At 49.8% G+C, this 111,356-nt stretch overlaps 7 protein-coding genes across 22 annotated transcripts; 1 reads left to right on the forward strand and 6 right to left on the reverse strand.

The window, feature by feature from the left end:
• Nucleotides 1-8,886: 8,886 nt before the first annotated feature.
• Nucleotides 8,887-14,101, reverse strand: MRPL28 (mitochondrial ribosomal protein L28). The gene is made up of 5 exons (XM_050979961.1): nucleotides 13,744-14,101; nucleotides 13,499-13,651; nucleotides 10,763-10,897; nucleotides 9,822-9,908; nucleotides 8,887-9,277 (listed from the first exon to the last, which is right to left on the reverse strand). Exons 1-5 carry the CDS (start codon nucleotides 14,095-14,097, stop codon nucleotides 9,194-9,196), a joined length of 813 nt encoding a protein of 270 aa, XP_050835918.1. The 5' UTR covers nucleotides 14,098-14,101; the 3' UTR covers nucleotides 8,887-9,193.
• A 613-nt stretch (nucleotides 14,102-14,714) lies between these two features.
• On the reverse strand, nucleotides 14,715-32,982 carry PGAP6 (post-GPI attachment to proteins 6). Of its 3 annotated transcripts, none has more exons than XM_050979955.1 (13): nucleotides 32,813-32,982; nucleotides 28,601-28,778; nucleotides 26,884-27,091; nucleotides 26,672-26,772; nucleotides 26,047-26,312; nucleotides 24,481-24,800; nucleotides 23,699-23,792; nucleotides 23,001-23,124; nucleotides 22,225-22,361; nucleotides 19,577-19,755; nucleotides 18,643-18,789; nucleotides 18,177-18,293; nucleotides 14,715-17,320 (listed from the first exon to the last, which is right to left on the reverse strand). In XM_050979955.1, exons 1-13 carry the CDS (start codon nucleotides 32,907-32,909, stop codon nucleotides 17,024-17,026), a joined length of 2,265 nt encoding a protein of 754 aa, XP_050835912.1. In that variant the 5' UTR covers nucleotides 32,910-32,982; the 3' UTR covers nucleotides 14,715-17,023. The 3 variants fall into 3 exon arrangements, with proteins under 3 accessions (XP_050835912.1, XP_030085743.2, XP_050835913.1); XM_030229883.2 differs by having other exon boundaries at nucleotides 26,672-26,805; XM_050979956.1 differs by lacking the exon at nucleotides 32,813-32,982 and adding an exon at nucleotides 32,350-32,712 and having other exon boundaries at nucleotides 26,672-26,805.
• Nucleotides 32,983-40,319: 7,337 nt separating this feature from the next.
• LOC103817748 (hemoglobin subunit alpha-A) lies at nucleotides 40,320-41,177 on the reverse strand. The gene is made up of 3 exons (XM_009091962.4): nucleotides 41,009-41,177; nucleotides 40,649-40,853; nucleotides 40,320-40,547 (listed from the first exon to the last, which is right to left on the reverse strand). Exons 1-3 carry the CDS (start codon nucleotides 41,101-41,103, stop codon nucleotides 40,419-40,421), a joined length of 429 nt encoding a protein of 142 aa, XP_009090210.1. The 5' UTR covers nucleotides 41,104-41,177; the 3' UTR covers nucleotides 40,320-40,418.
• A 2,173-nt stretch (nucleotides 41,178-43,350) lies between these two features.
• Nucleotides 43,351-44,269, reverse strand: LOC103817749 (hemoglobin subunit alpha-D). The gene is made up of 3 exons (XM_009091963.4): nucleotides 44,102-44,269; nucleotides 43,783-43,987; nucleotides 43,351-43,531 (listed from the first exon to the last, which is right to left on the reverse strand). Exons 1-3 carry the CDS (start codon nucleotides 44,191-44,193, stop codon nucleotides 43,403-43,405), a joined length of 426 nt encoding a protein of 141 aa, XP_009090211.1. The 5' UTR covers nucleotides 44,194-44,269; the 3' UTR covers nucleotides 43,351-43,402.
• A 2,197-nt stretch (nucleotides 44,270-46,466) lies between these two features.
• On the reverse strand, nucleotides 46,467-55,263 carry LOC103817747 (hemoglobin subunit pi). 2 transcript variants are annotated; one of them, XM_050979962.1, is made up of 3 exons: nucleotides 55,119-55,263; nucleotides 47,317-47,521; nucleotides 46,467-46,741 (listed from the first exon to the last, which is right to left on the reverse strand). In XM_050979962.1, exons 1-3 carry the CDS (start codon nucleotides 55,139-55,141, stop codon nucleotides 46,613-46,615), a joined length of 357 nt encoding a protein of 118 aa, XP_050835919.1. In that variant the 5' UTR covers nucleotides 55,142-55,263; the 3' UTR covers nucleotides 46,467-46,612. The 2 variants fall into 2 exon arrangements, with proteins under 2 accessions (XP_050835919.1, XP_009090209.1); XM_009091961.4 differs by lacking the exon at nucleotides 55,119-55,263 and adding an exon at nucleotides 48,446-48,627.
• NPRL3 (NPR3 like, GATOR1 complex subunit) lies at nucleotides 54,212-95,900 on the forward strand. 10 transcript variants are annotated; one of them, XM_009091958.3, is made up of 14 exons: nucleotides 54,212-54,522; nucleotides 55,920-55,989; nucleotides 60,916-60,954; nucleotides 64,367-64,496; nucleotides 67,722-67,796; nucleotides 69,858-70,011; nucleotides 70,829-70,910; nucleotides 77,042-77,179; nucleotides 77,910-78,066; nucleotides 79,911-80,017; nucleotides 81,186-81,315; nucleotides 88,845-89,034; nucleotides 90,194-90,386; nucleotides 95,217-95,900. In XM_009091958.3, the coding sequence occupies exons 1-14, from the start codon at nucleotides 54,405-54,407 to the stop codon at nucleotides 95,380-95,382; spliced, it is 1,749 nt and encodes a 582-aa protein (XP_009090206.1). In that variant the 5' UTR covers nucleotides 54,212-54,404; the 3' UTR covers nucleotides 95,383-95,900. The 10 variants fall into 10 exon arrangements, with proteins under 10 accessions (XP_009090206.1, XP_009090207.1, XP_018771643.1 ...); XM_018916098.3 differs by having other exon boundaries at nucleotides 54,300-54,440; XM_009091959.4 differs by lacking the exon at nucleotides 60,916-60,954 and having other exon boundaries at nucleotides 54,215-54,522.
• A 1,637-nt stretch (nucleotides 95,901-97,537) lies between these two features.
• Nucleotides 97,538-111,058, reverse strand: MPG (N-methylpurine DNA glycosylase). Of its 4 annotated transcripts, none has more exons than XM_018916102.3 (6): nucleotides 110,984-111,058; nucleotides 110,562-110,665; nucleotides 106,959-107,104; nucleotides 106,144-106,369; nucleotides 102,933-103,137; nucleotides 97,538-98,058 (listed from the first exon to the last, which is right to left on the reverse strand). In XM_018916102.3, the coding sequence occupies exons 4-6, from the start codon at nucleotides 106,363-106,365 to the stop codon at nucleotides 97,664-97,666; spliced, it is 822 nt and encodes a 273-aa protein (XP_018771647.2). In that variant the 5' UTR covers nucleotides 106,366-106,369; nucleotides 106,959-107,104; nucleotides 110,562-110,665; nucleotides 110,984-111,058; the 3' UTR covers nucleotides 97,538-97,663. The 4 variants fall into 4 exon arrangements, with proteins under 4 accessions (XP_018771647.2, XP_009090205.2, XP_018771648.2 ...); XM_009091957.4 differs by having other exon boundaries at nucleotides 106,959-107,107; XM_018916103.3 differs by lacking the exon at nucleotides 110,562-110,665 and having other exon boundaries at nucleotides 106,959-107,107; nucleotides 110,984-111,056.
• Between the last annotated feature and the right edge of the window lie 298 nt (nucleotides 111,059-111,356).

Consider the following 111,356-nt stretch of genomic DNA (forward strand, 5'->3'; position numbering starts at 1 on the left):
ACACTTAAGGAAACTCTTTGAAGGCTGTGGCAGGAAGCGGTGCCTCCCTTGGCCAGCCTTCCCCATCGCTCCCGCTGCACAATGCCTCGGTGCCAAGGCTTTCCCGCACCATCACGGCTCATCACCGCCAACCCTCATCATCCTCCTCCTCAAGGAGCGGCCCTGGCTGCACACACACGTTGCCCTACCAGCCATTTCTTCTGTTTCCCATGGGGATTCCACACTGGTTCATCCCAAGAGCCAGGATGGGGCCAAACCGTCCTCCATGGCCTCTTCCCCCCTTCCCCACTGCTGCCATCATGATTCCTGCTCACAGCACTGGTGTTTTCTACCAGGGGACTGCTACTGCCTGCATCAGCCATCCCTTTTCCTGGCCTCCTGGTGCTGGCTGGAATGAGGAAGTGGTGCCTTTGGCCATGCTCATCCCTGGATGATTCCTGCCTTCCTGCTGAGCTGCTCCAAGCCAGGTCTGTGAGGCCCAGAGCCTCCCACTCCTCTGGAAGGTGTTAACCATGGACAGAGAACAGGGCTGGACAGCGGTCCTGTGATGTGGCCATGGGTTCATGCTCATGGCTGAGTGCGTCCTCCAGGCAGGGATGTGGTCCTGGTTCCATCCTTATATCCAGGGATGGATGTGGCAGTCAGAGAACAGCAAACAGCCCAGCCCAGCCCTGCTGGCTGGAACACCAGCATGGGACCTGCAATGTGCTCCTGTTCCCATGGGTCATTACTGGCACCAAACAGCAGTTCCAGGAAAGTGGGGAAAAAAGGGGAGAATCTAAAGGCTGAAGAGATCTGGAGAAAAAGGACAGCAAGGCAAGAGATGAAAGTGTGGGCTTGAGGGAAAGGAAGCTGAGGTCATCTTCCCTTTTCCTCCTCAAAGCAGTCCATAGTGGAGGCCTTCGGGGCAGATGCAGGAGGAGCACTAGGAGACTCTGCCCAACCTCATTCTTTGTTGGGAGAACTGGGGGATTCCCACCCTGGGGAACAGAGAGGAGACAAAGGTGACCACAGATGTGACGAACCCATCTTAGAAGAGAGCAGAAAGGAGCTGTGGAGCAGCAGGTGTCTCCAGGGCTTCTGAAGGAGCTGGGGGAGAACAGCTACTGTTGTAGAGTAGTCTGGAGCGTGCCAGATGTGTTAATAAATTTCTCTTTCACCCATCACAGGGAGAGCCTGGAAAGGGCAGGGCACTGACCCTGACAGCAGTTCCAGTGAGTTGGCAGAAACACTCCTGGAAATGGGGTTTGTGGGCACCAGGGTAACTATGGGGTTGGGCTGTCCGTCTCTGCTCCCACACACGCTGGGCCTCAAAAGATGAGTCTGGACTCTAGGTTTTTCCGTCTTCAGAATTGTTTATTGTTTCTTATCTACAAAGTTCCTTCTCTGCCCGACCTGGATCTGACCAGCACGGCAGACAAAGGCACTCTGACCACCCCCAGGGCAGTCGCGTCTTTTATAGCAAAAAGTACGTATATCATATTTACTCTTTATTCCCAATACCTGTCACCCTTGTCACCAAGTGCACCCTCACCCCAGAGCAATCCACAGGTGCCAACACCACACAGAAGATGGATGGCAAGAAGAAGAAAGAAGAGCCCTGTGACACGCCCTCATTCCTCCATCTTATCTCCACAACCCCCCTGTACCAAAACCCCAAAATCTGTAATTTACCCTATAATTATGTCTTCCCTTCACCATTCACACCCGAGTGATTCTCACAGGTTTCATCTCCTCATACACAGGTGGCACATCCCTAGATGGATAAAAATCAAGCCACCAAGTGCTTCTGGCAACATTCCAAGACTCCCGAGCCCCCCAAGGGTTTTCTTGGTAGCTCTGGACATGAGGAGTGATGTGCTGAGTTCCCACAGGTAACTACCCTCCATCTGGGAAACTGGGGTGATTGCAAAAGGAAGCCTGTCTCCTGGAGCAGCAGCAATGAATGATGCCCACAGTAAAGCTCCCATGGGTGTGCAAAGGGCTGCTGGCAACGTGGTCACCAAAGGCCTCCAGAGAACTGCAGGAGAAGGGGCTGGCTGGTGCCTGGAGCAGCTGCTGCTGACAGTGCCGATCCCAGTGCTGGGCAAAGAGCCCCGCTGGGGCCAGGGCAAGCAAAGGGAGGCACCGAGGGTGGGCTCTCCCCGCCCATGCTCATCAGCAGCCGGCTCAGGGTGGCCGGGAAGGCTCAGCTCAAACATTCCAGCCCCGATCCAGCCGAGCGCTGCATCCCCCAGTGCAGCGAGTGGGGCCACACCAAGGACGGTGTCCCAGCCCCAGCCGTGCTCTGGGCCAGAGGCTGGCTGCTCCGGGCTCTGCTGGGCACGGGGGCCAGGTTTGGGACTCGGGGATGGGACTGGGCACGGCTCGGGGGCTGTTCTGGCTCCTGCCTGGAGCTGCTCTCTCGCTTGTGCTTTCTCTGTCTGTTAAAGGCAGCGTCTCTCTGAAGTGCTCTGGGGTTTGGCTGGGCGGGCATCGCTCCCTGTGCACTGAGCACGAGTTGGGACACCCCGGGTACCTGCAGGTCCCCAGCAAGGGCAGCTCCCAGCCGAGCTCGGGCCGTGGCGCAGAGCCCACGCTGCCCTCCGAGCATCCTCCGGCCGTTCCCGTTCCCATGGCAACTCCCGGCTCGCAGCTCCGAGCCCGCGGGTTTGGCCACAGCCGTCACGGCTTCAGCCACACACAGCCACCGCCAGCTCCCTTGCCAGGGTCCTCTCACCTTCTGCCTCTCCTGCCACCGGGACCTGCTGGTCCCCCCCCAGCGGAGCCACTGCCTTGCTCCCCACTGCAAAGGGGCTCCACAAGCCCCTCCAAAAGAGCATCTTTCCCAGAGCCCTACAAAGGCCTTAATTCACCTTGTTCTTCAGCATATCATACAGAAAACAGGGGAAAAAAAACTCAATAAGAGGTGACACAGCATTCAAAGAGGAGAAGGGAGCTCAGCAGGACAAGTGGGTCTGGATATGAGTGATTTTCACAGTACTTTCAACTCTGCACATCCCAGGACCACCTGGGTGGAAACCCACTAGCCTAGTGCCTGCATCCAAGGAGATTTCCCTCCATTTCTGGTGCTGGCACACAGGTTCCACACTTTAAAACAGTGGTAGAGAACTGCTGTGGAAAGAAAGAGCCACAGCTAATGACTTCTGGAGGAAAAGCCTCACAGCAAGACTTGAAGCTCAATAGACTGAGAAGAGAAAGTGTGAGAAAGAGGAGAAAATCCCATGGATGGCAAAGTTCTGCACTGGGAGCAGAGCATGACAAGGCTCCATTCCCAGAGCTGGAGCAAGGCAGCTTAAAGTTAGGAGTAAAGACTTTCCACCCCTTGAAACCTCCCAATCCATACATGACTTTTAGGGGGAAGGATTTAACAAGCTCAGATCCTCCACCAGCCTCAAAAGTCAAGGGACAGCATCCTAAGGAATAAAATGAGCAGTCAGACAGTTATGGGCTGTGGGGGCAGAGTCACCTCACATCCAGCTGGGCATGTGAGACTCACCTGGGAAAGTCCACCTGGGTCTCACAACACATGCAGGAGGGGCTGTAAAGGAATTGAAAGGGCTGTCAAGGAAATTAAAATGCCTTGGAGAAGTCTCCATGGGAATAAAGACCTGGCTGAAGCACAAAAATCCTGGCCCCATCCATGCCTGGAGCACTGGCAGAGAAATCCCCTTCTCACTGCTCCCTTTTCCCTAACATGTCCCATCCTGTTTGCTCCCTCCACCTCATTCCCCCTCTGCTTGGGGGACACATCTCTGGGGGCACCAGGGCACAAGGACCTGCTCAGAGCAGCCACACCCCTGGGTACCCCGAGGCCCTGAGCAGAGCCCATCTCAGAAATGCCATTTTCTGTGTTGGAGTGCTCTGGCTGGCCTGAGCCAGCACCATTTCCACGTTACCATGGCAATGGCTGCCTGGAAAACGAGTGCAAGGGATGCTCAGAGCAGCAGAGTCCAGCCAGGCAAAGGCCTCTGTGGCCAGCCTGGAGCTGGCTTGGCCACCCCCCTCAGCTCTTCCTCCTGCAGCCAAGGAGCCCAACCTGAGCCCGTGGAGTGTGCCAGAAGAGGGGAATGGAGGGAACTGCCCCTGCCTGCCCCTGTTCTGTGTGCCCAGTCCAGCTCAGCCCACAGCTGCAGGAGAGATGGTGGCAGGAGCATGGCAGAGCTTTTGGCAACTCATTTCCATGTGGAGATTTTATTAAGTTGTTGTTTGGTTGTTTGTTTTTTTTTTTTTTTCCCTTTCTTATGACTCCTTACTGTAACAACTAAGCCCCCATGTCCCTGTCCACCTCTGCTCAGGCTCAATCAGACCCTGCCTGGCTGCAGGCTGGTGTCACCCCAGGGAGAGTCCCGTCAGAGCCCTGCCACCATCAGGCCACCACCCTGCCCTGACACACTGGCCGTGCCTTGTCCCACCTCATCCCCTGCAGGGCTGAGGCAGCTGGCCAGGACAAGCAGTGTGTTAGGAACCAGCAGGGCTGGAATAGCCAGTGGTCACTACTGGAGAGCCACCAGGACCTTCTGCTGGCCACAGGCAGCAGCACCTGAGGCTGACAGCCCCAGGGATGCTCACACAGAGCCAGGTTGGTTGCTGCTCCACTTCACTGGGCTCTAGGTGATCCAGCACGTGGCCAATGACTCCATCCTGCCATCCCTGCCTGCAGCCACCTCTCCTGGAGGTAATGCTTTGGCACACCAGACAATTCCTTGGGAGGACGGGAGAAGACAGAGCACAGCATGTGGCAGCAGAGGACCTCAGGCAGGAGGGGGACTGTCCATACCCCAGGGGAAGGAGGGAGCAGAGCTGTTGGACTCCCTCCCCTCCAGCCAGCACCTGGGAGCTGCTCTCCCTCAGACTCATCCTCTCCTCTCTGGCTGCTTGCAGGGAGGAACTGCAGCTGGGAAGCTGCAGCACAGAACAGTGAGCTTGGGAGGACCTCTGGAGGTGTCAGCCCAGGCTCCTGCTCTGAGCAGGGCTCCAGGGCCTCACCCTGTCCTTCTGAAAACCTCCACCTCTCCAGAGCCTGTCCCAGGACTGCACCACCCTCCTGTGGAAGGTTTTTCTCAAGTCCAGCCAGTGTTTCTCACTACCCATGGTCTCTTGTTCTTCCCTCTGCAACGAGCCCAGCTCCATTTTGATCCCCAAAATCCAAAATCTGATCTCCAGAGCAAATTCCAGGGAGAGAGCAAAGCTGTGGGGGGTAAGCACAGCACATAGTCCCAGCTCCAACAGGATGAGCATCCCAGACCAGCTGTCTGGAAAGAATTGAGTCCTGTGGCTCTGAAAACAAACACTGCAGTGATACTTGAAAGGGTTTGCTGGAATTGTCCGAGAGAGTTTCTAAATCTCATGTCTCCTTGTTTAATGCCATAGGATGGGGAATGATTTCAGGCTACATTTTGACCCCTGCTGACACCAAGTTTGGGCTGATTCACAGCACTCCTGAAAGTCACACCCCTTTGCAACAGTGATTCCAAACCAAGAGCCTCCAAGCCAGGAGGGAAAGGCAGGCTCACCTATGAGACCAGCAGGAAAGGACATGCTGCTTGTGCTATTGCTCCCTAAATATCCCTTTTGTTTGAATTCAAAAGGGCTTGTTGGGAACTTACAAGGAAAATTTGTTTAATTCATGAAGGTAAACAGATAAGAAAAGGTTTGTTGAGAAGCAGAGCCTTAATCTCAAGCTGGTTTTTGGATCAGTGACTGCGACTTGCTGGGAATAACAAGTGAGACAGCCAAATCCAAACATTGCTTCAAGACTCCAGAATTCAGAACCACCAAGTCCCAAAGAGCAGGATTAGTCCAGCCATCCCACCCAAGGCCTTTCCTGCTTGGATGCTTTCCCCAATTAACCTTTTTCTCTGCTTTATTACCTATAACCCCCCTTGCAGTGTTGGGCTTGGGGGTGATTCCCTGCCAGTTATTCCTCCACGACTGGAACATGGGCCCAAATTTCATATTCCAAGGGGCAGTTTCATATTTTTGTCTTGCTGGGACTATTAAAGAGAGTGGCATGTTTTTGATACCTGAGGAATGAATTAAGCAGGAATCCCTCAGTCTTGGATTGATGTCCCACTTCCCAGTGCTGGTAGCTGACACAGCACACGTGCCTCTTCCAGCCTCTCATCCATCATCTTTTCACTGCTGTCTTGATGAGATAATTTTTCACTATTCCCCTCTGCAAGCACTGCTATTCCAGCCTGGTCTAAGTCTGACAGATCCAAGGTGACCTTGGGCTCTCTGGCAGTTTGCTGGGGGCTGTCACATCCTTGCCAGCCTGGTGTTGGATCCTCCCCACGCTCCACGTGCCTGTGTCTGGCTCTGGGCCAGGAGCAGGAGCCTGGTGACCTTTGCAGAAGGCTAAGGCAGTGCTGGTCTCTGAGCAGTGCTTGGCAGCCAGGCCCTCCCCCTGTGCAGAGGTGCATTTTCAACATCAAGCTGACAGCACCCTACTTGCACCCTGGGTTTGTGGCATCTGTGGCTTCCTGGGAACAAGCTGTCATGGCAAACTACCAGCTCCTCTGACCCCCCTGTCAGGGCAGCAAGGGAACCATTATCTGCCAGACTGAGCCCACCCAAAGAGGGAGAACCATCCCTCAAGCAGCACCAAACTCTCCAGCTGAAAAATCAGGACAGGACTAACACTGAGCCCTGAGCTGTTCTTCCACCTCCTCAATGTCACCTGGCTGGGGGGTTTGTAGCCCAAACTACCCCAAATACTGCACAGGGGACATGCCCCACCTCGAGTCATCTGCTGCTGTGCCCAGCAGCCCTGTGTGCTCCAATTCTGCTTCCCCTGAGGCTGCAGCACCCCTGGTCCCCAGACTGCGGCTTCCCTCAAGGCAGCAGAGTAATCCATGAGAGTACATCCTTGGGCCACATCCAACATGGGTGTAAGGAAAGGAGCAAGGGGAAGGTTTCTCCACAAAGAAAGGATGACAGAAAACCAGGATTCACCGTATCCCAAATAGATTCCCCCAGAGAACCTCCTGCAGCTCCAGCTATGCTCATGCAGTGCCCCCCTTAGAACCCTCACCCCCAGCAGGACAGGAGCTCTCCCTAAAAGCTCCTGCTGTGCCTTGTCACCCACCAAGCCTTCATCCACCCCAGATGGTTGTGCCCCAAAAGTGTGACCCCAAACCCCTCAGCAGGTAGGGCTGAGCTCCTCAGAACAGCTCACTAACCCTTGGGTTACAGCCCTGTTTGTGCTGTAAGTTGGTGACTTCTAAATCTTATTTTGTAAACATGTAGTTGAAGTGGGTGTTGAAGTCTTTGCTGCTGTCTGGCAACATGCAGTGCCCCCCTCAGAACCCTCACCCCCAGCAGGACAGGAGCTCTCCCTAAAAGCTCCTGCTACCCCTTGTCACCCACCCAGCCCTCCCAAGACAGCAGCCCCTGCAGATGCCCAGTGAGCAGCTCTGCAGCTCAGTCCAGCCCTGGCAGGACACACAAGCAGAGCCTCAGCTCCACAGAACCAGAACCTCCCACCCCTGAGACAGAGCAGCAGCTGCTCTTTGTCCCCTCAGCCACTTCCAGCAGCTCCCTCAGTGCCCAGGAGCTCTGGGGCACCCGGGGACCCCAGGGGCTGGGCAGGGTCCGGGCAGGCGCCAGGCAGGCTCGGGGGCACGTTCCAGTGCAGGGGGGCCAGCACAGAGCCACGGGCTGCAGCTTTGCTGGGAGCTGCATTAAAATGCATGAGCTGAGCTGGCCCTAATGATGAGCAGAGCTGTCAGACAAGGAGCTTGTCCCAGCTAATTATCTCTAACGAGGGCAGAGTGTCAGGGTCCCCGAGGAGCTGGGCAGCAGCTTCTCACTCAGCTCAGTTGCAGCAGAGAGAGAAGATAACCAAATGTCATTGTGCTGGCCTAGCTGCACTGTCATTAATTAGGCAAATATGACCTTCTGTGCCAGTTTGCTCTTGAGGACTTGGACTTGCTGGGGATGGAACACACAGGAAAGCTTGGAAACATCCCAGCTTCTGCCACCCAGCCTGTTCCCCCTGTGCCCCTGCAAGAACAGCAAAGCCCTGCCTGGCAGCCCCAACCAGCCCTACCAGCCTGTGCCAGGCTCCTCTGCAGGCTCCAATACCCCTTAGAGGGCCTCCAGCCCCGGCTCTGTCCTGAAGAGCAGCAGAGAAGTCTGGTTTTCATGAAATGTTGTTGTTTAGATCCTATTCAACTCTAGCACCTCCCTCACCCAAGTCCCAGCACTGCCCTGTGCTCACCCAGTGGCTGCTTTCTGCACCACTCCTCCCCCAAACCTTCCAGGCACCGCCAATCTCCACTCCCCTGGGGTCCTGCTCCATTCCAGGTGGAGCCACCCTCTGCTCTACAAGCCCAGTTTCTCTCTTATCAGTCCTTATCGCCAACCAAGGCAGTGCACTTGCCCTGATGTGCCAGAGAGGGGGAAGCCCAAGACAGAAGTAAGGCAAAGTCTCTTCCACAGAGATGACCCACACAAGGTTCAGCCTGCAGGCTCTGTGCTTGCCCCTCACCTCAGAGCTGAGGGGAAAAGGGCAGAGGCTGATCCTGATCCACCCAGAAACTCACTGCACCACCACAAAGCTTCCAGACAACACCAGGGACTCCCAAGGCTGCTCATCAGCCTGTAATTATGGCAAGTGCTTTGCAGTCCCTTGTTGCCAGACGGCAGCAAAGACTTCAACAGCCACTTCAGCTACATCTTTACAAAATAAGATTTAAAAGTCACCAACTTAGAACACAAACAGGGCTGTAACCCAGGGGTTAGTGAGCTGTGCTGGGGAGCTCAGCTGAGGGGCTTGGGGTCACACTTTTGGGGCACAACCACCTCAGGCGGATGAAGCTGGGATTGATCTAAGTTACATTGTGTCTCACAGCCCCTGCTACAACACACTGATAAAACAAGTATCAGAGAGAAGTTTACTGCTATTGATACCAAAATGTGTATTTTGTATCACAAGAGAGCTCTCAACAGCAGCTGCTTGTACACGAGATCCACACTGAGTCAGTCTGACAAGAGCTCTCAGAGCCACAGCACAGAAACTCTTTCCTCAGCCCACAGGAGCAGGTCCTCACTGAATTTAGGCTGTCATGACACTTCAGAATGTGGTTTTCACGTGGCCCATTCCCCAGCAGCCTGGTTCAGGCAGCAGAGCCTCTGAACCCCACTGCTTTCTCTGCAGCAGGGGTTTTGCTGCCAAGGTTTCCTCCTTCTACTGCTTCTGCACTGCCTGTTGCTGCTCTCTCAGCTGGCTGACAAGCTCCTCAGCATACACCTTGAAGAGGGGGACAGGGTCCTGCAACAAAGCAGAGAATAAACCACGTGAAAGGAGTAAATCTGAGCAGCAGCAAGGGGAAGCGCAACGGGGAGCCCAGGCAGCTAAAACCAGAGGAAGATGTGACTGGGGTTTATTCAGGGGCTGAACAAGGCAACCTGCAGTCCCACAGCAGCAGCTCAGCTCTGCAACCCTCCCTCAGAGAGAGCAGGCACTGTGGAGCTTCTTGCATTCAGGAGCTTCTCCACTTCTGAGAGCAGATGAGGATCATCAGTAGCTCCTAAGCATCTGTCTTTTTCTTTCTTTCTCTTTTTCTCTCTTTCTTTCTCTGATTTTTTTCTCTCTTTTTCCCTTCCCTTCCCTTCCCTTCCCTTCCCTTCCCTTCCCTTCCCTTCCCTTCCCTTCCCTTCCCTTCCCTTCCCTTCCCTTCCCTTCCCTTCCCTTCCCTTCCCTTCCCTTCCCTTCCCTTCCCTCACTGCCTGCCATCAGTGTGTCCTGGAGCCCATAGAGAAGCTGCTTGTGCAGCCACAACACCTCAGTGCTGAGCACTGCCTCAGGAAATCACCTTTTTTTCCAGGAGCCTCTGTTTTTCTATGGCTTCTTCCAAACTCAAGCCAACCCATTCAGCTTCTTCCTCTGGGATCACAAATTCCTGTGATAAAAGGAGGAGGAGGTAGCAGAGTCTTTGCAGGTGACCAAGACACAAATCCTCTCCATGCCCAGTGCTGGAACCTGGCTGCTGAGAATTTCAGACTTTCTGTGCTGACAGGCACTGACCCCCAAGAGAACACTGCTTTTGACCTGAGGCCACAGAGAAAACTTCCAAAATTTAATGACAGGGCCAAAATTATAAGTGTGTAGTTTAAACAGAAGTGTATAAAATCACATAGTACAAAACTTAAATTTTTAAATTATAGTAATATATATAAAACCAGACAGAAGTTTTAGAACAGAAGCCAGTCCTTCTTCTTCACAGGTTTAGGTGCCCTTTGTGCCACCCCTGCTTGTTACTGTGGTAGTTTATAAAAAATCCCTTTGCCAGGATTTCTTCTCCTGGGAAGATGAGAAGCCTCAGCTTCTCCATGTTTTGCTCCTCTGGAAAAAGTGGTCTGGAGATTGTTTATCCAAACATGAGAATTGTTTTTAATTAATGACCAATCACAGCCAGCTGCTTCAGACTCTGAGGAGTCAGGAGCTTTCATTATCATTCTTGTCAAGCCTTCTGATGTATCCTTTCTCTAGTACAGTTTTAGTATATAATTTATTTTAATAAAATATCATAAAATAATAAATCAGCCTTCTGAGAACATGGAGTTAAATTCTCATCTCTCACCTTGTTCTGGGGACCCTCACACCACCACACTTATCTTAAGGTTTGTATATAGATGTATATTATGCGAGATTTTTGTTAGGCTTTGAGAATATTTCACAAATTTATTTTTGACATCTCCCCCTGTCTCTTGACCAGAAACACATGAGGAATGTATGGCCAGGAGCTGGACACACCTTGTACTTGTCATAGATGGCCTCTCTCCGGGCTGGCTCGTGGGGGTGCAGCGCGGGGTCCCGCCGGGCCAGGCGCAGCAGCATCGTCCTCTTCAGGTCCATGCCCAGCTTGGAGCACATGTCAGCTCGGGGAGTCTGCAAAGGTGTTACACAGGTGTGTGCCCCCCTCAGGGGCTCTCTGCATGGGGGAAACCCTCTTGGAATAGTTTGGTGGTACACAGGACTTTTTTGGTCTTCAGCTTGTTTATTGTTATCTTATCTAAAGCTTTGGCACGCCGTCTGTACCAGACTCAGCACACAGGGAAAGCAAAATGGTTATAAAATGTACAGCTTCAAGGTCTTTTAAGGTTGTTTCATCTCATTAACTCTTAAAACGTACTTCACTTTATTTCTACTTTTCTACTAATAACTCATCTCTTGTCTGTTTATGTAACTTTTGCATTGTGGCTTTCCTCACTGTGAAAAATGTGTATTTTATGATTGGTTTTTTGCAAATATTACCATGACTATTATGTGTGTTATGTTAGAAAGTTATGCTGTATTAATTTTCTTAAGCAGTGTGTTAAATATAGTTTTAGGTTATAACATAAGGTTAAAACAGAAGTTATGCTATGTAGGATACTTTATTTTTTAAAGAAAGAACTCACACTGAGACAGCAGCCACAGGACACCTAAACCTTTCAGAGAAAGAGAATTTATTGCCACATTATCAGAAGAAATGAACTTCTTCCTGCCTCACTCAGCCCTGCAGACACTGTCAGGATTCAGAGGAGGAAACTGACACTGCCCAGACAGAATCCTGTGTTTGAATGGAATTTGTGCATCATGGATGAGGTGTGTGAATACGCAACAGGCTGTTGTTTTTAAGGGTTAATTCTCTGTCAACATGTGTCATTTTTTGGGCTTATTTTGCCCAGAAAAGGTACACAGACTGTCTGTAACTCTTTGCTTTAATGTCTGATATTGTCCTAATCCAAATTGTCCAAATTATTATTACTCTAATTATATTCCCATTTTTATTTCATTACTATTAAACTTTTAATATTTTAAAAACAAGTGATTGGTGTTTTTCACACTCACCTAATTATTTTTGTGCTACTAACGCTGTGGAACATGGAGTAGATGAAGAAGAAGAAGAGGCAACATCCAAGATCTTCCATTTTGCTTTGGTCTACATCTATACTAAAAATCTCACAAGCTAAATTTCTCACCCAGTGACAAACTATACTACTCTCTATTTTCTATTTCACACTTTGGCAGACTCCAGTTTATCTCAAAGTCTTGCAAGCCCCTCCATGGGCAAAGGTTAAAGGCAGTGTTTCTCTGGGGGTCAGAGCAGACAGAGAAATATTCCCTCTTGTGGAAACTCAGGGCACTGGGAATATTTCCCTGTCTGCTCTGGGGTGCCCTGACCCCCAGGGGAGCACTGACTCTGACTTTTATTCATGGAGAAAGTTTGCTAAACTCCAGAATAGACAAGAATCCACTAAGGTGTGAAGTGGATTGTAGAGAGTAGTGTTAGGTGTATCACTTAGGTGGGAAATTGAGGTTTTGGGATTTTTAGTGTGCTGTGGATGGAAGCAAGGTGGAGGGCACAGGGTGCCTTCTGTCCTGGGTTTCTTCTTCATGCTTCTTCTTCCTCCTTCTTCATGGGTTTGGGGGGCTTTTTGTGATTGGGTGGAAAAGTCCACATTGTGGGATCAGATATTGGGTTAAAAAGGGAAATAATCTAGGTGTTAGCTTTTAATTAGATAGTTTAGCTTTAAAAGACCTTGGAACAAGAGATTGTTGGCCATTTTTGTGGTGCTTTTCCAGTGCACTGAGCCTTGTGTGGACAGCCTGCAAAACTCGAGAGAAGGTAACAGTAAACAAGAATCTGAAGACCAAAAAAATCCAGTGTGTCCTGAAGACTAAAAAACTCCAGTGTGTCTCTCTTTCCTGACACAAAATCACTCCAAGAGGGTCTCCTCAAACAGGGGAGCCCCCTGGGAGGGCCCAGCCAGAGTCCCAGAAGTCGGGGAACTGCCAACAGGAACCCTGAAACCCTGTGCCCTGGGCTCCCACAGGGTTAGGGACCAGCTGCCAGGGGGCACAGCAGTGCCCAGCACACTGCCAGCACTGCCAGCTCACCCACACCCAGCACAGGCTCTCAGGACACACGTGGGGAAAGATCTGTTGGATTTGCTCTGACAATCTGATCACAGCTCTGAGTTTTTGTCTCAAGGGCTCCAGCCAGGAAGCAATTAAAGGCTGGGAACATTAGAGCTGTGCTAAACATGAACATTTAGAGCTGTGCTAACATTTAGAGCTGTGCTAAAGCATGAACAGCAGCAGTTGTTCAGCCTGGAGGAGAGGACACTGAGGGCAGAACTCAGCAAGGGCTCCTCTTGAGGGCAGCTCCAATCTCTGCTCCCTGTGACAGGGAATGGCTGGAGCTGGGCCAGGGCAGGGTCAGGCTGGAGATCAGGAAAGGTTCATCCCCAGAGGGTGCTGGCACTGCCCAGGCTCCCCAGGGAATGGGCACAGCCCCGAGGCTGCCAGAGCTCCAGGAGGGCTTGGAGAATGCCAGGCACAGGATGGGGTTGTTGGGGGGTCTGTGCAGGGCCAGGGGTGGGACTGGATGATCCCTGGGGGTCTATTCCAAGCCGGGATTCTCTGTGCCTAACTCCAGGACTCCCTGCCCGCCAGCTGAGGCTGAGGGCAGCTCGGGCACAGCCCGGGAGCTGCGGGCGGTACCTTGAGGATGTAGAAGTCGAAGCCGAAGGCGGCGTCGATGAGGTCCAGCGTGCGCATGGTGACGGTGATGGTCAGCGTGGCGTCCAGGATCTCGCTGTAGAACTGCCGCTTGAACAGCTGCGGCTTCCACGTCTTGGGCAGCCTGGTGGAGAGCTGGGCACGGCCCGGCCGTCAGGGGCTGCCCGGGGAGGCCCCGGTGACACCGGCCCAGCCCGGCCCGGCCCGGGGAAGGGCGCAGCGCTCACCTTGTCGTTGCGCGCGTAGCGGAAGCCGCGGACCCATCCCTCGCCGCCCCAGAGCCCCTCGTTGGCGGCGGGCGGGAAGTACACGGGCACCGGCACGTCCTGCACGCGCTCACGCTGCCCGGTGCGCGGGTTCCGCCGGTAGCGCAGGCCGTGCGGCTCCCAGTGCACGGGGGTGGGCGGCGTGTCGTCCTGCAGTGAGGCCAGGTAGTGCTGCGGCAGCCGGGCGCAGATGCCCTCCCGCATCCGCATGGCGGCCCAGAGCCGCGGCGGGAAGCGGTGCAGCGGCATCGCCCCAGCCCCGCGCCCCCGGCCCGGCCGCCGCTTCCGCCCCACGGGCCCGCGGCCGCCGCTCATTGGCCAGCACGAACGGAGCGCGACGGTGGCCGGGAGGGGCCGCGCCTCGCCCGCGTTTCGCCCCGGCCAGCCCTGAGGGTGTTGGAGGGCGGTCCCGGCTCCTCCGGAGCGGGAGGACCGGAGCGGGACGGGCACGGACGGAACCGCTGCAGTTCCAGCCCAATGGACTCGGAGGCACGGCGGGAGCTGGGCCAGGGCAGGGTCAGGCCGGAGGTCAGGAAAGGTTCATCCCCAGAGGGTGCTGGCACTGCCCAGGCTCCCCAGGGAATGGGCACAGCCCCGAGGCTGCCAGAGCTCCAGGAGGGCTTGGAGAATGCTCAGGGACAGGGTGGGGTTGTTGGGGGTCTGGGCAGCGCCAGGAGCTGCCCTGGATGATGATGCCCTGTGGGTCTGTTCCCACTCAGGATATCCCGTTGTCCTGTGAGGAAGAACACACGGAGGGAGCCGAGCCCCGGAGCAGCCGGCCAGGGTAGCCCTGGGCTCTCCCTCTCTGGGCCATCCCAAAGCCACCTGGACACGTCCCTTTGGCTCCAGGTGACCCTGCCTGGGCAAGGACAGGGACATGAGCTGAGGCTCCTTCCAGCCCTGTGGTTGTGTGACTGCAGCCACCAGGCGTCTGCCCGCAAATACCATCACCTTTATTAAATTATAAAACCGTAAGCTTTAAAATTTACTGTATAAAATAATCACAGGTATTAAGAGCAAAGAAAAAATAACCTTTTTTCTTTTTTTTTTTTCCCCAGATGCAGGAATTTGCTCAGATTTTACCCAAAATAATTAACCCTCCCTCCTGCAGGCACCAAGGCCAAGTCAGCAGGGAGGGGGCAAAGCAAAAATGAATGATACATAAAATAAAATAAACAATCATGTCAGCGGGATTTCTTGCCCCAAAGCTTCTCCTGCTTCCAGCACAGAAATCCCTGAAGGGAAAGGCCCGATGAGGAATTATTGCTTTCTATGATAACCAGTAATACCTGGCCATGGCAGTGGCATCAGGTCACACTGGTGGCACCTGGGTCATACTAGCAGCACCCAGGTCACACTGGGGGCACCTGGGCCACCCTGGTGGCACCCAGGTCACATTGGCAGCAGTCAGGTCACACTGGGGGCACCTGGGCAGCACCTGAGTCACACCAACAGCACCTGGGTCACACTGGAAGCACTGAGGTCACCTTGGCGGTACCCAGGTGACACCAGTGGCACCCAAGTCACACTGGCAGCAGTCAGGTCACACTGGTGGCACCCAGGTCCCACTGGCAGCACCTGGGTCACGCTGGCAGCACCCAGACCAGTCTGGTGGCACCCAGGTCCCACTGGTGGCACCCAGGTCCCACTGGTGGTCCCCAGGTTCCACTGGTGGCCTGGCATGGACGGCACAGCTGTGAAGGAGCAGTGGTTCCCTGCCACGGTGCTGGGGCCTCAGCACCTCTGTGCAAACCAAGACAGGGGACAAAAAAAGTGCCTAAAAGTGGTAAAAGTTGGAGGAAGCCCTGAGGGCCCCATGTCCCCCTTCCCACCGTGCTGCCCTGGATGGCAGCAGCACAAGGAAAGGCAGGGGACACGGGTGGCGGGGGGAATGACACTGCTGGACAAGTGTTCCTCACTTGTCCTGAGCCTGCTTAAAAAGGGGGACTTTGCAGAGGAAGGGGAGGCAGAGGGATAAAGTGCACAGCTGAGCTGGGTGCTCTTCAAAGCAGAGAAAGAACCCCGAGGAGGCAAATCCTTCATTGAAAGCTCTTTCCTTCCCACAGCCACCTGAGGAGGGGCTCCCAGCAGCACACAGCAGGCTGACACAGCTGGAAGGATGGAGTTGAGCCCTTATCTGTAGAAGAAGGATGGGCAAAGACAACTTCCCTGGTTGCCAAGTTCTGCCCTTGCTTTCTGCGTGCCCTGGAGTAAGGCTAAGGTGAGACACGCTGCAAAGGAGACCGTGGCCACCCGGGGAACCCCTGGTGGTGCTCCTGGTGATGCTCCTGGCTGGGCTGGGACTGCTGAGGCCTCAGGAGCCTGCAGCACATCCAGGCTCTGGGGCTCAGCAGGCTGGAGGAGCAGCTCAGGCACCACCCCAAACCACCTGTGCTGCCCCAGAGAGAGCCCTGCCCACGCCAAACCCCCCAAAAGGAGGAAAACAGTGAATCCCTGAACACCTGAATCAGCCTGGCTCCTTCCAGAGCTGAAGTTAACTCAGACTAAACCCTGCACTGCTGTGGGTGTCACATGCTGCTGCCGTCTCCTGCATGTCCCCACGTGGGGTTTTTCACATTCCTGACACGTCTGATCCTGAATCCAGGGCCCAAGTCCCAGCCTCATTCTTCCCCCACAGAATCAGGACCAGGTAAGAGCAGCAGCACCTGTTTCAGAGGGAGAAAGGCCCCAGACCCCCAAGGAGATGGCAGCCAAGGGCCCAGCACGTGTTGGGATCAGCTCCCTCCCTCCCCATCAGCACCAAGGGCACTCGGCAGGATTTGCTCCCCAGAGCAGAAGAAATGTGTTCTTCCCTTGGGTTCAAGTGCTGGCTGCAGGATGGCAGGGGAGGTCCCTGTCCCACATCCTCTGCCAGGACAGGGTGCAGAGAAGAGCCCAGCAGCCAAAGCCTTGGCTCCAGCTCAGTGTGGGCTAAACCCAACCCTCATGGATGCAGCAGCAGGGGAAGAAGGGTTGGTGATCTCCCCCAGGGCTATGGGGAGGTGGGGGACAAGCTATTCCTTGATCTGGAACCACGAAGAGCCTGCCCCACCCCAGCAGAAAAGCAGAGGTGACCTCAAACTTGCCTCCACAAGACCAGCCCAGACCATCTTCACCTTGAAACCCAGTGCACGCTGCGCCCTCCTGCCCAGGGGACGAGCACGTGAGAGGGCTGACGACATGCCAGGGGCAGCCACGGGCAGGAGCAGCCTCCCCATCCCTGCAGCCAGGCCAGGCCAGGTCAGGTCACAGCATAGAGCTCCTCACGGTCGTTCTGGCAGATCTGATAGCGACACGTGAGCTTCTGGGACCAGGCCCAGGGCTTCTTATGCTTGTCCCGAGGAGGGAGCAGGAAAGCGACGCTGCAGGCCACCAGCACGTGCCAGATGCTGTGGGTATAGTAGTAGTTCTCATTGGTTTCCATGAAGGCGTACACTGAGATGGCAATGAAAGCCAAGGTGATCCCTGGGAGGAGGTAGAAAACCCAGCGCTTCCACGAGGAGGGGTAGCAGTGCCTGCGCTTTGCTCCGTGGTGAACCTGGGGGGGTCAGAGCACACTCTGGGGATTCAGCAGCCCAGCAGAAGCTGGGGCAGGGGAGAAACAGACCCCAGAGCATCTGTGGTGTCACATTTTAGTTAAATGGTATGGTCTGTCTCACCCCTCGAAAATGTAGGGTTTATTCCAAGGCTGTGATCCTCCCCTGCAGTATCACGGATCTGTAATCCCATGACTGGCCCAAGGCTTATTCTGTGCCTTGAATCTCCCTGGTAAGCTGTGCCAGGGAGACCACAGAGGCTCTCTTGGCCCTTAGCTCTCTCTTGGCCCCTTTTCTCCCTAGGCTCTCCCTCCCCCTATCCCCCTTCTCCCTCAGAAACCATGCTGCTCCTGGGGGGTGGGACCCCCAATAAACCCTCATCTAATCAGCACCCTCAGAAGCTGTGTGGAGTCTCCTTGCCTGCCTGCCTGCTGCTACCAGTGAACACACAGCTTAGGGGGCCCCCTGGGGACCCCCCTAAACGAACTGCTACACCAGGGTGCTTGCTGTCCCTGAGGAATTTGGCCCCCCCTGCTGCTTGGGCCCATCTCTGCTCTGCAAAACCCCCAGGAGCTGTGGCACCAGAGGCTAGCACAGATGCTGCAGCTTCTGCCCAGGGCCAAGCCACCGCCTGTGTTTTGGGACAGCACTGCAGCTTCAGGTGTGAGACCCAGAACCAGGGGTTTCTCAGCTACTGCAGGGTTGGAAGGTGAATCCCTCATCGGGCTCCCTCCACCTGAGTGTTTCAGGGTTTCAAGCCATGCCTCTTGATGGGCTGGAGCCTTGGGTCTGCTCTGCCACCACCATTCCCCATGGGGAGCAAAGGGCAGCAGGTCCTGCCTGGCTGCCCTCACTTACCCAGGCTGTAACCATGATGAGAAGGGCGAAGAGGCAGGGACCCATCATGTTCCACACCCCTCTGCGGTCCAGCTGCAGGGACATGGCAATTAACAGGGTCCCCAAGACGAAAAGGACCTGGAAAAGAAACACCACCACTACTGGCAGGGGCTCATCTGTTGAGAGAGCACAGCCAGACGTGCCAGAGGCAAGGAGTACCTCTCCTTCTGGCTTCCCAGCTCTGCATCCACACTAGAGTCAGGAAAAACACCTTCAAGAAGGAGAAACCACAGAAGCCACAAACCTTTACCCCAAATCTTTGGAAAGCCAAACTGCTGGGACAAAACAACTCCGGGTGGCACTGGGTGACAAATAGGCTTTGTCACCCAGCTGTGTCATTAAATACAGAGGTGAGAGGGCTCAGTGTGGCCACTCAGCTTGGCTGGCTGGAGTCTGGCTAGGCCACATGGGGACACCTGACACTCACGTATTTCAGGATCTTCTTGAGGCGGGCCATGCAGAGGATGGTGACCCAGATGGACACCACGGAGCCCAGGAAGTCGCAGTACTGCAGGGTGTCATAGTCCATGATGCACAGCACGGCCACGCCCGGCTGGTCACACGCGTGGTAGAACTGGCCCAAAAGGGGACAAAAGCAAAGGTCAGCATGGAGCCAGCAGCACCACAGGGCTCTTTGGGAAGGGGAGGCAGGAGAAGACTCAGCCCACAGGCAGGATCCCTCCTGCAGTGGCTCCAGGAAGCTCGACCAAACTGCTGTGGCGTTATGGAAAGCAGGTGAGAGCAGGCACCCAGCAGCTCTGAAAGGGCAGGGGACAGAGCTGGGGCAGGGCCAGAGGAGGGACATGCAGCTGACAAGGGGACTGAAGCACCTGCTCTGTGAAGACAGGCTGAGAAAGTTGGGGCTGCTCAGCCAGAAAAGAGAAGGCTGCATGGAGAACTCATAGCATCTGAAGGGGGCTGCAGGGAAGAGGGAGAGGGATTCTTCTCAGGAATGGGAGTGATGGGACAAGGACTAACAGGTACAAATTGAAAGAGAGGAAATTTAAGTGAGATATTAGGGAGAATTTTTTTACTGCGAGCATGGTGAGACACTGAAACAGGTTCCCCAGGGAGGTTGTTGATGCCCCAGCCCTGGAAGTATTCAAAGCCAGGTTGGACAAGGCCTTGAGCCACCAGGTCTAGCAGGGTTGTCCCTGTCCATGGAACCAGGTGATTTCTAAGGTCCATTCCAACCCCTGAACATTCTTGTCTACTACAATGTGCCCATGGAGGTGCTTGTCCAATGATCCCAGGAGCTCCTCGTGGAGCTCCAGCATGGGCTGCTCCACCAAGGACTTCACTCTGGCACAGCATTGCCAGAGCTCAGGGGGAGGTGTCAGGGGACACAAGGCAGTCCCTACCGTGGAGAAGAACATGGTGTAGGTGTAGACAGAGGCCTCCACCAGGTAGAAGCGATAGACAGCGACTGCAATGGCGGGCAGGAACATGAGGTTGCTCAGGGTGAGCAGGAGCGTGGCCAGGTTCTGTGTGCCCACGGATTGGGCCTTGCTGTCATCTGTGCAGCTCCAGCCGCCCCAACCTGTGGACAGAGAGGCTTCTGTGGATCTCAAAGGCCCTGCCTTGTCCTCCCACAGCACCCAGCAGGAGCCTGGCGTGCCTGAGAAGGAACAATCCCACACCAGACTGTCCCTGAGCCTCTTCTCCATCAGCCTCTCACGCTCCTGCTCTCAGGGTGTCTCATTATTTGTCACACACTCTGCTGTGGGAAGCTGGGGAAGCCCAGCAGAGCCCTGTGGCTGCCCTGAGGACATTTCCCAGGTTGTCCCATGTGGCAGAGGACATCCTACATCCACACTGGTACTTTCCATCCCTGCAGTAACTCAACACACGTGCTACGTGCTGGTGGAACATCAAGCACTCAAGGTTCAGATGCTTCATGTGATGGTGTAAGTTGGGTGCAAGATCCCTGCAGATCCCAGGAATCAGGTAGAGAACGATCCCCAGCCCTGAGGAAGCCACTGGGCTCCTCTCCTACCAGCTGTCATAGCAGGGCAGACCCCAAACCAGGTCAGGCTGCTCTGGACCTTCCCCAACTGACTTTTGAAGATCTCCAAGGATGGAGACCTGGAACCTGTGCAAAAACAAACCACTCTGAAGGGGGAAAATATGTGTCTTCTTCAAATTAGGTGACAATTTCCTTGCTGCAGCCAATGTCTGTGGGCTCTTGCCCTTTCCCTGCGTTCACCCTGCAGAGCTGGCTCCAGGGTCCCTGTAACCTCTGGGCATCACAAAGTGTGACTGGTCCCACCCCAGCTCCTCTTCTACTGGCTGAACAAGCCCACTGCCTCAGCCCATGGTGACATCCAGGGCTGCACAGGAGTGAAAATTTCCTAAAGGACAGTGCCTGACACAAAACACAACTCTCACCCCCTGACTGGATACCAAGGACTGAACTGAGGCAATCTCTACGAACACAAATCTGCCTCTTCTTTTTAAAAATTATTTAAATTATTTAAATTAAATATTGGATGCCCATGACCTCCTTTTGAAGAAAGGAGGCCAGCCACAGGGCAGCTGGGGTATGCAGGCACTCCATGGTCAAGAAGCAGAGTTAACAGTGGCATCCATCCCATTCCAGAGTGACTGGAACCCACAGCAGCAGCTCTGCCCCGGGTGCTGGCTCCCTGCCAGGCAGAGCCCAGGGAAGCTACTCTCTCTGGTTTATTTCTGGGTCACCAATATGCAGATGGGGCACTTTGCTTGGGGTGATTCAGCAGAAAGCTGTCCTCAGCCTGATTCTCCAGTTCCCTTAAGGTGCTCTGTGCTTCCCAGAAGCTGGCAGCCCTCAGGGAAGTCGGGATGCTGCTCTCCATCTCTCTCCTCACCCATCAGCAGCACTGCAGCAGGGAGGTCCTGGCTCAGGCCCAGAGCAGCAGGAAACCACACTTTGCCCTGTCCTTCTGCTGAGAACAGGTGCACAGACCCACCCAAGCACAGCAGAGCTCATCTTCCCTACACCACAGACTTCCCAGGCCATTAAGATAATTAGGAGCTGACACAGATATTCCTCCTCCAGGGGCACCTCTGAGTCTAAGGCTCTTGGCAGGAGACACAGGGACTGCAGCCCAGCCTCATCACATCTTGTACCAGGAGCCTACACAGCAAGCCCTGACAGGCACAGGCTCTGACACAGGCATTTTCAGGCACCCTGATCTCTCTGGAGATGCTCAGCAGCACTGCTCCAAGCCCTGGGGGACTCCAAGCTGTCCTGATCCCATTCCCCATCACCTCTGGGTGCTTCCCAGAATTTTGCTTTCCCGGGTACTGTGACACCACCACCCACAGCAAACCCCAGGCTCCCCCACTCCACCCCTGTCGGAACCCAGGACATCCCTCTGGCTGTCCTGAATGGCCAAGACCCCTGCCAGGGGGCTCAGAGACCCTGCCACAGAGCCCAAGATGCCTGTGGTTTTGATTATGACCCGTGGAGCAAGTTACCAACCTTAGGTGAAGATCTGCAAGCCACAACAGTTTAAGCAGAATGATAATGAATTTATCATGAGGTGAAAAATAGATTTTGGGGTTTTTAGAAAGGGGGTTCAGGGGGCAAGATGGAGGAATCTGGGCATGTCCAGCCTTTCTCCTTCTTCTTGGCTGTGATGTTGGCACTTTTGGATAGGTTTAGAGTAGAAGCTCACTGTCTAACATAGGTGATGGGTATTGGGAAGTAATTGTAAACATTGTATGTGTAGTTTTTAGTATAAAGACATAGCACCACCCTGGGGGCAGGCAGAGTGCCTCTGACTGTCCTGCTGAGCAGACCTCGGCAGGACAGGAGAAAATATTTTATAGATAAGGAACAACAAACAACCTTGAGACCGAGAACTCAAGAGCTCTGACTCCTTTGAGCGCCGGGCTGGGAAAAGAGACTTTTAAACTTTTCTTGGGATCATTCTGACCAGTGAAAGACCCTGAGACAACCCCCCCACCCTAAGCTGTGCTGTCCCCTCGGGGAGGATGGCAAAGCTTCCCAGGACGGGGCACTCACCAGCCTTGCAGCTGCAGCCAGCGTAGAGGAAGCCGTGCCTGCGCAGGAGGCTGCACTGCCCGTAGGGGCCGCAGTCGTTGAAGCAGGGGGTGAGGTACGCCAACACCGACACTCTGCCTTCAGCACTGCCACATTCCCTGCAAGAACAGCACGTCCCCCTACTGCCACAGCCCTTGGGACAGCCCCCTGCCCTGCTCCCCATGGCCAGGCTGTGCTCCTGCCTGCAAACTCCCTGGTATTTTGGGATCTGCTCCATCCCTCCTGAGAGCCAGAGCCTGCCCCCTTGCCCCTTGGGCTGCCAAACTGATGTGCAGGTGGGTGGCAGCTCTCCCCAGATCCCCTGGCAGCCCCACTGCCCATGACTGTCCTCAGGACCAGTGTCACCAGTGCTGTTTTGCATTGTGCACTTGGCTCCTTACACAGGAAACCAGCAGGAAGGCAAACTGCAGGAATTCTGCACCTTAGAGACCTCCCAAAAGGGTAACAGCAGCAATTATTTCCCAATTTATCACCTCTGAATGCACCTGGGGAAGGGGAAGCTCACCTAGGCAGCCTCTGCCATCTGCAGTCGACGTGAGCTGTGCCAGCTCAGCATCAAACAAGCTGCGGGGTGCTCACAAGGGAGCAAGTGAGCAGGGCCACCCACCTCCCTGCCCCTCTGCAGCCATAGTGCAATGCCACCACATGAGAGGAGCCCACAGCCCAGACAGGAGGACAGGGGTCATGTTTGCTCACATAAGGACAGTGGGAGGTAGTGAGGTGACATCCAGACTCACCCCTGTCCCTTGGGGCAGAGGAGCTGCAGGGACAGGAACCAGTCATCAGTCTGTGGGTACAGGACAATCAGCATTGCTTCTGCAGAGGACGTGCTCACACTCAGAGGGTAGCCCTGGGAGAAAGCTGAAAAAAGGAGGGTGCTGTGATGTGCCAGGGCTTGAGGAGAAGGGCCCACAGCTATCCCAGGCTGAGACTGACCACACAGGAATCAGCTACCTCCTGTAGCTCCTTGCTCCCATGCTCAGGAGGCACTAGGGGCATGGAGAGGACCCCAGCTCTCAAGACCCTTTTTCTTGAGATCTCAGTTTTTTCTGTCATCTCAGTTCCTGGTGCATATCTGGGCAGCACAGGGCACCTGGAACAGCCTGGTGTCTTGGCCAGTCCTCCAGTACACAGCTTAGTTGCTTTGCACACCAGCAGTACCTTCACCATCCCCACACCCCCTGCCAACAAGGCTGGAAGAGCCCCAGCTGGTAACCAGACCTTCCTTTGGTGGAGGCTATCTCGTGGTGCCCAGACCACCACCTGCACCCCAGAGCCCTGGGAATGTGCCAGCACAGAGACCTCATGAGGGTTTGTGCAAAAATCTTTGGGACACACACCATGAAGTCCTGAGTCAGCTAACAGCCTGCCAGGTCTAAAAGCAGAGCCTGGGATGACACAGCTGAGCTGGTGGCAGTGCCAGCATCTCTCCTACCTGTGCTGCAGTTCCGTGTGGCGTTGAGGGACAGCACTGGAGAAGCAGCACTCACACAGGCTGCCACGGTGGCATTGGCCAGGCTCACAGACGTCTGTGCAAACAGAGCAGTGCCCCACGTTAGAGTGCCCCAGTGCCACCCCCCTGCACCACTCCTTTCCCACAGTGCCCAGGGACAATAAATCCTTCAGGTCAAGTCACCCATCAATTCAGAGGTTTCTGTTTCACTGGACCTTGTGCTACCACTGTGTTGTGTCATGGCTGAGAGGCAAGAGATCCTCGTGGGGAACCCTGCCCCAGAGCTGGGACACCCACTCATCACTTCAGCACCAGCACAGGGGAGACACGAGTCAGAGTCTGCAGAACATGAGGGCTGAGCCCTGGGCCAGCTCTTAAGCAGTTTAATGGAATTTCAGGGGGCTGATTTTGGTGGGGTGTCACTGAAGGAGGCTGGGAATCAGTGACTTGGACAGGAACATCCCTGGGTTCCCCTGCTCAGCCTCCTCTCCTGGTGGCAAGGTGCCAGGCTCCCATGGAGAAGATGGCACTGCAGCTGCTTTCCATTTTGTCTCTTCTGCGTCACTGCCGCCACACGCCGCAGGCTGTGCCATTTGAATTGGAGCTGGCAGGTGGGACATGCTGCAAGCAGCTAAAAAAGACTCGGAGTACTTTGTAACAACAAAAAGAGAAACAGTCCCACTGGTGCCTACAACCTCTGGAGCAGGCAGGAGCAGGGATAAGCCCTGCCAAGGGGACACAATCCCCTTTGTCACCTTGCTCACCTTGTTGAGCAGCAGGCTGACCACGAGGGATCCCCCGCTGTCCATGCCCGTGTTGAGGTTGAGCAGGAGCAGGGTGGGGGACAGGGAGCTCACGGGCACGCTGGGGCCGTTCAGGAGCCGGTAGTGCACGGACACCACGTCCAGGTCCTCCCTGACCACGGGCTGGCTCTGCAGGCAGGAGCTGCGCTGCCCGGATGTGTTGAGTGGAGCCTGTGCTGCAGCTGGAGCAGAGCTGCCTGCTGCTCCTGGCCTGGCACCAGCCTGGCTCTGGTTTAGGCTGATGAAGTTAAGGAAGGAGCTGGCGCTTCCTGGTCTGCAAACTAGAGCCAAAAAGGAGAGCAATCAGCACAGCCAGGTCTAGCACCTCACCCAGCAGATCCAGCGCTCCAAGGGGTGGCACAAACTTGGGGGTTTCAGGTGGTTCATGCCCTAAATGAACTGGGGGGTTTCAGGTGGTTCATGCCCTGCACAAACTGGAGGGTTTCAGGTGGTTCATGCCCTGCACAAATTGGGGGGTTTCAGGTGGTTCATGCTCTGCATGAATTGTCCCTGAGGTGCCTGAACCTGTCCCTGAGGTGCCATCTTTGCAGGAGGAGCATCCACAAGCTGGGACACTGCTGGGAGCCAGGCAGTGGTGCAGTGGGTGGAGCTGCAGGGAAGGGGGAACAGAAGAAGGGATAACACAGCACCATCAAGGCGCTCAGGGAGTGCTCACTCACCACCAGCAGAGCTCAGCACTCAGCTGTGCCACAGGCTGCACAAAACTCTCTCCCAGCTCCCCAAACAAAGCTGAGCAGAAGGAAGAAGCTAACCCAGTGGAGCTGGGTACACTGTGGCTGATGGAGCTGCATGGGACACTTGGAGTCCCACTGCTGGAGACCGTCCATTGCTCCCAGAGACTCCAGTGCTACCCTCTGATAACACCTCTGCTGCCAGTGCCAGGTCTTCCAGCACACAGGATGAGGCTCTGCTCTGAAGAGGAGGCGGCAGAACACCCAGCAGAAGAAAACTTTAAAAATGTACCTAGCTGGTGATCTTCCAGGAGTCAAACAGGGATTATGGCCATGTAATAGGTGCAAACGTGCCTATCACAGCCACAGGGACCTTGTGAGCACCTGAGCCACACGGTGTCACTGGAAATGGTGACACACCCTTACAACAACTCCAGACATTTCCCCAAATAAACCTCTGTGAGGTGGTTTCCTGCCTGTAGCCTGCTCTTGGCCAATTAGTAGTCAATACAGCCTTAGTCTGGTGTACCACAGAAAACTATTTTCTCCACCAAATTTTAAGCCAGCCACTGCTTCCCAAACAACCTTTAGAAAAATAACACTGAACTTTTCAGGTGTTTCCAAACAGGCAGCTCTGGCAAAAGCCTCTCTGGGGTGAACACCGGGGTTTTCAATTCTGTCCCCAAAGCAAAAACTATGGCGTCCAAAAGGAGGCAACCAGCATGATGGGGAGCATAGGCCACCACAGCCAGGCACCCAAAGACTCAAGGGGGACACAGCACACACAGAGCTCCCTCTGGTCCTTCCCTCACTGCTAAAGAACACGGAATCCCACCTGTGAAAGAAGCCAGCATCTCCACCGACACGCTGGCGTTGGCAGTGCCGAGACTCTCCACCATGATCTGCAGCCACTTCTCCCAGGGAGGTGACTCCAGAGCCAGGCTGCAGTTGGTGCTCCCCGTGCAGGTGAGGCTCCTCTGGAAGGACTGGGGCAGGGTGATGGAGCCCAGCAGCACCCTCACAGTGCAGGCTCTCTGCTCGCTGGTGACGCAGCTGCTCAGCTGGAACCGCATCGCTGCCGCGTGCTTGGGAACGAAGACCCTGCAGGGGAGGGAGCAGCAGTTTGCAGAGCTTGTACTCCCAACACAGCCAGGTCCCCAGGGCTTTGTGACAAGAGCTAGACTGCCCTGGTTGGTGCTGTGAAAATCCTTCCCAAGGCAAACATCTGGAAGTACTAAAACTCCTGCAGTTGAATCTGGGACCACCTGGGAAGAGTTGGAGAAGGATGCTCGAGTGCTCCCCGTGCAGACCCTAGCACTGCTGCAGGGAGCTCAGCAACAGGCTCACAGACCCCCCAGCTCCAGCCCCACATGGGAACAACGCTGGCTTCCCCATAGCAGCTCGTGTGGGAAGTCCCACCCTGCCATGCCCTCGGCTGCCCACCCGCTGCTCCCACTCACTTGACATGCAGTGGCTTAGCAGGCGAGACAACGGTGTGAGGCATGGGGACACCAGGCTCCAGGACAGGCATATCAGTGAGTCTGAGCACAAACATATCTGCCTGGAACATATAGGGGCATGGAGTGGAGAAACCCTGCAGGAGGGGAGAGCACAGGGGTCAGCTGTGGCTGTGGTGAGGCACGAGGGGCAGGGCACAGGGCAGGCCCCTCACCTTGACCTCGATCCTGCCCGCAGCCTGGGGCAGGTGGGCAGCGATGAACCAGTCCCCTGAGGCAGGTGTGGTGACATTGACAAAGGTGGTGTTTTGCACAGCACTGCTCAGGGTGATGCTGATGTTGTAGGAGGGACGGACGGTGGCATTGGCAGGAAAGCGGGTGCCCAAAGGGTTGATGACGGGAGGGGCTCCGTGCCGAAAGTGCCTGCAAGAGAAAGAAACCGAGAGAAAGAAACCGCGGTGAGAGCAGAGCCGACACCGGGCAAGATAAACTGGGATACAAACTGGCCTGGGACTGGAAAGGGAGCAGACTGGAACCCCCAACATTTTCAAGTGGAGTCATCATTTTCATCTGGTGAGGACTGGCTGCTATTAGCTTATCTGGGATTTATTTAGAGATTGGTTTAACTTGGCAGCTTATAAAGATTTACATGGTTCCATCAAGCCTGGGAGCAAATTTCCAACACTTGCTAAGGCTAAGGCCCACCCACAGACTACTGCTCTATAACCATCAGCAAATTGCCCATATAGGGAAAATCATCTACAAAGAACTTTAATTTTCTAGCTAAGACCTGCATCTTCCCATTTCCTCTTTCAAGGAAGGCAGACAGACTAAAAAGACACTTTCCAAGGAAGCCCCTATTACAGACTTCAGTACAGCAGCACTTCTGCTTTCTAGATAAGCCCAGCATTTGAAGTAGCAGAAACACACACAGCTGAGGAACGTGGGAGATATTTACCCAGTCAATTTGGCATTTAATTTGATTGCTTTTGGACTGCACTGCAACAGGTCCAGCAAGCAGACATGACAGGTGATATGTTATTACTCCTTTGAGCTTATCTGGGTTAGCCATCATTTCTTGGGTTATTGTTTAGCTGCTGCCTTGTCCTTCATGTCCCCAGACTGCTGGAAACCTTTCTGGGAAGCAGAAAGCAGGCAGATCATCTGTGCCAGGCTGCTCAGGAGCAACTAAGAGTGCCAGTCTCCCCAGGACAGACCAGGGAAGCACAAGCCAAGCAGCTTTAGTCACTCCCAGATCTCTGTGGAATGGGTGCCAGAGACCCATGTGACTCCATGGGCACAACTTGCTGAGGAAGCTCGGTGTCCTCCAAAGATAAACCTCAAAATCTGCCAAGTTTTGAACCTCAAATCCTTCAACAAGTCAGGTATTGTTTTTAAAGGCAGCATTTCTTTCACTGACATTGAGTTTCAACCTCCTCGTGCTCCTGTATCCTCACACCACCACATTCCTCTCCTATCTCTGCTCCACGCTCGGCTGCACCCCTCACAAAGTGCCCCCAGATCTCCTCAGTTCTTCTGCACTGGGCAGTTTGCCCATCTCCAGCCACTCTGGGTCTGCTCAAGTCCCTTGTAGTGCTCCCACATTGTTTGGCACCGTGTGCAGGTTCTGTCAGGCCAGGAACACCTCTGAGCACCACATCTGCCTCGCCGTGAAGCTCTCTCCAATGTCCTAAGGGGTCTCCTGGACACCACACCTGACAGGCACCCCCAGATCCACTGGTAACATGAACACCAAACACTGCTACAGGTTTAAACACAGACTCACTGCTGCTGCTTGAAGAAACTACAGCTCCTGCAGCTGAGGAACTGTTCAACCACCACAACCAGCCAGCCCCAGCCACCAGTGAGCAGGACGAGGGGACAAGAAGCCCTCAGGACAAGCCCTGGCACAGGGACATAGGACATACATACACAGTGATCTCCATGCTGGTGCACTCAGGGCCCTTCCCCCGGGATGCCTGCAGGAGCCAGCGTAGCAGCACGGTGTCCTCTGGCACGTGGAAGTGGAAGAGCTTGGCATTCCCATACCAGCTGTAGAAGGAGAGCTTCTGTGCACTCTGAGAGAAGTACTCGGACACATACAGGGAGTCTGCAAGGGAGAGAGCACAGCAGTTGGTGGGGGAGCTGCTGGGGCAGGCTGCAGGGCTTTATCCACCCACAGAAGCACACAGGAGGTTTAATGTTTCTTGGAACAGTGCAGTCTGTGTCCCTGATTTCTCATTCCAGTCCCATTAGATATGTGGTGATCTGTGCACCTCCAGCCAGAACCACCCACATGCCCACTATAAAACCATCATCCTGAACCAGAGAGCACTAACAGATGCCTAAACTTCACTCTGAGAAATGTCCCCCAAAGATAAGAGATCACCAGAGACACCAAGGAGGAGGAAAAGGTCAGGAGAAAAGGCTGATGGCAGAAGGAAAGCTGATGGAATGGGCACAGCACAGAGCAGATGGGTGCAGGCAGCACAGGGGTGCCCTCTGCCCCAGCAGCAGTTGTTGGTGACAAGAGCTGTGCCCTTGTCTCCAGCTGGGCACACAGGCTGATGTTTTACATGGGCAGACAGTGAAAGGATGGGGGATGATTTTAAACTAAAGGAGGGGAGATTTAGATTGGGTGTTAGGAGGAAATTCTTCTCTGTGAGGAGGCACAGATTGTCCTGAGAAGCTGTGGCTGCCCCATCCCTGGAAGTGTCCAAGCCAGGTTGGATGGAGCTCAGAGCAACCTGGTCTGGTGGAAGGTGTCCCTGCTCATGAGATGATCTGTAAAGGTCCCTTCCAACCCAAACCATTCTGTGGTTATCCATTTACCCTGCTCAGGACACAGGGAACTGCCTTCCCGTGACACACAACACTATGCAAATTCATGTGCTGCAAATGTAACTCTTTCAGACATACCTTCTAAAGCCCAGTGATTTTCCTAGCTGGAAGAAAGGCTGCTGGACAGTGAGAACAGCCCCAGGGTAGGCTGAAAGGGTGTGCAAGAGGACAACAGCTACTCAGTCCAAGTGCCATCAGGATGAACTCGATCCTCCATCCCTCTGCCCAGCTACACACCTACAGATCCCCCCCAGCACAATATACATTACACAAACCAGCCAGACTGCAGCTCGGGGCTGGAAAAGAAGCATCACACCAGCTGAGAAAGGGATAAACTGCACAGAGACAGCAGAGCCAAGGCCATCCAAAACCAAATTTTCTAACACTCAGCAAGAGGGTAGAAGGTTATGTCTTCATGTGTCTGTGAAGTGCTTCCTGGGGCTCCTTTCCTACTGTGGAATCCCCAGAGTGGGGAGAAACTGTGGTACCTTTCAGAGGCAGATTCCTCATTTCTCTCATAGAATAGCAGTGAGGGTGAGTTAACTCAGTGTTCCTACAGGGTCGTGCTGCAAACACAGAGGACCCAACTGTGTATAAGACAGACAGCAAAGAAACAATCCTTAGGCAGGAGCAGATCCTTGGGACAGAAAGAGGAAAACAATCCTTAGGCAGGAGCAGATCCTTGGGACGTAGTTCCTGCCAGGAGGAATCTAATCCTAGCAGGAACTCCGATTCATGCCCCAAAGGAGGACGCTGGCCAGCCTGCACCCACGGCAGGGCCGGGAGACAGGAACGGTAATCACGGCTTTAACTCCTTGGCAACTTCCCAAGGCAGAGCCTGCGGGCATCCTGCGAGTCCAGCAGGGAAAGGAGGGAACAGGAAAGCAGAAATACCAGCCGCACAAGGCAGCTGGAGGATTTGCTCCTGGAGGAAGAGCGTGGCTCTGACCTTGCCGCAGGGGCTGCCCCGGGGGACAGCCAAGGGAGCAGAGCTGGCAGCACCTCCATGCACAGGGGCAGGAAAGGCCAGAGAGAAAAGTGAGCCTTGAGCAGGACAGCCAGGAGAGCACAGCCCCTGGGCAGAGCTGTCCCACTGCAGTCCCCATGCCGGGGTCACACTCAGCCAGCAAGGAGCAGAGACCACAAAAGGGACTTTTCAAACCAAATCTCCCTACACAGTGTGTGGGTACTGTGGACAAGAGCTGGCTGTGATCCCTGTAAGCCCAGGGACATTTCCCACACTGGGGCTATGGAAAGGAGCAGGCTTTCATCAGAGGTGTCTGTACCCCCAGCACACTCCACACACACTTGGCACACTCATTTCTGGCAGTCCATGGGGACACTTGGGCACAGGAGGAAGGTAGGCAGGGACACAAAGCATGATTAGAGCTGGGAGAGCCCTGGTCCTTCTCCACACAACAGGTCCCATCAGACAACCTCCAACCTGCCCCAAGCCCACCAGCTGTCAGCCATGGCCACCACCCATCCTGCATGTCCTCACCAAGCCAAAGCTCCCTTTGTGTGGGCTTGGGGGAGGACAGGGCAGGCCAAAATTGCAAAATTAAAAACTGCAGCAATCAGCAGTGCTCTTTATTAAGGACTGGTCAATTATGTGGAGCGAGCTCAAGAGCATTACCAGGTCAGAGCAGGCAGACCTGCCCTGCCCACGCACTGCCTGTCACCAGGTAAGCACCAGCTGGGGCTGTGGACAAAGTCCACTGACAAACAGCTTCTTGTGGTGACAAGGGCTGAGCCCCTGCTCACAGGCTGTGCTGGCACCTTGAGCTGCACCAGCAGCCTGGTATTTGACTTCCTCCACCCACGGTGACAAGGAAATACCACAGATAAGCGGGACATCAGCACAGAAAAGCCTGAAAGACAGGTCACTGCAGCCCAATGTGTGCTCTGGCAGCCCATTTGCATCAAGAGAGAGTTCTCTGGCATGTGCTGTGCTCTCTTTGTGTCCATCCCCATCTATTCAGTCTGCTTGACACCAGCATGGCAGCAACACCTGGAAAGTCCCACTTGACTGTTCCATGATGTGAAACAAGCTTTAAACTGAGCAAGAGACCCATCCAGTGGATGCTGTTTTCCATCCCCTTCCATACAGATCTCACATAAGGAGATTTCAAAGGTATTGTGCGAAAACCAGAGGTGATTTAAGACAAAGAACAGAACGTGGTAGAATCCCTGATGCACAGAGGAGACACATTATTTCAATTTCAGAGCAAAGAGTCACCTGCTACAGCTTGGGTTTGTTTGTGCAAAGATGATCTCATGGTAGTTTTAGGATGTAATACCTTGGCTGCGGGTTCCACAGGGCGCCCCATCAAAGGGATGAAGCCCTCATTTCAAAGCAGACACTGTGCAAAGCTACAGAGTTGATGAGCCTGACTCGAGAAAAGCCTGGGCTGTGTTGCAGGATGTTTTCCCACTTACAGTGTAACAGAAATCCCGTTCCTTTATCCCGGCTCTAAAATCCATCGGCCAGTGTTGCACAGCAAGGACCTCTCGCTCCCCCGGGGAGCAGCCGCTCTTTGCCAGCGCCCAGCCATATCCCTACGGAGGTTTTCCCTACAGAGGCATTCCCACAGCCGGCGGGACGGCGCCGGGACAAACCCGGCACCACACCTGAGGCACAGGGAGCTCTCCAGGGCTGGGAACCCAGCGAGCAGGATGCCAGAGCAGGGTGGGCCTGGGGCACGGGGCCATGTCCCCCGCGGCTCCCCGGGAGCCTCACGCTCTGCGGACTGCGAGGAAGCGATAAGCACCATCAACAGGACAACCACGGGCACAAGGAGCCCACCTCCGAGACGGAGCGAGCAGGTGAACAACCTCACCTCCCCGAACCTCTCCATCCCAGAGCAGCTCCGGAGGGGGGGCACAATCCCCGCGGGACCCCAGACCCACCGCTCTCCCAAAAGCCCCGCTCCCATCCATCCGACTGCATGCACTGGAAGTAAAGTAACCTGAAAACAAGGCAAAGCCAAGGAGAACGACCGCTGCGAACACAGCAGAACCCTCTGCGAGTGGCCTGACCTGCCACTGCTCCGCAGGGCCGGCACAAGCGCTGCTCCCCGGGGATGCTCAAGAGCTCCCGACTCCCTCGGGAAAGCACGAACCGCCCCAAAGTCACCGCACATCCACCCCGGCGGCAGCTGCGACAACCGGGGCAGCTCCCGGGGCTCCCCTCAACACCACCCTCCGCTTTCCCACCGCCGCCTCTGTCCCCCGAGACCCCGCGGCCGCCCCCGCCGTGCCCCGGCCCCGCGGATCGCCCCTCTCCGCCCCGCCGGGACTCACCGGGGCCGGCGCGGTCGGCGCGGCCGGCGGGCAGCGCCAGGAGCTGCAGCAGCAGCAGCAGCAGCCGCGGCAGGGGCGGCCCGGCTGCCCCGGCCATGGCCGCCCGCCGCTGCCCCGGGCCCGCCGCCCGCCTGCCCGCCCCGCAGCGCCGCCGCCGCCGCCGCCGCCGCTTCCGCCGCCCGCCCCGCCCCGCCCCGGCCCGGGCCCGCCCCCCGCGGCACCGGGAGCGACGAAGCGGGAGGGACGAAGCGGGAGGGACGAAGCCGGGCTGCCCGCGGAGGCCGGCGGGGCCGCACCGCCCCGCTCCGTCCTGCGAGCCCCCGGGATGCGCCTGGCGGGTCCGAGCATCCCGGGCACCGGGAGAGAGCCCGGGCGCGGTGCCGGTGGGGCTCCCGGGTGAGCTTGTCAGCGCCGTGAAGGCCGAGGAAGGTGGCACTCGGAGATCAGTTGAAGCTGGAATCACAAACATGCACATGGCTCGGTCATAACCGGACAGCCCACCGTGTCCCCGCTCAGACGGGAAATCACTGCGAGGCTCAGCCCTTCAGCTGATGAGTGATTTAATGCTCGTTCCCGCAAAGCCCATTGCCTTCCCTGCTCTCACGGATCTGCCATGTTCATGGGACTCACGGGAGATGTGGCTTTCATATGCACGGTCAAGCCATTCTCTGATTTTCCGGCTGATTTCAAAAGAGTCAAGGATTTTCTTCTACCCGCGTTTTCCTTGGGATACCTCTGATGTGTTCCCCAGCAGAAATAATGCAGCTTGGAGTCCTTGCTCTAGCAAAAATCCCACCACTCCCTAACTGGTCAAGTCCTTAGCTGAGGACTTCGGACCTGTTTCCAGTAAACCACAACCTCCCTGGAGATGCAGTTTTTACTTCTTGCTCTCACAAGACATTTCTCTTTGTTATAAATTCTTGGGGCATGGGAAGGAAATCCCCCGGGAAATGCCTGTCATTTTCCAGGAGCTCTGACATCACCAAAATCCCAGTCAGAGCAGGCTGTGTGCTCAAAGCTGGCAGTGTCCCCACCTGATTTAGGAGAAGACTTCCCTGAAGTCAGCCCACAAGCTTGAGCACATAAAGCTCAAGGGATGGGAAAAGACTATTCTGCTAATTTCCAGCTTCAATTTGTTCACTGCTTGTTCATTTCCCCTTCCCCCTGTGTGATACTGTCCTTGGATTTTCAGAGCTCTCCTTTTAAGAGGAAAACAAATAAACCATTTTGTCCCCATTCTACATTAATTTAGCCTTCAACTCCACTTTTAAAGATATCAGCTCATCTCCAACCAGCCCTTATGAATTACTTTCTTGAAATGCCATTTCTAGTTATTTTCCTCTTCAAAGAGAAAAAAAAAGGTCAAAGACCAGAGCATAAATTCAGCTTATCTAACACAATGCAGACTCAGATCCAGAATGTGTTACAATATCTAGTTTTTTCACAGCTTGGGTCCCTTGGAGTTGCTTGTTCCCAAGAAAAGCATGCCAGTGTTCACTGAAACTGTGTGGATGGATGCTGTAGGACATGCCACCTCCAGACTGACAGCTGCTCCAAACACATGGGGACATGCAAATGTTGTCATCGGCTCAGTGACTGTCTGGGCTGCTCCTTTTCCCTTTGGCCAAGCAGACTTGCAGCCTTACAAGGGGTGAGTTTGGGCCAGGGAATTTCTCCTTTTGGCTGCAGAGCTGGAGTTGGGGCTGAAGCTGGAGCTGGAGAAGCTGCAGCTTCCTCCACTTGCCCATTCAGTGGGTCACAAAGACCTGCAGCCAGGCAGAAGGTACAGCTGCAGTGGCATCTGCCTCATCCTGTGTGGCATCAAGAGCCCAGAGGATTCAGAAAACCACACAGGGGATTCTGTGTGTGCTGAAGCCTCAGGGACCACGGCTGTGCTGGGGCCAGAGGTTCTGCCTGAGTCAGTGACACTCTGACAGTGGTGTTGGTGTCCCTGTGATGGTCAGGGTTGACCACTTCTGCTTCCTGCTCTTTGGTCCATGAGTCCTGAACACAGCCCTTCACTTCAGGAAATCAGACAAAAGAGGAAGACCCTGTTCTGGAGAGTGTATTTCCTGCAGTGTTTCAGACAGGCCTGTGGAGAAGTCTGGATTAGGTACTGGAAGGTCCCTCTTCGAGGCAACAACCTGGAAAAATAAATAATGGTGGCCTGTGCAAATTGGATTTATGGAGTTTTAACAGTGCTGACCCATGAATTTTGATAAATACATTTCTACTATTAATAAAGGCACCGAGCTGCTCAGCTATTGAGGGATGTCTAAAAGCTTTCTGGATGAGCAGCTGCAATGCACATTTTGCTGTATTGCTTTCCATAAATCCATAGCTGGGATCCTCCTGGCCATGTGCAAAGGTCTCTGGAGAGCACAGAGCTGGAACAGTCTGCTCCCCCATTTCTGTTTGATCCTAGTGCAAGGAGTTAAAAAAGTGTCACTGACTGGAAAACTCTGTTTTAACCAATTCCAGCTAGATCTTCATTGAATTGTATCCACCCAGCAGCTTGACTTGAAGTCACTGTGACAGGGGAAGGAAGAGAATAACGAGGAACTGTACCCCAGGATTAGGGACCAAAAGTCTGCTGTTAGAGTTGCACAGTTTTAGCTTTAGACAGAAAAGTCAAGTGATGCTCCATCACTGCAGGAGCCTGCTGAAAGGATATTTGATGTACTCTGTGGAACTTTGCTATGTGCAGCTCCCAGTGTTACTCACAAAAGGAAAAACAGAAGGTCAGTCCTTTCAGTGTGGATAAAGAGGGTGACCTGGATAGGGAAATATGATCTAAAACAGGGAGGCTGAACTTAAACTGACTATTACAGCTCAGGAAAAAGATGCTGGAGTCCTCACTGATGGTTTGCCAAAATTGTAGCCTTGATGTGCAGGGAAAAAGAAAATCCAGTGGTGTCATCAGGAAGGGCTTGGGCTTGCAAAATGACAAAGAGAGCATCTCCTGCCTGTTGTGTAACAGCTTGGTGCACCCACATCTGTGCAGGTCTGGCCTCTGATCATGGAATCCTATAATCATGGCATAATTTGGGTTGGAATGGACTTTTAAAGGCTGTCTAATTCATCACCTCTGCCATGGACAGGGATGGCTTCCACTAGGTCAGGCTGCTCAGAGCCCCATCCAACCCTGGTCTTGAAAGTTTCCAGGGATGAGGCATCCCAGCCTCTCTTAGTAACCTGTGCCAATGTTTTATCATCTCCACTGTAAAAACTTCTTCCTTACAACTAATCTAAATCAAACTTCTTTGTTTGAAATCATCACCCCTTGTCCTATGGCAGCAGGACATCTTAGGATGTAAGAACATTGTGGATTCACAGCCCTAAGCAGGGCAACTGAGATCAAGGGATGGGGTAGCTGCAACACAAAGGGGTTCTGGGGAGGCTGGGATTTTTCTCTGCAGAAGGGGCAGCAAAACATGCCAGCCCTACAAAATCATAAGGAGAACGTGGGCCTGGTGCTTGATGAGAGTTAGAGCAGTCAATCAGTCTGGTAGATTGATTTAAAATGGATAAAAAGGACTTTATTTGGAGCAGGTGGGATAATGAACTTCTGGAACTCACTGCCACAGGAGGCAGTGGAAACAAATAGGATCAGCAGGTTTATAAAAGGTAGAGCAAATTCATGAGCAGCAGCAGGTCAACAGACAGATGCTGAAGGTATCAGGCAGGAATGTAGCCTCTGGAATTGCTGTTACTGCTTGTGTGGGAGCTGGAGGAACACAACCCAAGCTGGGCCCTCCCCAGATGGCATCTCCTGCTGCTCAAAAATGCAGAAAAACAACACAAGGAGAGAGGAAGCACTGATGTCACCAGCAGAGCACTGCCTACCATCTCAGCTCCAAGCAAAATCAGATCTCCCAGGTGGTTGCTGTGTGGTAGGAAGACAGAGCAACCAGCAGGAAGAAAGATTTTGCATTTCTATTCAATTTCCATCTCTGTAGTGAAAATCTAATCAATGCTCATTTTCTGTCTTCTACCACTTTTCCTTTTCCCACTGGCAAAACAGCCAGTGGAGGAGGTGGGAGGATTCCAAAAAGTTTGAATTAAAGTATATTTCAATCATTCCTTATTTTCAGACTGCTTGCCTAAGGAAAAAAATCCTCTCTACCTCAAAAACTGATGGAAGCCACCTCCAAACATTCAATATCTCTGGGAAAAGAGGGAGGGGGATGGGGTCACAGAAACAAGACCATAGTGTCTCTTATTGTTAGCAGGGTAAAAGGAGGAAACCAGGGAACTACAAACCAGTTGGGTTCAAGTAAAAAAAGAACAAACCAACTAAACAAACAGTGGGACTTTTAATCAAAGAAAGAGATGAGTAATAATCATGGCCATTGCCAAGAATGAATCCTTTCAGATGAGTCTGTTTTCCTTCCGTGACGGATTCCAGTTCTTTGTTTACCATTATTATTTACTGTTCTGTCATCAATAACTTCTTTTGTATTGGAGAACATCCTTATTAAGTTCTCAGATGTTCCTGAGCTGGAGGGGCTGCAAGCACTGGCTTAAAATTCAAAAGGATTCAGACAAATCAGGGAGGAAAAATCTTTTTTCAGCAGGAAAAATCTGACATTTAGGAAAGAGTGGCTGTCCAAACACACAGCAAAGAAGCAGAAGACCTATTGGCTGCACCACTCATGGGTTACACTATTGCCATATTGAATTCCAATATGGGATGCATAAACAAGAACAGTCTGTAAAACACATGATGTTTTCCCTCCTCATTCCAGCAAGAGGATCTCTCAGCTGGTCTCTCACTAAGATCAGCTTCCAGTGAGGAATTAACTCTCTGTCTTCCCACTGCTTGTTTGCTAGATCCCCCTTGCTGCTGGGAAGATAGAAAATTCATGGAGGATTCCTGTTAAACTCCCCTAGGATGCTTTACCTCCTCCAGGAGTGTGTGTTTCTGCGTCCCTCTCCAGGACACACTCCCTAGAGACATGACTTTCTAGCCAACATAATAAGATTAGAACCCAACCTATCTGGACAATGCTGTTGGCAGCCCCTCAAGAGACTGGTGGAAGTCCTGTGATTGGGTAAGTCATTACCATCAAACAACATCCTGATGTTGTTTAACTCCTCTTTCAATAAAAAGGAGCTCTGAGATGCCACTTGCCTTGGTGTCACCACAGAACAGATCTGAACCCTGGGTGCTTTGTCCCTCATGAATAAATGAGAGCTGAGAAAGGCCTGCAGAGAGTGGAGACATCAAAAGAGGCATGACCTGGAGACAGTCATCCTCTTTCTTCTGCTGAAGATTCCTGGTGTGATTCAGCTTCCTGAGTGCTGCCATGCCTGGACCAGAGGGCTTTGTGCCCAAATCCAGCTCCTCAGTGTCACCTGGGGCTGTTTCAGGCTGCTGCTGCTGCTGTGGCAAGGCTGAAGTTGCCTCCAACTCTCTCCTCAGCCCTGGAGCTGCAGCAATGCCAGCTGCAAAACCAGCCTGGGCCAGCACTGGGGCAAATATTTGACCAGCTCTGCTCCAGAGCATGGCTGCTGTGTGGCTGGTGGGTCCCGAGGCAGCTGGGCAGGGATGCCAGCTCAGGAGGTGCCAAGCTGTGGTCAGTGTGTCTGTCCCACGGGGCTGGCTGTCTCCCGGGGCACGCCCAGCCACAGCCACCAAGGGATGCCCAGTGAAGGGACCCCTGTGCTCCGAGCCAGAGGCACGGGGGGCTCGGGGCTGGAGCTCTCAGCAGGGCACACGGGCTGATGGGAGGGGTCCTGCACCCATCCCCGAGCTGGCACCAGCGTCCCCAAAGCCCTCGGGATCTGGGGCTGGCTGGAAGCCCTGGCTGGAAGTCCAGCTTCTCCCAGCCCTCTGCCTGGCCCCGATAAAGCACCACGGCTTGAGGTCCCCATCTTGTGGCAGCAGGGACACACGGCTGGGACAACATGAGCTCAGCGGTTCTCCGGGCAGGCAGAGCCCTGGCAAAGTGCTGCAGAGGCAGGACACTGCCCACTGCCACCCGAGTGTCCTGCCTGAGGTCACAGCACGGCTCGGGAGCAGTCAGGAGCTAAAGCAAGCTGGGAACAACTCTCACTGCTCACATACACACTGTCCCCACACTGCTCTTACACCTTCTCTCCTGTACCCACCAGGCTGGGGATCATGAGGACCCTTAGTGGCTTGGTTTGGAGGAGTCCAAGTCCGTGCTGGGTTTGATGCTGGCCCTTCCCAATGCTTTCCACACCAGCTCACACCTCCTTGCACACCTGTGTGCCCTAAGTCCCCAGCACATCCTGGTTCTCCACGAGGTCCCCAGGAAGCTGTGCCTCGAGCTCTGCCTGGGTGATGTTGCTGGCTGGAAGGGTGGAGCCAGCTCCAACACCTGCTCCATGCAAAGGTAGATCAGACTGGCCAGTGATGCCCTGCCTGGCTTTCTCCTCCCTTCCTCACTGTGCTCAGGAACAGAGGGTGTGTGGGCTCCAGACACCTGTGGTGCTCTGCAGAAGAGACCCTGAAGGGTCTCCTCCTCTCTTTGGAGTTATTGGTGTTTCTCCTGTCTCTGTGCATTCACTGACAGTGCCTGGAGGCCATGGGATTATGGAAGAGGCCATCCTTGCCAGTGCCAAGGATCAGAGGAGCCTGTGGCAATCTTGGCTGGCTTCATGAGCCACCCTGGGGCTTTCTTGAACCTTCCCCTCCTCACTAAGGACCTCCCAGCCCTTACTCAGCACCTGGCAGGTTGCTGGGACTATCTGTTGCCCAGTGTCCCACCACGCCCACAGCTGGAGGAGAGTACACACATTCCTTTATCAGCCCCCACCACGGCCACCCTGCTGTGGGCTGTGATAAGGGCAGGGGGGTGCAGACACCAGCACAACTCCTGGGCTCCTTTTTTTTTTTTGTGGGGCCCTGACACTGCCCCACACTTCTGGATCTGGAGCTGAGCCCCATCTGCTCCCCTTGCAGCTCCCCAGGACCCCTCCACAGTGACACCCAGAAATGGGCCATTTGGTGGAGGCAGGAGAGATTTACACCCCTGCACAGCCCTGTGTGCTGAGTGTGCAAGGAAAGATGTCCTGGCACAGGCAGGTCCTCAGGCTATTCCCACTCTGCTACCAGGCAGAGGGTCACAGGTGCCAGAAGCCTCTCTGCTCCTGCGTCTCCTGCAAAATTTTCAGGAGGAGATGTCCTCCAGCTCTGTCCTGAACAAGGGTGAACAGGGCTGGTGGTGCAAGAGGGGATCCCAGCATGGAATTCTGGTGGGACAGCCTGGGGCTGCAAGGAACCCCAAATCTTCCATGAGTCTCTCCCCTCCACTGGTGCCTAGAAATGCTCTGTTTCCTCCCAGAGCCCCACAGCAGCAAGGCAGTGTCTGCCTGCTGAACACCAGCCCCCAAGATGCTGCCTCCTCTCAGCGACAGCAAAACCAGAGCCCTTTTCCTCCATGTACCCACCTGATGGGGAGACCTCCAGTTCAGACCCCCAGAGCACATCCCTCCCGCTCCCTTCCCGCGGGCAGCACACAGAGCAGGACACCAGAGCTGCAGCACAAATGCAAGAGATTTTATTTCAGAACATTTGACTGCTCGCTGTCGGAGGGCTGGTGGGGTGTTGGCTCCAGCTCTGGCCACAGCACACGCCTTAACGGTACTTGGCAGTCAGCACGGTGCCCACGGCACACAGGAACTTGTCCAGGGAAGCGTGGACCTCGGGGGTCAGGAGAGCGGGGTTGCGGGTGGCCACCACCACCAGGAAGCACTGGCCCAGCAGCTGAAAGGCAAAACCATGTGGTGAGCAAGGGAGTGAGGCAAGGGAGCAGCCAAGAGGTGCAGGAGGGAAGCTGGGCTGGTCACCCCTTCCCAGACACTCACTTTGAAGTTGACAGGGTCCACACGGAGTTTTTGGGCGTGGAGGTCGCTGAGCTTGGAGAGGGCACCAGCAAGGTCATCAATGTGGTTGACAGCTTCGACCAGTGCTCCTGCCACCTTCTTGCCGTGCCCCTTGACCTGAGCAGAGCCCTTTGCTAGGTCGAAGTGGGGGAAGTAGGTCTTGGTCTGGGGGTAGGTGGCGAACATCCTGCAGAACAAAGGGGTTCAGAGACAGGTGAGACAGGGACAGGGTGGCAAAGGACAGCGACAGTTGCGGATGGGGAGAAGAGGGGGCAGATGCGAGGGAGTCGGGGCTGGAGAGGAGAGAGAGACAGACGGTCACACAGGGGACACCCACGATACCTCTCCAGGGCATCGGCGCCATATTCATCGGCCTGGCCGCCGATTTTGGCGAAAACGTTCTTGACGTTGGTCTTGTCGGCGGCGGACAGCACCATGATGTCACCTCCGAGTCGGCAGCGCCAGCACGGGTGTCCCCGCTGCCCGCCGCCGCCCTTATATGCGGTGCTGGAGCTCCGCCCGTCCCCGCCCGGCCCCGGCCCGGCCCGGGGGTGCTGGACCCGGGCCAGGAGGGGCCGCCGCCCGCCCTCCCCCGCCCCGCTCCGCCCGGGCACCGGCACCGGCACCGGCCCCGGCCCCGGCGGGGCGGCTCTGCCTCGGGAGCGCCGACTCGAGGTTAAGGTCAGGGCTTGTTCCAGAGCGGGTGGGTGGTCTCTGCCCCGCGGACACAGGCTGACATAACAGCAGGGTTAGGTTTAAGGTTAGGATTGGGGTTAAGATGCGGTTTAGGTTTAGCTGTAGCGCCAGGGCTAGCATGGGTTGTCGTTAGGGACTGCACTGGCACTGGCAGAGGAGCCCGTGTGTGTCCCCTGGCATGGGACTGGCACAGCCTGGATGTGCTCTGGGACAGCAGCGTCTGTGCCCACACGGGGCTCCGTGTGCACCTGCATGCACAGACTGACCATCCAGCAGCCTGCACACACACGCCGAGCTGCCCCAGGACACACACTGCCCCTACACGCACTGCCAGCTGCCACCTACACGTCCTTGCACACGTGTGTGCTGTCCCTGTTCAGCCCTCTGCCATCCAACCCATCCGTGTGCACGGCTGCCCTGCTGCACCCCCTGCTCTCGTTCCTCAGCACACCCCACACCCGTGTACCCCGCACCACCCCACAGTGTGTCCTCTGCAGCCCCAGCTCCTTGAGCCACTGTCAGGTCTGTTTGCCAGCAGAGCCTGGAGCTGCCCTGCCCCAGCCCCTTGTCCTGCTCTGCCCTGCTGCTCTGGGGCACTGGGTGTGCTGGCCCTGCTGCTCTGGGGCACTGGGGGACACTGACTTCTGAGCAGGGGCCACACTGGGCAGATCCAGGGGATGGGCAGTGGGCACTGCTGGAAGAGCTTCGAGAAGATCACTCTGGTCTGTGGTGAGCCCTGTGTGCTCCAAATGATGAGGAATGTAACAAGGGCAAGGAAAATGAGGGTGGTGAGGAAGAAAAGGAGGGTGAGGGGGATTGCAGAGCTCACAGTGGGTTCGGCAGGTGGCGCAGACCAGCAGTGACAGTTCACACCCGTGTTTCCTCCGTGGCTGAGGTTCTTATCATTTGTGTTTGGGGGAGATTAGCTCTGTCTGGCACCACTTCAGAGTGGGGAGGGAGGGCTGGGGGGGCTGATTTTTCTGGGAAGCAGCAGTAGGGCAGTGTCTGCTGCATGTGTGTGCCTGGGGAGAGGTGCCAAGGCAGCAGAGCCCTTCAGACTGGTGGCACAAAAACAAGCAGGTGTAAAAGCACATGAGCCCACTGGTATGTGGACTGGGGTGTGTTTGAGGATGGAGCAGAAGTGCTGTGGGTTCACCCGCAGGTGCTGCCACGCTCAGGGGCTGCCAGGCCTGCTTGTGAGCAGGCAGGGTCCCTGCATGTCCCCACCTGCCTCCTGCAGGACACTCAGGCACCGCTCTCCTGCAGGTTCTCATCTCCTCCCTCTGGTGTCACAGCACAGAGCAAACCCAGGGCTAATTTAGTATCTCATAGCCCACCACCTGTGATCACTGATTCTTTTAAAATTCAGGCTCCAAAGTCCTGACACCTATACTGGACTGCAGCTTTGCCCATCCCATTCCTACCCTGCCCAGGTCCCAGGGGGAGACCAGACACCTGGGCCAGGAGTGGAGGTTCTTTCCTGGCAATTGACTGGGATTTGTGGTTCAGGAGATTGAATCCCAGAACAGTCTTTGTGCTTCATGGTCTGCGGAGGACTTTTTCACTCCATGAATTCTCAGATTGCTTCTGGAGCTCATGCAAGCACTTAGCTCCCGCAGCACTCCTAATAAAGTCTTAAAAATCCATCTTGATAGATAGAGACAGGCAGGATTTATCCTACACCCCCATCACCCCCCAGGAATCCTTCAGGGGAATGCAAGGATCACATTTGTCTTGGCACAGCCTTCGTCCTGCTCCCGGCAGGGATGCAGGCACAGCTTCATTCCCTGGGTCCTGTCATCAGCTGCATCCCGTGCTGGGGAGGGTTGGAAGCAAGCAGGGCCCTGGGGGACACCCAGGGAGCCCAGGGCTGGTGCTGCCCCTCCCGTACCTCATCCATCCTACCCACAGCCCCCTCCCTCCAGCAGGAACACCGCCACCCTCCAGCCCACCCCAGCCCCCGGGCCCGGCACAAACGGACGCGTTGCTGCAGCAAAAGAATATTTTTTTTATTGATGGTACACAGGCACGGCTGACAGCTCATCTGTACTTCTCAGCCAGCACGCTGGCCACGGCCGACATGAACTTGTCGACAGCAGAGTGCACCTCGGGGCTGTAGTCCTTACCCAGGCGGGTGGCCAGTGACACCTGCAAGCACTGCGACAGGAACTGCAAGGAAAAAGGGGGCTTAGCACTGCCACTCCAGCCCCCGTGTCCCCATCCCGGACCCTGTCCCACACCCCCTGTACCCCCCCTGCTGTCCACCCTGATCCCCCATCTCCTGCGCTCCATCCCCCCAGCTCCCATCCTGATGCCGGTCCCCCATTCCCTGTCCCTCAGTCTCCATTCCCCATCCCCTCCTCCCTGGCCCCCCATTCTGATCCCTGTCCCCAGACTCCATCCCCATTCCCCCTGCCTGCCTTGAAGTTGACGGGGTCCACACGCAGGTTGTAGGCGTGCAGGTTGCTGAGCTCAGACAGAGCCTGGCTGAGGTTGTCCATGTTCTTGATGGCAGTGGTCAGGGCAGCCACCACTTTCTTGCCATGGCCACGGATCTGGTCAGAGCCTGGTGACAGGTCGAAGTGGGGGAAGTAGGTCTTGGTCGGGGGGTAGGCGTGGAACATCCTGGAGGAGTGGGACAGTCAGTGATGCTGACCCCAGCCAGACCCACCACACTGGCCCCTCCGTGGGGCTCCCACCCCCTGGTCCCCCTCTCCCAAGGAGTCCCCAGGCCTGTACCTGTTCAGAGCATCAGCTCCGATTTCCTCCTCGGCGCCCCCCAGCTTTCCCCACATCTGCTGGATCAGCTTCTTGTCCTCGGCGGTCAGCATGGTGGCGGCTGTAAGAGTGGGCAGGGATTGGTGGCAGCAGCACCGCAGGGACGTCTTTTATAGCTCCTGGCACCTCCCCCCGGCTTTATCTTATCACACCGAGGGGATGGCCGGGCCCTGGGAGCCGCTGCAGCGCTGCCTGGGAGGCCCCGGATGCCTCGGGGGCCCTGCCCTAAGGAGGCCCCTGGGGGTCCCAGCTGCCTGTCCTGCCCCACTGCACCAGCCCAACACCAGAATGGGGCAGGGGGCAGCACCTTACCAGGCTGCCTCTTGGACAGCAGCAGCCCCAGGTATGTCCCAGGGGTGCCACAGCCTTGTCCATCCTGGCTGGCGTGTCCCCAAACCTGCTGCTGTGATCATCATTCTCCACGGATAGGCTAGGGTCCTCCTTGGCTCTGTAGGTGTTGAGATAGCTCCCACAAGTGTCCCATGTCCCCTCCAGACTTTGGCACATCCAGCCCCTCTCTGCCCCAAGAGCCCCATGGCCTCTGAGTAGGAGCCATGGACAAGCCCTTCCAGAGAAATGCAGGCAGGGAACAGCCTCCCCTTTGGGTTCACAGTCTTCCCAAAGTCCATCCTGTGATGCTTGTCAGTATTGGACTCCTTCCCTTTTTCCCATCCCAATGTGTGTTCCTGCCTCTCCCCATAAATGCTGGGAAATCCCTCAGGCCCCATGGTGTCTGGTCATACAATAACAGAATGTTAGAATAATCAAATTATTAATGTTGGAAAAGGTGTCTAGGATCCTTGAGCCCAACCATTCCCCCAGCACTGCCAAGGCCAACACTAAACCAGGTCCCCAGGAGCCACATCTTCACATCTGCTAAATCCCTCCAGGGACAGGGACTCCACCACTGCCCTGGACGGCCTGTGCCAGTGCTTGACAAGGCTTTCAGTGGAGAAATTTTTCCTAATATCCAACCTAAGCCTCTCCTGGCACAACTTGAGGCCATTTCCTCTGACTCTCACATCCTTCTCTCAGCCTCTGCAGGAGGGAGTTGGTGCAAACACGGGGTAAGGGACACGCCAGATGCTGACCTAGCACATAAGTCATGGATTTAAACCTCCAGGTTACTTCACACCAATGGATGCAGAGTGCTTTAAAAGCTGCTGTGGTGACATTTAGATGTTCAGAGCTATTTGCTGGCCTGAGAGCTTCCACATCACCTTTCTCCCCCTTGTCTAAGCACAGTCCCTAAATTCCATGGATGAGACAAGGATTGCCACTTGCAGTGCTGGCTCAGGGTGGCCATCAGAGCAGGCTGAAGGCTTTGCACCCACTGTTTCATGCCAGAAGTCTCTGAGACAGGAGCTGACATGGTCCTGTGCTTCAGGTTTTTGGCAAAACTGCTCCAGTAAAAGGCTGATGTTCCAGATTTTGTTGAGCAGCATTTGCACAGCATCAAGACTGTCTCTGCTTGTCACCTGCCCCCACCCAGGGAATAGATTTTGAGGTACTGGGAGAGGACACAGCCAGGCAGATAGGCCCAACTAATCAAAGGTATTTCATACCATATAACACCCTGCTCAGCAATGAAAGGGAAAAGAAGGGGTTTGAGGGAGTTTTAGGGGGGTTATTTATGGTTTTTGCTCATGAACTGGCTGAACATCAGCCTACCCATGGGATGTGGTGAGGGATTGCCTTTGCATCCCCTGTTTTGTTTTCTTCCTTGTGCTTGCACTTAGTCTTCACTTACTAAACAATTATTTCTGTTTGTTTGATCTTGACCCAAATTTTTCTTGCTTTTATCTTCCTTTGCCCTTCACCTCATCCCATTGCAGGGGGTAGGTGAGTGGGCAGCTGGGGCGCAGTGGCTGCACAGTGGGGTTGACCCACAGAAGAAACACATCGGATACCACATCCCTACCCCATGGAGAGAGGCACAATGAGAGGACAGTGCCCTGCATTGCAATGCAGGTTTGGTCCAAAAGGCTGGGATGGGTTTTGGATAGGTCCTAGCAGGGTAAAAGACTCTTTCCTGGTCAGCCTGGAGACAGTCTGTGGAGGATATACCTTGGTGAGCAGCTGCAGTCACAGGGCTGCAGCCCATTCTAGTCTTCTGCTCAATGTTACGTTGCTCCCACTGAATGTTATGTTATCCCCACTGAACTGGCACATGAATTAGTATGAGTTCATTAGTATATAAATTAGTATGTGAGTTTAGAAAGTTTAATATTTCCCCCTCCATATTGTGTAGACATTTCAGAACACCCCTGCCTGAATAGTCAGGTGTGGGCAGAACATACTGAGAAGAAAGCACAGAGACCATAGCTCACATTTGAATTATTTATTGGTTTTGCAAATGACTGAGCCCCCACAGCAGGGATTTAAAGAGCTGCCCAGGAAGGGGTGATATCCCAGAGCCTGGCAGCAGGGCTGGGCTGTGGATGGGTCTCCCTCATCCTCTGTTGAGGCCATTTATCTGTACTTCTCCGTCAGAACAGAGGAAATACTGGACAGGAACTTGTCCCACGCAGCATGAACCTCTGGGGTGAAGTCACTGGGATAGTGGGCAGCCACGGAGCACAGGATACAGTGGGAAAGCAGCTGTAAGGGAAAGCAGCATGAAATCCATCACAATGAGTGCCAGGTATCAGTGTAGGGGTCTGCAATGGACATTGGGCCCAAGGGTGCTTGGGGATGACAGCTACGTGTCCCAACCAGGCAGTGCTGCTGCCTGAGATGGGAGTGAAGAAGAACAGTTGTCTTTTTTATAGGGCAAAAGGCACTGCTTGATCCCACTCCCTCTTCCATGAGCCTCTTCCTTCCTCAAGTGCAACAAAGTGGGACTGTTTATAATTTATTAAAACTTAGTTCAAGACAGGTGATGTAGCTTGATGTATGAAGCAGATTCAGGAATTACAGCAAAACCAGCAGAGATTCTAATCTAACACGAACCACAGGAACTCCCTGAGGAGGTCTTTGCCTGCACTGGGCCAGAACTTTCATTAAAAGACTCGATCTCAGGTTAAAAATGATATGAGAAACCAGCTGTGCATCACAGTCAGGGATCAAGCTGCCATTAGCCCACATGACTTGTGGTCTCTAATTTTGTGATGGCAGGACCATCTTTGTGATGCAGGACCACCTTTCCACCCCTGAAAGTCTCTGTGCTCACTCACCTTGAAGTTCACGGGGTCCACCCTGAGGATGTAAGCATGCAGCTCGCTGAGCTTGGCCAAAGCCTTGCGGATGTCATCGATGTTCTTCACAGCCTCCCCGATGGCACTCATGACCTTGGAGCCATGGCCACGGAGCTGAGCTGAGCCTTGGCTCAGATCAAAGTGAGGGAAGTAGGTTTTTGTTGAGGGGTAGCTGAAGAAAAGCCTGGAGGAGAACATGAGGAAGAGGGTCAGCAGAAAAATGGTATGAGGTGGTAAAACCTCAGAACAAGTGCAGTGTAAACCTTCTGCAGCACATGCAGATTAGACAGCAGGTTTATCTGTATGTACTAGAGAAGAATTAGGTGTTAAAAGTTATTTAAAACATAATGTCGTTTTGGGTTTGGTTTTGTTTTTAATAAATAAAAGCCCCAACTTGTCACCAAATTTTCTGTATTATATTACAACGAAGTTTCCAGGACCTTCAAATGAAAATGAAAAAACAAGAATTTATATGAATGGTACTCAGAATCCTGAAAGGAGGATCACAATACTTTATACTGAGCTGTAAATAGCATTTAAATCACTTTGAATAACATAAAAGTGTCTGATAATTTCCAGACCCTTTTATGTCAGCTGCTTAATTGGTATGGACTTTGAGTTACTATGCCATACTTCATGCAGGGGTCTAGCTGTCTTGTTTCCTAACAGTTTGTTACTTAACAACTGGAACAATGGAAACTGAGCATCCAGTGAATTTAGTGGACAGCTATTCTCTTAATGCATAACAACTGTAAGAGAAAGTCATCACTTGTACAATAAACCACTTCAAGTTTATCCCCTAACAGGGATAATGGTGTTTAGGACACTGAGTATGAACGACTTTCAATTCCTCACCAGTGCTTCTGGCTATGAATTCTTCTGTATGGCTATAAAGAAAAAATAAACCTATTAAATTGTTAAAAAATCATGGTTTACTGCTAGGTTGTGAAGCATTTAGTAGCATGGATATAACTCCTGAAGATAACATATCAAACAGCACAACTCTTCATCAAGTCTCCCTGGTCCCAGCCTGCTCTCACTCTCCCAAGTTCTACAGGAGATGCATCCCAACAGCAAAGCCCTCTTTGGAGGCCTGCTGGGGCCTTACCTCTCCAGTGATTCTGCCCCAATGGCATCAGCCTGGGTGGCCACCTTGGCCCAGATGGTGACCACGGCAGCTTTCTCTGCTTGGGTCAGCGTCATTGTGCAGGAGCTGCTGGCTCTGTCCCCTTGCAGTGACCGCTCAGAGCAGGTTTGACTCACCCCCCTGGCAGCCCTGGTTATAAAGGGGAAGGGGGGAGAGGACCTTGGTTCCTGTCCACACTCATTGGTCACTCCCAACTCACTGGGGGACACTTATCTCTCTAGAGACAATGGCAACCTTGGCAAGGGTCAGCACACTGTCCTCCCTGCCTGCTGCCCTTATCAGCTTCTTGCTTCTTAACCTAACAGCTGTATGGTCCAAAGAAATTGTCTGGACACGTATTGATACATGAGCAGAGAGATACTGCTGCAAAATTCCATTGCCCAGCATTAGGACACATCTCTAAGCTGAGGAGCATGTGGGCTCCAGCACACTTAGGAGCCGGGAGAGGAATCTGCATTTCCCCCCTTGGGTCACAGGTGTGAACAGAAGACTCTGGGCCTTTCTCACCCAGCCACTTCCAGTATATGTGCAATATTTCACATAAAATGCTTTGTAGGTAGTGGTAGGCACAGGCTGGGAGATCTGTAGTGCAGCTCAGAGGAGAAATGAAATCCTGATTTTTTAAGAGTAAGTGCAGATTTTGCCATTTGCTTCAGGACTTCACTTTGCCAGCCTCTTGCAAAGAATTAGGGACTCACTTTACAATTACTGCCTGAGGATTACTTTGGATACAGGAATAGAGAGTTTGTGAAATTGAGTATGGTGCTAGAAAAAAAACTGTGTGTGAGAAAGCTCAGTCAGATTTCTTTTCTTATAATCCTCAAACTGCACATCTTTGATTTCTAACAGTGGGATCTTACTGTTAGTTGTTCCCTGCACTGTTAAACAGCCCTCAGCACTCCAGTTAGTGCTGGCTGTGTTGTGCTGTGTGCTGGACAAGCACAAGAGCTCCTGGTCCCACAGCAGATGGTTGGTACCATCAGGGCACGGGCCCTGGCTGGGTGATGGACACGACAAGCAAAACAAAGACCAGCACAGGTCTGTAATCACAGATTACAGGGCAAAGTGTCAAAGAACTACCCTACTGGAGATGGCTGCTGCAGAACCTCTGGGAGTAAACATCCTGCCAGCACATAAAGCAGAGGTAAATCTCTTTGCCACGCTGATAAACTGCAGCAGCCTCAAACATCAGACACCACTGAGAGCTGGCAGCTGTGCAAAGAGCACTGGCTGGTACAGTCAGAGGGGTCAGATAATGTTCTCTGCCCAAGCAGCCCTGCACACTTGTGTGGAGAAGGTTGGTGTGTGTCAGGCAGAGATGTGTCTGCATTTGACAGCAGCACTACCCACTGCCACAGAGGGTGTTCCCCAGCCACGGTCATCCTGTTAAAAGGAAAGTCCTTCTAGGGATAATGATCCCTTGGTGGTGCATGGACTGGGGCATGCCCAGCCGATGGAGACCTGCACCAGAGCACAGGTGTCACACAGGAGCGTGCCCTGGAGCCCCTCAGGAGCCACAGGGAGCTGTGCTGTGCTGCTGGAAAGGTGCTGGGTTTGAGATGGCACCCCTGTGTGTGTTTATGGCAGGGATCTCTTCTGTGCTGTCACATGGGCAGAGGTCTCTCCTCTCTGGGTAGTCTCCATAGCCTGGAGGAGTCGATCCATACACTACAAAGAGACACTCCTTTCCTGGGGCTGTGCCTCTGCCACTGCATCCTGGGCTCAGAGGGAATGAACCAGTGGTAGGGTCAGAACCAGGAATGGGGTCAGACAGCAACTCTGTATCCTCTGGTGCCCCCACTTAGCTGGGACAAGTGGCACTTGCAGAAGGACTCTGACCCACCCCTTGTACTCTGCACTGGGCTCTAATTTAAGCTTCTCTGTATGCCATCTGTCACACAAATTAGAATAAACCTTGGGCTTTCCCAAAAGGCAGGCACATAGCACTTGGGGCCTCTGAGTCTGCAAGCCTGGCTGGGTTTGGGGATCTTGGATTATCATCCCCTCCGTGGAGACCAACAACTCCTCTGGGATTTAATTTCAGATTGTGTTCTGTGCCACAGCTCCTCCTCAGTCCTCCTGACCACGGGCTGGGTAATTCACTCACTTTAAGAGGGGATATGAAAGCAGACTCATCTGAGACACAAGGAGGACAATTGTTTTACCACAGGGAATATTATCAGAGGGCTCTTTGTATACCTTCCCTTTGACAGTGCCATACACATCCCCTGAAAACCCAGAGCTCACTCTGGCTGCACAGGTGCAGAGCAGTGCAGTCTCCAGTTCAAAGTGCCACTGACAGCATGGGCAGAGCCAAGGCAAGGACAACATGGGATTCAGTTTATACAACTTAAATGGATGGCAGTACCAAGAGAGGCTGTATTCATCATCCCTTGCTACACACATTTCCAAAACCTGCAGTTTTCCTATAGAAAATTTACTTTGAAAATATAGATGCTGTTGTGAAATGTCCATTTACATAATGTTTTTGTCTCCTCCCCAAAGTGCTGCCTCTTATGCATCATGTTGCATGGCAGTGCTCCAAGTTCTCCTCAGTGAGAGTGCTTTTAATCAGGGGTTACTCAACCAAGCTGTGACCCAGATAAACACAGGGATAAGGCACAGACCATGAGGATTCCTTCCTATTCTGTGTAACCTGGGCACTGCTTCTCTGTGGCTGCAGGATTAAGGTTTGTGTGCACAGAGAGTGATGTCTGCACAGAGGATTCATCATCACTGAAATCATTATGGAATTTGAATGATTTTTCTGAGAGTTACTCCTGCACTATCTCAAATGCCAGAGCAGCCAAAACGTGACAGAGGTTTGCTAGAAGAAGCTCATTGCTCAGTCAGGATCAGGGCTGTGCTGGGGATTGTACTGGGAACAAGCCTGGTGGGAGAAGTCTGCTCCTCAACACAACCTGACATGGAAAATGACCTGACTTTGCAGGAACCTCTCAGCCAAATTCCTCATTCCAGTGCTCCAGCTACCCACGGGGTAGTCAGACAAGGGGCTTCTGGCCTCAGGAATGCAAAGAGCTGGGCAACATGACTGCTGCTGTTCCTCTGTCACAGGGCCAGTAGTGAAGACATGTCCTCTGGGAAACCCCACCAACCCTGCCTTCCTCTCTTGCTGCTGCTTCTCATGATGATCCACAGCTCTACTGCAGAATGTCAGCCTTTGGGCAGGTCATGAATCTTTGTCAGGAAATCACCAAAGGGGATTTTTTTTAAAATTATTGTAGGTCTTTTTAAATCCAAAATCTCTTCCAAAAGCCAGCTACCAGAATTTCTCATTTTAAATAGCAGAAGTAAGCAACAGACCTGTTAGCTAATTGTAAAAGTGGGATTCTAATTTCCAGCAGCCCTGACTGTAAATCCAATTGAATGGCATTGCTGTGAGATCAGGGATAACTTTCCCCACGGGCCTGTATTATCCACAGGAATTGCCTTCCCTTCAAGGAGAATGCTGTGGATAAGGTGGGGGGGAGGGGACATATACCTGCTCTAACTGTGAAATATTTGAGGCATATTACATTTTGAAAGCCAGGAAAGTGGAGTCTAAATCCTGGCTTTACTCTTCAATTTTCTACCAGGGCTTGAAGAACTTGCAATTATTGCTTTAATTGACAAGGCTAACTACAACTAAATTTCCAAGAGCTGGGAATGACAGATAGGCCTAGAATTTATTATTTGAGAAAGTTAAATTATATTTTGAAGCAGGCACACAAATTTTAACATGACAGCCCAGTGCTGGTGTACAAGGGGTGCTCTGCTGTGATAACACGACTGGTCTTTAATCACCCCAGGACAACTCTCTCCCCTCAGCATTGCTTTCTCTTGCTCAATTGTTATCACTGGCCTTGTGCAGAATGGCCCTGCAGATTATACCCTGCTGGGGCTGCTCATCTCCCTCTTGAGCCACCCACCTCTGTCCTCTGTCCCTGGGGGTACTGCAGAGCAAAACCCAGAGTGGGGATATCTCAGTGTCCAAGCATTTAAGTAATGCAATGAAATACAGAAGAATGTGCATAAAATCCCAGGGCATCCTCAAATATAATTGCTTATAACTTCTGATCTTGGTTAAACACAAAAAAAATATGAAGGCACCAAGACTGCTGCCAGGAGGGTAATGTCACCCTTCCTAATCCAGAGGCAGGAGTAAAAGCACAGGAGCCAAGAGGCAGGGTGTATCAGAGCAATGAACATGGACAATAAGGCCAAGCCAGCCTTTCCATGAGCATGGGGAGTCCACAGGTCTGACTTCCACAGCTGCCCTGCAGGCACCCTGGTGTCACAGAATCGTTAAGGTTGGAAAAGCCCTCTGCAGTCATTCATCTGCAATATTGACACACTGGATTTGGCAGCTCTGATGGAAGCAATCTACTGCCAGATGGTGGAAGAATGGAGAGGGACTGGAAGGGAAGACAGAGGGATTCTCCACCAGCAAATCCACCCTCAGTGGCACCCAGGCTGGCAAAGCGAGGGTGGAGACGCACATTCAGCTCCTGCATCCCATCTTTTGTCCATGGCAAACCCAGGAGAGGTCATCAGTTCCTCTCTCACTAGGGAAAAAGCATCCATGGCCTCATTCCAACCCACAACAAAATACCTGTGTTCTCCCAATTAATGTATCCTTCTGCTCAGTGTGCAGCACATGTGTAATTAGCTCCAGAAAAGCAGAAATGTTATTTCAAAAAACTGTTTGAAATGTCCCAAAGAGGCATTGCAGCAGGCTTTACCCAGTGTTCCTTTACTTCCATTCCCACTCTAATTACCAATGAGCCACCCTATTTAATACTGTTTTATGGAGCGCTTCTTTTCTTCCCTGTTGCTACTAGAAAGTTGCTGATGTGGAAAAAAAAAAAAAAAAAGAGGGAAAGTATCATGAGAAGAGTCATGACAGACTGAGTGCACTTTGAAAAAATCACTGTTCACACCCACACTCTAAGGTGTTAGGTTAAACCAACACTGTCAAGCCCACCACTAAACCACCTTCCAAAGTGCCACACCTACATGGTTTTTGAAGACTTCCAGGGGTTGTGATTCCACCACTGCCCCAGGCAGTTCCAGCACCTTTCCAATTTTCCATGAGGATGATAACCCGGGGCGGTCTGGATGTGGGGGACATAATGAGCTCTCACTGCTCTTTGTTACCAGCTCTCAGGAAAGTTCTGGAGTTAATGACTGAACCATCTGAAAGCCCACAAATGACCCAAAGTGGCCAGATAACAGCACTGAGTGGTCCAGGATCCTGCAGCCCCTGTGGATGGATCCAGGGCTGGGGCCACCATGCACTGTCTGGGTACGGGCTGAGCTGTGGGTGCTGGGCCGTGCTGGGGCCACCGGGCTGAGCTGGAAGGTGCTGGCTGCAGGCATGGCAAGCACGGGAATAAACTGGGAGTGTGTGGGACAGGGAGTCACGTCCATGGGACACTGGGGTGGTTGAGAGAAAGTCAAGTGTCAGGTGCTGGTCAGAACTGGGGGCACTGGGCTGTACTGGGAACAGGGCTGTGTGCCAGTTGGAGGCACTGGGCTGTACTGGGAACGGGGCTGTGTGTGAGGTGCTGGTCGTAACTGGGGATGTCGCTGTGGGTATGAGCCCGCAGAGGTGCTGGTATGACCTGGGAGCACTGGGCTGTACAGGGAACGAGCTGTGGGGGCATGAGATGCTGGACAGAACTGGGGCACTGGCCTATACTGGGGATGGGCTGTGTGTGAGGTGCTGGTCTGAACTGGAGGCACTGGCTGCACTGGGCACGGCCCGTGGGGCGGAGAGCCCGGGCACAGGCGGCCCCCCCCGGGCAGAGCCGCCCCAGCCGCGCCGTGCCGCCGGTGCCGGTAGCGGCGGCCGCACCGTGTGCCGGCGGAAGCGGAAAGCGCAGCGGCCGGGCCCTTCCTGCGGGAAGCCCGAGCCGGCATGGGCGAGAGCACCAGCCCCATCAGCGTGATCCTGGTGAGCTCGGGCAGCCGCGGCAACAAGCTGCTGTTCCGCTTCCCTTTCCAGCGCGGCGCCGAGCACCCCGCCGCGCAGGACAGTAAGTGCCGCCGCCGGGAGCTGTGGCTGCCCCGCTCCCGTAGCAGCCTCCGCCGGGGCCTGGCATCCTCCCCTGCTGGGCTGGTACCCCCACACGGACCCCTCACACCCCTCCCGGGGGCCCGGAACCCCCCTCACATCCTTCACATTGTCCATGGGGCCTGGCACCCCTCACCTGGCACTCCGCACCCCTCACACTGTCTGTGTGTACCTGCCATCCCCCCCCAGACACCCCTCACACTGTCTGTGTGTATCTGTCATCCCCCACACACACCTCTCACACTGTCTATGGGTACCTGTCATGCCCCCCAGACACCCCTCGCACTCTGTGGGTACCTGTCACCCTCCCCACTCACCCATCACACTCTGTGGGTACCTGTCACCCCCCCACACCCCTCACACTCTCTATCCATACCTGGCTCCCCTCACTCCCCCTGTCCATGAGGACCTGGCCCCCCTCACAGCTCCCCATGGGACTCTGCACCTCTCAGCCCTTGCCCTGCAGTGCCCTCACTCCCCCCAGGTGCCCTGGGACCCCTCTCATCCATCAGTTGAACCACATTAGTGCCAGGTGTCACTGGCCACCTGGTACCTTACCTCTGTCCCTGGGGCAGGTACATCCTGTGGGTTTTGGGAGCTGCAGTGGAAGGAGGAGGCAGGATGAGAAGGAAGGCACTGATTTGGAAGAAGTGATTCAGTAAACACTATCAGCTTAAACCAATAATGGGTAGGAATTACAAAATTTTAGTCTGTGGTCTTGAATAGTGTGCTGGAGGAGGTTTAATTTCTCCTGGAAAACAGGAGTGTGGGATTATTCAGCTGCCGGCACTGCTTGCACCTCTTGCTTTGAGGCATTTGATTTGGGACAGTGCCTGTGGCTGCCTGGGACCAGTATCAGAGCAGGGCCTAAAGGTGCTGCAGGGTGGTGGAGCTGTGTGATCTGGGTTGTGTGCTAGTGGCTGTGTGTCAGAAGTTTAACTCCCCTGCTTAGGTTGAGAGTCAGTTTATGGAGACAGATTCATCTCTAATTCCCTTTCCACTTTTATAGGTGAAATATGAAAAGTTGTTTATTTTGCTGACTGTTTCCTTGCCACCACCCCCTCCTGCTTTTTGTTGATAAAGGATTTCCCTTCCTGTGATTGTGGGAGCATTGTAATTGTCCCAAAACCTGAGCAATAAGGAGGGAAATTGCATTGGTCAGATTTTACTTTTCACTCTTGCACTACAGGCTGTTACCTCTGTCAGTTTCTGTGAATGTTTCACTTGCTCATCTTCATCACCTGAGTGATAAAATTTTTCTTTTGTTTTTTTAATGTTCTTTTGAGTGAGAAAAGAGAAACATACAAACACATTAAGCAGATTTTTCCTGGGTAAATTTATCTTTATTCTTTGCTTCAGACAAACCAAGGAGTCGATATGCTGTGAATGGCTCTGGTGACACCACAGAAGATCAAGATGGGGACTCCAGGTAGGAGGGAAAACATTTCTTCTGCCTAAGAGGTTGAAATGAAGGAGAGACAGCCTCCTGCTCTCTTGCCTCCTAGTTCCTAGGCACATTCTCTTGGACTCTATAGAAGACAACCTGGCCAAAAAATGCTTTGATATCAAGTTATGAGCAACTTAGTGCTTAGTAAAGAGGACTGTCTCACCAGGGAATGCTGCTGAATCTGTTGTTTCCTGGGCAAGGTCAGCTATTCTGTGCCAGTTAGAAAGGCAATATTGCCCTTTCAAAAGTAGGAGTATTAATCCTCTGGCAAAATCCCACTTTTCTTTACCTGTCTACTCCCATCTGGATATATTTTTCAGTTGTCTCAACTTCTTCCCTAGCTCATGTAGTGGTCTTATGGAATTGCTGTGCACTAATGAATAACTAATTTTGTTTCTCCAGACAGAGCTGCTGTTGTGTCAGTGGAGTGACACAGTGGCTCCAAAGGAAACTGACACTTGAAGAGAGTTTTTTAAGTACAGGAAATCAGAGGGTAACAAATGCACTGAAAATAGGCAGTGTGGTGTTCAGCATGTGTGTATGTATGTGTGGACCCTCTAATTAGTTTTGCTGAACATTTGAAATCTGCTGCATAGTTCTAAATTTATCACTACTAGATAGGACAGAAATCTGGGAGAGAAAAAGTTTTTTCGTCCGTTGGCCAGTAGTTCACTTGCAGATCTTTTTTCTGATATTTTTAAAAGTATTTTAATCTCCAATATTAATAAAAAAGAGGTATTTGCAGCTTTTCTCTTTTATAAGAGGACTAAAGAAGTAATAATCACTTTATAAATGTAAGATTGTTGCTAATGTTATGACAGAGAATGGTTTAGCTGAAATTAAAATCACCCACATGACTGTAAACATCATCAGTTAATTTCATTTTCCAGGACTGGGATCTTACAAAAACACATTTTGCTTGAGGTAATTTGTATCTGCTGCCTCTTCTGATGCCTTTGAAACCTTCACACACAACCTGTGGTGTCCAGTGAGTGCAGCATGGACAGGGCACAGCTGCAGGAGGAGCAGACCATTTGTATGGCTGGGAACTGGTGACTGGCTTTTCAGGCTGGGCTGTGGACAGCAGGAGAGCCCAGTGCTCACGTTTGCTGGTTATCCCAGGGGTTTTGTTGGTGGCTGTTCAAACCCCTGGCTCTAAAAGTTCTCTAGGTAGATAAGGAAGGTGTTGGAATGATACCAACTTCTGTCTGACACTGATTCTTGTTGCCTCTGCTGTTTAGGCAGGTTGGACAAAGCACTTAATGTGTGACTGTATTTATTGTATGTTTCCTGTGTTGCTGAATTAGTGTGAGACAATATGTGGTTACTGCAGAGATGTAGGAAAAGCTTTTATCATTTCAAATGATGGTCAGGTGAGAAAACTGCTGAAATCTGAAGCAGATTTTTAAATTGAATGTGCTGTCATGTAACCTACACTAAACAAATATTTAGATTGTTTCATTGTAGTGATATCCAGAACACTGGGCATGAAAGTTCATGCTTAATCTCCTGGTCAGGTATTTGTTACTAATGAAAGAATTTTTTCAGATCTGTCTATATCTCCCATGCATATGAAAAGGGAAATAGAAGAGCACAGCATTTCTGCTGCTCTGAAAGTTTATTTCTTCTAGATGCTGGATGTTGGAGTCTAGCACACTGCTGGTTCTGCTTATATGGCTGGGCATCTGCTTTCTGAAATTCAAAGTCCCTTTCAATATTGTGTTTGTTTCCAGTTTGATTACTGAAAGCTTTTTCCCAGCAGCAGTGTAATCATCACTCTTAAGTCCCCTGCATCCCACACAGCTGATGTAGCAGTTAAATGTGTCCTCTTCAGTGGTACCTGCTAGTAGAAGAACATGCTGATTCTCTTTATTTACTGAGTGCTGTTAATTTAGATTAGACAAGAGGAGCCGTGTTGGCAAAGTTCATATTTTTCTCTGACTGGTACAGGTGGAAAAAATATGCAAGTTTTAATCCAGCAGAAGACAAAAAGGTATCTTCAAAAATGTGCAGCAGCTTGCTCCAAGTTTGATTTGTATCAGGCAGTTTTAGGAGTAACAGAGGTTGGTGCCTTGGAATAGAAGAGATCCCAAGGGGAGAGTGGAGGCAGAAAAGTGCAGATCCCCTGGAGGGAGAGAGATGCACCTGCTTTGTAAAGTGTGAAAGGAAAGGAGTTTAACTTTCATATGCCAAGAAACCAATATCATCATTGATTTTTTTCCTCACCAACATTATGAATTTTTGCTTCAGTTTGTGTGTTTCCATTGAAGATCAGGTTGTAGAGACCAGGAATAGAGCAGCTGGTTTTGTGAGAGCCATTCCTTCAGTGGCAGCTCCATCCCTGTAAGGTCCTTCTTCTGCAGTGCAGCAATTCCCTTCCTGGACACTCAGTGTACTCAGTCCATGGAGAGAGGTCATCAGCATGAAGTCCAGTCTGTTTTCTGGTGGTGATGATTTTCTGTCTGAAATTGTCCACAATAAAAATAATTAATGAAGCGGTTTTGTGTTTTTTTTTTTTTTTTTTGAAGACTTCATCGAGGTGGAGTTGGAAAAAGGTTCTTTTCAATCCCTGCATGTCAGGAGCACCCATGAGTGTTTTTGGTGGCACAAACTGAAGCAGTGGAGTGGGCAGACTGCTAGGTTGAGTTGGTGGTGTATGGCAAGTTTGATAATGTTGTAGGGTTGAGGTTTTCCCACTGCATGCTCAGTACAGAGGTTATTTCAGATTTATCTTGTAGCTGCAATAGTTCCTAAGAGGGCTGGAGTCATCCTTTTTTATACTGGATGGCTGTCTTTAATTTATTAGTAATCTAGCACCAGTTGTGTCCTAGGTAAGATTTACTGTTCCTTTTTCCCCTGAGCTATTGGAACCCAGATCAATGACTTTGGAACTGACCTTTCCTAGAGCAGTTGAGGTGCATGTGTTTCTTAATGCTCTCAGGAGGGACAAAATTAGATCAGTTTAGGTGCCTTAACTCCATTTCCATGTAGCATATTTGTATAGATAATTGGATTTCTTTTAGCCTCCAGGCTCAGTTTCCTGGTCATTGTTATGCTTTTTGGTTTTGTTATAGACAATGGCAGCCTATTCATGATAATCCTTCCTCCAGGTTCCTGGGGTGTGTTTGCTTGTATTCATTTCTGCTCCACGGAGCTGTGTTTGGGTCTTCAGAGTACATATTTTATTTCCTGCTGAAAGCAAGTTGAGCAGCAAAAGTGTTTGAGGTGTGTTGATGGTGGCCATGCAACAAAAAGGTATTCAGAAGACTGTCACTGTCAAAACAAATTGCTTGTCAAGTGTCTCTCTTTGTTGGCTTCTTCTCAGCCTTTCATCATTTGCACTTTTCAAAAACATCCTTCAGTTTCTGAGTGTTTTACCAGGAATACACCCCCTCCCAATGCTTATGGAGATGCCTGCCAGTCTTCTTTCTTTCCCCTGAAAAAACATGAGGCAATTACTCCTCTGAGGCCACAAAATAATGCTATGTTAAATTGGTTTGGAATAGTTTTTTTTTAGTTTTTCTGAAGGTGGTGTAGCCAGCAAGCAAATATTCTAATGAGGAGGCACTTATAGTAACGTATGTTACAGCAGACTTTGCATTTTTAGTAGCAGAGCTGACTAACTGAAGGAGTTTTAGCAAATTTAGCAAACACTTCTGTTATAAAAACCCCAAGTTACTGACAAACAAGGGTTTGAATGTCCCTTTCTAACAAACAGTAGTTCTCCTGTGATAACATTTGTTTCCTCTTTCCCTCTCACTGGACTCTAGTGTTTTTCCTTGTATTTGTTCTGAAAGGCTTCCTTTCTGTAAGCCTGTGCCTTTCCATTCATGCACCCATTCCTTGAAACACCCTTCCTGTCATGTCACCCCATTGTGCAGTTTGTCATTTGGGCTCTCTAGGTTCTCTTTTCATCATCACTGGCAGAAATCTGCTGTGTTTTTTATTAAGTAATTGTTGGAGGTTTTCACTTTGCCTCCTCTTTCTCATGTGGATTAGTATAAAGGTTTTATCAGATTTATTTTTCAGTACATTTATGGAGTTGTTTCAGGAAACAATCCTTTCTTAATCTTAATTGGGGGAAGAAGTGGCAGTTGGATGTTAAAATGGAAACAGGTGTTTCTGATGTAAAAGTGAGTACAGGTGCTAATTCAGTCCTGCTCTGTACACCTGTTGTAAGGAAGGGTTTAGGATTCTTTGCTGTGAAAGCTTTTTCAATCTCCTTTTCCTAAGTTGTGCTTATTGCCTGGGGCACAGAGAGGGGCAGAGAAGGATTTCAGCGTGCTGTGAGTCTGGCCAACCTTGTACCTGCTGTGTGGATCCCTGCAGGAGCAGTAGTGGCTGTGTGTGCCAGGCCCTTCACAGAATCATGCAACAACAAACACTTGGCATCTTCTTTTCCTAAGTCTTGTGGGTATGGAAGCACTAGAACCAGCTGGGAAGAGCTGTGGCCATTTGGGGCTGCATGGGAGGCTCTTTGGTGGAAATGATAGCAATAGTCTAGGAAGGAAACTGAGGTTTAGAATCTGCTCTGAATCAGGCTGCAACCTCTTCTGTTTCTCTTAAGGTAAGCATGAATTAAAAAGTGTCATGGAAATCAGCTCCATAAATGCTGTGTACTGTGGGAAAAGACATGGCAGCAGCACTGCTAGTGCAAGGACTAAATTCCCTTAGCCTGTTTTCTCCATGTTGTCAAACAGCCTGCAGTATATCCCTGGAATTCACCTTCCATTAACTTTAGTCTCTCCTCAACAGTTATATTTCCTTTACAGGAGTTTAACCCTTAATAGTTCATCCTAGTTTTTAATATGATCTCTTTTTTTTTCTCTTTTGTATTTTGTGTACTTGCCTCGTTTATTTTCTTTTGTTGTGTTTTGTTTTGTGTTTATGGCCATGTTCCCATTTCAGAGACCAATGTCCTCTAACTGATGAGCAATTGGTTTCAGGGTAAGACCAAACATTCTAAACAATCACCTTTGTCTAGAATGGCTTTCTTTTCTCACCATCCTTTTAATTGTGCTTTTGTTTCTGGTTTCTGTTTTACACTGAATGATGAGAAAATCATATGCTAAATCACAGTGTCTGTAGGAAATGTATTGCTAAAGGTTTGTGCCAGGATAATTACCAAGGTCCTACTAACATGTCTATGCTTCCTGTAGGGAATCCAGAATGGGTGTGGCACTGTCCCCTCTGTGAATTGGGAAAAGCTGGGAGGCTCTGGGAATGCAGCAAGGATAGCCTTGGCATTGTAGTTATTCCAACAAGGAGCCCTGAATCAAACTGTTTTCTGAGGAGAAATGGCTTGAAAGTACAGATCAGTGAGTAATCTGTTTAATCCCAGGGTAATGATGGAGAGCTGTTTAGAGGAGCCAGGTTTGAACAGCTGTGCTGGTTGCATGTTCTTGGTGCTCCACTCAGCTGAATGGGATGATGACACACAGAGAGGGAAAAGTGCTTAAGTCAGGGCCCCAGAAGGAAAAAAAAAAAATAATGCATCCCTAGTCCCTGCTTAACATAAACCTCACCTACATACTCAGATCCTGTTCTGAACTACTTCAAAGAAAAATTCTTAATAAAAGCCTTGCTTTGAATTTCTGTGGCATATAAAAAGTTACAATCCATTCTTGGGGGAAAAAATGAATTCATGTTTGAATCTTCCTCCCTTCTTTTCAATGTGCTGTTGCTATATTGTGCTCTGGAGAGGAGTGGTAGAATATTTTGGACAAATCAAAGCTTTTGTTTATTGTATATTCTTTCTGCCTGCTGAATTCCTTAGTACAGAAGAGGTTTGCTTCCCCCTGGAATTCACAATGTTCAGGCTAATCTCATAAAAGGAGAAGGGTTACTGCCCAAGTGCAAAACCTAATCTGCTTCTAACAAACTCTTGGGCTCTTAGAAGTCAGTGGTTTTAGGTCATCTTAACATACCCCAAAGATGGGAAAATGTGTGTTGAAACATTTAAAGTAGAGGTGTCATTTTCTGAGATGAGGTGACTAATTGAAGTAATGGGAATTACACATCTGCTGTTTCTCAATTTCCCTGTTGTCCTGAGGCCTAAGAAATGTCAAAATTATGTAGAGCACTGGGAGTTGAAAAAAACCCAGACAGCAAAACTACAAATACAGGCTGTCAGAGGAGGAGAATGGGGCTGGTGTCCAAGTGACCCTTGGGAGAGCCTGTGGTGATAGGAGGTGCACCTGTGTCAGGATTCTGTCCCTGAGCTTGTCCTCTGGCTGCAGTTCCGTACTCTCCCAGACACAGAAGACCCTGCTAGTGAGAAGATCCTGAGGACTTTCCAAAATCAGCCGTTTAATCTCTTCCTCCCCAAAGAGCCACATGCAAGGTAGGGCAGACAAGGCTGTTGGTGTCAAGAACTCCCCGGGAAGCTGCTGAATTCCCACCTTTAGCACCATATTTATCTGTTAAAGGATCTGCTGGTGTAATTCCTTGTGGAAGTTATCAGAATGATCAGTTTATCAGCTCCCAGGTATCCTTTGCCAAGGCTGGAGGAGGGAAGGGTAACTAATTTCTTACCAGGAAGCCGACATTTTCTAGTTTGCCCTCCTTCTCCCTTCACCCCCCAAAACATATGCTCCTTTTGGATCCACTGCTGTTCCCATCTTCCTGGCTCCATGATGAGCCTATTAACGAGCTGCTGAACAGGGCAAAAAGGAGGAGAAGCTCACTGCTGTCATGGTGACTTTTTTTCCTATTTTGAATGTGATCTCCAGGGACTGTCAGTGCAGGCCCTGTTCCAGTGCTTTGCCCTTTCCTCCCAGACTTCCCAAGTTGTGCAGCCCAGTGGCTGAGGAGCATGGGCTCACTGGCCCCAGGAGTCTCTGGCTAGTCTCTGCTTGCCCTTAGCTTGGAGTTTGGAGCAGAGCAGCCAGGGATTTGGAAGTTTGTACACAGCTGCTCCTTCCATAAACCAAACAGAAGCAGCGTGCTGTGGTCAGAGTGACCTGTTTGTACAAGCACCAGGGGCTTTGGCAGTTTGGACCTGTGTGGTCCTTCATCTCCAGTATTTGTAAATAAAAGGAATTCCCCCTGTGTCCTTGAGTGCATTTGTCTTAATTTCTGTAGTGCTCCATGACTCAGAGGGAAGCAGGACTAAGGTATATTAATTGCTTCTCTGGGCATGGAGGGCTCACTTGTGGCCAAGAGATAAGGTGAGCACAGCACACACCCATGCCTGCCCTCCTCTCTGGGTGATACTGGGTTATCTGGGATACCTGCCTGCTCTAGGGGGATGGTCTGGCAGGGGCACACATCCCTGGGGCTGTAAATACACAAAATGCAATAAACATTTGCATTCTTAAAAACCAGCTCTCATCAGAAAGTGGTCTGAAATTCATTTGGTCAAGTAGGAGAGTCTGTAAAACAGATGAGGAGAGAACTTGTTAATAATAAGCCTTGCACTGCTCCAGTTCTAGAGCAACAAGTATACTCTAGCAGCTGAGGTCCTCTTCCCTGTGGGTTTGGGCTTCACTGTCCCAGGGGACAGCTTGAGGAAAACAAGTGTTGGTAGAGACCAGACCAATGCTGTGAGGCCATCAGAGAGAGCTGTTGTGGAATCCCTCCCTTGTCACACAGGATTTTTAGCTGGTTTTGCAGCAGTGGCTGTGTTTCACAGGGCAGACCCCTTGTGGGTACTTGCCCTCCTGTCTCAGAGCTCCTGCCTTGCCCTCACCAGTCCAGAGCAATTCAATAACCCCAGGGCTGGGCATTGGGAAGGGCCTGGCCTGTCATGAATGTGGTTTAGCAAATGAGAAAGCCCAGGTGAGGCCAGGCAGCTCTTGGAAGGTGTCAGAGGTCTGCTGAGCACAGGTTGAGATCTGTTAAATGAGGAATTTGGAATGTCACTGATGAGCTTTGGGAAAGGAAGGACAAGCATTGGCTGTGTTTCTTTTAATTGAATCAGCTTTCTTGCCTTCCCCTCTGCCATACTGGGTGGCTTAAAGATCTCTGTTGTGCTTGAGTGACAGGCTGTGTCAATATGTAATTGCTTAGAAAATTCATTAACCTGCAGCTAAATCCAGGCAATGGCTAACTCCAGCTCTTTTTGTATTTAAGCAAACTGCATCTAATCTTTTCAATGTATTTTGCTGAGCATGTAATTAAATGAGCATGACCCTGCAGTCTCTGTTGTGAACGCTTCCTGTTTTATAATTGTGATGATCTGAGGGATGTAATTTAGGGGTCCTTAATTTTACATAATTGGTGGTACTCCAGGTACAGCAATCTAGTCACAATTTACAACGCCTTAAAAACTTCAGAGTTAAATATATCTGTATTTGGAGGACTATTTTGGGGGTGTGCTTTTTGAAAACTGTAACAACTTCTGCTTCTGCTCTTCAAGGTTTTCAGATGTCATCCTGGCAACAATTTTGGCTACCAAGTCAGATATGTGTGGCAAAAAGTTTGAACTGAAGATTGATAACGTTCGCTTTGTTGGCCATCCCACCTTGCTCCAGCATGCCCTTGGGCAGGTAGGTATGAGATCCCCTCTGGGGACCTGCCTTCCTCACAAACTGCCTGGCTTTAGGGAGGAAACCTGCAATTCAGAATGGCCATGTTGGCTTTTGATCCTGCTTTTACTTCCTGATGCTCCGAGCTCTCTTTTACTTACTTCTGGGTCAGTGGAGTGAGTGGCAAACTGAGGGAGCTGTCAGTGATCACAGAAACTCTTCTGGTTACTGTAGGGAAGCAGTGTGAGTAAAGAGAAGTAAAACTGGGCACTCCAACTCAAAAAGCTGTTTCTGACTATTTTAGTTACTGCAAGTTAGCTTTTAGCACCTCTAATTAGTATGGCAGTTAAAAAAACACCACCAAAACCCTTCACAAATGCTAAAAGCTGCGTCAGCCTTGTTTGGCTTTTAACTTTTCCTGAGGCTGAAGATGAACCATAAGACTTAGATGGAATATGTAGGATGTTGAAAGAGTTCTAGAATTTTCTTGTGGACCAAGTCAGGCTGCTGTTTGCATTGAGACCTTCTTCCATGGCCAATGTTTTAGGTGCTTTAAAATGTGAGCAGTTTGCTGTCTGGGCTATGCAAAAAAAGGCCCTGCTTAAATCCAGGAAAGAATTCACCTGTTTCTGTGTTCCTAATATTCCCTGTCCTGTTCCTTCTTCCTGCTCTAGTTCAACTGTAGGAATGAACTAGGTTTTGGTAATTTCTGAATCCAGTGCTGATCCCTGTCACTGAACTGCTTTGGTCTCATTTTTCATTAAATTTGCTAAGTCATTCCTTTTTTTCAGGGGAAAAAGAACTCTGCTTGCCAATTCTATCCTGCTTTCCAGCTATAATTAGAGGTGGAAACAGCTTGTTGGTAACTGCTGCATGATATTTAGAGGACCAGAGTGCTTTAATCTCAGTGAGGAGCTGCCCTAAAGCATCAAAAGATGCTACTTTGGGAACTCAGTTGTGAGTCTGCAGGAAATGTCATGGAGGATCACCAAGACACAGTCCTGAAAGGTTAAACTGTCTTGGAGGACAGGATTCAAATGTCCCCAAGCTGTGCAAATCCATCAGCAGCCCCAGACAAGGCAAGTGGGGAACCAGGCCCAGGGTCTCTATTGGGACCCCAGCCAGGAGCAGAAGGGGACAGGACAAGGGTGGGTTGTACTAGACCAAGGGTCTGTCCAGGAGACAGGCACAGCTCCAAGGTCCATCCTGGACACAGGCACAGCTCCAGACCCTGGGCTGAGCTTAAATGGGGTTCCTAAGTCATGGACTCTTGGGGGAAGTTGTGTGGGAACAGGTCCTGGCCGGGGCCATTAACACCTTTTGGTGCCCTCAAGGCTCTGACCCCAGTGGCCTGTTCTCCATCAGATCATTTTTCTTTCTTTTATTAATCTCATCTGAAAGGTTCAGCTTCCTAAATGTGCTCTACACAAAATTGAAAATTTGTGTTTGCATTTTTTTCCCACCACTTATTATTGTACATTCTTTCCAATCAGTTTAATCCTAATTGCATGAAATGTTACTTCATTTTAGTTTGTCTAAATAAAATTGCATCTGGGTAAAAAAAGTTATAAGGAGCTGTAAACACTTTATTGTTACTTCTGAAGGAACTTCTTTTTGGGTGTGTCTTATCACCCTAGGAGGCACCCCAGAACTTTCTAGAGTCCAGAATCTTCTAGGTGTGGCAGCCATCTCTGCTGGTTTGTGTCAGTCTAAATCTGGGACCCTCCTGCAGTTAGGAGGAAGCCAGATGGAGCTGCTTTTCCATGGAGCTCAGGCAGTGTCTGAAGTAACCCAGCAGCCTCTGCTTTGAGTTCCTCAGAGTTCATACTGCAGTAAATTAATCCACAGGATAGCTCAGCAAATTTTTACTCCAATGAGATTCAGGAGTTACAAGAGCACAAACGTTTAATCCTGTGGGCCAGATTGCTTTTTTTTGTAGCAATGTTCTGAATTCTTCAAATTCCTTCAGCATTTTCTTTCCCAGCTCAGTCTTCTTTTCTTTTCTGGACATGAGTTGATATGAAATCTCATGCATCCCAGTCTGCATCCTGCATCTAGCAGGATCTAGCCTGCATCCCAACTGGTGTTAGTGGTGGTAGTTTCTCTGATTTTAAGGAAGGAACAGGATCAGTCCTTACACTTGGAAATTCACTAGGTGTCCTGGAACCTGTAACTCCAGAACAGATAAACACAGTAAACTGCCTTTCCCACTCTCCCATCACTGCCTTTCTGACAGAATGTAAGTTTCACTTTAGGACAAAAAAACCCCAAAATATGTATAATCTCCTAGTTTTCTAAAGGTTGAGACTCCTGAGTGAAAGCAGACAGATTTTGGAATTCAGTCCCAAGCATTTCACTGCTGGTGTTTGGAACCTGTGGGGAAGGGCAGATGCTGCTCTGTTTGCCCTGGCTCTGGTGCTTCACATACTTTGGGTAGAGACCAACCATTGTTTGGCCTGGCAGGTTCCAGCTGTTTGCACTGGGGATGGGGTGGGTGTTGAGCAGGGAGCTGCAGGGGAGGTGGGAATGTCCTCTGCATTTTGTGCTCCATCTTGTGGTGACATGTGCTCCCTTTGGAGCTGGTCTGGCTGTGCAAATTCCACTTGCTTGTCTCAGCTCCAGCTCTTTCTTCTCACTGGAAAGTTTGAATCTGCCTTAGGAATGGAGCTCTCTGCTACAAAGAGAATAGAAAGGCTGGATAATGTGTTTGAAATCCTTCAGGAAGGGAAAAATCAAACCTTTATTTTAGTACTGCTGTTCTAGAGCATATTTTGTCTGACAAAAGCAGCAGCTTGTAACAGGATGAAATTTGAATGGGGATTTAGGAAAGGAAGGAATAGGTGTGGCCTGAGATCTGTGGAATTCTGTTGACAGTATATCTGACAGTTGTGCTAAAGCATTAAACCTAAAGTCCCTAATGATGCTAAATGTAATAACAGAGACCCTAAGTAAGAGTGCTGTCTTAACTGATACTCATTTCCATGCTTGTGACTAAAAGGCTTTGGTTAAAGTGTTCACAGCTGCTCAGCAAAGGCAGTGTTGTAGAGCAACTGTGACACTCCAATTAAAAACAAAAGCATAGTTCTATATTTTGCCAGTCATATGTGATGTTATATATTGATTTGTCTGCTCTTTTTCCTTAGCTTGTTATTTAACTAATTTTTAAAATTTTTTTTTATTACTTTCCCTTTGTTACTGTCTCCAGCTGACACTAGCCGATGGGATTTTCTAAAAAATATTTTTCAGGTATCCAAAACTGACCCCTCACCAAAAAGAGAGATGCCCACCATGATTCTGTTCAACGTGGTGTTTGCACTAAGGGTAAGGACTGTCTCCATTCCATCTGACAGTGGGATGTGCCTTGCATGCATGAGACAATGCAGTAGGCTCACACTCCAGGCTTGTTTTGTGATTAATGGCCAGTGTTTGAAAGCTGCCTCCTCTCAGCAGTGAGGTCACTGTAAAGGGAGAGTGCCAGGGAGCAGCAGCTGAGCAGCTAAATGAGAAGAAGGTACAAGTGAAGAATAAAGAGGTTCCAATGCTCAGCAAAAACCTAGAACAAATACATAGTTTCTGCCTGGAATTTTTTTCAGGCTTCTCTATTAACTAGATGCTTGTGTTAAGGGATCCTGGCTTGGCTAATTAGGTGTATAAAGCCCTAGAAATTTCATTATGTTCAAGCATTACTTGATTTCTGAGCTCTGGCTTTCTTTTCCCAGTCCACAGGTTGTTTAAAAATAAAAGAGGGAGCTGGAATAGTCATCTTTGTGGAAATGGTTGATTTGTGCTCAGCTGGATGTAATGTCATCATTTTAAAACCTCCAGCTCCCTGCTTATGAAAGGAATTTTTTTTTTCTTTTAGCACTAGTACTTTTCTTAGCACTGGCTTTGCAGTGGTGACATAGACATGGCCCCAGCCTGCATGGCTTGTCCTCAGATGAGGAGCAAGGTTTCACACAGGACAAGTACCTCAATCAAGCCAGAAATTGTTTACAGAGCTCTGCTGGGAATCCAATGTTCCTGTGCTTTAGGACACTCCTGGGTCTGGGAGTGCTGAATTTGCAATGGAGGAGTTGATTTTAGATTTCTCACGTTAAGAGATGTTGTTTTGATGATTTGTTAAAGCCCTGTGCTTTGCTTGCAGGGAAGTGTGTGTAGATGCACCTGCAAACACAGACATTGATGCACTCTGAGCCATGTGGCAGCAGAAGTGTTGAAACCAATGCTCCTTCATTCACAGTGAAGAGTAGCCCACATTTTTCTGGAATCTAATTTCTAGTGCTTCTAGGAAAGCTTGCTTTCTTTTTTTTTCAGCTATGATATGATACTGATGTAATTGTGTGTGATGCAGCGCAAAATCCATTTGCCAAATGAGACACTCTTAGTTCACAGGGAGCAGTCAGGTTTTTGGAAAGTGCTGGGCAAGAAGCAAGTGGAAATTTTTTCCTGGGATGGAGCAGTGCAGTGCAGGAGGTGGGTGGAGGCCCTCAGAGATAAAGATGAGTGTCCATCTGCAGTGGGCAGACAGAGCAGGCAAAGGCCCAAGTGTGATAATCAGCACTGATCCTTCTGTGTTTGAGCTTCAGGGCTACCAACGTGCTGTGACTCAGCAAGAACAGCAGAGTCAAAAAACTGATGAGTCATGGTTTGCTAGTTTCTGTGCCAAGTGGTCACTTGCCAGAACTTTAAATTCCTTTAAATGTCTTAACAAACATGAAGCAGCTGCTGACTCATGCTGGAGCTAGTGAATTCCCCCTCACCCCCCTTGGCAGCTGTACTGATGTGATAGATTTTTCCAGCACTTTCTTTCTGGGACTTTCATAAATGCAGTGTTAGTAATAAGCTATATTTGTGAATTTTTTGGGAGCATAGATCCAAATTAATCCAGATTTGGAATGAAAATATTGGTCATGATCTGGTAATTGTTATCTAGTTACTGCCTTGTCAGTACATAGGACAAACACCAGTGTGGCAACATGGAGTTAGTGGGACATGTTAAAGGCAATGCAGCCCTTGTGCTGCCAGGGAGCTTAACCTGAACATTGGGATATTCTGCCTTTTCAAAAAGCTTGACACTTTCTTGTCTCACTGTGTGAAGCTGAGGTCTTTGCTCTCTGCTGGTAGAAGGCCTGTTAACAACTGGAAAAACAAACAAGATAGAGCTGTCCCTGTCCAGGTGTGGTGTTCCTTTCATGCACTTAGACGAGCTTAGAATTCCAAATTACATTTGGACACCTCTGAGCTTCCGCTTGGTTGTGGGTAGAGAAAATTCTGTTCATTTTCCAGTCTAGAGGCTGATTTTTGGTCTCAGTGGGAAACCATTTGCCTGTTCCCATGGTGCCTGTAGTTCCATGGCTCAGTGGCTGCTGGTGCTCCCCGCAGGCCAACGCGGACCCGTCGGTGATCAGCTGCCTGCACAACCTGTCGCGCAGGATCGCCATCGTCCTGCAGCACGAGGAGCGCCGCTGCCAGTACCTCACCCGCGAGGCCAAGCTCATCCTGGCCATCCAGGACGAGGTGTCTGCCATGGCAGAGAGTGAGTGCTTTCAGCAGCAGGGGCTCTCAACTGGAGCTCTCTTCCAGGGAGGTGCTTGTTGTGCCTTCTTGCTTCTCTTGTGCCTGTGAACAAGTGTTGGTGCTCTGTAGCATTCTGACGGCTTTTCCCTGCATTTTGCCTCAGCCAATTTCACTATTCCAATGCAGAGATGTGAGTTTTAGAGGTGAAGTAGTTTCTTTGATTTCTTTGCTAGTGAAGTTCAGCACAATCCCTGGAGACTGTGCACTGAGCCATCATGTTTGTCTCTCCCTGTCAGGCTGACATGGAAGAGCTCCTGTCTGACCTGCTTCACCCAACCTAGAGCAAGTTTTGCATGCTTTAATCTGTCTGCTGAGTCACCAGACTCCTTATGTGTAAGCTTCACTCTTATGTGCTGTTACCTGGCTAGCAAACAGTTACAGAGCATTTTTATAGACTGTATTTGGAAAATGCTCTGTAACTGTAATGCTCATAACAATATGTACTATTTAAGGTGAACTCCCACAGTGATGCATTATCTTGCTGCAAGCATTAAAAATTAAAGCTAACATCTAGAAAAACAAAGCATTTAAAGTTATCATTTGTCAAATTTGGTTACATGTGCTTAACTGAGTTGAGGTTTAGCAGAAGTTGGCAATAATTCACTATTATCATCTTAACATGTAATTTGAATTATTGTAAAAGATTTGTAAGATAATTGTAGATTAAAATGATACAAATTCTGTCCCTAAGATACAGGTCGATACCCAGCGGGGGAAGAGGAATCTCTTTGATTTGAAGTCAGGTATTTACTTTCTTGTTTTGAATCTTTCTATAGCCACAGAAGGGCCCCAGTCACCTTTTCATCACATCCTACCCAAGTGCAAACTGGCCAGAGATCTCAAAGAGACATATGACAGGTAAGGTGGATTTTAGTCTTAGCTCATAGTATGCTGTTTCTCATTGAAATCTCTTGTCTTGGTTCCTAAGGATATTATCCACTTCCTCATGCTGTTAATCATTGGGATTTGGGTTTTAAACCAGGCAGAGCAATGTGAAGCCAGGAAGTCAGGTGAAATGTTTGCAGAACTGCTATCCTAATCATTACCTTGGTCTGTCCTTGGTGTCTTGTTCTTAAAAGCTGATGATGTCTGTCACAGCTTTAAGAATTATTATTTTCTTCCTTAGAGCAAGGCCACCTATTGACAAGTGAAGTGTAGAACTGACAAGTGCCATAACAGGGGCATCACAGCCCTGGGGAAGTGCTCTAAACCTGCAGCTAAGGGGAAAGTGCTGCAGGAGCACTGATGGCAAGTCAGGTACTGCCCTGGGCCCATTTGTGCATGTCTGGACAGCACATTTGGATGAGATGCTGAGACTTCCAGCAGAATGGAAAGTGTAGCATGCTGTTTCTTGACTGGGTTAGAAGTTCTGGCAAAGGTTTCAAAGCATTGTGGGGCTGTTGCTGAGCTTTAGCAGGAGCCTGTGCCTGTCAGTGCTGCCTCCTGGGGCCCAGAGGCTCCTGCAGCCAGGATTGTGCTTGGGGAAGGGCCTGGACAGAGGGATACAGAACCTCTGTGTGGGGGGGAAGATGCTGTGCCCCTTGCTTGGGCTGTTTGTCAGGGATTGAGGGAATCAGGCTGGAGTTCCTCAGGGAACCCTTTATCCTCCCTGGGTTGTGGCTTCTCATTTACAAAGGGAATCAGAGCCCTGTAAGGTAAAGAACTGGGAGGCTAAATAATATAATAGTTGCAAAGAGCATCAGAAAACTTCTGCTAAGCTTCTCTTTGTGTTCCAGAGCTGTGAATTTCACCTTGTTTGAAGAAATGTGGTATGTGGTTCCGCACACCTTGCACAAAACTGAAGTACTAAAGTTTAAGTACTAAACTTTTAAGGAAGGCAATTTTTATGCAGCCTGTAATTCTAATATTCCAATTACATTTTTCTCTTTCTCTGTGGGAACAGAAAAATATAATTGGAATATTATAGCCCCTCTAGGCTATGTATTTATGACTGGGCAAAACCCTGATCGTGCTTCCGAATATTTTAGGGACACAGTGACATCTTGTGGCATTTAGTTGTGACTGTAGCAACACTGAGCCTGAGCTCATGGACTGTGCTGATGTGAGCCTTCCCAGAGATAAGGAGGAATAGACAGACCATGGAGAAATGCTCTTTGGTGCTGCCCCCAGCTGTAAAACAAGGCAGTTTCTCCCTCATTTAGGCATTGTGAGTGGGGAAGAAGTAGTGCAAGTTGGATTTTGACACTTTGGTATGACACTGTCAAAAGCAAATGCAAGACCTTATTGGTGTTGGTAAAAATTTGAAGTGCCTGTGTGCTTGATTGGAAGGTTGTACTTGAAAAGGAGCTGACAGTGTTGTTGGGTGATAAGGAAATGTTCTGCAGGGTTTTTCTATTAATACTTCATATGAGAGCATAGGAAATATGCTTGTTATACCTGCAGTCAGATCAGCTGAGAGGAGCTGCAGCACCGTGCAGGCAGGCATAGATTTAAAATTATTTTTTAGTAAGGTAGAAAAAGGGTTCTAGAAATACAATTTTCTCCAGGATGAATTAATTATTCCTGGGTGGCAGCAGCTCTGGAGTGAAGTCTGTGTGGTCTTCTGTGAAGTGAGGGTTAGTCATAAGTGACAAGGGGTTACAAAAAAAACCAGATAGACAAGAATGCATGAAATAAGTCTTGTCTGTAAGATAGGCACCAATCCTGCTCACAGTTGTAAAACTCCTGCTGTAATGAACATTTTATCCAGTTTGGACACCACATTTCAAGAGGGATTCAGGCCACCTAGAGAGTGTGGAGGAGTGTGAATGACCTCAGAGGGAAGATGGAAAGATTTGCTCTGTTGCTTTTAAAGCAGAAGGGAGTGCTGGGAAGGGTAAACCTTTGGATGCATGCAGTGACAAAGTGCTGTTCTAAATTTACAGAGACTTCTGGCATAGCCTTTGGCTGTGGGAGAACAGCCAGTGGAGTGGAGAGAGCACTTTGAATTGCAGATGGAGCCCAGCTCTCTGTTTGAGATTTGCTTCAACCAGCATTTCCAAGTGCCTGCTGATTTCTGCAATTCCAGCCCAATTTCCAGGGTTGCTCCAGAGGTGCTGTTGAGCCCTTGCCTTCCTGTAGATGGTGCTGAGGTATTTCAGGCAAGACCCAGCATGTCCCTGAGCAAGTTGGTTTGTGCAAAACCACAAGCAGAGGAATATTTCTGTTGTTCAAAGTGTTCCTTGGTTTTGAATGAGATGCCTGTGTTCCAGAAGGCAGGATCAGTACCCAGGGCATCTTGACTAGCAATGGAGTGGTATTACACTGACAGCTCAGAGGCTTTCAGCTTCTACTTCCTGGGACATTTTGTCTCTAATGGAGAGAACTAGAATGTTTCTTTTTGATTAATTCAGAAAATTGAGAGTCTTCATTCATCTTGTCCTCAAACTGAAGCATTGGTGTGGAACAGAAAGCAATGGTTTCTAGGCCCAAGAAAGTTTTCAGTGCTGAAAAACTTAGTGATGTTACAATATGTGTCTCTTTTGAGGAGCTTTCACATAGTTTTATCTGCAACTGCAGATAATATGTGATTTAATAGTTACTAACTGCCTGTCTGGTTCTAGCAAATATCTCTTAGCTTTGCATTGGAATAAAAGTGAAACTATGGAGAGGTTTTTGGGGAGGTTTGGATTGTTTGTTTCTACTTTTTCATACAGAAAGAGAAATTTTTAGCCAGTGGGACTGAACTGTGTGGTAGATCTAGCCCATCTCAGCTCAGGGAATAATTCTATGAGACTTAATGTTATTTCTGTGGCTGTGCTGGAAAATAGAATACAACTACAGTTATTTATCAAAGGACAGCCTTTTGTCCTTTATAAGGAAATGTGAAATCTTTTCAAAGCTCTGAGTAGTCACAACTTCTAGGAGAAACAAACTCCAAAGCTACAAGCTCAGCTCCACCACACTCTAAAACATGGGGCTAATTTCTGATATAAACAGGACAGATGTGATATGAGGTGTATATATGTAAAAATTCATAACTCTTTTATAAATGTGAAGTGGGATTTCTTTGTTTGGCCAACAGTTATGGAAAAGGCTGCAGTTCTGGGAGATGCTGGCAAACTTTCATGTTCTCATTTTGGGGCAGTAGCTCACAGTTCAGGACACAGCAGAATAGAGCAAAAGAGCAGTGACAGTCCTTAAAATATTCCCCAGCTTCCTGTAGCTCTGGAGGGGTTTCTGTACATTCAGCAGCTTTCAGCTGATCTCACTTCCCAGGATTAGCCCACAGTCCTGTGAGCCAGAGTAAATATTGAGCAACCACAGCATCCTCTGATAAGGAGGTCTATGGTTTTAACTACTTTTTGTGATTCTTTCTATTTCTTCTGAACTTTGCTCCTTCTTGTAGCATGAGATGTCTCATGGGCCTTATGGTGGAGAGACATTAAACAGCTTTTTCCTGTTTGCCTCTCCCTGTCTCAATTTTAAACTCTGTTATCTGATCATCCTGATCCTTGGCCATGTATCCTTCAGATCACTCATCAGGTGTTACCAACGAGAGATTAAAAAAAAGTGCTGAAACAAAGTTTTTATGGAATAAAATGTCTTGGAGGGTTTAATACCCTACTGCCTGAATGTTTGTGTCTATACTGGGGACATTATTTAACTCTGCTGTCTGGCCAAGGGCAGTTGCAAGTGTTGCTGCTGGAGGGTGCAGCTTGTTCCTTGTCAAATTACAGACACTTAATTATTTTCCATCCAAGGAGGGGCAGGTGAAGGAGAAATTGTGTTCATAAAGCTATAATAAGGGCTGGAAATTGTACAGCTGAATGCAAATGCAGAAGAATAAAATTAAGATCCAGATCATACTGAAAATCTGGTTTTCTGGTTGTCTTTAATTCTAGGCTCTTGTTGTGTAGTGCACTGCAGACAAAATTATGCTGTGGAAAGTGTAATTATGTAATTAAAGCTTTTACCTTAGTGCACTTGGACCAAACAATGAAAGGAACCAACTGGATCTTTGTCTGAATATTAAACTCTGCAGGGGAAATGTCCCTGCAAGTGTTTCATGCTTTCATGTGTCTCTGCTGCTCTTGGGTAATCTGTTTTTACAACCCCAAGAGCTTTCAGGTGGTCTCTGAACTCACTTGTCCCATTCCTTTATTGCCATGTTTACCCTTGTGAGGATTTGGCCTGGGAGGTGGTGTGGATAACCACAGCTTCAGCCCTTTTCCCTGATGTATTTTGAAGGAATCCAGCTTTATCTGTCAGCTGTTTGTGGTGGGATAAGCAGTGTTACTGAAGCTGCAGCATTTAATGAACTAAACCAGAGGTGTTTGTGCTTTGCATGTTCCTTCAGGGCTGGGAGCCTCTGTGCAGATCCGAGCTGGTGGGGCCAGAGAGACACTGGATTCACCTTCTCAGTGCCTTTTTAAAAGATGAAAACACACAGTCTGCTCCCTTTGCAGCTTGAAAAATCAGCATTTTCCAGAGTTCCATGCAAGATTTGAGAACAAACCTTTTTGAGAAGTGTTGTCTGCAGTGAGATGTTCTCAATGAGTCTGATCATGTGTGAGGTGGGAGGAGATGCTGTTTGCTCTCTCACCACTCTGTTGTGGTTTGGTGAGTAGTTGCACCAGCAGCCAAAGCTCCCCAATGTTTTTGTTTAGAGCTGAAATTTCTGTCCTCTCCAAACCCTCTACACAGCCAGATGAGCTTGAAAACGAACATGTTAGTTTGTGACCTGCATGTTAGTTTGAGTGCTGGTTATAAATGTTTAAATCACCACATAAAGACTTTTCCAGAAGTGTATTTGCTCCTGGTCTGTTCCTGGCGTGTTTTTTAATCTGTTTTGTGTAGAGGGGGAAATTCATGGCAGCTATTGACACAAAAGTCAAATTGTGAGTCTCAACACACTTTGAATTTAAAATCCAGCCTGGAGTTTTCAGAGTGCAAACTTTGAAATTTGATTTTAAGCCAAAAACATTGTTTGGAAAGAAAGTTTAAAATTGAAGGGCATTGACAAATTCAGTTCTCAGATGTGGAGCTTGAGATTGATAAGTTTATATGTTCCTAACTCATGAAAAGGTGTGGTGGGCCTTGCTGCTTCCTCCCAGCACAGCTGTTCCCAGGCCAGCATCCCCTGCCTGTGGAATGGGAATATGGAGGGTTTGCAGGGTGGTGCTGCCTTAGCTCCTTATGGTACATTCCCCATTTTAAGTAAATATAGTTCCCTCCTGAGGTGGATTCTACCTCTTGGTCTAGATTTGCAGACTTCTGTAAAAGCACCTGAATGATGATCCTGGCTCTAATCTCCAGCTTTTCTGTTTTTTTTTTTTTTTTTTTTTTTTTAAGTAAAAGAGGCTTATTGTTGCTTTCAGGCTGAGTGCAAGGATCTGACTTTAAGCCTGGGACATCCATTGCTTCCACTCCTGTCCTGTTGTCTGGAGTCAGCTGAAGGGCTTAGCTCAGTCCCTGTGGTTTCCTAGAGTGAGGAAACCACATAACAGGCACGTTTGTGATTTCATGTGACAAGCAGGAACAGGTCAGTAAGGAAACAAACAACCTAAGCAGAACACAAGGAGGCTGTTATTGTGGAAATGTGCTGCTTGGAACAGCCCTTGCCCAGTACAGACATCCTCTTTTCTTTTTGCTTGGAGGGGAAGATGGAAATTGGAGGTGAAAACAGTGTGCCCAGTTCACCTTTGCTCTTTGCTGCTTTAGCCTAGAGAATTTTCCTTTGCCTTGCAGTAGATCTTGAATAAACTTCTTTAACTTGAGACACTGCTGCAACGTTAAGGGCAGAGGGAGCAGAAGGTCAGTGGTGAAGTTTTTCAACTCTCCCTCACAATGCTCTAGGTGCTCTGTATGTCCAGCTGTGGGGGGCTCTTGCAGGAGTCAGCTGGTCCTCAGCCAGCCTGGGAACAGACAGAGTGCATTCAGTCTTTTCCTGTCCTGATCTGATTTTTGTGCAGGGGTGACCCTGGACCACAGTTTCCATTTGTGACTGAGGGTAAATGCTGTATGGATTGATTGCCTTCCTGTTTTAGTCTCTGCACCACAGGGGTGGTTCGTTTACACATCAACAACTGGCTGGAAGTGAGCTTCTGCCTTCCTCACAAAATCCACTATGTTGCCACCAACTTCATACCCCCAGAAGCAATTGAGAGAAGTCTGAAATCCATCAGGTAAGAGCAAGCTCTGCCCCTGAGAGTCTGGCCAGTCCTTGCTTCTGTTCCAAGGGTGATGCTGCAGATGCCTGAGGTGGCTCAGGCAGGGGCATGGTGTGACTGGGCTGTGGAGGAGGGGGGCCCTGGGCTCAGACTGGGCTCCCTGGAGGTGCTGCTGTTGCTATGTGGTGCTGCTGGATTCGTGGTGGTTGGAAGCCAACAGCCTTGGTGTTCACTTTAGCTGTTTGTACTGAGGGGGTGCTGTGAGAGTGGCCTGCACTGTTTGCAGCCAGGAATTGTGTGTTCATTTTAATCTGTTGGCCCAGAAGTAATTCTGCTTTTGGAAGAAAGAGAGCCCAGGTCCTGTGATAGCTCATTTCCTGTGTTTGTTTACCTGTAAAAGTCATTAACTTCTGCTTTCTTCCTTTCTTCTCCTCCATTCTGTATTTCAGTATTGCAGATGATCAGTTTTCAGACTTGTTCTCAATTGTGTGCCAATGCAGTGCAGTCTTTTTTCCTTGTCACTGGGGTATCCAGTTACCATATAACCCTCTGTCTCCTTTTCACAGGGAGCCTCTTATGCTGTAACATAAAAATAAGCTGATTTCGAACCCAGTTAGAGCAAAAGCATGGTATTAGAAATTCTTTTTTTACCATTACATTGACCCCAGGTATCGTGGGGTAAGAATAACAAAGCCTTCAGGAAAAGCTGCAGTTTACTGTGCAAATGTATTCTATTTTTCTGCAGGCCTTACCATGCCTTATTACTTTTAAATGATGAGAAGTCATTGCTTAATGAGCTCCCGTTGGACTGCTCTCCTGCCCTGGTGAGAGTAATTAAAACTACCTCTGCTGTGAAGAATTTGCAGCAACTGGCTCAAGATGCTGACTTGGCATTGCTGCAGGTATGGGGAGCTGTCAGCAGCTGCTGAGAGCTTTTTAAATCACGAGGTGTTTTCTCCTGTGTGCCCCTGGGCTTGTGTGGGGCAGGAGCATGGCAGCTCCCTCGGCGTGAGCAGAGAGCAGGGAGAAGGTACCAGCCCTGGAGCCTGGGGAGAGGCTAGAGAAAAAAAGAGCAGGGGTGCAGGGGCAGTGCTGGGCAGCCCTGCAGCCACAGTCTTGGATGAGAGTCCCCATCCCTGGGGTCTCTAGTCCCCATCCCAGAGGTCTCTGGTCCCCATCCCAGGACTCTCTAGTCCTCACCACAAGTCCATTAAAGCAGGCTGATGAAAAACTTCTCTTCAAATTGTGAGCACCTCCAGGGCTACCTCCCACAGCCTCTCTGGTCCAGCACCTGACCAGCATCAGAGTGAAACCTCTCCCCTTATCTAATGGGAATTTCCCATTGTCCTCTTTGTGTATGTTGCCTCAGGACCTGTCCCTCTGTCCCTCTGAGGAGAGTGGCTCTGTCTGCTCTGTGCCTCCTAAAACCAGAGCAGGTTGTACTCCTGACTGACACCACAGTGGCCTGTCTTGGTCCTGCCAGGTTGATGTCTGCATGCAAATGAAGCACCTAAAATGCAGGTGCAGGTTTACAGCTGCCATGGCCAAACACCCCTGGAACTGCCAAGATCTTTCCTACCAAAGACTTGTGAATGCCTGCACAAACCTTCCCATCCATTTCCCTTAGTCCATTAGTGCACAGACTTGGCAGTCATTGGAAGAAGATTTATTTTAGGCTTGGGCAAAGATTTTGAGCCAATGTCCCCAGGCCAGCAGCTCTTTCCAAATGCCCTTCCAGTAGTGACAACCAGCTCTCAAATCTGAATTGCTGGAGGTGATGTGATGAGCCCTTGGAAAGGGAAGTTTGTGCCAGTGGAGGGATGAGACTCTGGCTCTCACATGAGTTGTGAGGCCACTGAGAGACCCCTGTGGATGACTGTGATCATTTGGGATGATCACATGAGCTGATTCCAGAGAGGGAAGGCCTGCTCAGTGCTCCTAAGGGATGATCCAAACCCAACCTGTGACTCAACCTGTGCTCTGTGTGACAGGGGAGACACTGCTCATCATCACATGTTCTCCTGGTCATAGGGCAGTGCCTGCTCCTGTTCCAAGGGAAAGGTCCTGCTTTGTAATAAAACTCCAGGTCTGCCTGCAGTGGTCTGTGGTGTTACTTGGCTATGGGATGAACTCTGGAAATTCCCTACTGCTTGTGTAGTTATGTTCTCCACAAAAAAGCACAGTTAAATGCATCTAATGATACAGGCTGGATTTTATGTCTTGTAGACACTATTTATGTGGCTTTTCCAGAGCCATTAGCAACCACTGACTTGTTTAACACATTAAAATACTTTATGTAGCTCATTACTGAAATACCTCCGTGCAGTAAAAAGGCAGTGTTGGTTTCCTTTATGTTTCTGTCATAGTAGAAGCTGATTCTTTTGTTTTATTTTTCATGTATAACACAATGCATTTTGTGCATAAAGAAAAATAGTTTTTGGGGGCATGAAAAGAAACTAAACTTGCATTGATACAGTTTGAAGAAATTCCTTTGAGGCAGGAAATACTAAGTTGCTTAGAAATGTGAAGCGAATCTCTGGAAATTCATAACCTTGTCAAATGCTTTTTGATCTACCACATGTTATATTAAACCATGACTTTATTCTGTAAGCCTGGGTGAAAGGATGGAACATTTTTCTTTCATTTCAACTCAAATGAGACTTTTTTTTTTTGTTGTATGCAACACTTGCTGAGAGTTTGTATATTGATTTTGCTCCTCTAATTTTTCCCTGTTTTCTCAATACAGGTTTTCCAGCTTGCAGCACATCTTGTTTACTGGGGCAAAGCAATTATTATTTATCCTCTTTGTGAAAACAATGTCTACATGCTTTCTCCAAATGCCAGTGTCTGCCTGTAAGTAGAAGGAAGATTGTGTTGGTGGCAGCACAGTGCTGTGAAGTGCAGGTGCACTTTCCTTCCCTGACTGGATACAGAGTGGGATCTTTCTTCATTAATTTGTTGAGACTGTGCAAAACACTAGCCATTACATGAGCCTGAACCTGCACAGCCAGTGTGGGCAGGGAGGAGCAGCAGAGCAGATCAATATTCCTCTGTGGTGCTGAGGGCCCTGGAAGCAATATTTACCCAGTGGAGCTGCTGTCAGTATTTTTAGTAGTCCTGCTCACTGAATGTCCAATATGGGAACATTTACAAACCAAAATACTTTATGATCAAGTTAGAGGAGTGGTTTATAGGGCTCTCTGACATGAATCAGAAGTAGCAGAAGTTGCCATTCTGTTGTTTCACGTGGTGGCATTCCATACTGTGTGCCTTGTCACAGACAGGAGGCACCATGGCCATTTGGAGAGAGGCAGAGCCACTGCAAGGAAGATGTGGAGGCAGGGGTGGGTATTTTTGCTCTGCTGAAGATTGGCAACCTCTGTTGGATTTTGAGATGCTTTTAGACTCTGTCTTGGAACTCAGTTATAGGAAAATAGTTTTAAATCAAAACTTTGGTGATGGAAGTATAAAAATAGGGCTGAAAGGGACCTTGAGGTCATTCAGCAACAACTGTGCCTGTGTCAAATATGGCAGTGCTGTTGCTGAAGACCTTTGGAGATGGAAATGCTAAGACAGACAGTTTTTCTGAGACCTGTCTATCCTTCACTTCTGTTCACTCCTATTTCTTGACCTGTCAGCATGGGGAGGGGGCACAGCCACATCTGCAGCTGCAGTTGGCACATTCAGAGGTTGTGTGTGTATCCTGCCCAGCCCTGCCCAAGCTCTGTCCCTTTCACCAGAGGCTGCACAGGTCTGGACTTTTTATCACTTTCATTTTTCTCCTCTGGCTCCCCTCCAGTCTTGAATGAAAGGTTGGTGGTGAATGTAAGGCTGAGGTGAAAGTGCATGAGCTCCTGGCTGGCTTCTGCAGGACACAACATGCCATCAACTATGCTTAGGGGTTTTCTAGATCACAGGGAATATTACATTTGGGAATTGGCACTTCTGCAATGCCTAATGGGATCCCAGTTACCCTGAGCAGCACTGCAGAGCTGATCTGTGCCTTCGCCTCTCTGTGCAGGTACTCTCCCCTGGCAGATGCCTTCTCCTGTCAGTTCCGGGGTCACAACCTGCCCTCCATGCTGGCCAAGTTCTCCCTCCCGGTGTCCCTGGCCGAGTTCAAGAACCCTCTGGCACCGCCTGTGCAGGAGGTGAGCTGGGCACTGCCCAGGGCTCCTTGTTCTGCTGCTCACAGGGATGGTGCTGCTCCTGGAGCACTGGCTCAGGAACCTGCTGTTGCACATGTACAAGTTCCCAGTTACTGTGTTTACAGCCTTGTGATTTATTCTTTCGTGTCCTGGTGCCAAAATGCTGTGGGGAGGTTCAGGGTGAGAGGATGCTCTGTGTTGGAAAAGCACAGTCCTAAAAGAAGTATTAGAATGTTTCTTTTCATGGTGTGATGTAGTAGGGAAAACTGAAACCCATTTTGATCTGTCCCAAGCTGTTACCAATTGGTAGGGCTGAATCAAGTTTGTGGATTCCTCACAATCACATTTGATTTTATTCTATTCCATCTGCTCCAAGCTCACAATCTGTTTTTAAAAGCAATCTGTCTGTTCACTTGGTTTTACTATAAAACTGGAATTGTTAAAAGGCTTTTGGAGGAAGTGGGCTCAGCATGGGGTCAGCAGAAGTCCATGTGTCACTGCATTAGCTTCTGAGAGTTAAGAACTGTGTTAATAAAATATGGATTTGGGATTTGTGAGCTGCTTTGCTTGTGCATCGATCATGGCTTGTGGCATTTCTGGGAACTGGTGGAGCATAGGAAGGAACTCAGGAGACATGAGGTCTCCTGACTGACTCTGCTCTGTTCCCAGATGGAGGAGTCTGGACCTCTGGCCATGCCTCAGTGTGGCAAAGGAAGCACAGGCAGAGTTCTTTGGCTGCCTTCTCCAGGTGTTTGTTTCTGGTCTTCAGACTTGGGTGCCTTGGTGGTTCCATGGCTTTAGCCCCTGCTCACATAGAGAGAAGATTACCATCACCTGTGCACTCCAGCACAGCTGGGAGGGAAGCATTGGCTGTAATTACAGGTTTACAGAGATGATGATCAGAGATAAAAATAAGTAATGATGTAGGTCTAATTCCAGTCGCATGTACTGGTCAGCTGCAACCTTGGGAGGCAAGGGAAGAGCAGGACTCCACTCTAGCTGCAGACAAATAAGTATCCTAAAAATTGAAGCTGAAGTCATAGCATTAATTTTATTATAGCTGCAGTAGCTTCAGGAGACATTCTCAGTAATCCTTTTAAAATTAATTACTTGACTTAATACTTCTCCTTCAATAGTTCTGGTTGTTCTCAGACATCCTACTTTTGTTTAAAATACATAAATAAGCATCTGTCACTTACTGCTGCAGTTATGCCTTGAAACAAGGGTGCAATAAATGCCTACCAGAGCTGATGGAGTGCTCCAGTGTTTTTTAGAGTGTGTACCTTCCCCCTGCTGCTCACCTGTCTGTGGTGGGGTCCCTAAAGATCACCAGCACAGCTTGCTTTCATCCTCCTTTCAGCCTTATTGGAAGGATGGAGGATGATGCTGTGAAAAGCTGTGGCTTTTTGATACAGCAAAGTGTGACAGTTCTTAGGGGAGTTTAGATTAGAGAGAGTTTTTATGTATTTTTGTATCAGTACATTTTCTTCTACTCTGATTTACCTATGTAGGACTTCTTGTGTTATTTTTTTGTTTTTCAGTCTGTTAAGTGATGTGATTCCAAGTCCTGACCTGAAGTGGTCAGGCTACAGTTGTAATTACAAAAGATCTAATCAATACAGCAATTAATCTAATGAAATGTGGGTGGGTTTTTGTTCCGCTGTGCTGTGATAAAAGATGTTGTACTCTGAACTGTAAATATTGTCAAAATGTATTAGCTTTGCCTTTGAAAAAAAATAGCAAAGGTGGGACTTCTCTCTGTAGTTTTGTTCTTTGTGTGCACAGGAGGGGATGTGAGGTTTTTTTAGCTTTAAAGATTTCCAGTGGTTTTCTGTTATCTCGTGCTTTTCATCAGGCTGAGGGCACTGTTTGTGCTCCTGAAGGTCACTGTGCTGAGGGTCAGTGCTGTGGGAGGGGGTGGATCTTCTGCAGAAACTGCTGGGGCCTCATGGCATCCATGACATCCATCCCATTTGATTCTTCCCTTCAGCATGGGATTGGCTCCCTGCTTTTGGCATGTGCTTCTGGATGGGTAAAGAATATAGGAGGCATTATTAAAACCCTCCATAGGAAATAGGAGAGCTCTCAGAGCCCTTCCTGTTTTTATACAAAAATATTGCTTGATTTGAAAGGGGACAAAGTTATTTTTGTTCAATTACCATTACATGAGTGGAATTCCTCTGTTCCTTTGGGTAGATAAAAAAAGATGTGACACTCATTTTTCTGCTTGGTGTGCTGTGGTATTTTTTGGCTGGTAGGAGATATGAACAACCTGAGCAAGGACAGGAGTGCCTTGGGAGTGCATGGCTGTGTGCTGCTTTTGCTGTCTGCCTGTCAGGTAGGTGGGAGGTGCCAGGTGAGAGGTGTGTGCCAGGCCTGCCAGTGCTCTCAGTGTGCCCTGTGCCACAGGCTGAAAGTCTTGATTGTGTCATCTTGATCTCTTCTTGCCTGAGGTGAGGAGCAGTGTATTGCAGTGGAACCCTGGTCAGTGTGTATCTGTTAGTTGAGAAGATTTGGGTGTCCTTGCAGTGCTCCCTGCTGCTTCCCTTTCTCTGTGTTTCCCTTGGACAGCAGCAGGGTGAGGATGAGCCCATGCCCTCAGCTCAGCTGACCTCAAGAGATTTTGGTGCTGTTGAGCTGAGGCCCTGCTTTTCCTTCCCCCTCCCAGGTGTGTGCACACATGAGCCTTCCTCCCTTCCCTCTTCCCTTTCCTTGAGCTCTGGCCTCTGTTCATTTAACCTGTTTCAGCTGCAGAAGTGTTCTGCCAGGTGAGCAGGTGGAATTCACTGGAGGAGATCCAGTGAGCTCCTGGGCTGGCACAGAGTGAGGGAGGTGTTTCTGCAGAGCTTGTGCAGCTGGGGGTGAGGGAAGCAGAAGCTGTTCTCCCCGTTTCACAGGGAGTTGGCCCTTAGCTCCATTGTGACCTGTCATGTCACCAGGACTTGCTGCAGTGCCTGGGTTTGTCCTGGATCTCACCAGGTGCAGCCACGGGGTGGGGAGGTCTGTGAGTTCACACCAAAGGTAACTCACCTTGCCTTGTGTTTTTGCTGGAAGAGAAGCAGTTTGCATCTCCTCTACCCCAAGCCCAAAGAAGCTGTCCTTGTTCTGCTGCCCGTGGCTATTGGCTCGTGCCCCTGTGCCCTTCTCCTCCTGTGAGTGGCACAGCCTTGCTGGGAGTGCAGGGCACACTGGGGCTGCACACCCCTTCCAAGCCTCCTGGGAAAGCACAGGAGCACCTGATGACCCAAAGCCTTCAGGTCAGCACATGTTCACTGGCAGGATCTGTCCCAGGCACTGCTGGTGGTGCAGGGGGAGGCTTTGACCTGCTGTTAGGATAAGGAGTTCTTTGTCCAGCATCAAATTTCTTTACCCAGCTACTGTGCATGAAGCTGCTTTGCAAACCAAGAGTTAGGGATGATGATTGTGGCTTCTCCTCCTCTGCACTGTAACCTCAGCCAATTTATCTGCTTCAGAAGCTGGAACACCTCTCTGCCCTGCCTTGAACAAACCTGGACTAGCAGGAGGGATCTTCTCACCTGTAAGCAGTGTTCCTAGGTGAATTAGGCATCCCATTTCCTTCCTGCGTCTCCTTTATCATAATGTACATTGTCATTACTATTGTGGTTCTTTAATTCTCCCTTGAGGGGATGTGGATAATGCAGAAAAAAACCCCAACAGATGGGAAAGCAAAGACAGCTGCTGCTGAACAAAATCTGTTTAACTTTTCACTTTTGTTTCAGTCAGTCTGGGCCATCCTGCTGGGAGTCAGGCACAGGGAGATGGGGCCTCTGCCTTGTGCTTGCTGACAACATGTCAAGCTTTGTGCAGGGCTGATGGAAAATGAGGCAGGAAAATGTGTCAGAGGATGGAGTGGGAGGGGAGCTGAGCTGCCTGCACACCCTGAATGGGCAGCTGTGTCTTCAGGGAGCCATGCTGCACGTGGGGCTGCTCTGCTGCAAGACATCAGGGAGCTTTTGTTGGCAGAAGTAGGGAAGTGGGATTAAGATGCATTTATATTCAGTTGGACTGGGTGTAAAATCTGGGGTTTAGCACAGTAAGTTAAAAGAACATGTCATGCTAGGCCTGAATGGAGGGAATGGTTAAGCTGAGAATTCACAGCTTATGATTAAAATGGCAATATTAGACAGTAAATATTTCATCCTACATCTGTAGAAGTTTGCAGAGTCTGTTTCCTGTAAAACAGGGAGAAGTTTTCATAGCTTATGTATTTTCCATGGAACAGCATGGTTTGAATGCTAAAGGAAGGTAATACATTTCAGCAAACATCCCTGCAACCCAGTGGCTTTGAAGGTGTCATCATCCTGAGCCAAGGCAGCCCTCAGTTCTCCAGTCAGACCTTGAAGAGGATTTGTATCAAATAACTGGATAATCCAGGCTGGAGAAAGGGGGCTTGTGTGCTTCAGTAGGCAAAACAAGCTGTATTTTCACTGTCTCCTCACATGGTGAGAAACAAACTGGGATTGAGTGCTTCCAGGCTGCTGTTTTCCCTTCCCTGTCCTGAACCTGCTGCTACTCCCAGTTATCCTTAACTTTTTAGGCCTGGGAAAGCCTTAAAAAATCCTTGCAGGAAATTTAACACATTTCTCAAGAGTTTTACAAATGGACCCAGAGAATAAGGAATGCTGGATCTTGTCCCTCCAAGACTTGGGGCTGAGCTTTCCTCTGGCCATCCTGAAGTGCCCAGCTGGGCTGATGTGCAGTGCTGTGTTTTTGGAAGCCAGTGCAACATCTCTGCTTGTGCCAGTGAGCACAGAGCAGGGCATTGTACCAGTGCCTTGCATGACAATACCCTGGCACTGCTCTGGGAATGGCCCTGGGCTGCTCTGTGCCAGCAGGAACAAGCCAGATGTGGCTGCTGCAGCAGACAGGACCCCCCTCTGAGCAGGCTGGGAAGAGGCAGCACGGGCAGACAGGAAGCATGAAAGGAACATGGATAAAATTTAGATTGAATTGCTAGTTAAATTAAGCAACAGAAAATGTTTCACTTTATATTTCCATCACAGTCCTGGTGTTTCAGCCAAAAAAGGCTGGCTCTGGATTCCTGCTGTGCCAGAGCATGACTGAGGCAAGCACTCCTGGGATGAAGTATATCCCTGCCTAGAAAGCTGCTCCCAGCCCATGTGGCTTCAGCAAGGAGCCCAGCTCCAATGAAGTGCCCTGAGAGCAGGCTCAGGGAGAACCCTGCACCTCTGGGGAAGAGCAGCACTTCAGCCAGCACAGCACACATGGTGCAGGGAAATCTCTGCTCCTGCAGCCCTGGGTGAGCTCCATGGCAGCTCAGGAGCAGCAGATGGAGAAGGGATGGAAATGCAGTGCTGGTGTCCAGAAGCACAGGCAGCAGAATATGTTAGAAAAGCCTCTGGGAAAACTCTTCAGCCTTTGGTAAGAAATGGGTCTAAACCTGGAGGAAGTGGGAATGGTGTGAGGCACTGCAGTGGTGGCACAAAGTCATCACATAGGCAGGGACCAGTGCAGGATGCTGCAGCACTTGGGCTTTTTTAGGACTGGGTTTTCAGTGGTACCAAATTCCTGCTGAAGTTTGGCTAGTACAGAAAAATGTCAGGGATCATCAGTCTCTGGATGATGAATGGTCAAGTTTACTTCAGGATGGAAGAAGAGTTTCCTCTGGTTCTCAGGGTAGCCCCAGATCTCCAGCTTTCCCACCCAGAGGTGGCACAAAGGTGTTTGGCAAGGTTGTTTGCACAGGGTTGTGGTTGTAGAGCTGTGACACCACTGCTGCCTGGCTTCTTGTTTCACTGGGCCATAGCTGCTGGCTCGGGGTGACTTTCTAGGTATTTCCACAGGGGTGTGGAGGTAGAGATGATGGTACACGTGCAGGATTAGACTCTCCATGCACATGGAGCTGCAACAAAAGAAATTGGCTATTTTTGTAATTCCTTGGAACCACCAGAGTGCCCAGGGAGGCTGGTCTGGGTCAGGCCCTACCCACTGCTTCTGTAGATCTGGCTGAGCCTGTCTTCCTGTCTCCTTGGATTTTTCCAGGGTTGTTTTGTGCTCTGAAACGTGCAGACCTCTTTCATTTGCTAATCAGACGTCACTGTGTGCCAACAGGTTGGAAATTTAAGTAAAACAAATGAGCCATCTTTCCATCCAGGCCTGCATCTGGAAGGAAGGATTTCAGCAACATAATTGCTGGAGTAAACCTCACTCTTCCAGGCTGGCTTCAGATGTTAGCAAAGCATTATGTCTTTGGTGTCTTTTGCCAACCTTCCTCTTCTGCAGATTTTCTGTTAAACATGTAAAATGAATTATGGCTTTTCCAAAAAATAGATCTTTGAAGGCGATCCCAGATAAAAAGTTTTAAGACTAAAATCCACTGAGCCCCCAGAAGTGGTAATCTCTGAAAAGACAGGGTGTGGGTCTGTCTGCAAACAGAGAGATTTCTTTTGTGATTTGATAGCAGAGGAGGAACTGAGAATTACCAGATTTACGGAAAAAGGAAAATTATGTGGGCCGATGAACTTGGGTTTGGGGCTTTTACTGCCATTTGGCGAGTTACCCTGATGATTAATGCAGCAGGGTGAGCTTCCTTCTGAGCCTGAGCTCATGCTGCATGTGTTTGTCTCACCAAAACAGTGGTGGTTGCTATGAAATCCCCAAGCAGCCTTGTCAGTGATTGTGTTCTGAGCCCTTTGCTATGAGAATTGCCTGCAGTGATATGAAAAGGCTTTTTATTCAGAAATCAAGACACAATGATGCATTTTTGAAGGCTCCTCCCAGATTTCTGAAAGCAGATCCTACAAACCCTTGCCCCTCACTCTGCCTGTGGTGCAGGTGTTGGGCAATGTTTAATACATCTCATTGCTTTTGAGTCTCTGCCTGCCTGAAAACCCAGGTGCCTTTATTAGCTTGGCCGTAGATAGCAGAGGGAGGTGAATTGAGGGGTGGTGACTCTGCATGGAGAGGGGACTCCTTGGCAGCTCAGGCTGCTGTCCCCTGCCAGGCCTTGTGCTGCTGCTGCTGTTTCTGTATTGCCCAGCCCTGTCAGGCTCTGATCTCCAGAGCTCTCCCATGGCTAATCAGCAGTCTCCCACCTGACAGCAGAGGGCTCCTGGCCACATGCCCTGGTTGCTTCAGCTCTGCCCCATCACCTTGCACTCTCTCTGGCTCTCTAGAGGAGCCTGCACTTCAGTCTGACCATGTGGGATTAACCCTTTGGTGATTTATTTTAGTGGCCCTTGTGTAGAACCACAAAGTGGTCTGGAGCTGAGGCAGGGGCAGGGCAGGTTCCTTCAGTCTGTGCTGGTCAGTGCTGCATAAAGATGTGGATGATGAAAGGCTCCACTGCAGCCTCAGCACCCAGAGAGGCTCTGGGTGTGATGAAGGTTTGTGTCTGGTCACCTTTTTGTGACTGGAGAAGAGATAAACTCTTGTGTGGGGCTAGAAGCATTTTCCATGTGACTCATTACTCACCAAGTGTACCCTTTGTGTGTTGTTTTCCTCCTGTATCTCATTTCCCAGATGTTTAACCCCTCGTTTCTGCCCTGCAGACCCAGCTGATCCAGATGGTGATCTGGATGCTGCAGCACCGGCTCCTGATCCAGCTGCACACCTACGTGTGCCTGATGGTGCCCCCGAACGAGGAGGAGCTCCGAGCCCAGGAGGAGGACATGCCCTTCACTGCCAGGGTTGGGGGACGAAGTCTGAGCACCCCCAACGCTCTCAGCTTTGGCTCTCCAAGTATGAGCACACTTTTCTCTGCTCTTCAGACTCCACCTCACTTCTAGAGCTTCCCTTAGAGCTGCCAAGGGCCATCAGGCCTTGCTAGTGCTGCCAAGGGCCATCAGGCCTTGCTAGTGAGACATCTCGTGCTGCAGTACTTGCTAATTTGGTCCAGCCTTTCCTAAATTTAGAGCTGGGCACTGGTGAAATTCCTAGGGGCTATTGGACTTCTTTTTAAAAAGAAGTTATGCTTTGTAATTTGCCAAATTCTCATCTGGTGGTGTAAAAGATTTTTATGAGAGGTACCTCTTTGTTTTTAAAAGTAACTTTGTCCTCCCTTGCTGCACTCAGAAATATCCCCTGTGTTCCTCTGGCAGATTTTGGTTTTCAGGACAGAAAGAAAATGAGAGAATTTGTTCAAGCAGCATTGGTTTCTGTGGGCTGTAGAGCCATTAGAGCCACCTGAGGAGACAAAGCTGGCTTTGTTCTCACACATGATTGATTTCTGTTTGTGTCCTCTGATTTCTTTAATCTCCCCAGTGCCATTCTTCAGGGTGATTCCAGGAAAGCATTCTTTCAAGAGGATGAGTCAGATAGAATGCTGAAATCACCAAACTTTCCTGCTTGGGCTGTTCTGAGCAGCCTTCTCAGAACACCACTGGGCTTGGATATGGGGAGAGATCCTCTGTACAACTTTGAGCTTTACAGGAGTCATGAATTAGGGCAGAAATCTTGGAATGTGAGTCAGATGAGTGTGTGATCTGCTTTTTCTGGCTCCCTCACAGGAGGATATTGCTTCTTGGCCTCTGCCTGCTCCCACCTTCTGTGCTGTTAGGCTTTTCATGTTACCACTTCATGGTATTCCAGCACAGCTGTCTGGGAATTCTCTTTTCAAATGTTTTTTATGGACTGTTTATGGTCTCCAGAAGTACAGTTTTCCACACAAATTGATGACTCTGTTGAAACATTTGAATTTCCCATTGAGAAAATTGCTGTGTTGTCATATGACTAATTGCAGATTCATGGAGCACTTGGAGAGCCACTTTCTCTGCTCTCCAGAGAAGAGGGATTAGTTGGAAAGGCTGCACAAAACAGTCTGAATTGATAAACTTTTCATCCTTATGCTGAGGAATACAAAAATTTCATGTGAATGTGTGTCTCTCTCTTGTCCTGATAGCCAGCAGTGATGACATGACTCTGACAAGCCCTAGCATGGATAACTCCAGTGCTGAGCTGATACCTGGTGGGGACTCACCCCTAAATAAGAGAATGACAGAGAATCTCCTGGCAAGCCTGTTGGAGCACGAGAGGGAAGCCATCCTGAATGTCCCAGCTGCCCAGAATCCAGAGGATCTCCGCATGTTTGCAAGGTGAGCAGGGCAGGATGCAACCATTGTTCCTTATCCTCCTGCTTTGTGGAAGGATTGGTGTGGAGTCTGAGCAAATCCTGTTAGCCTGGGCATTTGGAGGAGAAATTCTTTTGGGTTTGCTCCTGTATTTCATCTGTAATACAAATTAATATTGGTGGCACAAGACCACTGGGTAACAAAGAGTCCTGGGTGTGTGAAGGAGCATCAAGGAGTATGGGTGGACTTCACTGTCCTGCCAGTTTTCCTTGTCCACATGGCAGACACAAAACTGCACAGCCTAAAAAATGCATCTAAGCAGGCAAGGCAGAGACCCAGTGATGCTGATGCTGCCATTTTGTGTCCATTGGTATTTCCAAGCCAGTTCTCAATTTTATGGTTTGTAAACTCCATGGAAACGAGACACAGAGCCAGCCTGAATACTTTTACAGAGTGTCCCAAGGTGTGTTTAGCAGTGATGAGAGCTCACTGCTTAGCTTAGCTAAGCTAAAGGCATTAGGATGTGTGATCAGTAGCACACATTTTGTTGTTACACATTTGCACTCAACAAAACCAGGTACAATGTGGTTCTGCACGTGGTAAAGGCAGAATGACTTCCTAAGCAGCCATCTGGGAAGCAGGGAAGGGGGGAAACACTTTTTCTTCCAAAGGATTTCAAAAGTCAGTGGCATCACTGGAATGCAACTTCCACTGGTTTTCATACTTGTGGAGCAGAAAACCACTTGAGGCAAGGACTGCAGCTGTTCCATGTTTTGGATTCAGTTGGTGATACCCTGAAAACCTGGTTCTTGCCCTAGGATGGATACAGGGAGGTCCAGGGAAACTGTAATAGCAGGAAGATGCTTTCCTGGCCTGTGGCAGAGTACAGCTGAGCGACTTTGACAGAGCTCTCAAAACTTGTGGGTCTGCTCTCTGAGTTACTTGTCTCCTTCATCTTCTGCAACTCTTAGAGAATATGCTCTGACTGGGAGGCAACATTGGCCACTTGAGAACTCTGAAGTGTTTTTATTACCAGCTAAGTAATTACAAAACCACTGAGGAAGGAAAGTAACAACAAAATCATATTTAATATCTTAAGACAGAATTTGTGGGAACTCCTTGGATTAGTTCAGCAGTGATGCAGGTTCTTAGTTATCCTGGTGAGAGGAAAGGATGTGATTGCTCCCCTCTCATACCCTCAGCTGGGTAAAAGAGGCATTTGGAAGCTTTGGAATTGCAGATGCAAGAAATGACTCTGATTTCTTTTTGAAACCAGCTGAGTGATGTTTATTGTGCAGTTTGCTCCTGCCCCAGGTTCTTCTGCAGATCCCCAGGCCTTAGCAGGTCAGAATTTCCAGTCTACTACAGATTGAATTGACAAGTGCAGAGTGCTCTGAGGCAACAGTGAGGAACAAACAGATTAAACAATAAATAAACAATAAACAGATGGGTCCTGTGGGCAGATGCTGCAGTGCACATGTAGGAATGTTCATGCCAGAGCCTCTTGGTTACTGCTTATTTTATACACCACAACCTGTAGGTGTATTTTCTCTCTTTTTGTGTCATAACCATCAGAGATGAGTGAGTAAATCTGTCGCTCTCAATGAAAGAGAAAAAGCCATGGTGAAGCTGCCTGAAGGAGCTGATCTCCCTCATTACCCTCATGCAGGTACTGCTCCAGCCCAGCCAACAGCTCTGCTCTCACAGCTGCCTCCAGAGCCAAGTGCTGTAAATGCACAACTGGTGCCCCAAATACCCTGTGGTATTTGCCCTTCCCAGGATGCTGTGTGCACACAGAGGGATGGGCTATTTCCAGCACAGCCATAAAGCTCAGCCTGGCACATTTTCCTGTGCTGGTGCCTGAGTGCCTGTCCCTTGTTACACAGACAGCCCAGAGTACTGGTGCCTGTCCAGGGCTGTGCACAGCCTGTGTTTGAAGGCAGAAACCTTAAGGGGAAATAAGGAATTACTAAAGCTTGGCTCCAGCATTGGCTGTATTAACCCTCATAACATTGAATGGGAATTTAAATCTGAGTGCTTTCCTAAGGTGCAATTACAGGAGAGTTGGCATGTCCACCCAGGAGGAAGCTTGAGAAGGAGACAAGTTTTTTTTTGAGCTAGATCCTCAGTAATGTACACCAAGCCTTCCTCACTGCACATTAAACAATGCTTTTGAAGCCTGAAGAAGCTGAAGGCTTCACTCATGGCTTCTCTCCCAAGCCATGGGTGTGGAGTTGCTTTCAGGGCTTATTTGTCTTGCTCTGAGATTGGGAGGTGAGATCCTTCCCTCCTCTGAGGAATGCTCATTGGCAGCACTGAGCTCTGGACACTTCTGCTCTGGTTTCAAGCAGTGTTGTGGCAGGGACATCTCCTTGGCCAGAAAAGCTAATTCTATTTGAATTGCTAGTCTGAGAGAATTATTTTCTTTTTAGTGTCTAGGAACACTCTAGTGCTGTTACAGGGGCAGCTCTTGCAACTTGAGGAGGGGAAAACAGTGATGAGCAATGGAAAGCAATAATCTTCCATCACTGCATCTGGATGTGCACATCTGTCAGCAGACACACCTGTGAAGCTTCAGAGGGACTCATACACAGTGCTAGTGCCCCAAGAAATGCCATCTCATGCTGATCGTGTCCCATAAATGTTCATTGCCCAAAAAGGTGAAGGCAGTGCCCACCTTCTTTGGAGCTGTGAGCCCCAAGGACAGCCTTGTAGATTGTAACTGGACTTTTGGGAAAACCTCCTCCCTGGGAGCATGGTGCAGGCCAGGACAGATTGCCCAAGCATCTGGAGGGATCTCCATCTTGGAAGGGTTTGAAAAAGCTCCACAGCAGCAGCAATACTTCTGCTGAAGCAGGATGCTGGGCTAGGCTTTGGGGGTGTCTTCCAGCTGGAATTTTTGTGATATTCTTTAATATCCTCTCTAGCTTTTATTGGAGTGGAAAGTATTTAGTCTTGACCAGTTACAAATCCAGACTCTTTCTGAATATAAGATGGATTTATTTATTGGCAAACTGCTCAGTTTGTGCTGCTGTGGAAAGCCAAGTTGTACCATTTGCACGGGAGAGAGCTGAGCCAGGCTATGAGCACAAGGGCACAAGAGCCTGGCAGAGGGGATCCCCAAAATCACTTTGTGAACTGTGAGATGAGCTGTAAAATACAAATGTTTCTGTTCACACCTGCAAGGAACAGTCTGGCTTTGACCCAGCCAGAACTGACACTGTCCCTGTGAGTGACCAATTCTCAGTGCACACAGTTGCCATTGGCCCAGGGGGGCGGCCAGCGAGCCTCATGTCAGTACCCAGTGGGAGACAGTGCAAAAGGCAGAGGCACAGCCCAGACACAGGAAACACTGGAGCTTGTCTCTGCTGCAGGTACAGAGAGGCAGCAGTGACCTTCTCCATACTAGTGCCAGCTTGAGAGCTGGCAGAGGAACAGCAGGAGGAGCTGGCAGCGAGCTGGGGCTGCCCAGCCCCAGGTTGCCAGTGAGGATCCTGCTCTGAGCCCACAGACAGCTCATGGGGGAGAGGAGGGATGTGGCAAGTTGGGAAGCAGAGAAACACACATGGCACTGGGCCAGAGGTGAAAACTCTGCAGTGGGACATGTGATGGAGGGACAATTGTTGCACAGTGACTCCTTTCCAGTCACCTGTGAGGGTGGTGGGTGACAAGAGTGCCCAGCCTGAGCAGCAGGAGGAGCCAGGCAGATGTTGGTCCTACAGGGAAAGCAGGAGCCACTCTAAAACAGGCTGGAGTGCTCCAGTGGATATTGGGTGTATTTTGAGGGCTGTTCCTGCACGGGGGCTGTAAGAATGGATTGGAAAACACATCATGTCATCTCCACTCGTTTTACAGTCAGCTGGCATGAAGTTGAAGATGGGTAATGGAACATGAGCAAAGGCTGCTGGAGCACAGTGTGATGTGGAACACATGTGCAGGCACAGCTGGCTGTGGAGCTGGGAAGGGACTCTGGCCTTTGGGCCCTCATGGGGTGGGGAGTATTTGAGTCACAGCATGGCTGTGACATTTGGGAAGGTGTTGAGACAGGAGACTGAGCAGTGAACTCAGGCTTCATGTGGGGGGCTGCCTGTTATGGCTCAGAGGGAACTCTGGAGAATGGTCCTCAGCCACTGGGGAGTTCTGCTGTTTCAGGGCCAAGGTTTTCTGATGGCTGTAGCGTGTCGGTGGCCAGCAAAGGGGTACCTCTGCTGTCTTTGTTTAAAGAGAATAGGGAATTTAAGAAGCCAGCATGGCTTAAGCTCGAGCTTCAGGGAGTTTGTAACTCCCACAGCTTCTCTGTGGTGCCTAGCACCAAAATTTCCATCTCTCTGTTGTGACTGCTCCACCCAAGCCAAGCTGCCCAAACCCTGAGTGCAGGACCTGTAGTTCCAAAACCCCTTGGGCTGCTGTGAGGGAAAACAGCTCTTAATTCTAAAAGGCAGTGCAGGTACCCCGGCCCTTGATGCAGAGCTGTGACAAAGGGCAGTTGTAGGCTTAGCTAAGAGAGCACAGAATAAATCTGCCATGTCCTGACTTCTCAAGGCTCATTGGCACTTGTGTTTGTTCACTTTCTGGAATTATAACTAAGCTGAAAATTGACAGTCTTGGGAAATGCCCGAGACTAGGAAACCTCTTGATCCAAGGAGGACCTTGGCAAAGCCCCACAGTGGGCGAGTCTCGTCCTCTTCCAGGGGATTTCTGTGCTAGGCATGATTTAATTCCCTTTTCATGCAAAAGAGGGACATAACCCAAACAAACTTGTGATTTGCATCCCATGGGAGAGGAGACCTTGGGGCTGCAGTAAGAGTTTGAGCTGCTTTTGGCCCACATGCTCCCTTGCTCTGCTCCCTGCAGGCTGCTGCACTACTTCCGAGGGCGGCACCACTTGGAGGAGATCATGTACAACGAGAACATGCGGCGCTCGCAGCTGCTGATGCTCTTCGACAAGTTCCGCAGCGTGCTGGTGGTCACCAGCCACGAGGACCCCGTCATCTCCGTCTTCCAGTCACTCCTCAAGTGACTCTGCTGGCACAGAGGAGGGAGGAGCCTGCCATGCTCTCCATCTGAGAGTCTAAAGGATGCCTAAAAACTGCAGGAGGTGGTTTCAGCTCCTTCTCGCCATGTGACACACAGCAGGTTGTCCCCATCTGTGCCTCGATGTCCCAGCTGCTCTCCAAGGCTCTGGGGCTGCTGCAGGACAGCGTGGGCTTGCTCAGTCTGGATTCCTGCCCTGCCACACTCCCAGCCCTTCCCAGGGATCCTCAGAGTGGGACAAGAGGGTTCTGCTGTGGTGCTGCTGGCAGAACTTTGGGGGGGACACTGGGAGTGCTTCCTGTGCTCTCCAGCATGGCTGCTGGGACACTCAGCCATGAGAGCCTGTCCCCATGGCACAGCATGCATGGCCTTGCTCCAGGGCACAGGGGAGCTGGCCTGGCTCCTAGGGAATGACCCTGGGCACCCAGGAATTGTTTGATCTCACAACAGCGAGGACAGGTGGGAAGGCAAAGTATCACAAGTAAACATGAAATCATGAATGAATGACTCTGTCACTGTGTCATAGCTCATTCTTTCCTTGCCCCAATATCCTTATTCCCAAGTGGCTGTTGGAGCAGGGCTGTCACCAAGCAGCCTCTGTGTTCCTGGGTTTCCATGTTTCCCAGTTTGTGCCTGGGGGTGGGACCTTGCTTGCTGAGCAGGACTGAAAGGTGCAAGTTCAGGGACCTGTTCCACCCACAGACTGGTGCTGAGGGCACTCAGGCTTGTCCCCCAGGGCTTGTTTTGTCCCTCCAGTCCCTCTCCCACAAGCATGGCTGGGGCTGCAGGGAACCAGACAGGGATCCTGGCCTGGGTTAAAGCCATCCAGCAGGAAAGTGAGATACAGGGCTGTGTTTCCTGCTCTGGTTTGGGACTGCTCCTCCAGCCGTGCCAGGGCCAGAACAAGAGGCAAGAGCCCTGGGACATGCCAGGGCCTTGGGACAGCAGGAGCTTGTGCCAGCTCATCCCTGCTTGTGTGAGGCTGGAGCTTTTCCCAGAACTGCAGGCTCTCAGGAGCACACCAACCCACACCTGCACCTGCTCACACCAACTGGGTGAAACTGGGAGCTTTAGCTGACTTACCTTCCAGCAGCCACTGAGGGAGCTTCTTTGGGGTCCCTTCAGTGAGTCTGCCCCTGCAGCTGCAACAGGGATGGTAGGGAAGAGCAAAAAAACATATCTGCCCTAAAAGTCAGATCAACACCACTGCAGGCCCTGTCTAAACCAGCCCCAGGACCTGAGCATCAAGGTGAGCTACTGCAATCAGAAAAAAAGCTGCCCAGAAGGACCTAAACCCAATTCTTTCATGGGATGGGGAGATGAGTATTTAAAAAGAATCTTGAGCTTTTTTATTGCATATGAACCTTAAGGTGGGGGTGGAGGTGGGGGGGTGTGTCCCTGTCACCCACCCAGTGTGGCCTGCAGTCCTGCAGGTCCTGCCCTGAATCCTGAAGGTTTTTCCTCTCTGTACCTCAAGCCAGGCTGCTGCACCAGTGGGGGTTCACACAGTGCTAAGTTCTGAACTGGTTTCAAAAGCAGCTGGGAAAATGAACAAAACCCCATTCTTGTTCTCCAAGCTGGACATTAGATACTGGTAGAGGTTGGAAGGGGTCTCTGCTCAAAGGGAAGGTGTTAGCTCAGGTCAGTCAGGACCCTGTCTGTGGAAGTGTGAATGGCCCAGAGCTTCTCTGGGCCCCTGTTCCAGTTTTTGACCACCCTCATGGGGAAATTTTTTTTCCATAGAGCTAATGAGAACTTCCTGTTTTCCAGCTGGTGGCCTGTTGCCTCTCATCCTGTCTGAGAGCAGCCTGGCTGTCTTCTCTATCCCCTCCCCTGAGGTAGCTGCAGACACCAGTAAGATTCTCCCTTTACATCCTTCTCTCCCAGCTCCCATCCTTTCAGTCTGCTCTGCTGCCACCCAATTTTTAAACTATTTCCAAGCAGCAGCCAAGCACTGGCCTCTGCTGAGGGCTGAAGTGATGGGAGCAGCTCAGAGCTGCAACCCTTCTCCTCTCAGCCACCCTAATTAAGTCTGGATCCGTTGGCAAGGGAGAAAGTAGCCTTCAGTGTCCAAAACCAGCCTCAGTTCTGGCTGGGAGGCCCAGGCCAGTCTCCTGCAAATAAAGCTTCACCTTGCCCCATTCATTGTGACAAAGTACATTTATTGTTAAAAACCCCCCAAGCCCCTCTGTCTGCCATGATACGGCTTGAGGACATTGTACAGAGCTCAGCTCAAGTCCTGGTCCCCGAGACACTTGCAGGACTTGTCAGCTGCCAGGGGAGTGTCCCCTTGCTGCCATCTCTCTCTCTATTTTCTTGTCTACAACACTCACAAATCTGTTTCCTCGTAAATAAAACCTGAGTGGTTTCTGTGCCCACTCTCCCCTGTTGCCAATGCCAATCCTGGTGGTGGCCACCACGTCCTGCTCCCCCGGCGGGTCCTGTCCTGGCACCATCCAGATTGCAGCATCCTGAGTCAGGTCCCTTTGGTCAAAAGCCTTGTCGATGCCAAACGCCTGGCAGAGCTTGGAGGGCCCATTGCACAGCTGCCAGTCCTTGAGCAGCCTGCTGGGTGCTTTCCTGGAGGCCCTGCGCAGCTCCCTCATAGTATCCAGGCCCTGCAGAGGTTCCAAGGAACGCAGCAGCACTGCAGCCCCTTCTCCTGTGCAGAACAAGAGCTGGATGTTAGTATGGGGCTGTTTTCTGGGAATGCCTCACCTTTCAGCCCACTGCCAGCAGCACTGCAGCTCTGAGCCCATGGCTCAGCCTGATGGAGGAAGGAATGGCCTGGTGCACCCAACCATGGGGCCTGTCCTTTGCTCCAAGGACACTCCCTTCCTCCTGCGAATCTCCAGTGTCCTGTAGCTCTGTGCCCTTCATTCTGCAGTGCTGACTTGCTCTTCCCAGCTCCACCTGATGCTGCTAAGTCTGGCTGCTGCTCCAAGGCTTGCCAGAGGGCAAGAACTTTTTCTTATGTCAGCACAATGTTCAGGAATAAATATACATCTGGCTCAGTTTTGGCAGAGGTATCCAAAGCTCTGCTCCCAAAGCCAGTGGATTTCTAATAAACTCTGATTACAAGAACTCCAGCTAACAAAGGCAAGGAGGAATGAGTGTGGATGCTGCCAGCAGAAAGAGGGAGCTTGCAGAGTGAGGCTGCGCAAAGAGAAACCTGGGAAGGAGCTGCAGGCACTGGGAGCAGTCACTGCTGAGGGAGCCAGGGCTGGTACCAATCCAAACTCCCTGTAAGGTGTAACAGCTGGGATGAGCATGGCCTTGGGTCACTGCACAGCTCCAGTAGAGTGTGATCTGGACACATGTGCCAGGGAAGCTCTCCCAAGGCAGAGACCTGGGGCAGGACAGGGCTCCTCAGTCTGGCTGTGCGATGCACAGCGCTGGGAGCAGCACTTAGCAGAAGAGACCTTTCTATGACAAAAACTGAACAAAATGGACAAATTATTTTCTCAAATGTGATCTGCCACCCTGTCAGAAGCCTCAGGTCCCCTGCTCTCCCAGCTGTTGCAGCCAGGTGACAGCAAAGCAAAGATGCAGCTCTGAGCAGACATTCCCTGTCAGACAAGGATCTCCAGCCTAAGTGGGACAGAAACCTTTTCCTGGTATTTTCCAGGGGCCAGCAGGGGCCCAGGTCTCCTCCTGCGTGGGTGAGGAGAACACTGGCACAGGGCCTGCGTGCAGCCCTATACAGCTCCCCCTGTGCTGGCCACCCACAGCTTTCCTCCCACCAGCATCTGCACAGTGCTGCTCCCCAGAGTCCCCTCTCCCTCTCCAGCCTCAAACATCTGGAGCCATGCTCATGCCTGGCAAAGGCTTTTTTTGTAGGCACTGGCAGATCCCTAAGGACCTGTGATTTCCCAAAATAGGATCCCTCTCATTTTTTGTACAAATCCCACACTAAATTACCCCTCTGAGCTCCCAGTGAGGTCCTGGTTCCTGGCTATCTGAGGTGTGCCTGCTGCCCTGAACCATCTCAGAACTCCTGCTGCCCTGACTACAGCTCGGTGAAGTCAGCCTGGATTCCAACAGCTGTCAGCAATCTGTTCCCAGGCACTCCCTTCTCCAAGGAGGGGGACTGATGCTAATCTGGCAGCCAAAAGCCGCTTCCCTGGCCTAACAGTGATTTAGAGCTCAAAGGTCATTTCAGAATTTTAAGAACATGTTCCATGTCCTAATTCTGCTTTTTATCAATGCACAAAGAAACATCCTTCCCATCATGTTGCTGCCTCCCTTGCCAGGAACAACTGCAGGATTCTGAGCAATCTCTCATTACACTGCTTGCTTTCACCCATCTCAACTGCAAGGGGAAACTGCGGTCACACTTGAATTGAACCAAGTCCTTGGGAGTTCACATGAAGAGAGACGAGCACTTGGAAATCTGTGGGTGCTCCCAGAGCAGCACAGAGCCCAGCCAAGGGGTACTGACAATTTCTGTCTCTGGCTGCTCCTTCTGCATTTCCAGCTGGAAGTTTCCAGGTTCTTTCTAGCTGTGTGTTACACACACTCCACTCTGCCCAGAGAAAGCCTTGAGAAGAGGTGGAGACAGCAAGGCAGGACATGAGTGCAGGGATACCATGATGAGCTATTGCCTTCTTCCCCTCACACCTCTGGCTCCTCCTGAGCACACCTCCACAACAGAAATTTAATTTAAATTCCTAAAGAGTGGCTGAGTCAACTCCAGAGTGCTTCAGCCTGGCTTCTTCCCCCTCTCAGCCTGCAGCAGCTCACTCTCAGGGGTCACCTGAGTTCAGTATCTGCCCAATGTGCACACAGCAGCAGCAGCAGGGCCAGCTGGAGATGCTGAGTATTTATCTCTCCTGTTAAGAGTCACTCCATATAATGAGCAGCATTCAGGGCTAAAAGCTGGGATCTAACAACACTGCAGAGGTCAATTCTCTCCCTGAGCAGCCAGAATTCATAACATGACAGTGGAGTCCCACACCCCCACAGCACAGTTTCCTGCTCCTTCCCTGAAACAGCTCCAGCTCCCAGGCTTGGAAACAGCTCATGGCCACGCAGAGAAGAGAATTTTCTCCTCCATTCACCCACCTGACTCAGTGCTCCCCAATACTTCCTCCAAAATCCTAGTCTAGGAGCTGAAAGTTAGGGAGAAGTCCCTGCAGTGTGACCCTGGGCTGAGCACCACCAGGCTCTCGATTTTACAAGCTTTTCTTTCAGATCTGGCAGCAAAATACAGACCGTGGCAAATTCCAGAGAAACAGATCACAGCTAAGTCAAAGAGAGGCATGACTGGCATTTATCCTCTTCCTGAGGCAAGAGAAGCCCCACATCTCTCTTAACTCTAGGGAAAGCCCTTAGCACTGAGATTATTGTGCAGCTCAGGATATACTGCAGGATTCATGCACAGTAAAAGACTTTGGCTATGTTTTCTATAAGCTCTTCTCCTCTACCACCCATGATTTCTCCAAATGTAGTGATGCCTGCTGTGGCTTCAGGCAGTTGCAGTATTTCACTCAGGGACGGGAGGACCTCTCACAGTAAAATTCCCCATAATGAAGCTTTATCTCAGTGATGTGCATGAAGATTTCCCCTTCCTCTCTGACAAAGAATACTGGATCCCCTCCCCATCTCATTATGATTTCATGAACACAGGGCTGTGAATGACACACTCTTCCCATCCCTGAATGATACTGGAACCTAAACCTCAGCATCAACCAATAAACAGAGAAGGTTTATTCCACCTGGAGTCAGAGGCTGTGAGGTTGTGTATCAAAACAAGTGATCCCTAAAGAGTCAGAACTCCACTACTTCAGAGGATACACTTGTCTCTTGGAGCTGTTTGCCTTCAGAGCATGCTATGAAGAAGGACCAAGCTATGCCATAAGAGATTTTTTTTTTATTTTTTTTCAGGGTTTCTTTGTGTTTTTTCACAGCCAGAGTCAAACCAAAGTTCTGAAAATCCCATATCCAGAGAATGAAATGCTTTTGCCCTCTAGCGAGGTGCCACTGTGAAGATGACTCCCTCAATCCTTCCCTCAGACTAAGCCACAGCACAATAAACAATTCCTCCTCCCCCTAACTGGAGAAAAACATCTCGGGTGTGATTCCTCCCTATACTCTCTCTTTCAACACTTCTGCACGTGGGCAAATACACAGAGGGGACAGCTCCAGTTTGTGTAGCTGCATCAGTGGTGCACAGTGTGCACAGCCAGGGCACTGACTGCAGTGCTCTGACAAAGCTGGCAGTGACAGCTCTGCCTGGCGTCACTCCTGTGGGACAGGGTGATGGGGAGGGAGTTTGTAACAAAATTGCAATGAATTCCAACACCACAGGGAGCCCTTTAACTGCTTTGCTACAAACCTAAAAACAGGTAGATAAGGAAAATTTTCCCAAAGTGTGTATTTCAAAGAAATCTTTCCAGAATTCAAAGGCTAAACAGATTTTTTAAAATAAAAAGTATTATTCTTAGTATTTTAATCACCAAGAATCCCATCCTGACAAATGAACCATGTGCTTTCATAATCTGAACAGATGTGGCAGAGCCAATGTAAGGAAGGTCACATGTGTGTGTTCATCCACCAGACTCAGATCCTCAGTTGGAAAGTCAGGCTCTTCCCCCACACTATAATGTGGCACTATTTTTCTGCTTGGCCTCTGTCCAGAGGCCAAAACCTGAGCATTCATGGTCACAGTTACATTTGTTCTCCACTTAGGAATACACAAGCTTTTTAACCTTTAGCATTGAAATAGTGAAAAAGAAATAAACTGGGTTTGAGATTTTTTCTAACAGAATGAGTAGTTACCTAGGAAACACTTGCTGTCATTTCAAGGTGTCTAATTAAACAAGAGATTCATTGCAAGGCAAATACTGTCATTCTTACAGGACAGGAAAAAGAAGGAAGTTTTCAGTAATGCTTGTTAAGAGTCTTGAAATGTGAAAGACAGTTTAAGTAAATTACAGAATAATTTAATTAGAGCTTGATTATTATTTCTTGAGAATAATAAAAGAAGATTCAAGATTCTGTAACAGTCTGGGTATTTTGATTTGGGTGGGTTTTTTTTTGGCTTTTAGATACAGCTAGACAGATAAATTGCTTCTGCTGACTCCTTGCTTAAGCTTAGGACATCTCAGACTTTTTGTTTTCCCCAACAGTTCATTCAGCCTGTGAAGAAAAAGGCAGGAGACAGAGGAGTTTCCTGCCATGGCAACAGACACCAAGATTCAGGCTGTCATTAATGACTCTGAATTTTTCTCTACATCACCACTTTTGAGGAACAAGGTTCACTGAATCATATGACTGAGGCAGCAGTGCAGGTCATCAAAACTGAAAGCTCCATCCTATCCAGATTCTCCCTCATTTCTCAATCTTGCTGTGCTGCCTGTGCACAGGTACACCGTGATCACAGTGGCAAAGCTCAGGTCTCAAGGGAGGATGATGACAGCAAGTCACTGCCATCAGAGAGCCCACAGAGAGCTCACAAGTGACTTACAGCACCACTGTAGCTTGAAATGTCAGTCCCATCCTGCAGGCATTCCATCTCTTTCAGCCTCAGCTTACCTTGGCTGGAAACATTCATGCAGAAATAAATCCCATAGATCTGGTACACGTACAGAGTTCCTGGTTTCATGAACATTGCTGCATTCCGTTGTGTTTGCTTCCCACCTTTCGAGTGAGAAGCTTCATCTTCCCCACCCAGATAAGCTTCTGTTTCAACAATCCTGCCCCAGAGCTCTCTGCCATCAGGAAGTTTGCGAACTAAAATCTGAAAGAGAGGTCAGAGTGCATCAGTTACCAGCCCTCAGTACAAAATAACCACAGCAAGAGCTGTGGAAACAGAGAAGTTGGAAAAAAAGGACCTGATGGTACTAAATCCTCTCCAGTGAGCAGTTTATAAGCTAACACCGACTTTTTCAGCTTCCACAGCCCAGTAAAAGGAGCTCCCACTGTCACTCACCCCACAAAATGCCTGGAGTGTCTAGATGGGGCAGTATGAAACAGAACCAATTTATGATCCTACATATACTAAAGCCCACGGAGGTGCTTTTGTGGTTATTTTCTGTATTCTCCACTCCAATCCATCAGGTTTAAGGCAAAAATCACTGCTGATATCAACCTTGAAGCATCATGACTGTATAATCTTTAGATCAGAAGAAATATGACAGTGGCACAATTAAATAACTGCTATGATTAGACAGTTTCCCTCCCTAGAGATGTTTCAAACAAGTCCCAGTCCCAAATCACAGAGATAATCAGCTCTAGAGAGGGCATCAATGCTATTTCAGTATTTTCTGCACCAAAGAGAAGGGCAGTGCAGGAGAGATGGGAATTGGCTTCAGGCAGACAAGAGATCTTTGTTATTACAATGTGTTCTTGCTGCTGGTACCTCCTTAAATAAAACAAAGCAGATGCAGGGGAAACAAAACATGAGAGTCAAAATATTCTCTTTAAAAATAAAGCAACCACTAAGCTTTGTACAAAGGAATTTGTGGTTTGACCTGATTTCTAAACGTTGTGCTTTATTTAACGTGTATGAAATACTGCAGCACAGTCTCGTTTGGGCACCAGCAATCAGTTTAATTATAACACTTTAATTATGCAGCTGTTCAAAGATGACCTTCAGAAAACAAAGCTTAATTCCTAACAGATGTTTGCGCTGGATTGGTAATGCAGATATTGATCTGATCCATAACGGATGCTCCAGGAGTTGGTTTCCAAAGCTGCAGGTCCAGTATATCAGTTTCCCTACAGCCCTTGTCAAATTGTTTTAAATAATCTGTTTATTATTTTTTATGAGAAAAAAAAGCACTGGTGTTCAGCAAGTGCCTGGGAACACCCCAAAACCAGACCCATATGGCTGCATTTCTCCCTCAGTATGATGAAATGCAATGGTTAGCTTATGGGTTTAAAAGCATCCAGACATTTCCCTGTCTTCAGACACATCAAATATTCTGCTGAAAAAAGATTTTTAAAATGCTGATAATTCCCAACACCTCACAGTAAGCCATTTCATAAAGGTTATTTTTCTCATTGAGGATGTATCTTGATGTTATGGCAGTTCCCTCTGAATGGCCATTCACTGCATGTACCTTTTTTGTTTCCAAGAACTCAGGTATCATGAAGATAAGCAAGAGTAATATAGCAGGTGCCTCCAAAATTTGGTAGAATGAAGGTAATGAAGGAAAAACTAAATTACCTTTATGAGAGAATAGGCTGGGTGATGGGAAACTGGGGGTTATACTTTTAAGAAAATGTAAAGTTAAGATAGAAATCAAGTGGTTTGGAATACTAGACTTAAATAGGAAAAATACAGAATTAGGACTCAAAAATCATCTGCCCAAAGTAACTGAATGAGGGTGATGGAGCCAATAAGACAACAAAAATGTATGAATAATGGGAGACTTCAGGCATAGAGCAGGACATGTGCAATGTTTGCTTAGACACCATCAAATGTTATGCAGAGCAAGGAATCAAGAACCTCATGAGAAAAGACTCAGTTCTCAGATCTGGAGCAAAACACAAAGTCTTTTCCAAACTTACTCCTGAAAAACAACTCAGTACCATGACCGTGAAGGATAAAGTTCAGTGTCTTTTCACAAGCATTAAAGTCCAAAAATAATCTACTAGAGTCCTGCCTAGCAGCACAAAGAGGAGACTATGTAAAGTGAGGGAGCTTGTTGGGAAGAGCTTTAGAGGCAGCCAAAGGTTAAGGCCTGAAAGGCAAGCCTCTAGCAGGATATCTGCAAAGATAGCAACACATGTGGAGTATCACAAAGAGGTGAAGGCAGACCAGCATGAAACCCAGCAGGGCTAAAAGGCAGAGCAAAGGCGTCACTTACAAGCAAGATATCCTTAGAAAATAAAAAAAGGCTGGATGCAGCAAAACAGGCCAAAACCAACAGTTTGTGGAACAAATTCCTGGAGTTATCTAAAGCCATGAGAACCCAGAGAGTCTGCTCACCCTGCAGACAATAAAGGTATAAAAAAGACTCAGAGAAGATAAGAGCATAGCAGTGAAACTGAACACACATTTTTCAGTCGAGTTTAGCAGGCCCAGGACTGGAACTTTTTATAGGGATAATGCTAAGGAACTCCCTCCCCTGGAAACAGCCAGAGAGTTTTCTGAAGGACTCACTGAGCAGAAGAGTCAATCTCCACCACTCTGATTTCCAAAGGCTTTCAGCAAGGTCCAAAGACTTCTCAAAGTTTATGCAATGGGCTAAGGGAAAAGTCCTTGCATGAACAGGTAATGACTTGGAAACTCAGAAACAAAAGATAGGAATAGAAATATTTGGAGTGAAAAGAGCTTAACTGTGGGACTGTGCAATCCTTAGCATAACAAGACAGTAAAATGGAGGCAAAGAAGATGTTGCTGACTGCAGAGCATTGCTTTCCACTGGGCTAAGCAAGAAACAAAAACAAGTAAAGCAATTGCTGAAAGGAAGATAATGGGCCTGAAACAGCCTTCAAACCATAAGTAGCTAAACACATTTTAGTAAACAGAAAAAAGGAAGCAAAACTCCACCAAAAAAACCCCCAATTAAAAATGCGACAGACTAAATCTGAAAAATTACTTCTCTGACTTCATCCAGAATAGACTCAGCTACTGGTCTTTAAATTCCACTGCATTTAGTAAGAGAAGGAATGAGAGCTGTATTCCTAAAATAGCCAAGCCCAGGAGTCAAATGGCAAAAAAAGAATTTCATCCTTTTACACTAAGTCATTAGCTAGCACATAATCCAGTACAAGAATCTCAGTGCTCATGCCTTACCTGTCCCAGAAAGGACTTGGCTAGACTAACACAGGGCTGGTTGAAAAAGTCTTCTTGTAGCTGAGGAGAATTTTTTTTCTCTACCACAAAATATTTGCTGCTTTTTGGAGAAGGGTCTGCTCCAGGTGTAGTGTTCAGCTGCTCCACAGCATTGATCTGAGGGAAGCTGCTGGTGTTTTGAAGAGCACTTAACTGAGCCAACAGCTTTCTTTTTCTTGGCATAGTTCTAGAAGATGGATATAAGTATCATTGGGATTATAAAGCTTATTTAAAAGCAACTCATTTCCACAAACTTCTGTTTTTACACATCTCTCCACAACAATGAATCTGAAACGTATGACTACATGGACAACCTATGCAAACTGCAGCAGCAGGTGACAGATTTAGCTGTGTTTGCACCAGTCTGGGCAAATATTGGGCTCTCCTGATGAGCAAACAGAAAACAGTTTGAGTAGTTATCTTTTAAGGACTGCAGATAAAAGCAACTCTGCTCCACTAAGCATTGGAAATAAGTTTGCTGTTAGGTTTGAAAATTCAGAAAGTAAAAGCAAAGATGAACCAGTACTTTGTACTTTTTCCCTAAAGCTAACAAAATCTTTTAAGGAGACAGAACAACCAGAAAACAAGTACTTCAAAAATTGTGCTGCCTCAGAAAGCCCACAGAAGCTGTGTATCAATCATTTTCAAAGGTAATGTAACTGGATCAGAATCTAAACCTCCACAGGAAATTTAGAGATGCCCTATTCAGTCACAAACTTGTTTATCATGCTGTAAAAGTGCTTGTGTTAGAATCTCCCCAAAATGACTCAACTTACCAGAGATTCAACCTACTGTTCCAGCCAGCAGCACGGACCTGAGGCAGTTACATCACAGTTGTGCAATTGTTCTCCTGGTCTGTCACCACATTCCATGTGAGCTCCACAAAGCTGGTGTTTCCTTTTCAGTGCTGCAGTCCTTACACCTGCTGAACAGGTACAAGCATTTATTCACTGGATAAAGTGCTTTGAAACAGGCCAAGAGATTCTGGAGATCTGATACCAAGAGTGCACCATTAGATCAATCTCCAGAATAATTTTCAGTTTTCTGCTTTTGTGGTTCAGAAAAAGCCCATCTCCCAGATGGGCAGTGCTGGAGATGCTCTTAAGCCTTTGTTATTCAGTGGAGAATACACTTTTCCTATACTGAATACACAGGAAGCTGAAACCAAACTTTTAAAATTCCCCCACTGGTACTAAATTTGGGAAGTGTCAGCCTCAAAAAAAGGACTTTTACAAGAGAATGCAAAGACACCAATTCTAAATTTGACCCCATGTGGATTTAAGGATCCAACATCATAGAGATTTAGAAATGGAGAAAGAATCCTATAGCTGAACCTGGAAGTATACACATAAGTAATTAACTGTTGCCACTCATTTTTCACCAGATCATCAGCATTTAAAAATTACTACAAAAACTTTCAACATCAAAAGAAATTTTTATCTTGATCTGATGATTCTCACAATAAGGTTCCACCAGCAACAGTTTATTTTCACTACAGTGAAACCCAGCATTGTTACAATCTGAATCACCAGTGCCAATTCCCCAACAGTGTCATGTTTCACCTCAGAAGAATCCAGACACAAACATATAAAAATAGGTAGGAAAAAATCATATCACATTGGCATGACTGGCAGAGAGGTAGGAGTTTTATTTTTTTCTTGACATCTAACTCTTTATTGCAATAATTCAATGGTGTCAGAGACTTGTCACAGAACCACCAGCTCCATGCCAGGTACTCTGCTCTGAACTGTGGCTTTTAGCTGGCAGGAATTCTTAAAAATTTTGTTAGAACTCACCAGCCTGCCTCAGACAGAACTGTCTGGTGGCCTGGGCAAGTGAGTCCTGTCTAGGAGAAAGAGCTGAAAGAAGGAAGAGGCAGAGGAGCAAACCTCACCATTTCAGACTGACCCCCTGAAACACTCAGTCAAGGCAGCACTTCCCACTGAAGACAATACCTCCAGACCTCTCTGACAGCATTAACTGGAACTTCCAGCTCATCAGCCACACATAAAGACATGCTGCAAACATGGCTGACTCGAGTGGAGCATTAACTCATTTGGTAATTTGTGCTCTTATGGAATGCGACACCAGAAACAGGATCTGAGCTGCCTGGCACCTACTGCACTTCCAATTAAATCATTCCCAAATCTGCAAGTGCTCTTACTGACACGTTAGAGCAGCAGCCTCAGGGCACTTTAACTTCATTGCTATGGGCTGATCCTTGACACATCTCAGCATCTTCAATAGAAACAGCAGCAGGAAATTGCCTTCTAGCCAGGAGAAATGGGTCAGTACAGAAACGTGAGTGCAGAGTAAGGGGCTGCAACACCAGCTTAGAAACCCAGAAAAAAACCCCAGATTCCTAATGCTCTGTCCCCCTGCTTGTTCATAGCAAGATCTGAAACAGAAAGCTCTGTGCCTCAAAGCCTATCTACACCTTCTGGAAAGGATGTTGCTTGAAATCTCTTCTTGCCCAATAAAAATCACACTGTAGGAGGCAACACACACCATGGAGCCAAGCCCTGTGTATTAGGGAAGCAAGAGGCTCAACCTCTTCTGTAAATCCACATACAAATTCTGCAGCTCTTCATTTCTATCTAGATTTTCATGCTTGTAAAATAAACAAATCCCACTCCCGGGCCTCAAATAATGAGCCATGGGTTTAATCACTGTTTACTAATCCTGTTGTAACCAAATTAACTACAAATTGTTAAGCACATCTGGTAAAAACATACAAAAAAAAAAAAAAGGGTATGGAAGTCAGAAAAAGAAGATGAAGAGCAGAATCAGCACAAGTGCCTGGAGTGTTCAGGGCTGCTGGGCTAATCTCAGGTAAGTGGTTCAGAAGCCTGCAAGCCAGAATTGGAGAGACACTGCAAATCAGTGCAAAACCCATCTCAGCAGCAGAGACACCCTGTACTCAAGGCACAACATAGTCCACAGAGAATTCTTTAATCCTTCTAACAAGACTGCATTTGCAGGCATTTCGTTAGGTATTTAATGAGTTTTCATGAAAAGAAGGAAAAAAGAAATATATCCTACTGGCAACTTGCATGTACTTTTGGCTCCCAGGTTCAGATACCTGCACAACCTTCCTCAGGTACATCAATTTTTCTGACAGAATAAGGAAGAGTACATAAAACACTGCCAGTTCTGGAGAGACAATTCCTCACAGCAATTCCCAGTTGTACAGATTTTAAGTGGGAACAGATGCTAGGTCAGACTAAAGGATACCTCTCCCTGGATCCTGCTCTCCTGCCCAGGTCAAGAGCAGGAGCCTGGGGAAGAACAGAATAAACATCCAGGGCTCCTCCACATCTGTGGACTGGAACCTTCTGATCCAGGCACAGTTTTCCCTGAACCTCTGTAACACCAGCCAAAGGGAGACTTGACCAAGAAAGAAAACTTCACAGAATCAGTTATTGCTGCTCCAAAAACTTCACTTTGTGTGGGGAATTTGCACTGCTCCCCACCCATATGAATCAGTTTACACCTGCACTTAACCACCCTCAGTCCTCTTTACCACCTTCAATAAGGCAAAGCCAGCTGGAAACACTGCTTTTCCATGTCTTCCACAAACCATCCCTGCAGCACCCCAATGGTGACCTCCAGCCACCAGGAAGGCTGCCCATTTACTCACATCCTCTTTGCTATCTTTGCAACAACTGTGTATTTATGGCAGGGGAACTCCCTTATTATGTTCAGGTAAAGAGCTCCCATTTAAAACCTTCCTGAAATCTGAGTACAGACTGTGAACCAGACCTCAACATGCTTCCTTAGACCTGCAGAAAATTCCAGCATTTTTTTAAGGCGTGATTTATAAGCCACATTGATTTTCCCCTCTAGATACTTATGCAGCTGTCCAATAATCCTACTTTGCTACATTTGCTATTAATTGACTTGTTGGTGGTCAAACTTCCAGGTCTGCAGTCCTTGGATTTGCCCTAGAACCCTCTTTAAAAATTAGTGACACATTTGCTGCTGAAACCATCACTAGCAACATGTCCTTGGGGGCTGCATCTGGTATGGTAGTTTATTCCTGCCTGTTTCTGCCAGTTTAGCAACTTATTCCTGCCAGTTAGTCCTGTCGTTTTTGTTCCATAACTTCTTAAACAGACATTTTAAGGTAGATCCTTCAATGAATTCTCAGCATGAATGATGTCTCTCTGCCTTTCCTGTCTAGTCTACCCTATTAGTAAACCAGAAGTAAGTTAATAATGTATAGTTTTCTGGAAAACACTGTGAAAAAAACCACTGAAAAAAGACTGCAAGCATGAGCTAATATAACCACATAGAGTCAATTTCTCCACAGACAGATTCTGACAGCACGTGCAATCCTAATACTGCAAAAATAAGGTAAAAGGGATGCTTTTATTCACCTTATTAAGTGCTGGGGATCTTATTTCCTTGCAATTCAAGCCCTCGCTCCCACTCCCTACGGGGCATCTGGAGCTTTTTTAGGGATGAAACCTAACTCATCCTTCTGTAAAGAATAAAGAAGGTAACAACGAGCAATGACGAAAAACAAGCAAACAAACAAAAAGCCTTCTCAGCAGAACTACATTTTGTTTGAGGACACTCGTGATTTGGAGCGGAATCCGGGGCTGCAGCGGGGGGCGCGCCCGGCACTGCTGGGCAAGGCCGGCTGGGCCCATTCGAGCGCTGCCGGCGCCGTGACCGCGGCCGAGCCCCAGGAATCCGAGCTCCCTCCTCCGCCCGCCCCGGTCGCTCACAGCCATTTCCGGCAGCTCCCGGCCGTTCCCGGTCGCTCCCGGCCGTTCCCGGGCTCCCCCTCACGCACCTGCCGGGCCCGTTCCCGCCGCAGGCGGGGCGCGCGCAGCCCCTGCCGCGGCCCCGCGGAAGCCCCGCAGCCGCCGTGAGGGGCGGGAGGGGCAGGGCCGGGGCGGAGGCGCGGCCGTGAGGGGGAAGAGCCGCGGGCAGTGGGGCTAACGCTGCGGCCCCGATCTACGGATTTCTCCTGCTCAGGGGTGTCTCCTTGTGGGTGTTGCTTTGTGGAGCACAGACCCTCTGTAAAACAGCGCTTGAACTCCCGCTGGTTTTCAGCATCCACTTCTCGGTTTTTCATGTTAATTATTAATTCATCAGTACGAAGGCTGAGAGAATTGGGGGTGCTCAGCCTCGGTTAAAGAATGCGTGTGGAGACCTCAGAGCCT

This window comes from Serinus canaria, chromosome 14 (genome assembly GCF_022539315.1).
Source record: "Serinus canaria isolate serCan28SL12 chromosome 14, serCan2020, whole genome shotgun sequence".
In the NCBI taxonomy this organism is placed as follows: domain Eukaryota; kingdom Metazoa; phylum Chordata; class Aves; order Passeriformes; family Fringillidae; genus Serinus; species Serinus canaria.

Coding starts and splice junctions, on each gene's coding strand:
- MRPL28 (XM_050979961.1), bottom strand. CDS start 14,097: ATGAGCGGCGGCCGCGGGCCCGTGGGGCGGAAGCGGCGGCCGGGCCGG. Junction 13,652..13,743: donor GCTACGCGCGCAACGACAAG/GTGAGCGCTGCG, acceptor GGCCGTGCCCAG/CTCTCCACCAGGCTGCCCAA. Junction 9,909..10,762: donor CCATCTATGACAAGTACAAG/GTGTGTCCAGCT, acceptor CTTTTATCACAG/GAATTTGTGATCCCAGAGGA.
- PGAP6 (XM_050979956.1), bottom strand. CDS start 32,449: ATGGATGGGAGCGGGGCTTTTGGGAGAGCGGTGGGTCTGGGGTCCCGC. Junction 23,793..24,480: donor TCAGCCTGCTGCTCAACAAG/GTGAGCAAGGTG, acceptor CTGTTTGCACAG/ACGTCTGTGAGCCTGGCCAA. Junction 18,790..19,576: donor ACACCATGTTCTTCTCCACG/GTAGGGACTGCC, acceptor CTTTTGGGCCAG/TTCTACCACGCGTGTGACCA.
- LOC103817748 (XM_009091962.4), bottom strand. CDS start 41,103: ATGGTGCTGTCCGCCGCCGACAAGACCAACGTCAAGAACGTTTTCGCC. Junction 40,854..41,008: donor GGCGCCGATGCCCTGGAGAG/GTATCGTGGGTG, acceptor TTTGTTCTGCAG/GATGTTCGCCACCTACCCCC. Junction 40,548..40,648: donor TGGACCCTGTCAACTTCAAA/GTGAGTGTCTGG, acceptor TTTGCCTTTCAG/CTGCTGGGCCAGTGCTTCCT.
- LOC103817749 (XM_009091963.4), bottom strand. CDS start 44,193: ATGCTGACCGCCGAGGACAAGAAGCTGATCCAGCAGATGTGGGGAAAG. Junction 43,988..44,101: donor GGAGCTGATGCTCTGAACAG/GTACAGGCCTGG, acceptor CCACTCCTCCAG/GATGTTCCACGCCTACCCCC. Junction 43,532..43,782: donor TGGACCCCGTCAACTTCAAG/GCAGGCAGGGGG, acceptor TTTTCCTTGCAG/TTCCTGTCGCAGTGCTTGCA.
- LOC103817747 (XM_009091961.4), bottom strand. CDS start 48,540: ATGACGCTGACCCAAGCAGAGAAAGCTGCCGTGGTCACCATCTGGGCC. Junction 47,522..48,445: donor GGGGCAGAATCACTGGAGAG/GTAAGGCCCCAG, acceptor GTTCTCCTCCAG/GCTTTTCTTCAGCTACCCCT. Junction 46,742..47,316: donor TGGACCCCGTGAACTTCAAG/GTGAGTGAGCAC, acceptor TTTCCCTTACAG/CTGCTTTCCCACTGTATCCT.
- NPRL3 (XM_009091958.3), top strand. CDS start 54,405: ATGGGCGAGAGCACCAGCCCCATCAGCGTGATCCTGGTGAGCTCGGGC. Junction 67,797..69,857: donor ACGTGGTGTTTGCACTAAGG/GTAAGGACTGTC, acceptor TGCTCCCCGCAG/GCCAACGCGGACCCGTCGGT. Junction 78,067..79,910: donor CTGACTTGGCATTGCTGCAG/GTATGGGGAGCT, acceptor TTCTCAATACAG/GTTTTCCAGCTTGCAGCACA.
- MPG (XM_018916102.3), bottom strand. CDS start 106,365: ATGCCAAGAAAAAGAAAGCTGTTGGCTCAGTTAAGTGCTCTTCAAAAC. Junction 103,138..106,143: donor CCAAGTCCTTTCTGGGACAG/GTAAGGCATGAG, acceptor CCTCTCTTTCAG/ATTTTAGTTCGCAAACTTCC. Junction 98,059..102,932: donor CATGAATGTTTCCAGCCAAG/GTAAGCTGAGGC, acceptor TGTTCTGCACAG/GAGAAGGGGCTGCAGTGCTG.